This window comes from Thalassophryne amazonica, chromosome 13 (assembly GCF_902500255.1).
Source record: "Thalassophryne amazonica chromosome 13, fThaAma1.1, whole genome shotgun sequence".
Classification (NCBI taxonomy): domain Eukaryota; kingdom Metazoa; phylum Chordata; class Actinopteri; order Batrachoidiformes; family Batrachoididae; genus Thalassophryne; species Thalassophryne amazonica.
Window position 1 is genome coordinate 33,337,372 of NC_047115.1, and position 144,179 is coordinate 33,481,550.

The following is a 144,179-nucleotide window of genomic DNA, read 5'->3' on the forward strand; positions in this document are numbered from 1 at the left end:
TGTTAGTTAATATCCTGAATTTCTCTAACAACATTAGTCCTATCATCGCTCCGTTTTCACGGTGTTCATCCTTGACCCAAAATACATAAGCAAACCACACGGTAAATGTCAGCTCTCCCCAGTTCTCCGTGATCAAAGCCACCCACACACACACACACACACACACACACGGACACACACACGGACACGTGCATTTACATACACAGAGGCCACTTGGCTTTTTTAAAATATAAAGTCCAGTAATGTGGGTCTATTTTGGTTCTTGTTTTTAATCACTTTATCCTAATAGCTGTATGCACATAAATTGTTTTCTCCACAAAATAAATGCTGAAGAAAATTTCTACAAATGTATGTTTTTTTGGCGGGGGGGGATTGTTTTATGCAACTTTTTTGTTCTTTGATCAGACAACAAAAGCATGAAGACTAAATCAGATGATATAACAAGAGCATCAAGGCTTATTTGTTGTTTGTTTTACAAGTCTTTAGCCTGTTGCTTAACTTATTTTACTTATTACTTATTTTATTTTGAAGTGATGAAAATTTGGCAGATCCTCAAAGTCTTACAAATAGATGTAGTTTTTATCATGTGGGAGCAGGTGTTATCATGTGCCTATTGAATAATTATATAACTTGTTCCCACAAAATCATAGTTTGCTCTGCTAAAGTTAGTTATCTTGTGGAAATAACATATCTTGTGCCCATGGGGTCATGAGCTTGTAAGAAAAGACACTTTATTTTGTGAAAATGAGTTATTATATTGTACACACAATTTTTTTTTCTGAGCCTAACAAGATTTTACATTACTGGAACAACATATCTCTCTTTAAAGAGAAGTTACTATATTGTAGGCAGAAGGTAATTAATTGTATTAACAAGATAACTGAACTTGTAGGTATTTTGTGTGAACAAGATATTATCAGTGTAAAAAGCCATATTCACTGGTAAAACAACTTGATAAGGATTTTATCATATACCTATAAATGAAAAATATTATATGGCTTTCTGAAGGGTGTAAAAAGCCATATTCATTGGTGAACAACTTGATAACGATTTTATCATATACAGTGGTCCCTCGTTTATCGCGGGAGTTACATTCTAAAAATAACCCGCGATAGGCGAAATCCGCGAAGTAGTCAGCGTTATTTTTTACAATTATTATAGACGTTTTCCTATAAATAATTATGATGGCTTTTAGAACTAACAAATTTTATTTTAACAATCAACCTACAAGGTTGGACACGTAAGAAATTATTAATAGTGACTCACTAGTATTTCACAGTTCCTCTGACCGTGCCTCTTCGGCGTGGCGCCACTCCGCTGTCCGGATTGGCTGATTACTCAGGTGGTATGAAACATATTACCCGTCTGCGAAAAGGGTGTATTGCTATTTATTCTTTAGTGTTTTACCAATCATATTGGTGTATCATTTATAGGTATATGATATGATCATGTGCAACGTGATAAGCTGTGTGCACAAGATAATATCAAGTTCTTACAATGTAATTTTTTTTTTGTTTGTTTTTTGTTTTTTCTTTCTCGAAGGATACAGTCACTGACCAATTTAGTACAGAGTTGGATGCCCTTTTTCCTTCACAACTACATTAATTCTTTGTTGCATGGATTCAACAAGGCGTTGGAAACATTCTTCAGATATATTGGTCCATATTGACATGACAGCATCACACAGTCGCCCGTTCAACCAGTCTGCCCATTCTCCTCTGACCTCTGACAGCAATAAGGCATTTTCATCCACACAACTGCCGCTCACTGGATGCCTTCTCTTTTTTGACCCATTCCCTGTAAACCCTGGAGATGATTGTGTGTGAAAATCCCAGTAGATCAGCAGTTACTGAAATACTCAGACCAGCCCTTCAGGTAACAACAACCATGCCATGTTCAAAGTAATTGAAATCCCCTTTCTTCCCCATTCTGATGCTCAGTTTGAACTTCAGCAAGTTGTCTTCACCACGTCGAGATGCCTAAATACATTGAGTTGCTGCCATGTGATTGATTCATAAGCTATTAGTGTTAACAAGCAATTGAGCAGGTGTACTTATTAAAATGGCCAGTGAATGCACATATGTATCTCATTGGAATAAGGTATTATATTATTGTGTGTGTGTGTGTGTGTGTGTGTGTGTGTGTGTGTGTGTGTGTGTGTGTGTGTGTGTGTGTGTGTGTGTGTGTGTGTGTGTGTGTGTGTGTGTGTGTGTGTGTGTGTGTGTGTGTGTGTGTGTGTGTAAAACAACATTATGATCCCAGAAGAGAATATATTTTGTCCACAAGAAAACTTTTTTTAACCTTGTGATAATTAGCTTTTTGAAACATGACTTGTTCACCAAAAATACTGAAAAATAATTTGGCTTGTGCTCGGAGAACAGTAGGTCCCGTTTACTGAATATTGTAGCTGCTTGTCTACTTTCAATTACTTTTACATGAGTACTGTCAGTCTGTACTACTTAAATCCAGTTATTCATATTTTGTAGATCACAATTTAATTCCACAATTTTTTTTAAACATGTTTGAAAAATTTTGCAATTGCTCACAGTGTTCTACAACTCTACTTTTACCACAGATTGCCTGTTTTCAGGCTCAACATGGTATCAGATTTCTTTAAATTTTGTATTTTATTGGTTGATTGATTGATTGATTTAAAATTTTTAAAGGGTTACTTTTTTAAAATATGTTCAGAAGAGGTTCAAATCACTCAAGTGCTTTAATAAACAGCTAAATATATTTATTATTATAGTATACATCAAAGATTATGAAATATGAACTGAGAGCTACAGGCTGCAAAATGAATCACACATTCCTTTTCTTGTTTATATAAACGCTGCATGTCACAAAAATAGAAACTGAAAGAAGTGTCACGGCTATGTTTGCAAGATATTAATCTTTAAAGTAGAATGACACTGAAAATCATTTATAGTCACAAACTGTACAACAGTTGGCAGAAGAGAGGTGTGGGGCAGTTAAAGCAAAAGTATAAGATAGTGGATTATATTTGGATTATGTACAATGAGGATAAAAAAAACATTCATCAAAAGTGGCGGTGAGGTGAGGCTGGGGGTGGGGCAAACAAACAAAAAAGCAGAGAAAAGAGAAGGAAGTCAACAAAAGTGGGAGTATACACACAGAGGAGAACAAAAGAAGCAAAGTGGGATACAGCAAGATTGTAGCGACAGAACTAAAATATCTGGCAACATGCAGATCCATTTCTAGTTGGTTTTACTCAGCAGGCTTTTCAGACTTCTTTCTACAGCTTCATCCAGCTCCTCCTCCAGCTCCTCTTTTTTGGACATGGCAAGTTTGGACTGGTAATCACGCACTACTTGGTCTATATAAGGGGCACTTTGTGTTCCGTGCAGCATGAGGGTCCACTCCTTCAGGACTCCGCGCTGTGGCTCCTCGCCCTGAAAGCCCACCTCCAGGACCCAGGTCCCCCGGGGATCTTCACCCCAGGTGTGGGTGGTCATGAAGGGCCACTTGTCAAAGCCCACCTTGGAGTCATCATCGCGGGGTCTCCGACTCAGCAGAATGGACTTGGTGCCCATGGGCGAGGTCATGTTAATGATGAGGTTGCCACGTCGGCTGGCATTGACTGTGACCACTGCCTGAACATGTTCGAGATAGCGGACAAAGCTGTCCTTCCCCTGGCAGGCTTCAGTGGTGATGGCCAGCACCAGCTTGTTGCCAGACTGGATCTTACTGGAGAAGAGGAAACAGATTGAATTTAAGGTCATTTTAAACCCAAAAACCAAAAAAAAAAAAAAAACAGACCATTTTGAGTGTAAGATCAAAACATTTCCTGGCTCAGTCCTTTTATCTAACTTGTGGTTCTAATGAAGTGGCCACCTCTGCTGCGGCAGATCCTCCAAAGTGAGTCAGTCCCCACAGATGCCCATGTTAAAATGTCCAACTTTACAGTGGAAATACACATTTACAACCTAGCACAAAAACATTTTGGTATCCCCATTCATGACTACTGCACAGGGGGTGATTTAAAAAAAAAATACATGTAACACATTTGTTTAAGCTATTTTGAGCCATAAAGTTATTAAAAATTATGGCATGGTCATTTCGAGTGATAGCTAGTGTGTTGGTTTCACCAGTAGCAAGCAGAGGAAGCTAGCAGTTGATGCTAACTGCCATGTTTGTTCTTTCTGAATATTTTATTAAAATGCTTGATGTGGGGGTTAATTGTACAAAGACTCCAACTAAAAAGTCAGTGCTGCTGTTTTTTCAGTGAGTGAAATTTTAGTATGATTGAATTTGTATTTAAGCACTATTTGTACTAATTAGCAGGTAATGTTATTATTTATGATCTGTTTATTACAGTAGCATATGACTTTATTGTATTGACACCAGACATTATTAGTTTGTATTCAAAACTACGGCCGATTTCAAATTGTACTTCCTTTCTGGGTCGATATCCAAAAAATTTATATTGTCTGCAGCACAAATGCTATGTTTTCACAAAGGTTCCTCAACATGAACTGATTACATTTTCAACCACCCTGAAAAACAGACAGGAATGAAGCATAACTATCGAAAACAGAAATAAACAATGAAGTGCGAGTCCCACCTCAATTTGATGGTTTTAGACAATGTAGAGACAGCAGGCGAAACTAGAGAATAGTGTATTTTAATCACTGTCAGTCCACTTACGTCCTCCCTGCTGTTCTTTTTTACAATATGCCAGTAAGTGTATGACCTATTTTTCCTACAGGAGCACACAGCACTGAACACTGTTAAAATGTTCCCTCAGCGCAAAGCAGCACTGACAAGCAGCTTTAGACACATAAAAGCATATAGAAAATAAGTTAAATAGCTAACATTTGCAATTAATAATTGAACTAAAAGAAGCAAATAAATGGGATTAAAAAGTTTTAGGCACATCTAGTGAAGTAAGTCCTTTCGCCTGCTCCCTTGTTTTTGTACTTGGGGTCGCCACAGCAAATCCAAGGTGGATCTGCATGTTGAATTGGCACAAGTTGTACACTGGATGCCCTTCCTGACGCAACTCCACATTATATGGAGAAATTTGGTAGGGGTGGGATTCGAACCGGGAACCTTCCACACTGAAACCAGCAGATCCAAATCAAGCAGTATAGCCTACAATTTTTTTCAGATTCTTTCACAGTCTACCTTTTATTTATTTATTTATTTTTACTGTCTAACATTGTGAGGTGTGTACATATATATATATATATATATATATATATATATATATATATATATATATATATATATATATTCATTATATCCTCAGGAAATGCTTCATGGATCTTTAAAAAGCTATTTATAAATCAGTATTTACCTCCAGTTAAGTAAGTTATTTATTTATTTATTTAGCAAGGGAGTGATCTTACCATGGGACTCAGACAGACCTCAGCTAAGACCAACATGCTGCTCTTCTGTGATGAAACTAAAATATTTTATTTTAGCTAGTAATCTGTGGTGTAAAATCCATCCAACAAAAATTTCCTGTATATTTGTATTGTCAACTATGCAATCAATCAATCAATCAATCAATTTTTTTATATAGCGGCAAATCACAACAAACAGTTGCCCCAAGGCGCTTTATATTGTAAGGCAAGGCCATACAATAATTATGTAAAACCCCAACGGTCAAAACGACCCCCTGTGAGCAAGCACTTGGCTACAGTGGGAAGGAAAAACTCCCTTTTAACAGGAAGAAACCTCCAGCAGAACCAGGCTCAGGGAGGGGCAGTCTTCTGCTGGGACTGGTTGGGGCTGAGGGAGAGAACCAGGAAAAAGACATGCTGTGGAGGGGAGCAGAGATCGATCACTAATGATTAAATGCAGAGTGGTGCATACAGAGCAAAAAGAGAAAGAAACAGTGCATCATGGGAACCCCCCAGCAGTCTACGTCTATAGCAGCATAACTAAGGGATGGTTTAGGGTCACCTGATCCAGCCCTAACTATAAGCTTTAGCAAAAAGGAAAGTTTTAAGCCTAATCTTAAAAGTAGAGAGGGTGTCTGTCTCCCTGATCTGAATTGGGAGCTGGTTCCACAGGAGAGGAGCCTGAAAGCTGAAGGCTCTGCCTCCCATTCTACTCTTACAAACCCTAGGAACTACAAGTAAGCCTGCAGTCTGAGAGCGAAGCGCTCTATTGGGGTGATATGGTACTACGAGGTCCCTAAGATAAGATGGGACCTGATTATTCAAAACCTTATAAGTAAGAAGAAGAATTTTAAATTCTATTCTAGAATTAACAGGAAGCCAATGAAGAGAGGCCAATATGGGTGAGATATGCTCTCTCCTTCTAGTCCCCGTCAGTACTCTAGCTGCAGCATTTTGAATTAACTGAAGGCTTTTTAGGGAACTTTTAGGACAACCTGATAATAATGAATTACAATAGTCCAGCCTAGAGGAAATAAATGCATGAATTAGTTTTTCAGCATCACTCTGAGACAAGACCTTTCTGATTTTAGAGATATTGGGCAAATGCAAAAAAGCAGTCCTACATATTTGTTTAATATGCGCTTTGAATGACATATCCAAGCAGAGGGTCACCCCTTTGAGCCTGGTCTGCTTGAGGTTTCTTCCTCAAATCATCAGAAGGAGGCTTCCCTTCTACTGTCGCCCGTGTGCTTGCTCTGGGGGTTGGTAAGGTTAGACTTTACTTGTGTGAAGTGCCTTGAGGCAGCTTTGTTGTGATTTGGTGCTACATAAATGAAATAAATTGAAGTGGGGGGGTCGGGGTGGTTATGGTTAGGGTGGGGGGAAGGAGTAGGGTTAGGAATAGTGAGTTAAAAAAAATGCTGTAATGAAAATTTGAGCACAAATTTGAGCACAAAAAAATGTGACACTGGGCTGATATATATATATATATATATATATATATATATATATATATATATATATATATATATATATATATATATATATATATATATATATATATATATATATATATATATATATATATATATATATAGTCAAATATGAGGCATTAAACATATACAACAGTAGTGTATGTTTAGTAGTAGTAGTAGTAGTAGTAGTAGTAGTAGTAGTATTCTAACCAATTTAAAGACAAGAATAATGCTTCAGAGGTTATTATGAGATTTTAAATATTTCTTTAATGTCCCCACCTCACAATATTGGTGAAAGACATTGGAGAGGACCATTATTTAAACCCGCTTATTCCAGTTAAGGGGCTGAGCCTATCCTAGAGGTTATTGGGTGAGAGGCAGGGTACACCCTGGACAGGCCACCAGTCTAACACAGAGCTGATATCTAGACAAACATATTCACATTCACACCTACGGTCAATTTAGAGTCACCTACACTCCTACGCTGCATGTTTTTCAAAGCTGAAGCAGCTGAAGTTTGTGTGAGGGAACTCACACAAACACAGGGAGAAGATTCAAACTCCACACAGAAAGGATCAGGCGGTCGGAAGTGAACCTTTGACCATCTCACTGTGAAGCAACTGTGCTAACCACCAAGCCACCTTGCTGCTCACCATCCAAACATTTGCCACGATCTCTCCAAGAACCTTGGGCACAAAAGAACCCAACCTGACACAATTTACAACTGACCCCAAGCAACCTGCTGGGTATCAGCTGACTTAACTTGAGATCATAAGGTGCACAAGTTTACCCAGAGCTGGGTAGGGGGATTTGCCCAGTTACAGCTTCTTTATATTATGGTCTAAATATGAGGTCCATCGCAGTGTGTGACAACTTTGGACCACCCCGACATCTCCTTTTCAGTTGTGGCGGATGAGTCCTTTCACTTTTTGTTGCACAATGGATTTGTCCAGAACAGCGTGGTACAGCAAGCTGCTCTTGATATTAATGTTACAGTGTGGTTTTGGAGGCAAACTGCTGATCCCTTCTTTTCTTATGGTGGAAAGAGAGAGTAAGAACACAGCAAGCCAGAAGAGGCGGCCAGATGCCTGACTAGACTAATAACATTTGCAGTGACGTGAGAAAAGAAACACAGCAGAGAGGGCAAGAGCTTTATGGTTCAAAAAAATGATTAATAGAGTTGTATGGTGAGCACAGAGAGCACAGTTCTGCCGTGAGTCACCCAAGGCTGATTAAGTAAATTATTATTCATACACAACCTTTCACAGCGGGGAGTCCCACAATATGTTTAACCAGGAACTGTTTCTCCAAGAGTTTGACATAACCCAACCTCATTTCCATTCAAATATGGCTCTCCTATCTGAGCTGGTGATTTATAAAACCAGTTTTATTTGTTATTATCTATCGTCCACCTGGTCGTTACTGTGAGTTTCTCTGTGACTTTTCAGACCTTTTGTCTGACTTAGTGCTTAGCTCAGATAAGATAATTATAGTGGGCGATTTTAACATCCACACAGATGCTGAGAATGACAGCCTCAACACTGCATTTAATCTATTATTAGACTCTATTGGCTTTGCTCAAAATGTAAATGAGTCCACCCACCACTTTAATCATATCTTAGATCTTGTTCTGACTTATGGTATGGAAATAGAAGACTTAACAGTATTCCCTGAAAACTCCCTTCTGTCTGATCATTTCTTAATAACATTTACATTTACTCTGATGGACTACCCAGCAGTGGGGAATAAGTTTCATTACACTAGAAGTCTTTCAGAAAGCGCTGTAACTAGGTTTAAGGATATGATTCCTTCTTTATGTTCTCTAATGCCATATACCAACACAGTGCAGAATAGCTACCTAAACTCTGTAAGTGAGATAGAGTATCTCGTCAATAGTTTTACATCCTCATTGAAGACAACTTTGGATGCTGTAGCTCCTCTGAAAAAGAGAGCTTTAAATCAGAAGTGCCTGACTCCGTGGTATAACTCACAAACCCGTAGCTTAAAGCAGATAACCCGTAAGTTGGAGAGGAAATGGCGTCTCACTAATTTAGTAGATCTTCACTTAGCCTGGAAAAAGAGTCTGTTGCTCTATAAAAAAGCCCTCCGTAAAGCTAGGACATCTTTCTACTCATCACTAATTGAAGAAAATAAGAACAACCCCAGGTTTCTTTTCAGCACTGTAGCCAGGCTGACAAAGAGTCAGAGCTCTATTGAGCTGAGTATTCCATTAACTTTAACTAGTAATGACTTCATGACTTTCTTTGCTAACAAAATTTTAACTATTAGAGAAAAAATTACTCATAACCATCCCAAAGACGTATCGTTATCTTTGGCTGCTTTCAGTGATGCTGGTATTTGGTTAGACTCTTTCTCTCCGATTGTTCTGAGTTATTTTCATTAGTTACTTCATCCAAACCATCAACATGTCTATTAGACCCCATTCCTACCAGGCTGCTCAAGGAAGCCCTACCATTACTTAATGCTTCGATCTTAAATATGATCAATCTATCTTTGTTAGTTGGCTATGTACCACAGGCTTTTAAGGTGGCAGTAATTAAACCATTACTTAAAAAGCCATCACTTGACCTAGCTATCTTAGCTAATTATAGGCCAATCTCCAACCTTCCTTTTCTCTCAAAAATTCTTGAAAGGGTAGTTGTAAAACAGCTAACTGGTCATCTGCAGAGGAATGGTCTATTTGAAGAGTTTCAGTCAGGTTTTAGAATTCATCATAGTACAGAAACAGCATTAGTGAAGGTTACAAATGATCTTCTTATGGCCTCGGACAGTGGACTCATCTCTGTGCTTGTTCTGTTAGACCTCAGTGCTGCTTTTGATACTGTTGACCATAAAATTTTATTACAGAGATTAGAGCATGCCATAGGTATTAAAGGCACTGCACTGCGGTGGTTTGAATCATATTTGTCTAATAGATTACAATTTGTTCATGTAAATGGGGAATCTTCTTCACAGACTAAAGTTAATTATGGAGTTCCACAAGGTTCTGTGCTAGGACCAATTTTATTCACTTTATACATGCTTCCCTTAGGCAGTATTATTAGACGGTATTGCTTAAATTTTCATTGTTACGCAGATGATACCCAGCTTTATCTATCCATGAAGCCAGAGGACACACACCAATTAGCTAAACTGCAGGATTGTCTTACAGACATAAATACATGGATGACCTCTAATTTCCTGCTTTTAAACTCAGATAAAACTGAAGTTATTGTACTTGGCCCCACAAATCTTAGAAACATGGTGTCTAACCAGATCCTTACTCTGGATGGCATTACCCTGACCTCTAGTAATACTGTGAGAAATCTTGGAGTCATTTTTGATCAGGATATGTCATTCAAAGCACATATTAAACAAATATGTAGGACTGCTTTTTTGCATTTACGCAATATCTCTAAAATTAGAAAGGTCTTGTCTCAGAGTGATGCTGAAAAACTAATTCATGCATTTATTTCCTCTAGGCTGGACTATTGTAATTCATTATTATCAGGTTGTCCTAAAAGTTCCCTAAAAAGCCTTCAGTTAATTCAAAATGCTGCAGCTAGAGTACTAACGGGGACTAGAAGGAGAGAGCATATCTCACCCATATTGGCCTCTCTTCATTGGCTTCCTGTTAATTCTTGAATAGAATTTAAAATTCTTCTTCTTACTTATAAGGTTTTGAATAATCAGGTCCCATCTTATCTTAGGGACCTCGTAGTACCATATCACCCCAATAGAGCGCTTCGCTCTCAGACTGCAGGCTTACTTGTAGTTCCTAGGGTTTGTAAGAGTAGAATGGGAGGCAGAGCCTTCAGCTTTCAGGCTCCTCTCCTGTGGAACCAGCTCCCAATTCAGATCAGGGAGACAGACACCCTCTCTACTTTTAAGATTAGGCTTAAAACTTTCCTTTTTGCTAAAGCTTATAGTTAGGGCTGGATCAGGTGACCCTGAACCATCCCTTAGTTATGCTGCTATAGACGTAGACTGCTGGGGGGTTCCCATGATGCACTGTTTCTTTCTCTTTTTGCTCTGTATGCACCACTCTGCATTTAATCATTAGTGATCGATCTCTGCTCCCCTCCACAGCATGTCTTTTTCCTGGTTCTCTCCCTCAGCCCCAACCAGTCCCAGCAGAAGACTGCCCCTCCCTGAGCCTGGTTCTGCTGGAGGTTTCTTCCTGTTAAAAGGGAGTTTTTCCTTCCCACTGTAGCCAAGTGCTTGCTCACAGGGGGTCGTTTTGACCATTGGGGTTTTACATAATTATTGTATGGCCTTGCCTTACAATATAAAGCGCCTTGGGGCAACTGTTTGTTGTGATTTGGCGCTATATAAAAAAAAATTGATTGAATTGATTGATTGATTTTCCCTCCACCTGTACCACTGTGAAATAGAACAAGTGTGCAATTGTGTTCAGACTGAATGCATGAAGATTGTTTCAATAATACATATTTCAGTTGTTTCCTTTAATCCAAAGCAAAAAAAAAACACTTTTTTTTATTCCCCTTGTGCCTGCACCCACACAGTTCTAAAGACACAATGTAAAAGTTGGTTTTCACTTCTGCACTGCTCAAGTCTGCATCACATCTGGTCTGGGAGAATTAAATGGATAAAAGAGAATTATGGGAAATGAAACGATGCAGAGGTTTTGGCAAGCAATGTAACAACTTGTAACAGTGCATAGTCTGTGCGACACAAGGGGTTGGAACTGTTACAAAATAACAGTGGAAACTGATTAGCTTTCTCCAACGTCTTTAGTGTATTATTGAGGAATTAAAAACAAACTACAATCCCAGGCAAAAATTATGGAATCACTGGCCTCGGAGGATGTTCATTCAGTTGTTTAATTTTGTAGAAAAAAAGCAGATCGCAGACATGACACAAAACTAGTCATTTCAAATGGCAACTTTCTGGCTTTAAGAAACACTATAAGAAATCAAGAAAAAAAGATTGTGGCAGTCAGTAACGGTTACTTTTTTAGACCAAGCAGAGGAAAAAAATATGGACTCACTCAATTCTGAGGAAAAAATTATGGAATCACCCTGTAAATTTTCATCCCCAAAACTAACACCTGCATCAAATCAGATCTGCTCGTTGACATTGACCCTGTGCCATGACATTGACCCTATGTGTCTTTTTGCAAGGAATGTTTTTGCAGTTTTTGCTCTATGGCAAGATGCATTATCATCTTGAAAAATGATTTCATCATCCCCAAACATCCTTTCAATTGCCCAAAATATCAACATAAACTTGTGCATTTATTGATGATGTAATGACAGCCATCTCCCCAGTGCCTTTACCTGACATGCAGCCCCATATCATCAATGACTGTGGAAATTTACATGTTCTCTTCAGGCAGTCATCTTTATAAATCTCATTGGAACGGCACCAAACAAAAGTTCCAGCATCATCACCTTGCCCAATGCAGATTCGAGATTCATCACTGAATATGACTTTCATCCAGTCATCCACAGTCCACGATTGCTTTTCCTTAGCCCATTGTAACCTTGTTTTTTTCTGTTTAGGTGTTAATGATGGCTTTCGTTTAGCTTTTCTGTATGTAAATCCCATTTCCTTTAGGCAGTTTCTTACAGTTCGGTCACAGACATTGACTCCAGTTTCCTCCCATTCGTTCCTCATTTGTTTTGTTGTACATTTTTCGATTTTTGAGACATATTGCTTTAAGTTTTCTGTCTTGACGCTTTGATGTCTTCCTTGGTCTACCAGTATGTTTGCCTTTAACAACCTTCCCATGTTGTTTGTATTTGGTCCAGAGTTTAGACACAGCTGACTGTGAACAACCAACATCTTTTGCAACATTGCGTGATGATTTACTCTCTTTTAAGAGTTTGATAATCCTCTCCTTTGTTTCAATTGACATCTCTCGTGTTGGAGCCATGATTCATGTCAGTCCACTTGGTGCAACAGCTCTCCAAAGTGTGTTCACTCCTTTTTAGATGCAGACTAACGAGCAGATCTGATATGATGCAGGTGTTAGTTTTGGGGATGAAAATTTACAGGGTGATTCCATAATTCTTTCCTCAGAATTGAGTGATTCCATATTTTTTTCCTCTGCTTGGTCTAAAAGCCAGAAAGTTGCCATTTGAAATGACTTTAGTTTTGTGTCATGTCTGTGATCTGCTTTTTTTCTACAAAATTAAACAACTGAATGAACATCCTCCGAGGCCGGTGATTCCATACTTTTTGCCAGGGGTTGTAGATATATGTGAATTTGGGGAAATGTGGGAAATGCGGAATTACTGAAATCCTAGATCTTGGTCTTAATTCAGAACAATCACAAACAAGAGAAATCAGAGATTTCTGATGTCCACCAATCCAGATCCAGATCACCAGAGTCTTTCGTGCCCTAATATCTATCTGTGGTGCAAATATGGTGAGAATCCGTGAAGTAGTTTTGACGTAGTCCTTCAAAGCCTATATAAAGTTATCAGGCGTGGCACAAACCGGGTGGACACAAATGCAATCTCACACGTCTGATAGAGTTCAAAAGGTTTAATAAGAGAAACAGGTGGGTGGTCGGTACACAGGGAGTCCAGCAGCAAAACAAAGGTATCAGAATGGCAAAAGGCAGATGAAGTTCAATAACAGGCACAGGTCAAAAAACACAGTGTATGGGCTATCAGAGGCAAGGCTGAAACAAGGTCAAAAAATGAGGCAGAGTCAAAATACAGGTAGGAAAAACTGAGCAAGGAACCGGGCTGGAGAGTGTACAGAGACAACAATCTGGCAGTGAGCTGTGAGACTGTGAGGGCTTAAATAACAGGTGGTGTAAACGAAGTGCATGTGCAGACTGATTAGGTAATGAGGTGCATGTGTGGAGGGAAGATTCTAGAGAGGGGGCGTGGCTAGTGGACAAAGATTAAACACTGTGCAAGATAGTGAAGGAAGGGAAACAGAGTGGAGTGAGGTAATAGACAAAGACACTTTGGCACTGGCACTGGTGGCAAGAGAGTGAGTGAAAGATACGACGCAGGTGCAGTGATGTGAAGTGAACCAAATCAGATGGGTGTGAGGGCAAACTGAGAATAGAGATCAAACTGAAACAGAGGACTTTGGACAGAGCAAGAACAGCAACTAAGAACAGAATAAAATACTATCATGAACAAGACCAGAACTAAGCATGAACATGAGAACAAAAAGCAAACCATCAGATAATAAACAAAGAAGATAAATTACAGAAGAACTGAATGGGAAAATAAACACTAAGACAAAACTGAACTGGAACTCACTGTGATTGAGAAATAAAAGCAGATGACAAAACATACAGACTAATAATTAACAGAAAACAAAACCCGATACTACTGCATAACTGATAACATAAATGAGATGATAAACAGAGAATAAACAAACCCAGAGATGACAGAATAACTGATAACCAAAGAATGAATCAGTGATGAAGTGTAACACAAGGAAAAGCAATAAATAACTGAATGACTCACTAAATGATAAGGTAAAGAATGAAACCAGTCACTAAATAATAAACAAAGCAGAGCAATAAACACAATCAAACAGACTAACATGATAAAGTACAAACTAAAGAAAGAAAAAAGCAGAAAATCCACGCATAGAATGAAGGCCTAACCCCTGAGCTGGGGCTGAGCATGACAAAAGTGAAGTCTTGATCCAAAATCCGGATCCAGATATCTCCAAAATTCAGTGGAGTCTTCCATGCCCTAATATCTATCCGTAGTGCAAATTTGGAGAGAATTTGTGAGTAGTTTTGACATAATCCTTCAAACCCTATATAAAGTGAAACTTGATCCAGAATCCGGATCTGGATCACCTCCAAAATTTAATGGACACTTCCATGGCCTAATATCGATCAGTCGTGAAAATTTCATCAAAATCAGTGTTGCAGTTTTGATGTAATCCTACTAAAAGACAGACAGACAAACCAGATAAATAAATAAACACAGATGATTTTATTACGTCCTTGGCAAACGTAACAAGGAATCTTTGGAGGATTATATACATTAATAGTAGCACATTTCTTGTGATGAAATACCTGAATTAACCAATGGCTCAGCCTCTGTACTGAAGAGCCCAACAGGTCTGTTCAACTAATTGACAAAGATGATGTCGTTAAAAAAAATGTCCCCTTGATGATTGAGGACTGCAAATATTTTCCTGCATGTACATCTTCAAATAGTGTACTAACATTGTGTCAAGTGTGAATGAAATCTACCAACCAGTTTAGGCGTTATGAGCCTCATGGTCAGACGGATCGAAGAAAGACTGCAGACAGAGCACTTACACAGTAGGACTGGTTGTATTACCGTGCAATATTACTGGAGAAGTCACACGGCATTGCTCATGGTTCCATGCAATCACACGTGCCACTGATGCTCAAGATTGCTCCAGCTGTAGTGTTGCTCGAACGTGTACTAAAAAGAACAGCTGAGATTACAACTACAACTGTTCAGATTTCACTTTTGACTTCGAATATGTGGTGTGCAGCAGGCGCACAGTTCCTGTCAGATAATGTGTGAGAGTAATTACTGCAACCAGTCATAGAACAGAGACAGGGGATGCCTCTGAAGGGCAGGACCGGAGCAGATTAAAAACAACTGCGCCGCACAGGGGGACACTGTGTGCCAGCTCCACTGATAATGAGAAGTTCTCCTCCAGCTAAGTAAGCTGCAGCCAGCCAGAGCCGCGATTGGATCAGTGCTGCAGAGCGGGCTGTTTGCAGGCACGGTTATGTGTGTGTTTATTGCTTTTCTCTGGTGATACGCTATCATCAGAGGTGGGCTTGTTGTAATTATATCTCTGCCACAATAGCGGCAGCAGAAGCCCCATGGCGCTGCCGTGGAAACATCGAAGTGATGAAAAAAATATGAGAGAACAATAAGAGCAGCTACAAAGCTCACAGCGCACACACACACACAAATGTATAAATAAAAACAATATTAAAAATGAAGGACGTCAACATTCATATTTCTCCCTCATAAGCACCTCTTTAAGCAGTAATTCTTTTTGAAGGCATAACATTTAAACATCAAAATCACAACCAGTGGGCACAGGAAAGGAAGGTTGCTGCTCCATTTGCATTTCCACAATAAGGATGCAAAAAGCCAGCAGACTCTAAAAGGGATGTGCCTTTATTTCTGGTGTTGCACTCAAGAGTGGCATGAACACCCACGCAGATTCTTTCATGAATGTTGCCGTGACTGCATCATCTGCGGTGCTCTAATTAGTTCCTACAAAAAAAAAGAGGTGACAGTGTTGACGGTGGAAAAACGTTGAGTGTATACTCAGAGTTTCATGATGGATCCTAATATGATAATTTGGATCACATATACAGTAGTGTTCAGAGTAATAGTAGTGCTATGTGACTAAAAAGATTAATCCAGGTTTTGAGTATATTTCTTATTGTTATATGGGAAACAAGGTACCAGTAGATTCAGTAGAGTCTCACAAATCCAACAAGACCAAGCATTCATGATATGCACACTCTTAAGGCTATGAAATTGGGCTATTAGTAAAAAAAGTAGAAAAGGGGGTGTTCACAATAAAAGTGGCATCTGCTGTTGACACTACAAACTCAAAACTATTATGTTCAAACTGCTTTTTTAGCAATCCTGTGAATCACTAAACTAGTATTTAGTTGTATAACAACAGTTTTTCATGATTTCTTCACATCTGCGAGGCATTAATTTTGTTGGTTTAGAACCAAGATTTTGCTCGGTTACTAGTGTGCTTGGGGTGATTGTCTTGTTGAAACATCCATTTCAAGGGCATGTCCTCTTCAGCATAAGGCAACATGACCGCTTCAAGTATTTTGACATATCCAAACTGATCCATGATACCTGGTATGCGATATATAGGCCCAACACCATAGTAGGAGAAACATGCCCATATCATGATGCTTGCACCACCATGCTTCACTGTCTTCACTGTGAACTGTGGCTTGAATTCAGAGTTTGGGGGTCATCTCACAAACTGTCTGTGGCCCTTGGAGCCAAAAAGAACAATTTTACTCTCATCAGTCCACAAAATATCCTCCATTTCTCTTTAGGCCAGTTGATGTGTTCTTTGGCAAATTGTAACCTCTTCTGCACATGTCTTTTATTTAACAGAGGGACTTTGCAGGGGATTCTTGCAAATAAATTAGCTTCACACAGGTGTCTTCTAACTGTCACAGCACTTACAGGCAACTCCAGACTGTCTTTGATCATCCTGGAGCTGATCAATGGGTGAGCTTTTGCCATTCTGGTTATATTCCTCTATCCATTTTGATGGTTGTTTTCCATTTTCTTCCACGCGTCTCAGGTTTTTTGTCCATTTTAAAGCATTGGAGATCATTGTAGATGAACAGCCTATAATTTTTTGCACCTGCATATAAGTTTTCCCCTCTACAATCAACTTTTTAACCAAACTTATGCTGTTCTTCTGAACAATGTCTTGAACATCCCATTTTCCTCAGGCTTTCAAAGAGAAAAGCATGTTCAACAGGTGCTGGCTTCATTCTTAAATAGGGGGCACCTGATTCACACCTGTTTGTTCCACAAAATTGACAAACTCACTGACTGAATGCCACACTACTATTATTGTGAACACCCCCTTTTATACTTTTTTTACTAATAGCCCAATTTCATAGCCTTAAGAGTGAACATATCATGAATGCTTGGTCTTGTTGGATTTGTGAGAATCTACTGAATCTACTGGTACCTTGTTTCCCATGTAACAATAAGAAATATACTCAAAAACTGGATTAATCTTTTTAGTCACATATCACTACTATTATTCTGAACACTACTGTATAGCACAAGCAGATTGTGTGGGTTTGTACTGCCGTCCACTGGTACAACAGTGCAGTGGACCCCTTACTCTCTCTTTGTGGGTGGTGTGCCAACATGAAGATGACACCAGAGCCCGGGCTCACTAATCCAGGTGAGGTGACTCCATCCTGTTAGAAAAGGGTGGATTTTCCCCTCTGTGTCAAGGGAGAGTCATTGCCCCAAGTGGACAAATTCAGGGTCTGGGTCTTTTCTTTAGTGTGGATGAGTTGGGGTGTGAGTTCAGTAGACAGATTGGGGCTGCATCTGAGGTCCTGAGAATGCTGTACTGGACCACTGTGTTGAAGAAAGAACTAAACCAGAAGGATACCAGCCGATTTTATTTTCCTATTATCACAGATAGATAGATAGATAGATAGATAGATAGATAGATAGATAGATAGATAGATAGATAGATAGATAGATAGATAGATAGATAGATAGATAGATAGATAGATAGATAGATAGATAGATAGATAGATAGATAGATAGATAGATAGATAGATAGATAGATAGATAGATAGATAGATAGATAGATAGATAGATAGATAGATAGATAGATAGATAGATAGATAGATAGATAGATAGATAGATAGATAGATAGATGGAGTTTTATGTGTATTGTCATGGGAAGCTGCTTTATATTCATTTGTAAATGGTAAATGGACTGCATTTATATAGCACTTATCCATCTGCATCAGAAGCTCAAAGCGCTTTACAATGATGCCTCACATTCACCCATTCACAAAAACACACTCACACACCGATGTCAGGGTGCTGCCATGCAAGGTGCTCACTACACACTGGGAGAAACTCTGGAATTAAGGACCTTGCCCAAGGGCCCTTAGTGATTTTCCCTTAGGTCCTTAGTGATTTTCCGGTCAGGCTGGGGTTTGCCCCGAGGATCCTCTGGTCAGAAGCCCAACGCTTAACCACTAGACCATCACCTCCCCAGTGCAAAAATACAAATTAAATAACACAAAAATTTCACACAATTAATCACAGAGCTTGTTGCATTATCTCAGATATATGCAGTAAAATTTCTAGAAAAGTCAGTTGCTAGCAATAGCCACTAGTAGTGATCATCTATAGCCAGCACACACTAGCTGTCACTCATAGCTACCACAATCCTAAATATCCAAAATGTTATGCCTTAAAATAGCTTAAACTGGCAAGCTGTATAACAAGAGTTCTTTGAGTGCACAATATCCCCCGCTGACAAATGCTGCTTTGGTACATGTGCTTGCTACATTCTGATAACATTTCAAGGACTTGCACCAATTTTCATGAAATTTGTCCTAAATATGTGAGGAACTGATTTCAGAATGCAGGTGCCAACTCGTGAAACTGGCAGTGTCTAGGTTGTTTTATCAAGGGCCATAACTCTAGTAAAATGTGTCAATTTTGAACAATATGCATATTATCAACCTATAACAAGGATTTGCACCAAGTTACATTAAATTCCCTCTAAAAGTGTGAGAGGAGTTGATTTCAGAATGCAAGCACCCAAGCATGAAACTGATGGAGTCTTGCTTCCATAACTCTGGTAAAATGAGCCCAACTCGAACGATATTAAAATATGTGTATTACAAATATATAACAAGGACTTGTACCAAGTTTCACAAAATTCCTCTTAAAAGTGTGAAAGCAGTTTATTTGCTTGAAGCCTTTTTTGGGATCGACGGACAGACAGACGGACGGAAATTGCCATGACAGCATGGGATACAAATTCACTACTATATATTTGTCATGAATGAGGAAACTAGCTATATGTAGCCAACCAGAATGTAAACATATTTATTTCTTTCTGCAGTGGCTTCATTTTTTTACCAATGCAAGTTGACACTTGGTCGAATCATTTGACAAACTCCTGACATGCCTAGCTGTCAAACAGCAATGAGACGCATAATACGACTGGCTCAGACGATAATAAATACTCAACACACTCTGTGTTCACCTCTGTCAATAAAAACAGGAACAGCAGGACACTTCTGCTGCATCAGTGCAAATAAAACCTAATGCACTGCCGATTGAATCTATGGCATTAAAAAGGGGGCCCTCAGCATGGAGGAAAGACAGGGAGGAGAAGTCAAAGTACAAGATGACAGCGAAGGAGGAATCACAGAGAACAAATAAAAAGGAAGGACGGAGAAGTTCAAGTGATTCGAGTGGAGATAGAGCAGATTCATGGCGGTTAAGATGGCAAGAAGTACTGTTGTATCAGACGATCCCAGAGGCTGAGGGTGCCCTCCATGGCATGGACCAGATGGCTGGATTGTAATCAAAATGTAACTCTACCCACAGACCTGATGTAGTGTCTGCCAGGGGGAGCTGATATTACAGCATTCAAGAAATAAATCATGGGCATAGCTTGAAATGACAGACTTAAAGCCACAAAAAGAATCTTTGCATCTCTTTGCATCGCACACCTGATGTTCCACCAAACTGACTTTTGGTTTAGTCATTTGCCACATTTATGTATTTTTACCCAAATAACAGAGCACACAGCAAGATATTCAGTTTAGTTCAAGTTGTCTTGCCATCATTTAAATGAACTCTGCGTATATTTTCACATTCTCTTTCAACTAAAATGAGACAAATATATGATGCAGTTTTATAAAATGAGTCAAATTTGAGCTTTTCCACATCAAAGTCTGACAAAATAATGATGTACAAAGGGACTGTCGGGATATTGGTCGTCGTAAATGATCAACGGGGCAATCAGACAGACGCCAGCATTCACTAATCAACTAGTTTAAATATTGCAGGGTTATGAAGTGGACACTACCATCACAGATGTTTTATTGAATTAGGTCTTATTGGGCTTACCCGCTAATTGGATGAGTGTCTCTTGTGCTCAGCAGTGCTTTACTTTCAGCGTCCTCATAATGGCAATTTGATATTGAAGACTATACAATGTGTGCATGTATATTACGAAAGAGGAAAACCCTCATGTGGCACACAAAGCACTCTAACAACAACAATTTCAATAGTAAATGTGCACTCCAAGAAATTAAATGTTATAATTGCTTAAATCTAGTTATATCAGCCAGAGCCACAAAACATGTTTTTTTAAATGAGAAAAGCAAATTAGAGCATGCATTCAGGGAATTCTTAGTCTCGCCCCGAGCCATTTCCCCAAACATGCGTTGGCGTGTTTGGCAAAAACAGTAGCAGTGAGAGGAAATTATTTTAAGGTTGATCACAACAAATCACAATCAAAAGAAGTGAGCTGACATGGTGTTATACCCCCGTCACACATACGCCGATTGAGGCTGAATGGCGTCACAATGACACATCTGGCCACAAACAGGAAATACTGAGGTGCGGTCTGAAGACCAACGGACGGCAGTCTTGTGAACATCTACATATTTGGTCCCATTCGCTCGGCTGTCCTGAGTGTGTTGCACATGTTCAAAACACTCTTGACACCATCGAGATGCAAAACACATCTGACAGCGGTCTATATGCAGTTTTTGCATCATTTGATCGCAGTCTATATATTGTGACTGTATCAAAACAGCATCTGAAACGATCTGATCGCGGCTGATTGATCTCTGAGATGGATCCATCACGGTAAAGCCTGACGGCATGTTGCGCCACATTTGTCCACCTCCACTGGACCCCGGTCAGGGAGGGCAAAGGGAATGTTGATATGTAATAACATGTATGTGGCACTGTGCATGTGTCAGAGGCTCGGTGCAGCGCCCCGCAACGCAGCTGAACAGGATGTCGCCGCTGTAATGCACGTATTATTACATGTTCACCTCCTAAGTCTGTAGCAGGTATGATGTGGAAATGTTTGACGGGGGCTTTAGTTTTCTGTTCTCTGGGTTTCTATTTTTTTTTCTCATATTTTGTAACTAATCTATCTAATCTGTAACTAGTCTCTTATTGGCTTCATGCTTTTAATTTGACAGAATGCTGCTTGTGTATTTTACTAACTTTACTTCCTGTTTTCACCTGCACCTTACTTTCAGGTTGTTTGCGTCACATACTATTTAAGCATCACAGTCCTTCATTCCAATGCCAGATTGTCTCATCTGTAGGCCTGCTCCATCCAGTTTGTTTTCAATTCAGTTTCATTTTATTTTCATTTATATAGCGCCAAATCACAACAGAGTTGCCTCAGAGTTTTTCACACAGGTAAGGTCTAACCTTACCAACCCCCAGAGCAACAGTGGTAAGGAAAAACTGCCTCTGAGGAAGAAACCTTAAGCAGACCAGACTCAAAGGGGTGATCCTCTGCTTGGGCCATGCTACAAACATAAATTACAGAAACAATTCACAGAACAATTCACAGATGAATATTCAAGAAATGCTATTGGCGCACAGGACAGGAGGGTCGCCAACACAAATACAACTCCCATCTCTGGATGGAGCTGCACCTTAAACAGAGAGAAAAAAACAGAATCAGGCATTAGAAAGACAAAAAATACTGTATAATTTGCCAGCATTAAACAACAAGAAAAACAGAAGAAATACTAAGGTGATCACTGGCCACTAGCCCTAAACCTCACTAAAAGACCCAGAATTTAGGTAAAGTTGAGGCCGCAGCCCGCTCCAATTATTAATAAATGAATTAAAAGAGTAAAAAGCGTAAAACAAAACTGTACCAGTATGCTAGCCATATGAAAGGGAAAATAAGTGCGTCTTAAGTCTGGACTTGAAAATCTCCACAGAATCTGACTGTTTTATTGACGCAGGGAGATCATTCCACAGAACAAGGGCACGATAAGAGAAAGCTCTGTGACCCGCAGACTTATTATTCACCTTAGGGATACAAAGTAGTCCTGCACCCTGGGAATGTAAAGCCCGGGCCGGTACGTAAGGTTTAATTAGGTCAGCTAGGTAGGGAGGTGCCATTCCATGAATAATTTTATAGGTTAGTAGCAGAACCTTAAAATCTGATCTCACTGGGACAGGAAGCCAGTGAAGAGACGCCAAAATGGGTGTAATGTGGTTGTACTTTCTGCTTCATGTCAAAAGTCTGGCTGCAGCATTTTGAACCAATTGGAGACCCCTAATGCTAGACTGCGGTAAACCAGAAAATAGAACATTGCAGTAGTCCAATCTAGAAGAGATAAATGCATGGATCAGGGTCTCAGCATCAGCCATAGACAGGATGGGACGAATCTTAGCTATATTTCGCAGGTGGAAGAAAGCAGTCCTAGTAATAGTTCTAATGTGGAGGCCAAAGGACAACAAAGGATCAAAAATTACCCCAAGGTTCCTCACTTTGTCAGTATGATGTATGACACACGAGCCAAGGCCAAGCGTTAACTGGTCAAATTGATGCCAGTGTCTCTCTGGACCAAGAACCATCATTTCAGTCTTATCAGAGTTTAAAAGTAGGACGTTTGTAGACATCCAACTTCTCACTGCTGCAAGGCAATCTTCTAAGGATTTTATGTGAACGACATTACCAGCAGTTATCGGCATATATAACTGAGTATCATCTGCATAGCAGTGAAAGGTGATCCCACAACGCTGCAATATGTGCCCAATGGGTGCTATATAAAGGGAGAAAAGCAGGGGGCCTAAGACAGACCCCTGTGGAACCCCAAATTTCATGTCACTAAGGTTAGAGGTAGTGTTACTGTACAAAACACAGTGAGAACGACTGGTCAAGTATGACGTCAGCCATGCAAGGGCACTCCCAGTAATCCCAAAATGATTTTCCAGCCTATCAAGTAGAATATGATGATCCACTGTATCAAATGCAGCACTGAGATCTAACAGCAACAGAACCGTAGTGGTGTCTGAATTCATTGTAAGCAGAAGATCATTCACCACTTTAGTGAGAGCTGTCTCTGTGGAATGATATTTTCTAAAAGCAGAGTACAGTGCCAGTTGTGGACTTCCACTGCCTCCTTGTGCCTTATGAATTTAGCCTGCCACTTCTGAAGTTATTCACCTGGTGCATTTGATTCCTGTGTTCCAACCCTCTGCTTGTTTTTCTTAATGCTGCATTTACTGCTGCCCTTATGGACAGTGTTGCTGTTTGGACTGTTTACCTGTGTACCAAACTCAAGCCTGTGTTTTGACCATGGCACCAGTTTATTCCCACATGGATATCATTGATGTACACACTGCTACTGTTTTTGCTTCGGTTCCACTAGGCACAAATAAAGACTGTTTGAACTAGTCATCAGTATTGTTTTCCACTCAGGATTCTAGTAGTTTTACTTTCATTACATGAGTGAAGTTAGTAATAAATATACTTGTGTGTAATGATATATGATGACATCATGTTTCAAGGTTACTGAGATATGTAAATGTTGGATTTGGATCATATATTGTCACATGAGAGCACACAGTGATGTCATCACAGTGTCATGTACAAATCAGCATATCACAGTCTATTTGCTGACTTGTATGCACTTGAGATCATCCTTAAAGCTGTCTGTTATTGTGGAAAATTATTTTTTTTTGTAATAATTTAATGCCACATGATGTCATCTAGTGACATTGTGTTTGCTGATTTATATACACTTGAATTCATTCTTCTAGCTCTCTTAGTTTTGAGGTTATTATGAAAATGTGATTTTCAGACTATGGAATGATCTTGACTGACCTTCATCTTCATATTAATGTCATGTTGAGATATTTTCAGTCCTAATTCACATGTGTAATATGAATTAAATCAAGCAGTTCCTGAGCTGTTCAACCATACACACACACACACACACACACACACAGAGGTACTCGCAGTGCTCTCACAAACCCCTCTGGGGGCTTGATTAATAAATTCTTACAGTTAACTGTAGATTGTGTTTCTCACTTAAACAATCACATTTTGTGGGACTGGCTGAAATAACTAGATTACATAAATACAGGATTTTGTTCCTAGTGTGTGTCACTTACCGGGTCTCCTGGATCGATCCGGCAACACAGTGAAAACGCTCTGGAACAGTCTTCCACTCCTTGGCCATTTTCACCATGCCCCCAGCATCCAGCACACCGTAGCCAAACAGGTGGTTGAACTCGAGGCCTACACCGTTCCTCCTCCACTGGTGGACCTCATCGTGCAGCTGGTTCCTCTTGGAGGTCAGGACTGTCAGGTGTTGCATGTCTCTCCATGTTAGGTTCGGGCTGCAATGGACAAAACAGTTAAATCTCAAAATATGTCTCATATTTGACATATGTGACAGGTTTACAGGAAACAGAATCAGACATGTTCACAATGTGTTCACAAAATGTCAGCAGTTGTGTTATTGTGGACCCTATCGTGATGTTGGATGCAAAAATGGTTGCACGGTGGACACAAATCCAATTGGTTTGTCTTTTATTACTTTGGCGGCGTGCAGTGATAAATTTGTTCTGACTGACTCAGTGACTCCTGGATGGGTCAAGTGTGTTTGATCAGTAAAACAGGCACACAGTCATTCTTATAGCCTTGTGGTTAGCTGCTGCTGGAGAGAGTCAGTATCCTTTCCTCAAAACAGCAACATCATTACTGTGTGTGCAAAGCAAACAGTGTTTCTTTACTCAGGCCCACTAGCTGTTGTTAGTTAATGGAAGCAGACTCTCGTCAGCCATCAATGTGAGACACTAAGGGTCTGAGAGTGAGGCGTTATGCCATGCAAATTTAACAGAAATAAATTTGTTGTATTATTCTGCTTCAGTTAATTCCTGATCCACAAGAGGCCTCTGTTTAACTCACAATAATTTCACACTTCCTTGCCTCCTTGCTTGTATTGGTATTACACCTTATTTGAAAGAATTACATCCAAAAACAACAGCAGGTATCAAAATAATTGGACATAATAATTCATCTCATTTTACAAACCTCTGGGGTTCTTTTGTATAAACTGTTCCAAAAACAGTATGCAGCCCGGTAAGGCAAAAAAGTCATGTTATAACTTAACCCTTGTTATAACCCTTGTTATAACTGGTAATTTAATATTGGTAGCTGCTGTGCTACATGCTAGCTAGACTCCAAATAAAAACATTAAGTTCAATGAAGGAAACTCAACAAAAAGTATTCACTTACTACTGTATCTTTAAAAAAAAAAAAAAAACTTAAAATGTTGCAATTGGCAGTGTAGTGTGGCCTACTTAGAATATTCTCCACCTGTTTACTATGTGATGCCAAAGGCTATCACATTAGCTAGCCACAATAATCATCTAATTTTGTAAATCTGTGTGCTACTAAAGTATGAGCTGCTCAAAAAAACAGATTCCCATTTGCCTTTGGTAAAACAAAAACAGTAACTCACCTTTAACTTTTCAATAAATGTTCATTTATTTCTGGGAGGAGCATATATGAGCTAGCTACTGTGATCAACTTCTAATGTGCTGTGCTACTTCATGCTAACAGCTATCATTACCTGTGATTAAGGTTGCCAAATCCATGAAATGAAAATAAGGAACACCTGTGTGCTGGGTCAGCCAACCCAATAGCCTTTACCCAGCCAAGCCAGCTGAAAATTTAGAACTTTTTATTTTAAATTTTCCACACTATTTGAGCTATTTGAGGGCAGGGTGTTTCAAATCCTATCCATTCGATACTATAATCATAAGGAAACACAATAGCTTCAAACATTTACCAGACAAAAACTTTATATACTAAGACACTCAAAGCTGAATTTGATCAGATTCATGTTTTAGACTGATAGGAATACATGAGAAAAAAATATTCAACAATTAATTTTGTCAGTGCAAAAACATAATTGTCTCTTTTTGGATTTTGAGGACTCCTTCTTAACTTAAAACAGTATCCCAGAGAGCAAATGGATCTGGGCCGGATGTAGTCCAACATCCGGTACCAATTCTGAAAACAGATCCGGCCCAGACAATTTTTGCACCCTGATCTGGCACGGCTCCACTTTACAGTTCTGGAACAGATCCAGATCAGATCAGATCTGGATCCGCAAAAGACCAGCTGTTTACAGCCAATATCTGGCACGGATCTGGGACAGATGTGGTCCGCATCACAAAACCGTGGCAGGAACATGGGGTTAGCATAACGATGAGCAAATTTATCTGCTCTCGTCTGAAACTATCCATTGGCAGTTATAAACTCAGGGCTGTGAAAACTCCGCGAATCATGGGGAGGAGGGGGGGAGGTGTTAGTGTGTACTCTGTAATCGTGATCCTCACTGAGGTTTTTTAAATGCTTATCGCAAAGCGGTTTGTTTCTTTATGACAAGCGAGTTTTATAAGTCCACGGACACTGATCTGTGTGTTACAGATACAAATCAGTTTCCTTGGATCCACAGAACTTACCCCTGTAAAACTTGTTCCTGCCACGGTGCTGTGATGCGGACCACATCTGTCCCAGATCCGTGCCAGATAGGGGCTGTAAATGGATGGTCTTTTGTGGATCCGGTTCAGATCTGGTCCGGATCTGTTCCAGAACTGTAAAATGGAGCCGTGCCGGATCTGGGCCAGGGTGCAAAAATTGTCTGGACCGGATCTGTTTTCAGGATTGGTACTGGATGTTGGACTACATCCGGACCGGATCCATTTGCTGTCTGGGATAAAACAAATTCAACCATTTAAAATATAGAAATTAAAATTCCAGTGCCAGTGCAATTATCTTTTTTTTTTTTTTTTTTTTTGAAAAAATCTAATTTAAGTCCAAAACATAATCAGTGTTTTGGAAATGTTCATGTATCCATCCCTCAACTTGTCTGAAGAAGACTGGTTAAACTTCATGTATAATAAAGGGGGCACTTACTGCACCATCATTTTGGCTTTTAGGTTTTTATTTCTTCTAATTCATGATGTAGAGATTGCTTTTCACTATGAATTTAAAGGGCATCATTTTAGAAGTTTTAGACATTTTAGAAAAACGATGACTTTGGACAATCCACCATGTGCTATTGAAAAAGATGGCCAGCAGAAGGTGCAATGCACCTTGTAAACATTATCATGTATGTTTTCAAGTGATGCATTTTCTTTTTACTCATTTGGGTCTATACTTTTGCAGACATCTCCTTCTCCTCTTTTTCATTGCGAGAGTATTAACAGAGAGAGTACTCCCTGCTGTGCTCAATTCCCCTACCTCGGCATCCAAACCAGTATTGTCCATGTCTGTTGTTGCGAGACTGTCTCTTCCGGTATCTCCTAAGCAAGCAACGCTGAGTGACAGTGCTTCAATCAATGAGATAAGCGCATTACTGGAAATTGTAATACAAATCACCCTGTCATTCATTGAATATATACCGTCTATTTGATTCTCAACATAAAAAAGGATAAAGTTCCGTATCAGTTCAATACAGGACACATATTTTACTTACCAAATACAGAATGATTCTGTTTTTCAGTGTATACAGTTGGCAACCCTAGCTGTGATACTTCACCTAATTTAAAAAAAATCTGCTGCAGAAGAGTAAATGCTTCTAAAAAGATCAGTATAATGTACATCCAGGTGTAAAACAATAATGGTCAGTACAACAGCATGATCAAAATAAATGAAATGTCAACATTTTTGAATTTCACTAAATGTTGCAATGGCATAATGACAACCAAATTGCAAATGTCACAGTTTTCACATCTGGTCACCTTATTTTAGTGCAGTGACTATGTCTCAATGCTAGGCTAGCCAATTGGTATGTATAGCATGCCCAAAAATGAACTTGTTTGTTTGTTTGTTTGTTTGTTTGTTTGTTTGTTTGTTTGTTTGTTTGTTTGTTTGTTTGTTTGTTTGTTTGTTTGTTTTTCAAGCAAATACTGCATTCTACTCATAGGTATCCCTCCATCAAGGAACATCAGCTGCATCTCAGTGAGAGATTTTATTAAATAATTAAATCTTGCAATGCACTGAGAAAACAGTAGCGCAAAGCTTGAAACTCCACCCATTTTAACAGGCCAGTGTCAGCTGTTAACGTGACAGTCATTTATCATATTGTTGAAACTGTGATGCTTTAATTATTAAATTTTAGCACACACCAGTGGTCAGAAATGATCTCACAACTATTTTTATCAAATACATTATTTTAAAAAATCAATTATATTCACTGACTGACATGGGTCTTTGGGGTCACTGCAGAATTATCTCTGTTCTTAAATCATTGTTTTGCAATAAATGATTCTGATGAAACTCTCTGGAACAGGTTTTCTCTTAACCTACACAGTTATCAACACCATGATAAGCAGCCGACTGAGTACTGTGGAGTGTTTCATCATCCAGCTCAGGCTTTCTCCACTTCAAACATAAGAGCAGTGCCGAATAAATAAATTACAAGTGCTGAGCCAATCTTAACAATATATAAACTGTTTGTCCCCCCCCACCCCCAAAAAAATGCATTGAAATAACAGGCTTGCATGGATCCATGTGTAATTTTTGTCCTTGGCACAAGCACATCCATACTAACAACAATAATAACAGTAGTAGTAGCAGATAACAGCAGATGTACTGTAGCATTTAGGTTACTTTGCAGTCCTTCATGATAAATATGAAGTTAGTGATGTGGAGAAATTATTAGTTTATTTTAGGACTTGAAACTTTTTAAAAAGAATAAAAAGAAACTATGAGGGTCCTGACTTGATGATCTACGATGCAGTGTTAAAAGCACACCGTGCAAGTGCATTTGAGTCGTGTCTCACTCCACTTTGCTATTTATACACCACAGAACCTGAGCACAAGCTAGGCCACAGGATGTAAAGGGATTGTACCTCATCACTTAATTACTTATGAGCCTGTTTTTAACTAAAACATACATTAAATGAATCTGGTTGCCATATATCATTCCCTTTATCATACAACTGGACCTGCATCTGGTGCATTGGTATTTAGGTGATGGAATAAGAAATGAAAGTGAGGGAGTATCCGAATGTCCAAGTAGATCATTTACAAGACTAGCGCTTATCCAAAAAAGGGTTACAGTTTATTTATTTACTTCAATGAATACACTGAATTGAATTATCCACCATGGCTCCCTGAGGTGAAGCATGCAAGCACCTAATTCTCCAACACTTCCTCATCAACCTATTCTGACAACCCACTCTCTTCCATATCCCACCAGGCACAGAGACCTCCCCCACTACCACCACACCCCACAACATTCGCCCAACTCCACCTAGGCACCATGGCTCCTTTTGCAACAGGTTTCACTCAAATTGTATTCATTTTTCTTTTCATTCTAATTTACTGGAAGCATGATGCACCAGTGCACATCTGTGTGGTCACAGTGTATGTTGTGAACCCACCCATAAGAGTTGCAGCTGAATATTTTTGCATTTAAATAGTAGAAAAACTGTGCTTGACTTTATACAAGGTTTTTGCTGGTCTATTGCACAATCGCATTCTCCACACCTGTTTTTTAACCAATGCACCCATGGGCGCACAAATGAGCGCAACTATACTTGCTACTTACATAAACTTGGGCACTGGGCATGGAAATAACAAATGCATTGTTAGTCCAGTAGCAAGGACACTTGCACTGTGTTGTGCACTTCTTGCAGGCTCATTCTACAAACTATCGGCTGCTCTGTTGTCTTAATGGCAAACACTTCGGCTGACAGAAACATTGAGGGATGTAACAGATGTTCCCTCGGGGCCGTAATGCTGTGCAGAGCGCCTCTATTGATAATCACTCCAAATCAATAATCACATTTCTTGCAACTGCATGGGAGGAAACGTAAAGAACATACTTAGCCTCGAGAGCGAGAGCAAAGACACCGGCTGCCTCTGGAGCTGCTGCTGATGTTCCTGAATGACGCAGCGTACAGTTACCATACAAGTCTGTGGTGGCCTGTAATAACACAGTCATGGGAAGTGAAGAAAATCTGTATTAAATACTAACCAGTAAAAATCCTTCTGATTTCTAAAGAGTGTGAATATGTGTAAGCCAAGCTGCTACACTCATGTCAGTACACAGGTTATGTTGATATTTACTGAATAAATAGTTTTTATTTGATGTTTAATTAGAAATAACAACAGATTGAATGTAATTAGAGGGAGAAACTCCAGAGAAGAGCCATGACTGTCAACAGCCGAGGGTGATTTGCATAATCATAATGCAAACACGGCTAATTCTGCGGTTTAGGGAATTCATTTTTTTAAATGCAACATTGTTTTAAAGACTGTCAGTAAATGTTCTCAGCATATGCACTGATATAAATCTATTTCCTTTGACAGCATTAATAATTAAGGTCCTGACCTTAATAAAAAGAAAGAACATCCATCATGCATCAGCTGTCCCTTTTCTTGCAGAAAATCGTCTTTTGTCCTCTTTCTTCGTGACACTATATCCTGTCTGCTATGGTAGTCAGCACTTCTTCACCTGAACTATAATTTTTCACAAACAGCCTGTAATTACAGCATATGTCTTCCCTCATTCCGCCTCCTGACAGCATGCAGAGTGAAATGTTGAGTCACAGAATGAGTGCTGGCATTATACATGTTCATGTAGCTGGGAAAAAGACAGTTTTCTGAACTGTAAAATATCCAAAACATCAGCTATGCACATGTGCAAACATTTTGGTTCATAAACTCACAACGCCGGCCTCTGGGTTCCTCTTGCGTCCGTTGCTGAAGGTGGACGCCAGCGTGGAGGAGCAGCTCTCATCGTACAGGGCAGTGCGCCCATCGTTGATGGCTGAGTTGATGGAGATTGTCCACATGCTTGAGGCATAACCGTCACAGTTGCAGTCATCATAGCTACCGCCATCTCCTGACGCCCACACGTAGATGCTGCCTTTTCCTCCTCGTCCCTAAAACCAATACCATTCCAATACCATCAAAGTGCAGTGATGTAACAGTACGCTTCAGTGTTGTGTGGAATCAAGCTGGAATCAGGAATTTTATGTTAAATGGACTGAATTTATTTTGTGTTTCCCCATCCAAAGTGCCCGCTCAAATCACTTTACAGTAATGCCTCACATTCACCCAGTCAGACAGACACACACACTGATGTCAGGGTGCTCAACTGCACAATGGGGGCAACTATGGGATTCAAGTCCTAACCCAAGGGTGCATGGCAGAGGTGAGATGAAGTCACTATCAAGTCACTTTCAAGCCATGAATCAGCAAGTCCCAAGTCAAGTCTAAAGTCAGCTGACTTGAGACTTGACTTGGGACTTGCAGATTGATGACTTGATGGTGACTTTGTCCCACCTCTGGTGCATAGTGATTTTCCTGTCTCACAGGTACTCAAGCCCAGGATCCTCTGGCCACAAGCCTACTTCTCTAACCTCTTAACTAGTATTTCTCAAATTTTTTTCCAGACCAAGGACCACTTAACCAATAAAAACAAATCTGGCAGACCACCTAACTCCCCAAATATCCAAAAACAATAGGTCTATTTACAACTCCAAAAGTATATTACTATCCATTAGGCTGTGGCGTCGTGTTTAAACAGCCTCAAAACTTTAGCCAGTATACTCACAGACCACTAGCAGTCGCACACAGACCGCTCTTTGAGAAAGGCTGTTTCTCAGACCAGTAGGTCCAAAAATGTGGGCTGCAGCCCCCTTGTCAAATTGCATATTAACCAAGAGCGGTCATTACAAATAAATAAATAAAACTACATTTGATTTTCAACATTTTAATTAACTTTAAAATGACCTAAAATATGTATTTTAATTCATTCTATTCTCATCCATTATAATTTATAAACCATATTTTTTATTATAGAAAATTTTATTCATGAATTTCTCTTTATATAATCAGTAGTAACACAAACAATGCCATGAGATTTTATTTCCATTCCATTTATTTCCATTTATCTGAACTAGTTTAACATAATGTCTGAGTCTCATGTGTTCATCAAAATTGTGATCAAAGGATTGGGTAGGCCCCATAAGATTTTTAGATTTCACAGTGGTCTCTGGCATTCCTGTGTGGTATCTCACTGGGCTGTGACTGTTGGCCAGTAGTAGGAGACACAGATTTGTGAGGAAATATACAAATTAGTAACAGTTTTCACTTGAAATCATGCTGAATGCTGAGGATGCCATCCTTTACCTGCTAGACTCACTTGGCCATGATCACACCAGAAGTACAATTCCTCTCCTATCATACAGTGCATCCAGAAAGTATTCACAGAGCTTCACTTTTTCTACATTTTATGTTATGGCCTTATTCCAAAATAGAATAAATTCATTTTTTCCCTCAAAATTGTACTCACAACACCCCATAATGAAAATGTGATCACATCAGACCAGAGTGGCTTCCGTCTGGCCAATCTACCATACAGGCCTGATTGGTGGATTGCTGCAGAGGTGGTTGTCCTTCTGGAAGGTTCTCCTCTCTCCACAGGGGAATGTTGGAGCTCTGACAGAGTGACCATCAGGTTCTTGGTCACCTCCCTGACTAAGAGCCTTCTCCACCGATCACTCAGTTTAGCCATGGCAGGCAGCTCTAGGAAGAGTCCTGGTGGATAAGAACTTCTTCCATTTACAGAAGTTGAAGGCCACTGCGCTCATTGGGACCTTCAAAGCAGCAGAAATGTTTCTGTACCCTTCCCAAGACTTGTGCCTTGAGACAACCATGTCTCAGAGGTCTACAGACAATTCCTTTGACTTCATGCTTGGTTTGTGCTCTGACATGCACTGTCAACTGTGGGACTTTATATGTAGACAAGTGTGTGCCTTTCCAAATCATGTCCAGTCAACTGAATTTACCTCAGGTGGACTCAATTAAGCTGTATAAATATTTCAAGAATGGTCATTGAAAACAGGATGTACCTGAGCTCAATTTTGAGCTTCATGGCAAAGGCTGTGAATACTTCATGGAATTTCTTCCTTTTATATATATATATATATATATATATATATATATATATATATATATATATATATATATATATATATATATATATATATATATATATATATATATATATATATATATATATATTGTCATTATGGGGTATTGTGTTTAGAGGTTTGACAGGAAAAATGCATTTCATCCATTCTGGGATAAGGTTGTAACATAACAAAATGTGGAAAAACTGAAGCGCTGTGAATACTTTTTGGATGCACCGTGTAAAAAGAAGAGTGTGTCATCAACCTCTCACAGATTGTCTCATTTTATGCATGGAAACTAAACTGAGAAGGGTTCAGGATGCCAGTGACAACTCTGTCTATTTTGAGAGAAGATTTGTCGTGCAAATTTTTTGAACATGCCAAGAAATTAAGAACCTCCGCAAACATATCAAGACATTTTGGAAACTCCCCTCTCAAATACTGTTTGCAATTTGTCACCAACAATCACAATGCAGTGAGATAATACCAGTTTGGGAATGGCTGCTCCAGACCATCACCCCAAATCCCAAGTATTTTTACTGAAAGATTTCCAATTAAAAACCAACAAAATTGGCAACAAGACATGATACACAAGACAAACATTTCAGCATTAACTATTTTTTTTATGTATCTGTTTCAGCCCCTTTCTAAACACACATTTGTTAGTTTTGGAGTAATATGCAGCAAAATCACTCGTGTTAATTTAACACTGTCAGTGTTAAATTAACACAGTGAATCTGCTGACACCCTGCATAGAAGCATAAATGGGTAAAAAGTATTAAAAAAGCAGTTTTTGTTGTCTCTGTATTTGCTTTCTGTAATGAAAAAACTGTCCTGTATATTTGAATGCACCACAAATATATATATATATATATATATATATATATATATATATATATATATATATATATATATATATATATATATATATATATATATATATATATATATATATAGCTTTTCTGTTACGAACATAGTACCTTGGAATATGAAACAGCTCAGCCCAGAGTTTTGGAGCTTAATAAATGCTGCACCTGTTTCTCCAAACAATGGATCAAGTCGAGGATGAGTATGTCACTCCCTACACTCTGCTTATTTACATTCCTCTATCTGAATTTGATAAATGAACTTGTGTACTGCACAAGCTTTATTTTGTCCAATGCACATCCTCAAATAAAAGGAGAGTCATTTGACTTGATATGTTCGCCAAGACTCCAAAACAGCCCTTCTTGTCAAACAAAAGTTGCAAAATATCTTGACTCCACCCCTTTATATTGATTTATTTCAATATATCATGATAGTAGTCATGCAGACAGCAGCAGTAGACAGTAGGCTATGTTGATTTGAACATGTTAAATGTTTAAATGTTTTGGTTGGCCAGGCTGATCTGTGGGACATTCCAAAAATTTGCAGGATCCCCATCAAGCTGCTGGACATCATAGCCAGAATGTACATAGGTAGTGTAAGTGCTGTGCAGAGTGGAAGCATAGTCTGGGACATCTCAGTAAATTCTGGCATTCATAAGGGATGTGATCTGGCTCCTTCTCCTTTTTTGTACTTTTCTTTGTGGATGCATTTCAGCACTAAGGACAGTGACCTGCAGATTTCATTCACACAGCAGCACTTAGTTGCAGCCGCAGATACTGGCTGCAGTAGTGTCAGTGTCTGTAATTACCCATTAAGAATAACAATTATTGTGATTATGATCAGGTGAGTGGTGAGTGGAGCTGATCTGCCCATATATGTGTGGTTTGCAATAAGTCACTGGCTGACTTTAACTATTTGCAAGATGTAGGAATTGTGCCTGGGTTCAAAATTAAACAGCAATTGTTTGCAACCTGTGCAAACAAACATGGAGGTTGACAGTGCTGCACACTCAACCAGTTGGTGCCCACAATTCTGTGTAACAAGTCAAAAGCAACTATATGATTCACTGCAATCACCAGTTGACCATGATTCCTTTTCCTAGTTGCACAATGAGTTGCTGTCCTATTTTTACATTAGTGTGACTGGGAAATTTAGGAGGATTAGATTATATTACATTAAGCAGGGGTAGTGGCCAAGTGGTTAATGCACTTGGTTTCTGTTCAGAAGGTTCCAGGTTCAAATCCCACCCCTGCCACATTTCTCCATGTAATGTGGAGTTGCGTCAGGAAGGGCATCTGGTGTAAAACCTGTGCCAATTCAACATGCAGATCCACCTTGGATTTGCTGTGGCGACCCCGAGTGCAAAACAAGGGAGCAGCCGAAGGGACTTACTTACTAGATTATATTAGATTAGATTACATTAGACTATATTAGATTAGATAGGATTTTATTGACTCTTGTGAAGACTCCCTCAGGGAAATTAAGGTTCCAGCAGCATTGTATAACATAGGATACGAAGCACACAGCATATCAAAAGTGAAAGTAAAAAAACAAAAACAGTTTGCAAATATAAATACACAATATAAATACCAGACATACAGATCGTTACTGGTTTACTGGCTACTTCTGTTCCTCTCATTCCTGACCTCTGTCTTCCTGTTACTCTTCCCCCTGAGTGAGGACTTGTAGAGTCTGATGGCATAAGGGACAAAGGAGTTTTTCAGTCTGTTGTTCCTGCACTTGGGAAGGAACAGCAGGTGGTTGCCAATCAAGACTCAGAGTGATTCCATGTCATAAATCTCGCCACACGTGGCTCCAGTGCATAACAGCCATTGGGGTGTGATGGTCTGTCTCACAATATACAAAAAAAAAAAAAAATGCATTTCCTGACTCATTAATTTTCCAAATCTAAACCTTAAAAGGGGTCATATTATACACTGCAGGCATCCAGTTCTTTGTGTCTGTTGCTTTAAATAGAAAAGAGCTGCTGCTGGTCATCCAGGCCTTCTCTCTGACAAAAGGTGACATCTTTCCATCTCTCATGCAAAGTTCATGTGGCTGTGCCCACAAAAACCATGAGCATGTCACAGATTAAGCAAGAGCCCCGGGCCTTCATTTATCAACCATTCATATGCACAGATTGTGTTTAAACTGTGAGTACAAACATTTCTATGTAAAGTATGGAATTTATCCACTTGGACTTAGGGGTGTGTGTAAATGGACACACAGGTTTGACCATGTGTCCACACAGCATCTAGTGGAAGAACAGGGGAACTGCAAGAACATGCAACCTCATCGACGTGTTCTTTATGTCCTTTCAGTAACAAGTACAGAATTAGTAATTACGTTGTGTTAGAAACAGACATGTAGCCTCATTGGTGTCATAACCTATAAAAGACTTTTGTGTGAACTAAACACCAGCATTTCACCTAAGTGTTTAAATAAAAAAATCAACAAATAAAGACTTTTACCATCAACAAACACCTCAATCTCTGCCTGTTACTTTAAGGCATGAATTAATTATTTTTCCAACTGCATTTTTACATTGAAAATGGCCCCACGTTACTTTCACTTATCAACTTTCTTTGGGGAGGATTTTATCTTAATAAAGACAGCAGTGTGGTATCATCACAGGAGTGCAAAGGATTCTGAGACAACTGTAACAATGAATAATTATTCTACTTAATCTGTTTTATGACAATTGTTGTGGTGAGCTTGTTAAAGCCTCTTCAAGCTTGTTAAATTATGTCTATAAATGGTTTAGATGCTGAAATGAAGAAACAACATGAAACCATGAGTGAATGTTTGTCATGGATGAAGGGGTTTAAAACTACTGGTGGAAGAACCAATGACATATTTATTTGATTTATTTTTCATATTTTTGTCTCACTGCTGTGAGCACACACGAGGGCCTCCATCTCCATTTCACAAAAGGTGATTTTCTTCACTGTCTTATGTTAAACTGGTCTTAAACTGATGTTTTGTTACCACATATTTTAAGTGAAGGCATTTATGAATACAAATAATTATGAACTTGCACAAGCATGTGTTTTAGAACATGTCAGATTATCAACAATTGAAATGTACTGATGTGCTTCCAGCTGACATCCACCTGTTTGACAAATACTGTTTTTTTTTTCGTTTTTTTTTAACTGACAGACTAAATTTTGTTTGTACAACAGCACTTAGAACCTTTTCTGTGCACCGTTTGATAAATGAGGGCCCATATATATGGAGTTCTGCAATATAATCATACAATTGTAAGGGCCCTGTCCCACTGGGGGGAAGATTAACTGTGCATGAATTGAGTACACAAATTACGGGCGTTCGTTGTCGTCCGCAACAAAAATGGCCAAAAATGACAAATGTGAATATATGATGAACAATCACGGTTATATAACACATGTAGTGAGGAAACTGATCCGACACATTGAGATTATCACGGCAGTATTACAAGTGTATTATGAATGCATCGCGCACGTGTTGCGTGTGCACGGCATCTGCACTGCGGTCATAAAAGAAGTGCACTTGCTCCTTTCGGAATCACTATTCACACCAACAATACAGCCTCTGGAGCATTTGCTGGACTTGGAGAAGTTGAAGGGAGGGGGGAAGCTGCTCGGGGTGTGAGACAGTGTTTTTTTTTGTTTGTTTGTTTTTTTTTAGAGTGTCACAGAAAACAGACTTCAGCGTGAGTTGTGGCTAAACGGCAACTCTTCCTTTTGTTGGTGTTAAATAAAAGTCCTGGATTGCAGCAGCTATTACGTCTTTGTGGATTGACACAGCCGGACTGTCACTGACTGGATGGTATGTCGCTTTCTGCCACATATAGTACTTTGGGTTTACGTGACGTGTTTGTTATGCATTCACAGATTGTCCGCAAATCAGCTGCAAAGCAGATGTAATAAAAATGCTTTATTCGTGGCCAATTTGTATGCATTCGCTACAACATATTTTAGTTTGTGATGTGGACATGATGGGCACGATATATATCTGTTTTACACACTGTCCCGGTCTGCTGCCAAGCTGCAAATCCCCGTCAGCTGCAGATATCAGTGGTTAACGGCAGATATACTGTTGTGTGGGCCACCAGAAGAGGAGGTACTGCTGGCCCACCACCAGAGGGCGCCCTGCCTGAAGTGCGGGTTTCAGGCACGAGAGGGCGCTGCCGCCACGGACACAGCCGGGGGTGACAGCTGTCACTCATTATCTCTTGACAGCTGTCACCCATCTACACTTCATCATCTCACTCCATAAAGACCGGACGTCATCTCCACCTCGTTGCCAAGATATCATCTACCTGTGAAGGTAATTCTCTGCTGAATCTAAAACTGTGTCATAGTCTGAACTCTTTTGCAGCCGTTTTCCTGTGGTGTGCCTTATCTGCTGGATTGGCGTTTGGTGTAAACAGCGACGGCTTCGCTTCACACCCAAACCAGATAAGTGGTTTAACAGGAGCTGCACAAGTGTGTGATTAGAGGTGGAGGTGACTTTCCACCTTCTGACTGTTTTTGTTACTGGGTGTGCACACACCCACATCTCACTGTTTGTGCTCCTCGCCAGCAGTACCAGATCCGACAGTCGGAGACGGTGATCACCTGGGAATTCGGGACTTGGCGGCTCCAGTATTCACCAGGTTCTGTGGCGGTGGAAATCGTGTGGTCCCGGCTCTTCTCAGGACAGACGTCTTCTATCCTCGAGCCTGCCCACACGTCACCTTGGTGTATTGACTGCTATCAGATTCTGTGATTGTCTGTATAATCGTTGTGCACATTCACAACATTAAATTGTTACCTTTTGGCTCATCTATTGACCGTTCATTTGCGCCCCCTGTTGTGGGTCCCAGTTACAATCCTGAGCGGGGATTTAACCCTTCAAGCCCCAGCACTGGTGGACACAGGGTCAGAAGGGAATCTGCTGGATAGCAGATGGGCAAGGGAGGTAGGGCTCCCTCTGGTGGCGCTTTCTTCGCTAGTGAAGGTGCGAGCACTAGATGGCACTCTTCTCCCTTTTATCACACACAAGACACTACCTGTAACCCTGGTAGTGTCTGGGAATCACCGGGAGGAGATTGAGTTTTTTGTAACTCCTTCTACCTCCCGTGTGATTTTGGGCTTCCCATGGATGATTAAACACAATCCCCGGATTGATTGGCTGTCTGAGGTTGTGGCTTAGTGGAGTGAAACCTGCCACCGGAATTGTTTAGGATCCTCGGTTCCTCCCGGTGTAAATGCTAATGAGGAGGTTAAAGTCCCTCCCAATCTGATGGCGGTGCTGGTTGAGTACCACGATCTTGCTGACGTCTTCAGCAAGGATCTGGCGCTCACCCTTCCTCTGCACCATCCGTACGATTGTGCCATTGATTTGGTCCCGGGCGTTGAGTTCCCGTCCAGCAGGCTGTACAATCTCTCATGTCCTGAGTGCGAATCAATGGAGACCTACATCCGGGACTCATTAGCTGCTGGGTTGATCTGGAATTCCACCTCCCCGATGGGTGCAGGTTTCTTTTTTGTGGGCAAGAAAGATGGCGGACTCTGTCCATGCACTGATTACAGGGGGCTGAATGACAAAACGGTTCGTAATCGATAACCTTTACCCCTGTTGGATTCAGTGTTCACGCCCCTGCATGGAGCCCAAATTTTCACCAAACTGGACCTTAGGAATGCGTACCACCTGGTTCGGATCCGGAAGGGAGACGAATGGAAGACGGCATTCAACACCCCATTAGGTCATTTTGAGTACCTGGTCATGCCGTTCGGCCTCACTAACGCCCCCGCGATGTTCCAAGCATTGGTAAATGACGTCTTGCGGGACTTCCTGCACCGATTCGTCTTCGTATATCTGGATGACATACTCATCTTTTCCCCGGACCCCGAGACTCATGTCCAGCATGTACGTCACGTCCTGCAGCGGTTGTTGGAGAACCGGCTGTTTGTGAAGGGCGAGAAGTGTGAGTTTCACCGCATCTCTTTGTCCTTCCTGGGGTTCATCATCTCCTCCAACTCCGTCGCCCCTGATCTGGCCAAGGTTGCGGCGGTGAGAGATTGGCCCCAACCAACAAGCCGTAGGAAGCTGCAACAGTTCCTCGGCTTTGCAAATTTCTACAGGAGGTTCATTAAGGGCTACAGTCAGGTAGTTAGCCCCCTGACAGCCCTGACCTCTCCAAAAGTCCCCTTCACCTGGTCGGATCGGTGCGAAGCCACGTTCAAGGAGTTGAAACGCCGGTTCTCGTCTGCACCAGTTCTGGTGCAGCCCGACCCTAGCCGCCAGTTTGTGGTTGAAGTGGACACCTCTGACTCAGGGATAGGAGCCGTGCTATCCCAGAGCGGAGAGACCGATAAGGTTCTTCACCCATGTGCCTACTTTTCTCGCAGGTTGACCCCAGCTGAACGGAACTATGACGTCGGCAATGGAAAACTCCTTGCGGTGAAAGAGGCTCTTGAGGAGTGGAGACACCTGTTGGAGGGAGCGTCTGTGCCATTCACAGTTTTCACTGACCATCGGAACCTGGAGTATATCAGGACCGCCAAGCGGCTGAACCCCAGGCAAGCCCGCTGGTCACTGTTCTTCGGGCGTTTTGACTTCCGAATCACCTACCGCCCCGGGACCAAGAACCAGAGATCGGATGCCTTGTCCCGGGTGCATGAAGATGAAGTCAAGACTGAGCTGTCAGACCCACCGGAGCCCATCATACCGGAGTCCACTATTGTGGCCACCCTCAGCTGGGACGTGGAGAAGACCATCCGGGAGGCCCTGGCATGGAGCCCGGACCCCGGAACTGGGCCAAAGAACAAGCTCTACGTCCCACCAGAGGCCAGGGCTGCTGTCTTGGATTTCTGTCACGGTTCTAAGCTCTCCTGTCATCCGGGGGTGCGAAGGACCATGGCAGTGGTCCGGCAGCGCTTCTGGTGGGCGTCCCTGGAGGCCGACATCCGGGAATATATCCAGGCCTGCACCACCTGTGCCAGGGGCAAGGCAGACCACCAGAAGGCACAGGGACTTCTTCAGCCACTTCCTGTGCCTCATCGCCCCTGGTCCCACATCGGTCTGGATTTTGTCATGGGCCTCCCACCGTCCCAGGGCATGATGACCATCTTCACGATAGTGGACCGATTCTCCAAGGCGGCCCACTTTGTGGCCCTCCCGAAGCTCCCCACAGCCCAGGAGACTGCAGACCTCCTGGTCCACCACGTCGTCCGTCTGCATGGGATACCTACCGACATCGTCTCTGATCGTGGTCCCCAGTTTTTCTCACACGTCTGGAGGAGCTTCTGCTGGGAACTGGCGGCCACCGTGAGCCTCTCGTCCGGGTATCACCCGCAGACCAATGGACAGGCAGAACGGGCCAATCAGGAATTGGAGCAAGCCCTGCGCTGTGTGACATCCGCACACCCGACGGCCTTGAGTAAACATCTGGCCTGGATCGAGTATGTGCATAACAGCCAGGTGTCCTCTGCCACCGGCCTCTCCCCATTTGAGGTGTGTTTGGGGTATCAGCCCCCATTGTTTCCCGTGGTGGAGGGAGAGGTCGGTGTGCCCTTGGTCCAGGCCCACCTGCGGAAGTGCCGTCGGGTGTGGCGCTCCGCCCGTTCTGCCTTGTTGAAGGCCCGGACGAGGGCGAAGACCCAAGCAGACCGTCGGCGGTCCCCGGCCCCTGCTTACCAGCCCGGGCAGGAGGTGTGGCTATCCACAAAGGACATCTCCCTCCAGGTGGACTCCTCGAAGCTCAAGGACAGGTACATTGGACCATACAAAATCCTCAAAATCCTCAGTCCTGCTGCAGTGAAGCTCCGACTCCCAGCTTCACTGCGGATCCACCCGGTTTTTCATGTGTCACGAATCAAACCTCACCACACCTCACCCCTCTGTGCTCCCGGACCGGCACCGCCTCCTGCCCGGATCATCGACGGGGAGCCGGCTTGGACGGTGCACCGGCTCCTGGACGTCCGTCAAATGGGCCGGGGGTTCCAGTATTTGGTGGACTGGGAGGGGTATGGACCCGAAGGACGCTCCTGGGTAAAGAGGAGCTTCATCCTGGATCCGGCCCTCCTGGCCGATTTCTACCGCCGTCACCCGGATAAGCGGGTCGGGCGCCAGGAAGAGGCCACCAGAAGAGGAGGTACTGCTGGCCCACCACCAGAGGGCGCCCTGCCTGAAGTGCGGGCTTCAGGCACGAGAGGGCGCTGCCGCCACGGACACAGCCGGGGGTGACAGCTGTCAATCATTATCTCTTGACAGCTGTCACCCATCTACTCTTCATCATCTCACTCCATAAAGACCGGACGTCATCTCCACCTCGCTGCCGAGATATCATCTACCTGTGAAGGTAATTCTCTGCTGAATCTAAAACTGTGTCATAGTGTGAACTCTTTTTCAGCCGTTTTCCTGTGGTGTGCCTTATCTGCTGGATTGGCATTTGGTGTGAACAGCGACAGCTTCGCTTCACACCCAAACCAGATAAGCTGCACGAGTGTGTGATTAGAGGTGGAGGTGACTTTCCACCTTCTGACTGTTTTTGTTACTGGGTGTGCACACACCCACATCTCACTGTTTGCCCTCCTTGCCAGCAGTACCAGATCCGACAGTTGGGGACGGTGATTACCTGGGAATTCGGGACTTGGCGGCTCCAGTATTCACCAGGTTCTGTGGCGGTGGAAATCGTGTGGTCCCGGCTCTTCTCAGGACAGACGTCTTCTATCCTCGAGCCTGCCCACACGTCACCTTGGTGTATTGACTGCTATCAGATTCTGTGATTGTCTGTATAATCGTTGTGCACATTCACAACATTAAATTGTTACCTTTTGGCTCATCTATTGACCGTTCATTTGCGCCCCCTGTTGTGGGTCCGTGTCACTACACTTTCCCCAACATATACAGCACATAGAGTGAGTATGTATTGTGTATGAATTGAGTGGAGTATGTAATGGATGTATGAATGGAGTATGTAAGCATGCAGATTTTTGAATCAATCAATCAATCAATCAATCAATTTTATTTATATAGCGCCAAATCACAACAAACATTTGCCCCAAGGCGCTTTATATTGTAAGGCAAGGCCATACAATAATTACGTAAAAACCCCAACGGTCAAAACGACCCCCTGTGAGCAAGCACTTGGCGACAGTGGGAAGGAAAAACTCCCTTTTAACAGGAAGAAACCTCCAGCAGAACCAGGCTCAGGGAGGGGCAGTCTTCTGCTGGGACTGGTTGGGGCTGAGGGAGAGAACAAGGAAAAAGACATGCTGTGGAGGGGAGCAGAGATCAATCACTAATGATTAAATGCAGAGTGGTGCATACAGAGCAAAAGGAGAAAGAAACACTCCATGCATCATGGGAACCCCCCAGCAGTCTAAGTCTATAGCAGCAATAACTAAGGGATGGTTCAGGGTCACCTGATCACCTTTGAACACCTCAAAAATCCTGGCTGCGGACATGCGTGCCTCTGCGGATGATCACGGGCGTGTTCGGATGACGACCGACTCAAACAGGTATGTTACACACGGATGTTTGGCAAATATGGGCCAATTTTGTGCGCAATCCATACGCAAATCCTCCTAAACGCCAGTGGGACAGGGCCCTAAGATTCTGAAGATGTGACATAAAACCTGAAAATATGGTGAGAATAAAACTGACATTGCACAATAAAGATCCTTTGCAAGGCAGCCTGAACCACACTGTCACCCAGTAGCTAACATAACTTAATGTACAGTGCTCTTTTGCACAGCATGCACCGGGTTCAGTGAACACAACAGCGTATATCCAGTAGTCAAACATTAGAATCTAAAGGCAGATTACAGAGTTGCTACCCTGCATGATGTTATCATTTCAGAGCAAGCCGCCCCTGGCTGCACGGTGCATTATTACTAATCAAGGAAATAATATGCAGTGGCATTGGTAGCTGTATGTGTGGGCGGATGCACGTGTGCAGCATGCATGAAGAAGCACGAGATCTGCTTCCACAACCACATCAGCAGGACAGATTTGATCCTGGTTTAGAGTTCTTGAACAAAGGAGATACTAAGACCACACCCTGACATTGTGAAATTATATGTCTTATAAAGTGGCCAGTCAGTAGTCAGTAACAACCCTGTAATCAACATCAGCACATTTGCATCATGTAGACCTCTTCATCTGAGCCTCAGCAGGCGTGATGTACCCTCACCTTGTTGACGCCATCAGCCATTGCTTGGAGTGTGAGCTCTCGTGGTCCATCCACCGTTTTTCCATCATCAGTCGGTCCCCAGCTGGCACTGTAGATGTCGATAATCTGTGGCATATGGCTGATAGATGATGCTTCAATGATGTCAGTCATAAAGGGCTGGTCCAACATCCTGATACCTGGTGATGTGTCAGTACCCATATGTAATTTAGTTTAGGTAAGTACATTCATGTCAAACAGGCAAAACAGGTGAAAGGAGGACCTCTTTGAGATAATGATGTACTGAGTTGATGTTGATAACAATGTACATCCACTGGAAATTACTTAACGTCATGTCTGGGTGTAGATTATAGGTTTGGAGGAGAAAGGGTTGGATTATAGGATTGCTGAGATGGTTGGAGGAATTTGTTGTTGGTTTTATTTTCTTATAGTTGAATTTGCACCATTCACCAATCCAATGCCTTTTTGTGTTTGTATGCAGCATTTGAAATGCAGTTGAATGGTACTATATATGCCATAAATATACTTTTCTTTACTGATTTGCCTCAAAATAACCTTTTCTATTTGTATCACTTCTATGACTAGATAAATGGAGGCTCCACACTTTAAATGTGCTTCATTGTAACGCCATTCAGCACCATTCTTACACAATTGTCTAAAGTGTATGGATGAGGCACAGAGTGAATCACTGTCGTCATAACATTCATCCTTTCACTGCATTATTTATCAGAACAGCTACTTGTTATTCATCTCACTGTCCAGGCTGCAGGGTTATTATGAGACGCACCTGCCACCTTGGAGTTGTAGGCGACTCCCACACCGCAGATGTTGTTGTTGGCTGCTGCAGAGACCTCTCCAGCACACCGTGTACCATGGCTAGTGACAGAAAAAAGGAGCATACACTGAAGAACATTTGCATATATTTTTATGAAGTCAGAACGAAGTGCGTCTCTTTCCGATATGATGCATGTTTTGTGACTTTGATTTCAAATGAGCACATTGTGAGTATGAGATAAGGATTTTTATTTTCTTTCTCATAGCTGTAATACAATTACAGTTAGTATAAATGCAAATTCTGTAACCTGAAGGGCAGGCTATATGACAGGATAACAAGAAGCTCATAGGATGCATGAAATCCCATCAAGATTCCTTGAATTATATGTATACACTAGGGGTGGAACGATATACCAACACCACAATACAATACAATGTTGCACTTTTTCCACAGTTTTATGTTACAGCCTTATTATAAAATTGATTAAATTTTTTTTCAGAAAATTCTACACACAGTACCCCATAATGACAATGTGAAAAAGTTTTTCAGATTTTTGCAAATTCATTACAAATAAAAAGACAAAGAAATCACATGTACTTAAGTATTCACAGCCTTTGTCATGCTCAAAATTGAGCTCAGGTACATCCTGTTTCCACTGACCATTCTTAAGATGTTTCTATATTTTAATTGGAGTCTAACCCTAATCACCTGGGGTAAATTCAGTTGATTGGACATGACTTGGAAAGGTACACACCTGTCTACATATAAGGTCCCACAATTGACAGACCAAGCATGAAGTCAAGTCAGTCATAGCTCCAGCATTCCTCTGTGGAGAGAGGAGAACCTTGCAGAAGGACAACCATCTCTGCAGCAATCCACCAATCAGGCCTGTATTGTAGAGTGGCCAGATGGAAGCCACTCCTGAGTAAAAGGCATATGGCAGCTCTGATGGAGTTTGCCAAAAGGCACCCAAAGGACTCTCTAACCATGAGAAACAAAATTCTGGTCTGATTGAGATAAAGATTGAACTGTTCGCTGTAAGTGCCAGGCATCATGTTTGGAGGAAACCAGGCACCATCCCTATAGTGAAGCATGGTGGTGGCAGCATCATGCTGTGGGGATGTTTTTCAACAGGTGTGCTGTCGAGATGAGGTGCACCGTCGAGATGAGGTTCCTCATGTAACTGCATATGTGTGCACTGAAAAAATTACTTGACGAAGTTCGATTATTTTGATGGGCAAGTAAATGTATAAATTATTCATCCGAAGGTAGTAATGTATAAAATCTACTCACTACAAAACGATAAGTATTTTTAACCTGGAGTTAACTTATTTCGACAGGCAAAATATACATACATTTATGCTCCTAATGTAAAATACAGAAAATGTTTTACTTACTAGGCTATAAATACACTGAATACAATTAATAAAAAAAAAACTTTGAAGGAGAAAACGAAAAAACAAAATGTGCATGCGCAGTTGCACGTCGAGCGAGTTACATCATCTCCCCATGTGCAGTTGCGCGAGGCACCTCATCTTGATGGGTGACGTCTTCAAGTCCAGGGTAGAGCGATGTGCGCATACGCAGTAGCGCGATGCACCTTATCTCAATGTTCACCTCATCTCGACGGGACACCGGAACTGGGAGACTAGTCAGGATTAAGGGAAAGATGAATGCAGCAATGTACAGAGACATCCTGGATGAAAACCTGCTACAGAGCTCTTTTGACCTCAGACTGGGGTGATGGTTCATATTTCAACAGACAATGACCCTAAGCACACAGCCAAGATATCAAAGGAGTGGCTTCAGGACAACTCTGTGAATGTCCTTGAGTGGCCCAGCCAGAGCCCAGACCTGAATCCAATTGAACATCTCTCGACGCTCCCCATCCATCCTGATGGAGCTTGCGAGGTGCTGCAAAGAGGAATGGGCAAAGCTGTCCAAAGATGGGTGCGCCAAGCTTGAGACACTCCTCATTGGAAGACACCTTTACAGAAGCATCATAATGGCAGGTCAGGTCTGGCACCATGGGCTGGTGCCACACATCACCACGTCCACCACACTACGGAACAGCCTTACATAATGGATGGCAAAAATCCAGGCAGACAACCTGTTCATCACCACCTCTTGAAAGTAAATTAGGACTTAACTTAGGAAAGTAAATGACACCATCTGCTGTAGCCAGGTGAAATGTGAGTATCTCTTTGGTATTTCTCAGTTACTGGGGCCCATAACATCCAGGCACCTGCATCAAATCAAATCAAATTTATTAATTTATATCACGCAAAATCATGACTAGTCGCCTCAAGGCACTTCACAAACATCATATAAAAGGCAGAATAAAATGAATTAAGATTAAAACACAATAAAAAAAAATTAAAACATAAATAAGTAAAAGGAATAAAATAAATAAAACCAATAAAAGGAGACACACAATCGTATAAAATACTAATGATAAAACAGGGAGAAAAAGTGTGTTTTCAGTCTGGCCTTAAAAGTTTCCACAGAGTCCGACTGTCGGATCTGCACAGGCACATCATTCCACAGAGCTGGGGTGCGGTGAGAGAAGGCTCTGTAACACACTGACTTTTTTTTTCACCCCAGGGACACACAATAGGCCTGCACTCTGTGAACGCAGGGTCCAAGCCGGTATATAATGCTCAACCAGGCCGGCCAGGTAGGGGGGTGCCAGTCCGTGAACAATTTTATAGGCCAATAATAATACTTTAAAATCCGATCTCAGAGAGCCCGTAAGCCAGCGAAGAGATGCCAGAACCAGCATAATGTGGTCAAACCTTCTGCTTCATGTCAGAAGTAGGCAGCAGCATTTTGAACCAGTTGAAGACCCCTGATGCTGGACTGCAGTAAACTAGAAAACAAAGCATTACAGTAGTCCAATCTGGAAGAAATAAAAGCATGAATCAGTCACAGCATCAGCCATAGACAGGATGGGACAAATCTTTGCTATATTTCTTAGACTGAAGAAAGCAGTCCTCATATGTGCATGCTGGATTATGCACAGATGAACACACCGCATGGCCAAAATGTCTCAAATGAGTTAAGATAAATATTAAAGTGACACAACACATGCATCACATACTCGACATGAGCCAAAAATGTGAATAGGAATTTTTTTTTCCCGTCTGCATATATAGTAATGGTAAATGCCACACTGGCAGAACCATTTATGAACATTAATACCCATATATGCAATTTATTCTTACAAGACAGAAGGTATGTGGTGCATGAGTGAATGTGGTGTGTGTGTGACCCCCATCCGCCCATCCTGATCAGCCTACAACATCCTACTCAAAGCCAACAGACAACTTCTATCAGGAAGGGCCGACCACCAAAACAACAGAAAGACGGACAAGAACGAGAGACAAGTGGTGAAGACAATAACTGTGACGTGAGATGCCGAGGAGACGTGGCCCCAACCATACAACATACCAGGACAAACAACCACACATGAACAAACAGTGACAGCAACAGACTGTTGTCTAATTAGTGAGCATCCATACCCTAATCTAGAACACCATAGGGTTAATCCCCTTAAGAGCACCCAAAAACCGAATTGTGGTGACGGCCACAAACACGCAACCATCCACACACAGAGACCCAGATCGCAGCTAAATATCCGATCACTACTGTGACTGGTGTGTTGGGCCAAGACAAGAGTACAGAACCTTACCATATGACATGGACCACTCCGGCACATCAGAAGCCACGTCAGAGCCACTGTAACCTTATCCAAAGCACAAGGTAGGGACCACCGAGCCATACGAGGGCGGGGCCTGGCCCCCAGACAAGAGGCAAGTCCCAACCCCGGGGCCAGGAAGCACACAAGGCCCCCCGACAGCTAGGCCCCCCCAGCGCAGCCAGCAGGGCCCACCAACCCCCCCACCCCAGATCCCACCCCAAACACCAAAGCCAATGATGAGGAGACCACCTGAGTGAGAGCAGGGTCCACCCCGCGAAGACCACGGCCCCCATCCCCCCAGCAGCCGACAACCCCCCAGTGCCAACACCTGCGCCCCACCATCACCACCCACCCCCACAATGGGCCGCGGGACCCCGGCCCTCACAGGCCCAGAGCAGGGCCACGGGACCATGGCATAACTGATGAGGCAGACCCCCTACCCCAGAACCCCAGACATCCGCAGCCACCCGGGGCCAACCCCACATGCCACACTCACCCTACCTACCAACCCCACCATAGTTGTTATAATTAATCTCCCTTGCTGTGTACGACCCCCTAAGTGAGCAAAGATAAAGTGTTGCATTAAAAGCAGGGCAAGAGACAGCAGGTGGCAGAGTGCCGTGGGCGGCTGTGGCACACCGCTGTACCACAGCCTTCCCTACAAACCCACCACTGCCTAGTGACCCTGACTCTAAATTAGTGAAGGTGTTTACTAAACATGTAGAAATAAAGTGTGTGCATTAAAACTGCAAGGCAGGTGTGGCGGATGGAGATCGTAGTAGAAGGCTGAAGCACACAGCTGCGCCACAGACTGCCCTGCAAACCCATCCCCAACACCCTACCGCATATCTATATAAACCCTACAATGTGCTCCTTACAACCCAATATGATGTGCGTGCAGGTACTAACCTGGTGAAGTGCATTAAAAGGGTGTGACATGTGAGGCCCAACCCCAAGCAGCAGGCGGAAGGAGAGGCGCGGCGCAGGGAGCGGGCCACATACACCGGCCCCATCAGGCCCCCAGCCCAACCCCAGACCCGTCAGATGTGCCAGGGAAACCACGAGATGGGGGGAGGTGGCCAGCCCCAGAGGAGCACCGGAGGCCCAGGGAGGAGCAAGCCAACAGGGGAGACAGGGGGCCAGGGAGCCGCAGATGGACGGGCCACACCGCCCGGAGGTCCCCGAACCAGGGAAGGTGCAATAGGAATTTTTAACCACTAAGCACTGGTGAGAAATTCAGCCACATGGGGTGTGCAGCCAGTACATTCTGAGTGCCAGTCCCAAGCCAGGATAAATGAGATGGGTTGCGCCAGGAAGTGCATCCAGTGAAAAACAAGGCACAAATAAAGTACAAATTGAATTTCCAGACCGCATCGGTCGAGGTTCAGGTTAACAATGACCACCACCAGTGCCATTGCCCAACAGGGTGCCAGTGGAAATTGGGCTACTGCTGGATGAAGAAGAAAAAGAGGAGGAGAGCGTGTCCAGAGACAGTGGGAGAAATAGAAAACAGAAAGGGTGGAAATGAGAGTCAGGACTTTGAATGTTGGCAGTAAGATTGGTAAAGGTAGAGAGCTGGCTGATATGATGGAGAGGAGAAGGGTAGAAATATTGTGCATGCAAAACACCAAGTGGAAGAGAAGTAAGAGCAGGAGCATAGGCAGGTTCAAGCTGTATCATCATGAGGATATGAAGAGAAATGATGTTGGGGTCATTTTAAAGGAAGAGTATGTTAAGAGTGTGATGGAGGTTAAGTCAACTTCAATCAATCAACTTTTTTCTTGTATAGCGCCAAATCACAACAAACAGTTGCCCCAAGGCGCTCCACATTGCAAGGCAAGGCCATACAATAATTATGAAACACAGTCTACGTCTAAAGCAACATAACCAAGGGATGGTCCAGGGTCACCCGATCCAGCCCTAACTATAAGCCTTAGCGAAAAGGAAAGTTTTAAGCCTAATCTTAAAAGTAGAGAGGGTATCTGTCTCCCTGATCTGAATTGGGAGCTGGTTCCACAGGAGAGGAGCCTGAAAGCTGAAGGCTCTGCCTCCCATTCTACTCTTACAAACCCTAGGAACTACAAGTAAGCCCGCAGTCTGAGAGCGAAGCGCTCTAATGGGGTAATATGGTACTACGAGGTCCCTAAGATAAGATGGGACCTGATTATTCAAAATCTTATAAGTAAGAAGAAGAATTTTAAATTCTATTCTAGCATTAACAGGAAGCCAATGAAGGGAGGCCAACACGGGTGAGATATGCTCTCTCCTGCTAGTCCCCGTCAGTACTCTAGCTGCAGCATTCTGAACCAACTGAAGGCTTTTTAGGGAACTTTTAGGACAACCTGATAATAATGAATTACAATAGTCCAGCCTAGAGGAAATAAATGCATGAATTAGTTTTTCAGCATCACTCTGAGACAAGACCTTTCTGATTTTAGAGATATTGCGTAAATGCAAAAAGGCAGTCCTACATATTTGTTTAATATGCGCTTTGAATGACATATCCTGATCAAAATAACTCCAAGATTTCTCACAGTATTACTAGAGATCAGGGAAATGCCATCCAGAGTAACGATCTGGTTAGACACCATGCTTCTAAGATTTGTGGGGCCAAGTACAATAACTTCAGTTTTATCTGAGTTTAAAAGCAGGAAATTAGAGGTCATCCATGTCTTTATGTCTGTAAGACAATCCTGCAGTTTAGCTAATTGGTGCGTATCCTCTGGCTTCATGGATAGATAAAGCTGGGTATCATCTGCGTAACAATGAAAATTTAAGCAATACCGTCTAATAATACTGCCCAAGGGAAGCATGTATAAAGTGAATAAAATTGGTCCTAGCACAGAACCTTGTGGAACTCCATAATTAACTTTAGTCTGTGAAGAAGATTCCCCATTTACATGAACAAACTGTAATCTATTAGACAAATATGATTCAAACCACCGCAGCGCAATGCCTTTAATACCTATGACATGCTCTAATCTCTGTAATAAAATTTTATGGTCAACAGTATCAAAAGCAGCACTGAGGTCCAACAGAACAAGCACAGAGATAAGTCCACTGTCCGAAGCCATAAGAAGATCATTTGTAACCTTCACTAATGCTGTTTCTGTACTATGATGAATTCTAAAACCTGACTGAAACTCTTCAAATAGACCATTCCTCTGCAGGTGATCAGTTAGCTGTTTTACAACTACCCTCTCAAGAATCTTTGAGAGAAAAGGAAGGTTGGAGATTGGCCTATAATTAGCTAAGATAGCTGGGTCAAGTGATGGCTTTTTAAGTAATGGTTTAATTACTGCCACCTTAAAGGCCTGTGGTACATAACCAACTAACAAAGATAGATTGATCATATTTAAGATTGAAGCATTAAATAATGGTAGGACTTCCTTGAGCAGCCTGGCAGGAATGGGGTCTAATAAGCATGTTGATGGTTTGGATGAAGTAACTAATGAAAATAACTCAGACAGAACAATCGGAGAGAAAGAGTCTAACCAAATACCGGCATCACTGAAAGCAGCCAAAGATAACGATACATCTTTGGGATGGTTATGAGTAATTTTTTCTCTAATAGTCAAAATTTTGTTAGCAAAGAAAGTCATGAAGTCATTACTAGTTAAAGTTAATGGAATACTCAGCTCAATAGAGCTCTGACTCTTTGTCAGCCTGGCTACAGTGCTGAAAAGAAACCTGGGGTTGTTCTTATTTTCTTCAATTAGTGATGAGTAGAAAGATGTCCTAGCTTCACGAAGGGCTTTCTTATAGAGCAACAAACTCTTTTTCCAGGCTAAGTGAAGATCTTCTAAATTAGTGAGACGCCATTTCCTCTCCAACTTACGGGTTATCTGCTTTAAGCTACGAGTTTGTGAGTTATACCACGGAGTCAGACACTTCTGATTTAAAGCTCTCTTTTTCAGAGGAGCTACAGCATCCAAAGTTGTCTTCAATGAGGATGTAAAACTATTGACAAGATACTCTAACTCCCTTACAGAGTTTAGGTAGCTACTCTGCTCTGTGTTGGTATATGACATTAGAGAACATAAAGAAGGAATCATATCCTTAAACCTAGTTACAGCGCTTTCTGAAAGACTTCTAGTGTAATGAAACTTATTCCCCACTGCAGGGTAGTCCATCAGGGTAAATGTAAATGTTATTAAAAAATGATCAGACAAAAGGGAGTTTTCAGGGAATACTGTTAAGTCTTCTATTTCCATACCATAAGTCAGAACAAGATCTAAAATATGATTAAAGTGGTGGGTGGACTCATTTACTTTTTGAGCAAAGCCGATAGAGTCTAATAATAGATTAAATGCAGTGTTGAGGCTGTCATTCTCAGCATCTGTGTGGATGTTAAAATCGCCCACTATAATTATCTTATCTGAGCTAAGCACTAAGTCAGACAAAAGGTCTGAAAATTCACAGAGAAACTCACAGTAACGACCAGGTGGACGATAGATAATAACAAATAAAACTGGTTTTTGGGACTTCCAATTTGGATGGACAAGACTAAGAGACAAGCTTTCAAATGAATTAAAGCTCTGTCTAGGTTTTTGATTAATTAATAAGCTGGAATGGAAGATTGCTGCTAATCCTCCGCCCCGGCCCGTGCTACGAGCATTCTGACAGTTAGTGTGACTCGGGGGTGTTGACTCATTTAAACTAACATATTCATCCTGCTGTAACCAAGTTTCTGTTAGGCAGAATAAATCAATACGTTGATCAATTATTATATCATTTACCAACAGGGACTTAGAAGAAAGAGACCTAATGTTTAATAGACCACATTTAACTGTTTTAGTCTGTGGTGCAATTGAAGGTGCTATATTATTTTTTCTTTTTGAATTTTTATGCTTAAATAGATTTTTGCTAGTTATTGGTGGTCTGGGAGCAGGCACCGTCTCTACGGGGATGGGGTAATAGGGGGATGGCAGGGGGAGAGAAGCTGCAGAGAGGTGTATAAGACCACAGCTCTGCCTCCTGGTCCCAACGCTAGACAGTCACAGTTTGGAGGATCCCAAAAAATTGGCCAGATTTCTAGAAATGAGAGCTGCTCCCTCTAAAGTGGGATGGATGCCGTCTCTCCTAACAAGACCAGGTTTTCCCCAGAAGCTTTGCCAATTATCAATGAAGCCCACCTCATTTTTTGGACACCACTCAGACAGCCAGCAATTCAAGGAGAACATGCGGCTAAACATGTCACTCCCGGTCTGATTGGGGAGGGGCCCAGAGAAAACAACAGAGTCCGACATTGTTTTTGCAAAGTTACACACCGATTCAATGTTAATTTTAGTGACCTCCGATTGGCGTAACCGAGTGTCATTACTGCCGACGTGAATTACAATCTTACCAAATTTACGCTTAGCCTTAGCCAGCAATTTCAAATGTCCTTCGATGTCGCCTGCTCTGGCCCCCGGAAGACAATTGACAATGGTTGCTGGTGTCGCTAACTTCACATTTCTCAAAACAGAGTCGCCAATAACCAGAGTTTGATCCTCGGCGAGTGTATCGTCGAGTGGGGAAAAAACGGTTAGAGATGTGAACGGGTTGACGGTGTACACGGGGCTTCTGTTTAGGGCTACGCTTCCTCCTCACAGTCACCCAGTCAGCCTGCCTTCCCGACTGCACGGGGTCTGCCAGGGGGGAACTAACGGCGGCTAAGCTACCTTGGTCCGCACCGACTACAGGGGCCTGGCTAGCTGTAGAATTTTCCACGGTGCGGAGCCGAGCCTCCAATTCGCCCAGCCTGGCCTCCAAAGCTACGAATAAGCTGCACTTATTACAAGTACCGTTACTGCTAAAAGAGGCCGAGGAATAACTAAACATTTCACACCCAGAGCAGAAAAGTACGGGAGAGACAGGAGAAGCCGCCATGCTAAAACGGCTAAGAGCTAGTAGCTACGCTAAGCTAGCGGATTCCCAAACAGGGAATCCGACACTAGACAGGCTGTGGAGCAGCACAGGCAACGCACGACAACAGTGCTAAAATAAAATAAAAATCCACTAGACAGGCTGTGGAGCAGCACAGGTAACGCACAACAACAGTGCTAAAAAATAAAATAAAATAAAAATAAAAATCCACTGGACAGGCTGTGGAGCAGCACAGGCAACGCACGACAACAGTGCTAAAACAAAATAAAAATCCACTAGCCAGGCTGTGGAGCAGCACAGGTAACGCACGACAACAGTGCTAAAAAATAAAATAAAAATAAAAATCCACTGGACAGGCTGTGGAGCAGCACAGGCAACGCACGACAACAGTGCTAAAACAAAATAAAAATCCACTGGACAGGCTGTGGAGCAGCACAGGTAACGCACGACAACAGCGCTAAAAAATAAAATAAAAATAAAAATCCACTGGACAGGCTGTGGAGCAGCACAGGTAACGCACGACAACAGTGCTAAATCAAAATCCACTGGACAGGCTGTGGAGCAGCACAGGTAACGCACGACAACAGTGCTAAAACAAAATAAAAATCCACTAGACAGGCTGTGGAGCAGCACAGGTAACGCACAACAACAGTGCTAAAAAATAAAATAAAATAAAAATAAAAATCCACTGGACAGGCTGTGGAGCAGCACAGGCAACGCACGACAACAGTGCTAAAACAAAATAAAAATCCACTAGACAGGCTGTGGAGCAGCACAGGTAACGCACGACAACAGCGCTAAATAAAAATCCACTGGACAGGCTGTGGAGCAGCACAGGTAACGCACGACAACAGCGCCAAAAAAAAAATAAAATAAAAATCAAAATCCACTGGACAGGCTGTGGAGCAGCACAGGTAACGCACGACAACAGTGGTAAAAAATAAAATAAAAATCCACTGGACAGGCTGTGGAGCAGCACAGGTAACGCACGACAACAGTGCTAAAAATAAAATAAAAATCCACTGGACAGGCTGTGGAGCAGCACAGGTAACGCACGACAACAGTGCTAAAAAAAAATAAAATCAAAATCAAAATCCACTGGACAGGCTGTGGAGCAGCACAGGTAACGCACGACAACAGTGCCAAAAAATAAAATAAAAATCCACTGGACAGGCTGTGGAGCAGCACAGGTAACGCACAACAACAGTGCCAAAAAACAAAACAAAAATCCACTGAACAGGCTGTGGAGCAGCGCAGGTAACACACGACAACAGTGCCAAAAAATAAAATAAAAATCCACTGGACAGGCTGTGGAGCAGCACAGGTAACACACGACAACAGTGGTAAAAAATAAAATAAAAATCCACTGGACAGGCTGTGGAGCAGCACAGGTAACGCACGACAACAGTGCTAAAAATAAAATAAAAATCCACTGGACAGGCTGTGGAGCAGCACAGGCAACGCACGACAACAGCGCTAAAATAAAATAAAAATCCACTGAACAGGCTGTGGAGCAGCACAGGTAACGCACGACAACAGTGCTAAAAAAAAATAAAAATCCACTGAACAGGCTGTGGAGCAGCACAGGTAACACACGACAACAGTGCTAAAAAATAAATAAAAATCCACTGAACAGGCTGTGGAGCAGCACAGGCAACACACGACAACAGTGCTAAAAAATAAAATAAAAATCCACTGAACAGGCTGTGGAGCAGCACAGGTAACACACGACAACAGTGCTAAAAAATAAAATAAAAATCCACTGAACAGGCTGTGGAGCAGCACAGGTAACACATGACAACAGTGCTAAAAAATAAAATAAAAATCCACTAGGCAAGCTGTGGAGCAGCACGACAACAGTGCTAAAAAATAAAACAAAAATAAAAACGAAAGCGTTAGCAAGCTAGTTAGCCTGCCAACGCTGATGAAGGCCAGCTGATAAAAGAGCTCCGTCGCGATGCTTCGACCGTTAGAGGTCTTCCTTAGGCGTTGGAGCACGGTGAAAAAGTAAAAAAAAGTAAAAAAGTAAAAAAGTCTTGAAAAGACTGTTAATTCAAAGAACTCAAACAGCTCAGTTCAAACAGCTAACAGATACAGCAGAACACCGCTGTGCTCCGGAACAGGAAGTCATGGACAGATGTCTATGAAAGTGACATCTGTCCATGAGTGGACAGTAAGTGAGTGGTGATGATGAATATCATCAGTGCATATGCCCCACAGGTAGGTTGAAAGATGAAGGAGAATGAAGACTTTTGGTGGGTGTGACGGCTGGACAAAGGAAGGAAGACAAGTAGATGTGGTGGTGGAATGAAGATGACCACGAAAGCATAAGGAGAAAGAGGTTGGCAAAAAAGAATTGGGATAGTCGGAGAGATGAAGAAAGCAGACAGGTACAAGTAGATGTGGCGTAAGGCAAAAAGAGACGTGGCAAAAACCAAGGAAAAGGCATTTAGTGAGCTGCACAAGAAGCTGAAAAGTAAGGATGGAGAAAAGGACTTGTACCGAGTGAACAGACAAAGGGACAGAGCTGGCAAGCAGGTTAGGGTGGTAAAACATGCACATGGTAATGTGCTGACAAGCAGGAGAATGTGTTGAAAAGGTGGAGGGAATATTTTTAGGTGCTGATTAATGAAGAAAATGAGAGAGAGAAAAGGCTGGATGATGTGGACAGAGTAAATCCAGCTGATCTTCTCTGTGTAAGCATGAACCCGTCAGATCTCAGAAGCTAAGCAGTGCGGGACCTGGTTAGTACTTGGATGGGAGACCTCTTTGGAACACCAGCGACTGTGCAACCTGGTCTCATGACAAGTCGTGATTCAGCAGCACGAAATATACATTAATCTATTGGTTTGTGATATTGTGACGAAAAGCGCCTCATTTTTGTCACGCAGCACAAATTCATTCTAATTCATTCCGTGATGGCTGCACGAAATTAAAAGTGAAGCGGGGGGTCAGGGTGGTTATGGTTAGGGTTGGGGAAAGGAGTAGGGTTAGGTTATGGTTAAGGTTAGGGTTGGGGGTAGGAGTAGGGTTAGTAATAGTGAGTTTAAAAAAACCCGTCATGAAAATGTGACTCATTTCATAACGGGAGCATGAAAAAAAATGGGCTGAGCTGTGTGTGTTTCATCAGGTTACACTGGAGTTGCGTCAGGAAGGGCATCCAGCGTAAAACTTGTGCCAAATATCAATGCAGATTTGGCTGTATCTACTGTGGTAACCCTGAACAAAACAGAAGCAGCCAAATGCACAACAACATGTGGAGAGAGTAGATCAGGAAGTGTTTCTAACCAGAATGTTTAATAAAATCTTGGAAAGTAAGAGGATACCTGAAGAGTGGAGATGAAGTGTGCTGGTTCCTATTTTTAAGAATAATAGGGATGTGCAGAGCTGCAGTAACTACAGAGGCTTAAAGTTGATCAGCCATAGCATGAAGTGGGAAAGAGTAGTAGAAGTTCATCTTAGAAAACAGGTGAAGATCTGTGAGCAGCAATATGGTTTCATGCCAAGAAGGAGCACTACAGATGCAATGTTTGCTCTGAGAATACTGATGAAGTATAGAGAAGGACAGAAAGAGTTACATTGTGCATTTATGGATTTAGATAAATCTGGGTGCCAAGAGAAGAGTTGTGGTATTATATGAGGAAGTATGGCGTGGCAGAGATGTATGTGAGGGTAGTGCAGGACATGCACAATGACAGTGTGACAGCGGTGAGATGCGCAGTAGGAATGACAGATTCATTCAAGGTGGAGGTGGGATTACACCAAGGATCAGATCCGTGTCCTTTCTTGTTTGCAATGGTGATGGACAGGTTGACTGATGAGATCAGACAGGAGTCTCCATGGACTATGATGTTTGCAGATGACATTGTGAGCGCAGAGAGCAGGTTGAGTCTAGTGTTGTGTGTTGGGGGGGGCGTGGCTGGATGTTTTGGTGTTCTTTTCTTTTCTTTGCTCTCCAGGTGGCATGAGGGCTGATTTGTCTGTGAAGAAGGTGCTGGCTGAAGAGTCTTCACCCTCATCAACATCATGAAAGGCACCTGTGCTTGGTGCTCACGTGCAACCTGGACGACTTGCAGCTGAAGCAGATAATTGGATGGCGTTCTGCATTTAAGTCATGTGTGATTCAAGCAGAACTGCCGGGAACTCGACCTTGTGACGTTCGTTTGTGAGACGCTGAGGACCGCGCCTGGGTTTGACACATCGAGCCCGTGAAGCAGGGAGGGGTGAGGACACATGCTGTCAGCACACACGAAAGAGAATCAGTTTGTCGTGTCCACCTGGGGGGTGTTTGGCGGTGGTAGGAAGTCCAGGAGCGCCGGCTTTAATCCTTGCGGGCGCTGGAGAGCAAGCCGCGGATCACTCCACCAGAGGGACGTTGTTTTTTATGTTTTTACACTTTTAAACACAGGTGTATAATAAATAGTTTTTGTTTGGAACCGCTTTCTGGTTATTTTTAGCGCTGGGTCCTGTCTGACGCAGGTTCGCTCCTCAACCCGCGTCGACACATAACAGTAGTTCCCGGCCATTCCATAATGGACCCAGCGGCAGAGGCGGTTCCTTTTGCCGAAAAGATTCAAGAACACTTGGAGAAAATATGGGAGCAATTACAGCACCTCGCAAATCAAATTAAACAAACAGACGCCCGTGTTACGGAGCTTGCAGCTCAAGCCGTTCCGCTTCCCGCAGCATTACGGGGCGTGTTTGTAGACGGGTTAAATGAGTCATTAAAGGACGAGCTGGCGGTCCGTGATGAGCCAAACGATTTAGACGAGCTAATATCGTTGGTGATTCGTCTAGATGATCGGATGAAGGAGCGTGGACGCGAGAGAGGATGCCCATCAGAGCGTTTTTTTTGTCTCGGGGCTTTCCCCGACACAAAGCTGGGCCGCCTGTTCTTCGCCCCACTGAGGCTCCTCCGACGGGACCTCCGGCTCCTCCTATTGACGAGCCCATGCAGCTCGGACGAGTCGAGATTCCTGTATTGCCCCGAGACGTAAGCGTCAAGAGAAATAACGGTGACGTAACTCCAAGTGTTCTTGGACAGGCAACAGAACCCACATAACAAAAATAAAAAAAAAATAAAAAAATAAAAAATTTCTAGCACACGGAATTGTTTGGTTTCTTTAATCAGGGATTATACTTGTTTGGGGAGGTAGGGGCGTATCTGGTGGAGTGATAGGCGGTCAGAAGCCCGCCTGGGCTCACTTACCTGTCAATTGTGTATGTGTTTTTAGGTATTTTCTGTTTGGGTTGTTGGGTCGTTTTGTTTTGTTGTTTTTATTTCTCTACATTCCTAACCCCAACCTCACTTGCCCTTAGACCACTTGTCTTGTGGGTTGTGGGGTGGTGCAGGTTGGTCACGCTGAGCATTCTCAGAAGACCTCTGCACCTAGGGGGGGGGTGTTAGAGGCGTTCTTTTTGGTTTGGTTAGGGCCCGGTTCCACTCCAGCCTCGGTGAGCCTTTGGACCGATTGTCATGGGTGTTGCCGGGGTGTGGTGCAGCGGAGACATGCCTCAGTCGGAGGGGTGGGCCGATCTGTTGCTGTTTGCCATTTCGGTAGTTCCACCCCTCCCGAGTGACTGGGGTATGGTCGAGTTGGGGCACCGGACGTATTTCCGGTTCTCCGCTGCGCTTTGGGGTTGGAGCTGGGTTAGTTTTTACCTGTTCCCTTCTCCGGCTTACTATTTTGAGCCGTTTGCCAAAATAGAGCCGCCAAAGGGCTCTGGGAGGGACCTGGGGTCTTTCGGGGTGCCGGGGAGGGCAACGGGGTTTATGGTCATTTTATATCCCCCCGGGGTTGTTTTTGGTTGTCCTCCGGGGGTTGGTTTTTGGTTTTATTTTGTTTCCTTCCGGGTTCCGCCTCCAGGGTTGATGGGACGGTCCTCTGGGGGGGGAATTGGCTTGGGACCGGCCGGCCAAGTGTGACCGGATCTGGGGTTCCGGGGTTGTGGGGAGGGTGCCTCCTGGGGTTGATGATACGGTCCCCTGGGGGGCACCGTTTCACTCCATGTATACCTGGGGACCTTTGTGGGATCACGGTTTTGGCTGTTCCTCCTGGAACTGGCAATGAAGGCCTTCTGAGGGGGGGTTGGGCTCTGCAGGTCATTCTGGGGGGGTTGTTTGTTATTTTTCTTTTATGCATCTACGTTTGTACTGTGTTGTGGGACTGTGTTGGGTTTTTGTGTTTTGGAGTTTTTCTTTTCCTCCCGGGGTTTGATGGGACGGTCCCCTGGGGAGGTTTTGGGTGGGTTTTATGTTTTTTTTGTGTGAGTGGACTTGTTCTGGGGAATGTTTTGGGGCTTTTGTTGATTCCAGCCGGCCTTCCAGCTGCGGTGCCTGTCTTGCCGTCTGCTTCCTGACGTGGACCCCGGAGGGAGGGGCTGTTCTCGGGCCTGGTCTGTTCGGTCGCCGGGAGGCTTCCCGTTGATGGGGGGGTACTGTTGTGTGTTGGGGGGGGCGTGGCTGGATGTTTTGGTGCTCTTTTCTTTTCTTTGCTCTCCAGGTGGCATGAGGGCTGATTTGTCTGTGAAGAAGGTGCTGGCTGAAGAGTCTTCACCCTCATCAACATCATGGAAGGCACCTGTGCTTGGTGCTCACGTGCAACCTGGACGACTTGCAGCTGAAGCAGATAATTGGATGGCGTTCTGCATTTAAGTCATGTGTGATTCAAGCAGAACTGCCGGGAACTCGACCTTGTGACGTTCGTTTGTGAGACGCTGAGGACCGCGCCTGGGTTTGACACATCGAGCCCGTGAAGCAGGGAGGGGTGAGGACACATGCTGTCAGCACACACGAAAGAGAATCAGTTTGTCGTGTCCACCTGGGGGGTGTTTGGCGGTGGTAGGAAGTCCAGGAGCGCCGGCTTTAATCCTTGCGGGCGCTGGAGAGCGAGCCGCGGATCACTCCACCAGAGGGACGTTGTTTTTTATGTTTTTACACTTTTAAACACAGGTGTATAATAAATAGTTTTTGTTTGGAACCGCTTTCTGGTTATTTTTAGCGCTGGGTCCTGTCTGACGCAGGTTCGCTCCTCAACCCGCGTCGACACATAACATCTAGCCTGAAAAGGTGGAGATGTACTCTGGAGAGCAGGAGAATGAAAGTCAGTAGGGGCAAGATTGAGTACATGTGTGTGAATGGGAGGGAGCCCAGTGGAACTGTGCGGTTACAAGGAGTAGAAGCGGTGAAAGCAGATGAGTTTAAATATTTGGGGTCAACTGTTCAAAGTTATGGAGAGTATAGTAGACAGCTGAAGAAGAGAGTGCACGCAGGGTGGAGTGGGTGGACAAAGTTGGTAGTAGTGATATGTGACTGAAGAATATCTGCAAGAGTGAAGGGAAAAGTTTACAAGAAAGTAGTGAGGCCAGCTATGCTATACGGCTTAGAGATGGTGGCACTAACAAAAAGATAGAAGGCAGAGCTGGAGGTGGCAAAGCTGAAGATGTTGCGATTCTCTTTGGGAGTGATGGGAATGGACAGGATTAGGAAGGAACATATCACAGGGACAGCTCAGGTGGGACAGTTTGGAAACAAAGTCAGAGAGGCAAGATTGAGATGATTTGGACATGTGCAGAGGAGGGACCCAGGGTATATAGGGAGAAAGATGCTGAGGATGGAGCCACCAGGCAGGAAGAGAAGAGGGAGTCCAAAGAGGAGGTTTCAGGATGTGATGAGGGAGGACATGCAGGTGGTTTGTGTGACAGAGGAATATCCAGAGGACAGTGTGAGATGGAAATGATTGATCTGCTGTGGCGATCGCTAACAGAAGCAGCCGACAGAAGAAGAAGAAACACCGGTGAGACAAGACTGAAAATTTAGTCCTCTGGGATTGAAGGATGCTCAGGCATGTCTTTTTGTAATGTTTCTACTACTGACAGAATGTCACAGAGACTTCATTCAGCCAACCCCTGAAACAGAGTGTCATCTCACTGTTGTTGATTTTTGCCTCACAGTCATTCCTAGAGTCCAGAGAAGCTCACATGAGTCTGTCTGTTTGTCTGTCTGTCTGTCTGTCTGTCTGTCTGTCTCTCTCTCTCTCTCTCTCTCTCTCTCTCTCTCTCTCTCTCTCTCTCTCCTCTCTCTCTCTCTCTCTCTCTCTCTCTCTCTCTCTCTGCCTGCCACTGCAACAGGCGGGATTCAGAGGCCACCTTTGCTCTGTTCAAACGTTAGATTGATTCACACTGCCACTAAACCTTCATAAATGCTAAAAAATAATGGAAAATTGGTCCTGTTAGTCTGAAAACACTTTTTAACTTACTCCTACAGACAATGCATACTGTAATGAAAAAACATTGGGATGGACTATTTTTTTTTCCAGGATTGCCAAGCTTTTTCTTTTGTGCTGCTCTGGGTGTCGCCATGGTGGCAGTGTCTCCATCCCAGCCAAACTACATATTGCTAATAAGGTAGGGCGCGGGCAAGACTCTGTGTGCCCTGGGTGGGATGAATGAAGCCCGAACACGCCCTCATCAAATAGTTACTGAACAAGCTAATGCTAGCAGGCTAAACTTGGCCTGGGTGTTTTCTTAATGCATATTTTTGAGGAATGGTTGAAGGTTTTCATGACAGATAGCTTGGGTCTGGGTATTGAGTGTGGGAAAAATTATCACCATATTTTTTCAGGAACTGGGGTTTAACTGGATTAACATCATCAAGCTACTAATAGCTGCTAAAAGTGCTAAAACCGCTAACACACAAAATTCAATAATACAAGAGTTTAACTCAATGGGAACACTGGGGCACAGACTTCTTAGATTCAAGATTCAAGATTCAAACAATTTTATTGATCCCTGAAAGGGCAATTCATATCACACCCAATTACCTCAGACAAAAAATACAGCAATTAATCCACAATTATTACTAGTTGAATGTAATAATGGCACACATCAGAATTAAAATGATTATATGATACAACAATTAACTGTGCAACAAGCAATATTATCAGTTATCAAGTTGTTCACCAATGAATATGGCTTTATACACCCTGAGGCCGAACTGAAGGGTGTAAAAAGCCATATTCACTGGTGAACAACTTGATAACGATTTTATCATATACAATGGTCCCTCGTTTATCGCAGGAGTTACATTCTAAAAATAACCCGCAATAGGCAAAATCTGCGAAGTAGTCAGCATTATTTTATCCAATTATTATAGATGTTTTAAGGCTGTAAACCCCTCACTACACAGTTTATACACTTTTCTCAAACAGGCATTAACATTTTCTCACTTTTCTCTCCTGTGTAAACACTCGAAGTTCAAACCTCAGTAGAAAAAAAAATAGAACGTTTTCCTATAAATAATTATGATGGCTTTTAGAACTAACGAATTTAATTTTAACGATCAACCTACAAGGTTGGACACGTAAAAAAATTATTAATAGTGACTCACCAGTATTTCACAGTTCCTCTGACCGCGCCTCTTCGTCATGGCGCCGCTCCGCTGTCCGGATTGGCTGATTATTCGGGTGGTATGAAAAATATTACCTGTCCGCGAAAAGGGTATATTGCTATTTATTCTTTGGTGTTTTATCCAATCATATTGGCGTATCATTTATAGGTATATGATAAGATTTCATATCCTTGACTATAAATGGCCTTATGTGTGTAGCTCTGTGCCTCTGTATGTGTGTCCATAGCAAAGGCGACACTCTTGGCATAGTGGCTCTCTCTGGGTATAAGCCACCAACAAAAACTGCATCATACACTCCTTAGTAGAGAAGCTTGAATCTTCGACTGGACTGGGTTGCTTGACGCGAGGATGTCCTCGCGTCAAGCAACCCAGTCCAGTTGAAGGTTCAAGCTTCTCTACTATGGAAACCACCTGGACAACTGAGAGCCTACACAGAAACACACGCTCCTTACATAATCCGTTACACTAACCAATGCCAGAGGTGCATATTGCCATCTACTGTATCAGAGCATGTGGAACGTGAAACGATAAAATGAAAAATACCATTATCAAAACTTTAAATATCTTAACACTATTAAGAAACAGTATAATTTTCATAGCTCTAGCACAATCATACAGCACATTTGAAAGGACTGAACAAGAGCACTCTGTGAAGGCTGTAGTTTATTTATAGCCTAAACGACCATGATGAAGCGCTGATTCCAGCGTTGCTGGGTTTTCTTCTTCTTCTTCTTTTAAAAGTTTAAACTTAACTACGCTTCACCTGCGTACGTCAGCTACTTTGTCATAAAATGCTCAGAAAGGACAGACACGATTATCCACAACAGCTAGCAGCCACAGCTAGTGGTCGCTGGTCCACACAGAGATGGAAGCTCCTATTCCTGCATATTACACCCATAGTAACTGAACATAATAACAATATTTATGCAATACAGTAAATATTTCATGCATGAAGATCGTAAAGGTTCAGCATGTGTGTGCACGCTTGTCCAGACATCCACAATTAATCTGTCTGACTGTGCGTGTTTGCACATATCACTTTTTTTGTGTGCACCGTGTGATATGAATCTGTCTCTATCCCTCTGCTCCCCGCAGGGACACTGCAGAGTCAACCCTTCTCTCCCAGCATGCTTTGCTGCAGACAGGCAAGCTATTTATAACAACCAGATGATTAGCCAGTGAGTTGTGCTCGACAGTCAGCAACTGCTACACGAGCGAGCCTAAATCGTCCCTACACACTCACACACACACATATGCATGTGAGCATGTGGAGGAAATGTGAAGAATATATTTCTTTGTCTGCAGTGTGTGCTGAAGTGGCAGCAGGTCACCTAGCGTGATGGGGAGATACGGTGTTATCAGACACAAAGCATTTACTGATATTAGTCTCTCTTTGCACGCTTTATCTGCTGAAGCTGAATATGAAAAAAAAAATGCATTCAATTTATATTGCCCAATGTTGGCCCTTTTTGATGGGGTTTGAAGGGCTTATGACCACCCCTAAAATACTGTCCCTACAAAGCCTTTCAACCTCCAAATATCTTTACTCATTGCGCACTGGATTGTTTTATTTATTTATTTATTTTTATTAATGTGTGCTATGCTGTATTTACATCCACGTGAAGTAGTGTCAAATTTTGAACTTGAGTTTTGACCTTTTTGTTTTTTCCTTCAAATCAAATTGGTTAGCCTACATTTGATGGCAAATGCTCTCAAATTTAATCTGCTTATTCCTGAGCATTGGAAACCCTTTAGAAAAGCCAAGGTATGCAATCTGCAAAATCCAACCAATCCTCCCCTTCCAGTTTGCTACACAGTAACTCAAAAACAATCAGTGGTGTCATTGTGTAACGCACTGGTTTAAAGGGCCATCTAACAAGGACAAACTCTTTCAAATCTGCCGAACTTTGATGCACCAGATCAACTGAAAAAAAAAACAATTTTTATTTTTATTTTTCCGCCTATGCAACATCGTATAGACATGTCTGCCACCTGCTGTATTGTTAGTAGTTGCTGGATTGATGAGGTATTAGCTGCAGAGACAGATTGTTTCAGCACAGAAATCAGAGAAATGAATGTTACTTTGTGATTCCAAAACTGAAATAACACAGTCATTCCTTCACACAACCCAGTGAAAAGGATTTGATGCACATTTAATCACAAAAGAAAAAAGAACACAAGGGAGATGGTCCAGCTATACGTAGTGAAAAGCATCTGTGAGAGAGAGGCAGGGATTAAAGCAAAAATAAATAAATAAATAAACTTCTGACTGAAAATTTTTTTCACAGGTAAATCATAAGCTGTTCACCATCTACCTTTTTACAGAAACCCTTTTGCAATCACATCCTAGATTTTAAGGTTAAAACAAGGTGGAGACAGTGAAGAAAACAGCAAATTGTTCTCCTGCTGAGTAAGATCATATTTCACTCACTAACCATTGCTGCTCTTTTCTAATGCAGCATCACAGTATAGAAAGGCTTTAACCTACACATTATTTAAATACTCCAGGATAAACACATTTTAAGGGGACAGTTTTTATAGAGCTTTTACTTCATTCAATACCAATTACAATCTCAGGCCTGTAGCCAGGATCTGAAATTGGGGCAGGGAGCAGGGTTCTTTTTTGGTGAAAGTGGGCCTTTGTCGGTAGGAGGTGGTCTGGGAGAGCCACTCGAGGACCCCCAGACCATCTTGGGGTTTTGATGTGAAGGGATGCATTCTTGAGGTTTTTTTGATGACTAATTTCTCACCCCAATCCCCCTCAATTTAGTTGTACTGCTTAATGCGTGTTGTATTTGTATTTTCTTTTATACATTTTCACCTTTCTTTTCCTTTAACCAAAATTGATATCACAATTTACATGTTTCTTTGATAAGATTACTAACGACAAGAGTCGTAATCACTTTCATATTTTTGGCTTCCCTCATCCTAACTGACCTGATTTTAAAGACAGAATCCCAAAAAGACCCAGTAATGCCTGAGCTTAAACATTACATTAAAAAAGATCCACATCCCACTTTAGTTATCAATCAATCAATCAATCAATCAATTTTTTTATATAGCGCCAAATCACAACAAACAGTTGCCCCAAGGCGCTTTATATTGTAAGGCAAGGCCATACAATAATTATGTAAAGCCCCAACGGTCAAAACGACCCCCTGTGAGCAAGCACTTGGCTACAGTGGGAAGGAAAAACTCCCTTTTAACAGGAAGAAACCTCCAGCAGAACCAGGCTCAGGGAGGGGCAGTCTTCTGCTGGGACTGGTTGGGGCTGAGGGAGAGAACCAGGAAAAAGACATGCTGTGGAGGGGAGCAGAGATCGATCACTAATGATTAAATGCAGAGTGGTGCATACAGAGCAAAAAGAGAAAGAAACAGTGCATCATGGGAACCCCCCAGCAGTCTACGTCTATAGCAGCATAACTAAGGGATGGTTCAGGGTCACCTGATCCAGCCCTAACTATAAGCTTTAGCAAAAAGGAAAGTTTTAAGCCTAATCTTAAAAGTAGAGAGGGTGTCTGTCTCCCTGATCTGAATTGGGAGCTGGTTCCACAGGAGAGGAGCCTGAAAGCTGAAGGCTCTGCCTCCCATTCTACTCTTACAAACCCTAGGAACTACAAGTAAGCCTGCAGTCTGAGAGCGAAGCGCTCTATTGGGGTGATATGGTACTACGAGGTCCCTAAGATAAGATGGGACCTGATTATTCAAAACCTTATAAGTAAGAAGAAGAATTTTAAATTCTATTCTAGAATTAACAGGAAGCCAATGAAGTGAGGCCAATATGGGTGAGATATGCTCTCTCCTTCTAGTCCCAGTCAGTACTCTAGCTGCAGCATTTTGAATTAACTGAAGGCTTTTTAGGGAACTTTTAGGACAACCTGATAATAATGAATTACAATAGTCCAGCCTAGAGGAAATAAATGCATGAATTAGTTTTTCAGCATCACTCTGAGACAAGACCATTCTGATTTTAGAGATATTGCGTAAATGCAAAAAAGCAGTCCTACATATTTGTTTAATATGCGCTTTGAATGACATATCCTGATCAAAAATGACTCCAAGATTTCTCACAGTATTACTAGAGCTCAGGGTAATGCCATCCAGAGTAAGGATCTGGTTAGACACCATGTTTCTAAGATTTGTGGGGCCAAGTACAATAACTTCAGTTTTATCTGAGTTTAAAAGCAGGAAATTAGAAGTCATCCATGTCTTATGTCTGTAAGACAATCCTGCAGTTTAGCTAATTGGTGTGTGTCCTCTGGCTTCATGGATAGATAAAGCTGGGTATCATCTGCGTAACAATGAAAATTTAAGCAATACCGTCTAATAATACTGCCTAAGGGAAGCATGTATAAAGTGAATAAAATTGGTCCTAGCACAGAACCTTGTGGAACTCCATAATTAACTTTAGTCTGTGAAGAAGATTCCCCATTTACATGAACAAATTGTAATCTATTAGACAAATATGATTCAAACCACTGCAGCGCAGTGCCTTTAATACCTATGGCATGCTCTAATCTCTGTAATAAAATTTTATGGTCAACAGTATCAAAAGCAGCACTGAGGTCTAACAGAACAAGCACAGAGATGAGTCCACTGTCCGAGGCCATAAGAAGATCATTTGTAACCTTCACTAATGCTGTTTCTGTACTATGATGAATTCTAAAACCTGACTGAAACTCTTCAAATAGACCATTCCTCTGCAGATGATCAGTTAGCTGTTTTACAACTACCCTTTCAAGAATTTTTGAGAGAAAAGGAAGGTTGGAGATTGGCCTATAATTAGCTAAGATAGCTGGGTCAAGTGATGGCTTTTTAAGTAATGGTTTAATTACTGCCACCTTAAAAGCCTGTGGTACATAGCCAACTAACAAAGATAGATTGATCATATTTAAGATCGAAGCATTAAATAATGGTAGGGCTTCCTTGAGCAGCCTGGTAGGAATGGGGTCTAACAAACATGTTGATGGTTTGGATGAAGTAACTAATGAAAATAACTCAGACAGAACAATCGGAGAGAAAGAGTCTAACCAAATACCGGCATCACTGAAAGCAGCCAAAGATAACGATACGTCTTTGGGATGGTTATGAGTAATTTTTTCTCTAATAGTTAAAATTTTGTTAGCAAAGAAAGTCATGAAGTCATTACTAGTTAAAGTTAATGGAATACTCAGCTCAATAGAGCTCTGACTCTTTATGAAAGTTATGCAGAAAAGTTAAATTAACTAAATGTATTTTTACATGGCTCATCAATTAAACTTAGTCCAGAACTACTGTATAGTAAAATGTAGGCTCACAGTAATACTATTATTATTATTATTATTATTATTATTATTATTATTATTATTATAAGTAATAGTATTATGAAAAGCGGTCTTCAAAAGTGGACCTTTAATGAAGGGGTGTTTTGGAGGGCACGCCCCTCCCAGAACACATGCTTTCCATCTGGATGTGCCCCTGGTTTGCAGTGTGAGGAGGAACAATTAAGAATTCGTCTATTTATATGGAAAGCATGACCTGATTGAGAGATAATAAGGTTTTATGAGCGCATTTTACATCATACCATCCTCAGAAAGAGATTTTGGGCATATTTTTGGGGGAGGGGGAGCATTGGTGTTTGTTGTTATGTGTCTCGGGTTTGCAGCTGTATTTTTAGTTTAACCACAGCAAGGACACTCACAGAGCCATTCAGAGCAGACTTTGAAAGAAAAGAAAAGTTTAAAATGCAAAACTCTACACTCTGCTCTGCTCAGTGTGTCTCACCGCTGCACAGTGAGACACTCAAACACAGTGCCTCCCCCCTCCGGCAAAGTGTAGACGGGACACAGAGTAACAGACACAGAGATTCACTGCTAGGAGAAAAAAACAAAATAATATTGATTTTTGAATGTTTTGAACATGGTAAATTTTATATCTTGTGTCCAGCCTTGATTATACGTAAGGACGGTGTCAGCATGAACCCTGCCTTTTGGCAGCTCAGTTGACGGAAATCCGTTGTAGTGACAGAGAACTTTAATCTCTGGAAAGGGTGTTAGTGCACAGAACTTTACTCAATCAGAAAAATAAACTGTTATTCTATGACTGTTCCATGCATCTACCATGTCTTGTATACCAGCAATCTCAGTGAGTGACTCAGACACAATAACTCCAAAACTAAGCATACAACATCTTAATATTTACTGTGTCACAAGTTGATATGTAAGAAATTATGTGATTAGCATTTGATCAATATAGCCATTGGGTAACGTGTTCAAATATTGAGCTGCCAACTATATATATATATCCATGTTACTTAACCACCTCAGTTACAAAGACTAAAAAAATGCATAGTATTTGCAGCCAACAGGTCTGTGTGTTGCTTGTTTAGCAGTGATTAGATTAAAAAAAAACAAGGAAAACCAAACGAGGGTCTCGTCCACATAACCCTGCGGGAAGGATTTTGTGTGAATGTAGCCAAAGCAGACACTTCTACCTTCTGTCTCTGTCGCTCTCAACATACAGTATGTGTGGTGCATGTACTGTACCTTGAAATGATCTTGGTCTAGTTTTGGCCTAGGTTTGGTGGCCAAAAGGGGGACTTTGGGCACGCACCCACTACAATTGCATGGGGGGGACATACAGACTAGAACGGGCCTCAGAAGACACAGAAGTTTACAAGAGGGGTCAGTTACTGTAATAACATGGGACAAGTGAATGTGTTTAATAGACTCGGTTAGTGGTTTGCTACCACTAATCTTGTGGCGAGCAGGTTGTGAAGAGGAAGCAGGTAGGTGTGTGAACATTCAGTTATCCAGCAGGTGCTGATGCTGGCAGCACTCCCTGGTGCAGGTACTCACGCTAGCAAACAGACCAGGCAGATACGCCACGAATTATCAGCATCAGATAGCAAAGCTTACTCTAGCAGTAGCAGCACATTGAAATTAATCATTTACTCTCAGGGTTTCAATGGTAACGTGGATGAACTGATTCTCAGGTTTGACACAGACTTTCTCTGCCCAGCACAGAAGCAACAACCAAAAGCGTTCTAACCGATCAAACGTCATTTAACAAAGAGCTAACCCAGAAACGCACAGACGAATGAAAAGATACTATTGTGTGATGAATTGATGCATTAACATTTTAGCTTTAGTGTTGGAACTTTGATGTTTTGTCAAGTGTATTTGGAACTTCACGTTTTTATAGGCCAGATTTCGTAAACTGGGTTTGTGGTGAAGCTTGAAGTTTGTTTAGTAGCCTAGGCTGTAAGTCATGGATGTCATCTGCATCAAACAGTCTCTTGGAAGCGTTTTGGTCACCCCACCCCGGGAAAAAAAAACACACTGGGAGGCTACCCATTGATGTTGGCCTGATGCCAGGACTATGTTAGACAATAGCTCTGTTTATATTGAAGCATTATGTCTTAATGGCACTATGTGGAGACAAAATCAATAGAGGAGAACTATCAGACTATCTAGAGAGTGTACACAAGTGCACATATAAACACACTATGTTTATGAGGTAGCCGGGTTCAATTTACCTGTTAAACCAGTCATCTGTGTAGCGTGGAAATGGGAAGGGGTCATTGCTGCTGAAGTCATAGCTGGCATCGGCATTCTGAATAGACCAAATGAACAAGAAAGAGAAAACATTTTGTTGTAGAGTATGAGGGGACATTCAAGCCAAAATTCATCCTAAAACATGCATTCAACATCTCACATACATACATATGTTCCCATCTACCATACATATAGTCTACCTTTAACATACACATAGTCAGGAACATAAGCCCTGAGGGCCACTGGTGTTGGTCCTTATTCATCCACTACTCTATCGTAGATGTAAGTCCAACTAACTGGATGGGACCCCAGTTTAATACAGATTACATCCCCAGCTGAGACTGGTACACATTTACAAGTGGGTGGACTGATACCATCCAGATGAACTGTATTGTATAAAGACACAGATACTATAGGTAGCATGTCTGGGAATCAAACCTAAGTCTACACATTCATAGCCCAACTCCTATCAAAGTGAAAGTAAATGGACGAATAAACAGTATTATTGTTTAGATAAATCATCACTTTGAAAATCAAAGGTTTTTCTTTTCTTTTCTTTTGACAAGTCAGCAGGTGTATACATGGACATTTCCAAGTCACTGAGCAGGTCTTGGACTTCTTTTCCATTAATCAGAACTCTCAATATGATGTCCAGTGATCGGCTGATGCAAGTGAAGGAGGCCATCATTAACCACACCTACAGAAACTCTAGGTGTGGCCAAATTGACAATTTGGTAGAGTTTTTAAAAAAAAAAAAAGAATATGTGCTAGCAAGCTGTAAGCAATGCCAAAAGTCCCAGAAGATCACAAAAAGACAAAAAAGTGGCAACTGCTTCCTTGGTGAAGAAAAACCCCTTCACATCTAGCGATGTAAGGAACACTCGAGGAGGAAGATGTATCAGTGTCAGAGTCTGCCATCAAGAGATGTCTTATAACATTAACAAGAAGGTGTAAACCAGTGGTAACACTCAAGAACAGTGGTGTCCAAACTATTCCAGAAAGGGTCGAGAGGGTGCAGGTTTTCCTTGAAGCCACTGACTCCAGCAGGCAATTTCACTGATTAACATCACTTTGAGAAGGTGGTATGAGTTCATCAATATCATATTCTTGTCTGCGTAGTCGAAAATAAAACATGTAAAAGGGGTAGAAAATATAAGTTTTACTTCATTCTACTCCCTTTGAGTAATGTACGGATGTCAAAGATGAATGTGCGCAATGTATAAATGTTTTTAACTTGCTCAAATAAAGTATTCATCAAGTATTCATCAAGTGCTCAAGAACATTGAGGTGAGATTAGACTTTCCCTGAAAATATCCAAAAAAAAAAAAGTTCTGGAACAATATTCATTAGTCATCACATTTTGATGCAAATGGTTCATTTTGACTGGAAGTCAATATGTGATGAGTTGGGTAACCCCTTGTGTCAAGCAAAATGTGATGAACTGAACAAGCCCAACTCATCAGATATTAACTTCCAGTCAAACGCTAACTCCAACCATAACCGTAACTAAAACATCGATGAATGTTCTCTTATGATGTTGAAGTGGCACTGCTCTAAAAAAAAAACCCCTCCATCTCCCTGCCCATCCCAAAATGATGCGAGGGAGGTGGGGTGGGGGGGGGGTCCCTAACTCGTCACATTGTAGTTGAAAGGAGCACTGACTAAGCTCAAAAATGTGAGGAGTTGGGAGTGATAATGTGTTCTCTGCTCAGATTCAGTCAAATGCTGCTAAACTGGTATAAAACAGAGTTTTGTGGTACAGTTGGATAATAAACCAAAGCAAGAACTTCCCAAAGTGAAAAAAAACCCTGAATATCCTCAATGGTCAAGTCGGACACTTGACCTCAACCTAATAGAGCGCACTGTTCAATTACGGAACACAAAACAGACAATAAAAAGACCCACAAACAAGATTTTCTGCATCTGTTTTTCAGTAACTGTATAATTAATATGGAATAATGGCTCAGTAACTGCTTACATTTAATTCCATGTGGTCAGAATTCATGGGCTCAGTAAAAAGCCACTGAAAAATAAGGAGGGGGGGAAAAAAGACATCCTGAGGAAGCATTTATAGATCCTGGGAAAAAGCCACACTTGTTGCTCTATATGTCACACACTGCACAAAAGGCATTGTGCCTTCTTGTTTGTCTGTCGGTTAATCGTTTCTTCTCGATCAACCATTTCACTGGGAGTGGTATTTGATCTGCTCGATGTTCCCGCCAACAAGTGCAGAGTGTCATCATGTGTACAGAGCAGTCACAGCTGTGTCCATTAGACACACAGACGAACACATCAGATTAATTGTGAGGTCCATTTCCACGCCTGGGTTCTGCTGGCTGGCATTTCTACAAGATGACTCAGTCAGTGCCGAAGAGGGAATCCAAATAGTAATAGTAATTATGGTGATGTGAGGAAAGTAGTCATGCTTACACTAATAGGTTTGCATGATGAAGTGGCTGTGGAGTGACAATCGTTCATCTGTGATTGCTTAAATAGAAAATGTGATGAGAAATTGACAGTTTATAGCTATTTAGGCACTACCTCTACATTTTGCTGTCATCTCTTTGTTTCTCTTTAGGAGGGGTGTGAAGATGGTAAGGTTTATGACTTTGACATTCACCCAAATGATTGACTTACCATAACAGTTTTGGAAACTTCCAAAGTGTGTGCCACACTGGGTCCAAATCGGCTTAAAAATGTAATTAATTCTCTAAGGGCAATTTCGTGGCCAACCTTCATTGGCATACTAAGTTGGGCCCAATGATTTACTCTTGCAAATTTGACCTTAAAGAGCAATTCTAGAACCCACCTTCGCATGCGTGCTGAATTTGGTGCAAATCAGAGTGAAAAACTTAGATTTTGAAAATTGGTCAATTCAATTTTCAGTTCAGTTTATTTCATTTATATAGCACCAAATCACCACAAAGCTGCCTCAAGACGCTTCACACAAGTAAGGTCTACCCTTACCAAACCCTAGAGCAAACACACCGGCAATAGTGGTAAGGAAAAACTCCCTCTGATGATACTGAGGAAGGAACCTCAAGCAGACCAGACTCAAAGGGGTGACCCTCTTGGTCACAAAGAACCTGATTTAATTTTGGTCAATTTGACCTTAAAGGAGACCTGCATTGAAAAAAATGCAGTCAGATTTTTTGAACAAAAAATGACTTACATTTACACATGAGATCCTTCTGAATGTAGTAAAGTAAATCTGCAAACCCAGATCTGTCATTCAATGGAGAAATCTTCATTTGAAAATGACAAATTTACAGCTAACATTTAGCCCTCCGCAAACTGTCCCTCTCATCATGGACGCTGCCGAGACGTCACAGACAAGACCCTCTCCCAGCATGCATTGCGCCAATTGTAATTTGTGGATTTACGTCAGTTTGCATCTGCACCTTTTTCTTGTCTTATACGGAAGGATCTACTTTTTTTAAAACTTGATATTGTCTTGCGGCACGTTTGGTGAGTACACATTTCTTTTATTTGTGCTTGAAAATTATTTTGGGGGACTTTTTCATACGCCCGTTTGATTGAGTGGTGTCGCAATGAAAATCTACTGTCTTTCGCCTCTGGTACCATCGCGGGATATGGAGGCGAGACCCGCAAAGAATCCCAGTCATTAAAAATATATAAACCTCTCTCAGCGTCCATGGAGCTCTGGGGCTCCGATTGCCGAGACGTGCGGTGCTGTGGATTTTGCCGCAAGAAGTCTGTCCTTGCAGCAACAGGTGTACCGGCCACTTCGCATTAAAGCAGCGAGCGTAATCTCAGGACTTGTGCCAAGTGTGCTGCAGCTCCATTCAGTAGACAGAGAGGTGATGCCGGTGTTGTGCGCTGAATATGGCACAACACCGGCTAAAAAGCAGACACGGGCAGTGTGAGTGGCCCGCGTCGGCGGTTAATGAGCTCGTTAACGAGCCCGCAGACTTAATAAGCGCAGCGGAGGCAGAGAGCGGGAGAGGAAGAACGGCGCCCGCTGTCGATGTCGTTGCTGATCTGAGCACACAGATCTGTATCTCACATTCATTGCAGCTTACTTTTGGATGCTGAAACCAGGATGTGTATAAGTAACATTACTAACAGATAAAATCAATTTCAATGCGGGATCGGACTGAAGGTGGGAGCGCGTCGTCTTGTCCCTGACGTCATGGAAATGATACGGCTGTACAAACTGTTTTCACAGAGGGCTAAATTTTAGCTGCAAATTTGTCATTTTTAAACGAAGATTTCTCCGCTGAATTACAAATTTGGGCTTACAGATTTACTTTACTGCATTCACAAGGGTCTTATAAATACATATCAGCTATTTCTTTCTGAAATCTGACCACATTTATTTCAATGCAGGTCTACTTTAAAGGGTAATTCTGGAACCCACCTTCATATACTGAATGTGCCACGTTTGGTGCAAATCAGAGTGGAAAAACATACATTTTGACAATTGGCTGTAAAGAACGTGACTGCAGTTATTGACTAGGGATGGGATGACTAGTCGTAATAGTTGACTACGACTAGCTAACATCCGACTAGATGACTGTTTTTTATTAGTCGACCAGTTGAAAGCTATTTATTCAGTTAATTTATGCCTCAAAAGAATAGACCTGCTGGAGCTGGCACCACTCCCTTCCCTCGGTGAAGAAAGTGTGTGAGCCCTGGCATGCGAATTAGTCAGCTCAAACGGGTAGTATATGCCTAGTAAATGAATGCAGGCATTGTCTTCATGCTAATGCTGTTTTGAGGGGTTTTTTTGTATTTGTGATTTTGTGCTTAAATTTGTTAAAATAAATGTCACATTTGAGTTTCACCATGAAGATTAGAAATTGGCTTAAGTCATTTAATGTCAAATTTAGTTGCCGACAATTCGATGATTCGTCCCAGCCCTATTATTGACCTTTGGCAAATTTGAGCTTACCTGGGAAGTTCCAGAAGCCACCTCCATGTATGTGGCAACTTTGGTGTGCATCAGAGAGAAAAATCAAAATTTTGATTGTTGACCCTGATGACCTTGAACACTGCTAAAAACCAAACCCCTTAACCCTTTAAAAGCCTCACATTTTTCAATAGAGTGTAGTGGATATCACTATACTCCACCAAACAATTGATCTGAACATTAAAGTCATTTCTGGAGTTGACCATCATCCACATAGCAAAATTGGTGGAAAGTGGTGGAAAGGACCGATGAAGAACATATTCTCAGAACATGCTTATATGACATCATACCAAAAATTTAAATCATAATATTTCACGCATATTCCTCCAAATTTCTGCATGCATGTGCAAGAAAATTTTGCTTAGCAGTCAGAAATAGGTGTTTGCATTTTGGTTAAACTTAGTGTTAGAACAACAATAATGATACTTCTGAAGAAGATGAATTTCCACTTCGTTTTATGTTTTTGGATCTTCTGTCTCTTTTTAGGGATGTCATCACCACGAATATGTGTCATATGCACGAATTTTGTGCATTCCTTTTCATACATTTTCCTGCAAATTTTTCTTGAGGATAATTCTTATGTTTATGTAGGCAAGTGTCAAAGAGAAATAAATGATTTGAACATGTGCAATTCCACAGTAACGGAATTAAAATCAGACCACATTTTTAATGGTAAGCCAAAATATGGTCAGATTGTCATCAGAAATGGCCAAAGTGGCACAGAAGTCAAAGTTCACATCATCAAGAACTTGTTGTTTGTGTTATCTTAAGGCTTGTCAGAAAGAACTTCCGAATAGTTTATGCTTGTGTCAGAAGCAACCCTAACCCTAACCCTAACCCCAACCCCCCACCCCAATTTTTCATTAAATAGAGTGAACAGTGCTTTGTCCTGGAAACAAATGGCATATGGGCTTGTCGATTAATCACTCACTGTTCTGCTATTGTTGGCTTTTAGGCTCCACTCGTCCTCTGGTGTCCTGTGAGTAACCAGAGTTAGAATAATGGATTGGGCCCAGGCTCACCCACCTCACTTCTCCTTGGAAACCCATGTCTGACCGGCGTCATCACAGCAAATCATACTTGAGAGACAAACCGGGGGAGGTGTAACTATGTGCCATGAAAGGTCAACAATCTGCAGGATTGTTCTTCAACCGATCACATCGGTTGGTGATTTCACTGGCAAGGGCAGCTCTGAATTGAGGGGAGAAGCTTATCAGCAGTGGGGGGGCACAGTTCCACTAATCCACTAGTTAGGAAAGCTAACGTTTTCATTCGCAGATTAGCTTTTCAGCTAAATTTGAAAACCATCAGCAGACCAATAAGCTTCCGCTAAATTTAGTTCCACTAACTTTCCCTCCACTAACATTTTTTTTTTTTTTTGCTGGTAAAGTGAGTAAATTTAACAGTCCAAAACATTTGTAAACCCTAAAATCATACATGTTAGTTCCTGTTTATAAACGCAGAGTGCTAGCTAACACTTCCGGTTCATAGGTGCACTGGTAAGAGAAGACACTGCTCAAAAACATTATGGAAGCAGCTCAAAAGCCAGTATTTTTATTTATTTATTTTTTGTGCATTTGTTTTGTGTTTACAAATGCAATATGGGTGAGCCGTAGCTTGTTGACAGTTTACACCCATTTTGGCATCCCTTCACTGGCTTCCTGTCCCAGTGAGATCTGATTTTAAGGTTCTGCTACTAGTCTATAAAATTGTTCATGGACTGGCACCTCCTTACCTAGCTGATCTAATTAAACCTTATGTACCGGCCCGGGCTTTGCATTCTCAGGGTGCAGGACTTTGTGTCCCTAGGGTGAATAAGAAGTCTGTGGGTCATAGAGCTTTCTCTTATCATGCCCCTGTTTTGTGGAATGATCTCTCCACATCAAAACAGTCAGATTCTGTGGAGACTTTCAAGTCCAGACTTAAGACGCACTTATTTTTCCTTTTGCATGGCTAGTATACTGGCATAGTATAGTTCTGCACTTTTTACTCTTTTAATTAATTTTATTAGGAAACGGAACGTGCCGCGGCCTCAACTTTACCTAAGTTCTGGGTCTTTTAGTGAAGCTTAGGGCTAGTGGAAGGCGATCATGTTAGTATCCTGTTTTTCTTGTTTAATGCTGGCAAATTATACTGTATTTCTTGTCTTTCTGGTCCCTGATTCTGTTTTTTCTCTCTGTTTAAGGTGCAGCTTCATCCAGAGAAGGGTGTGGTATTTGTGCTGAAAACCCTCCTGTCCTGTGCACCAATAGCATTTCTTGTATATTTTTTGGTGAATTCTTCCGTAATTTATGTTTTTATGTAATTTATGTAATTAATTTATGCGACCCTTTGAGTCTGGTTTGCTTGAGGTTTCTTCCTCAGAGGGAGTTTTTCCTTACCACTGTTGCTCTGGGGTTTAGTAAGGTTAGACCTTACTTGTGTGAAGCGACTTGAGGCAACTCTGTTGTGATTTGGCGCTATATAAATGAAAATAAAAACATTAAAATAAACTGAAATTGAGTTTAGAAATATATAATATTGTTACAGGCTTAGCCTATCACTTAAAGAGGTTAGCCTCGTGGGTAATGTATGTTAATAATGTATATTTCGTGCTGCTGAATCACAACTTGCCGTTTTTCCTGGTAAAGTGATCAAAGTTTACCAGTCAAAGACGTTTGTAAAACTTAAAATCAAACAATTTTAATCCCCGTCGTGTGTAGATCAGTGGTTTTTGGCAGACTGGCTCACACTCTCACGAGCGCCACTAGCTTATCTTATGACAAGCTAAAAGTGGATGCTCTAGTTATGGCCGAACAACTCTCCAGTTTCTGGGGATTCTGTGTTCGTATGCGCCCACGGCCGACATGCTTGATGAATTCCTGCGCAAAAAGTAGTTCCCAGATAACTGATATATTCCTGTGAGATAATGAGTATATCTCATCTAAATCAATTCTAAAATTTACCAGTAATAAAATTTTATCCTGATAAACTGCTGATCCCGACCTCTTCTGAAAGTTCTCTGTTCTCTCACGACGTCCTGGGTCAACAGAGGCTTAAATTTTGAGGTTTTCAGCTCCAAACAGGCTGACGACGGCACCTCAGAGCGCGGCGCGACGTTAAAATTTTCACCAAAAACCAGCTGAATTTCTCGAATGGTGTCCACTTCGATGTGCCTCACAGGTTCTGAAAAAATTTTGATCAAGCAAAGCGCCAGTCTCTCAGGAAGAAGTCAGACAAAGACCACTCCTCACTCAAAGCCTGCCCACAGGCGAATGACGTAACCGACAGGCATGAAAAAACTCACGCATGCGCACAAGGGTTCAAGGTTGGCTGATGTAATCGCACGTGATTCAAATCCAAATATTTTTATAAAAAAATAAAAAGGTCGGTTTCTTTTCTAATAGACCTCGTATATATATATATATATATATATATATATATATATATATATATATATATATATATATATATATATATATATATATATAAGGATTAAACAGTGAGAAGCCGCGGAGTCTAAAACACCACAACGCAAAGTGGAGTGGTGTTACTCCACAAAGTGCATTCAAACCATATAATGCATGGCTTCTTGTTGTTTAATCCACTTATACCATGGTCCCACACAATGAGCTAACACACAAATATTTATTTAAGCTAACAGAACTTGATAAAAATGAGTATTTGGGACTATTTTATACCAGTCTCAAGATATTTTGCCTCCGATGCGCTTACCTAGTCTGCGGGCTCGCGCTGCAGCGGGCCACTGACACCGCACCCCTCTCTGCTGTATGGAGCTGCAGCCAACTCTGGTAACAAGTCCAGAAACTACGCTCGCTGTTTTGATGCGGGGCATTCCGGCAGCCCGCGAGGATAGAACCGTTGTCTTCTTCTTTCCCATCTTCAATCTTGTCCAGTTCATCTGATGTTAAATCTTTACGCCGTTGCTTTTGCTATTCTTCTCATTTGCTCTCCTCCTCTTTCCATTCCTCAACCTTTTTATTTTGGCCAAAAATATTAAAATTCACTTGGAAATCCATGTTTTATTGCATTTCTGTCATTCACCTGTGAAAACACAGCTGATCTGTGCCAAATGATTTGCACGTTGCTATGGTGACGACCAGAACAGAGTGATTATAACAGTGACTTAACTCGCCGAACTACGTGTGCGTATACACTAAAATAATGCATGCCAGTTAGACATGGAACTCTCACTGACCTTTGTATAAATATATAAATATATATCCATCCATCCATTTTCTTCCGCTTTATCCGAAGTCGGGTCGCGGGGGCAGCAGCTCAAGCAAAGCCGCCCAGACCTCCCGATCCACACACACCTCCCCCACCTCCTCCGGGGGAACCCCAAGGCGTTCCCAAGCCAGACGAGAGATGTAATCCTTCCAGCGTGTCCTGGGTCTTCCCCGGGGCCTCCTCCCAATGGGAGGTGCCCGGAACACCTCTCCAGCGAGGCGTCCGGGGGCATCCGGAAAAGATGCCCGAGCCACCTCAACTGACTCCTTTCGACGTGGAGGAGCAGCGGCTCGACTCCGAGCTCCTCCCAAGTGACCGAGCTCCTCACCCTATCTCTAAGGGAGCGCCCAGCCACCCTGCGGAGGAAACTCATCTCGGCCGCTTGTACCCGCGATCTCGTTCTTTCGGTAATGAGCCGAAATAAATAAATAAATAAATAAATAAATATATATATATATATATATTTGTTTTCCTTTATGAATCATTGGTTGTTTGGAACAGCAATTTCAGTTAAATGTATCATAGCAGACAAACAGTGATATTTGAGAAGTGTAATGAATGATATGAAAGATGAAAAACACTTGCTACCTACAGTAAAATTTGAAGGTGGTTCTATCATGCTGTGTGGCTGTTTGGCCAGTGCAGGTACTGGGAATCTTGTTAAAGTTGAGGGTCACATGGATTCCAGTCAATATCAGCAGATTCTTGAGAACAATGTTCAAGACTCAGTGACAAAGTTGAAGTTGCGCCGGGACTGGATCTTTCAACAAGACAACAACCTTAAACACTGCTCAAAATCTACTAAGGCATTCATGCAGAGGATCAAGTACAGCGTTCTGAAATGGCCATCTCAGTCCCCAGATGTAAATATTACTGAAAATCTGTGGTTTGATTTTAAGTGGGCTCTTCATGCTCGGAAACCAACAAACCTGAGATGCTGAAAAGCTGAAGAGTTGGAGTGCTACTTAGAACTATATCTGTTTTAAGATGGTGCTCATTGGTAGAGGGCTTGTTCAGATAAAGTCTTGAAAAGATACCAAGGCACTCATCTAATAAAAAAGTTAAAATGCCTTTATTTTATGGGCAAATCATAATTAAAAAATGGACTTCTTCAACGTGTTTCAGAAGCCTTCATCAGGAAGTGAACACTCATTCTGAGACAAGTCTTGATTAAAAACCTCAAAATAGGTGGGTCAGCAGGTGTGAACAAGTGGATCATCACTTAGCCAATGAGAACAAAGTCAGATAAAGGGTATTCAAAGCTGAAAAAAAAAGATTGGCCAACAATGTTGTGTGAGCCGCCAGAAGAGGAGGTACTGCTGGCCCACCACCAGAGGGCGCCCTGCCTGAAGTGCGGGCTTCAGGCACGAGAGGGCGCTGCCGCCACGGACACAGCCGGGGGTGACAGGTGTCACTCATTATCTCCTGACAGCTGTCACTAATTCATGCTTCATCATCTCACTCCATAAAACCCGGACGTCATCTCCACCTCATCGCCGAGATATCGTCAAACCATTCAGGTAGTATTCTCAGCCTTGAAAGGGAACTGTGTATCAGTCTGAACTCTTTTTTGCAGCCGCTTTCCTGTGGTGTTCCGTGTCTGTGTGACCGGCGTTCGGTGTGTCCAGCAACGGCTCCGCTGCACGCCTCTACCAGATAAGTGGGTAGACAGGAGCTGCACGAGTGTGTGTTAGAGGTGGAGGTGGCATTCCCACCGTTGTTGCTACTGGGTGTGCACACACCCATATCTTATTGTATCTGCTCCCTGCCAGCAGTACCAGATCTGACCTTCGAAGACGGTGGCCACCTGGGGACTCGGGACTTGGCGGCTCCAGTATTCTCCGGGTTCGGTGGCGGAGGAAATCATGTGGTTCCGGTTCATCTCAGGACAGACGTCTTCTATCCTCGAGCCTGCCCACACGTCACCCTTGTGATTGACTGTCTGTTAAATTTCACATTCCTCTGTGTTGTGCTCATTCACAACAGTAAAGTGTTCATATTTGACTCTTTCATTGTCCGTTCATTTGCGCCCCCTGTTGTGGGTCCGTGTCACTACACTTTCACAACAAACAAAGCTGGAAAAAAAAAAAAAAAACGAATTAGGCCCATTGTTGGCCACTCGTTTTTTTTTGTTTGTTTGTTTGTTTGTTTGTTTGTTTTTTCAGCTTTGAATACCCTTTATCTGACTTTGTTCTCATTAGTTAAGTGATGATCCACTTGTTCACACCTGCTGACCCACCTATTTTGAGGTTTTTAATCAAGACTTGTCTCAGAATGAGTGTTCACTTCCTGATGAAGGCTTCTGAAACACGTTGAAGAAGTACATTTTTTTAATTATGATTTGCCCATAAAATAAAGGCATTTTAACTTTTTTATTAGATGAGTGCCTTGGTATCTTTTCAAGACTAAACCTGAGATGTTTTTTAAAGAAGAATGGTCCAAAATACCTTCAGTCAGAATCCAGACTCTCATTGGAAGCTATAGGAAGGGTTTACAGGCTGTTATTTCTGCAAAAGGAGGATCTAGTAAATATTGATGTATTTTTTTCTCTTGGGGTACCCAAATTTCTGCACCTGCCTAATTTTGTTTAAAGAATTATTGCACACTTTCTGTACATCCTAGAAACTTCATTTCACTTCTCAAATATCACTGTGTTTGTCTGCTATATGATATATTTAACTGAAATTGCTGATCCAAACAACCAATGATTTATAAAGGAAAACATGGAAATTGTCAGGGGTGCCCAAACCTTTACATACAACTGTGTATATATATATATATATATATATATATATATATATATATATATATATATATATATATATATATATATATATATATATATATATATATATATATAGTATATAGTACACCACTGTACCACTGTATGTTCATGCATACTCTCTTTTTAAAAAATGCTCACATGAATACACACCCACGTGCACAGACACAAAATCAATTTAAACCAAACTCAGTTATGTAATGAAGTCAAAGCAGAATTTTATCTTTTTTTAATTGCTTTTACTCAGCTGATTGTGGGAGGCATTTGCTTGGTCTGCAAAAAAAAAACAAAAAAAAACAACATACACACACACACACACAATGATGGTTGCCAAATAAAATTAAATGTGACTAATGCCTATGTCCCACTCACTCTCTCGTATACAGCAGACCCGTCCATCTTTTGCACTGTGCTCCCGCATCACATCAGCTGATGATGTTATTTTTGGGCCAGTGCTCTTCTTTGTTCACAGGCAAGAAACATGCAAAGGCAGGCAGAAACAACTCCCACCGCCCCCACGCTGATACGGCCCACATTTACAAAGATCTCCCACTGTTGACAAAATAAAGCACGCTGCACGAGGGATGATTTGCACTTCCTCTGATGATGATTTTTATTACCTCTGATGAAATCAGTGGCAATATATTTATAATTCAGTCCTTGCATTCTTGCATAAATGACTTGATACCGGGACAAGGGATGTTTTGAAGCTGTGCACCGCTCTATCACTCATTCTTTCATGACACCTCAGTCTCTTGGGGCAGGCTTGCATTTCATCATCATGGCAACATGATGCATTCCAAATGACCAAAATCAGTGCAGCCAAAACTTATGCCTCCATCTTGACTTTTAAATACCCCCTGGCATTTTGTTGTGCGTGTGTGTGTGTGTGTGTGTGTGTGTGTGTGTGTGTGTGTGTGTGTGTGTGTGTGTGTGTGTGTGTGTGTGTGTGTGTGTGTGTGTGTGTGTGTGTGTGTGACAGGGCAGTCTGCTGTTGTGCCCGCCTCCATCAAAAGTGCAAGGAAACACAGGCGCCGTGAAGCCGGTTTGGAAAGTACCCATCACTGCCAGTGGCTCCGAAGGAGACACCAACAAATTGTCTGAAATTGAATAACACACCAAGGTACTCACGTAATTTGATGCCAGGTCTGGATGTAGATAATCGATTCCTGTAAAGTGAGTTTGACATAATCAGTCATATAATTAAACATAACAGTGCATTATGGCATAACCTAGCTTTTCTTTTGCATTACATGACCATTTACCATTTCATCACCCTAATGCGATCATATTTGTGTATCTAGTTTTCTATATGCACAATACAAAATTCATTGTTCCACTTTACTTGACATTTCTATTCAAGGAATTTCAGCATTCTGTTTTCTGAGCTCTTACCACAGAGAGGTAGACTCATGAATCCATTTGAAAATCAGAAAATCATGATATCATAAAAAAGAAGGGTCCCCACACAATCAAAGAATCTGCACATAATGATCTATGCTAAATGGATGATCTGGATCTGTTTGGCAGGAACATAGGTTTAATTCTAATTGAGTTACATTCCAAATATCGCAGGAGTCTGAAATCTGCGACTGCTCTTGCAACCTTCGCCAATTGCCCCTGCCTCCCTTTCTGCTGTTCTTTTCTTTTGTAAAAATATTATGACAGTAAATTAATGACACAAAAACCTGATAGATTTTGATGAAAGATGGGGAAGAAATTATCCGAAGTTGTCCTTTAGCATATTTCTTTTCCCACAAGTTTTCTTTTTAACTCATTGTGATGTCACAAAGACCTCAGGTTAAGTCAGGTCTGGGAGCCTGTACTGATGTTACATGTCGCAACATCAGCCACACTACAGAAAACCCATGGGTTCTGGATGGCAATCACCCAGGCCTAACCCTAACTATCTATCTGCCATAATTAGGCAAAACACGGGCATCCTCTGGGATGTCTCCAGATCCGGGTGTCCTCAACATCGAGGCACCTGCATGCTGAATTGTACCCAGAGCAATGCACCACATGGTCAAAATGCTGTAGTTGGCATTCCTTCACAACACAAGTATGATATACAGATCTGCAGAGAATAAGAGTTTAAATTCTGAATGCCCTCCTCTTGGTAGAGAAAATAATGGTTGGCTATTGTATCCAGTATGAGCATTCTGAGTGCACCTTGTTTTTCAATTTCATATTTAATCACATACTTATGACAAAAAATATGTGAAATACAACAGTGCCTTTTAGGACTCTGCCAACAAATGTTCAAAGGCAACCACCTGTATGAGGTGACTCAGTTGATGATTCCACAGCAGGGGCTGATATTTCTCCTGGCCATGGCAGGCAGATGGTTACACTCATGAGGTGATGATGGACTAGTTGTTTGCTTGAGGGGTTGCCATCCAGGACCCAAGACAGTTCCAGGGTGTGTAAGTAATGGCAAAGAACGGAATATTTAATTTTATTGTTAATAGAGAAAACTGATGACCGAGGGGATTTGGTTTTGCGTCGTCTGTGGAGAAAGGGTGGTTTATATACAGCTATAATAAGGTGCAAACTGCCTGTGTGCACCATATCTATCTTTTATTGTGAATCATGGCAAGCTGGAATGTGGGAGACTGGCTTGGACCTGTCAGGGATCTGATCCAGGCAGATCTAAAACACACTGTTAAACCGAATACCCCATTTTAATACAATAATTAAGTTAATGTAACTCAAACTTTGAAAAAGTTATAGTCACTCAATTCCATTAATTAAAATAACTCAAAAATGAATTGTTGTCAAAATAACTCAGTTCCTTTAAGTGCATTTAAAGTTTTGGGGCATTTAAGTGTTGGTGATGTATTTCCAGTGCATTCTATTCACTCATTTTAATTGAGTTTATGTAACAGAGGCCAGCAGGTGTCGCTGTGCATATGTAGTTAGTAAACCTCACTCCCAACAGCTTAAAATGATTCTCTGGTCACAAGGCCAGAGCCCTGGGTTTTAGCCTTCTGGTTAGAGTCTGAGGGGAGCGAATGGGCAGAGTCATAACAGCAATGCAGAGTTAACAAGTAAACCAAAGAATGCATCAAAAAATCTAAATTGTAATGCAAATTTTTTAGACAGAAATTTGTCACTTTTTTATTGAAAAACATAAACTAGATTTACATAAGTTTAATGAACTATAAATTGTAAATCCGGAGTCAGGTCGCGGGGGCAGCAGCTCATGCAAAGCCACCCAGACCTCCCGATCCACACACACCTCCCCCAGCTCCTCCTGGGGAACCCCAAGGCGTTCCCAAGCCAGCCGAGAGATGTAGTCCTTCCAGCGTGTCCTGGGTCTTCCCCGGGGCCTCCTCCCAATGGGACATGCCCGGAACACCTCTCCAGCGAGGCGTCCAGGGGGCTTTCGGAAAAGATGCCTGAGCCACCTCAACTGACTCCTTTCGACGTGGAGGAGCAGCGGCTCGACTCCCTGCTTCTCCCGAGTGACCGAGCTCCTCACTCTATCTCTAAGGGAGCGCCCAGCCACCCTGCGGAGGAAACTCATCTCGGCCGCTTGTACTCGCGATCACGTTCTTTCGGTCATGAGCCAAATCTCATGACCATAGGTGAGGATCAGAACGTAGATCGATCGGTAAATCGAGAGCTTTGCCCCTCTACTCAGCTCTCTCTTCACCACGATGGACCGATACAGCGACCGCATCACTGCAGATGCTGCACTGAGCCGTCTATCGATCTCACGCTCCATCCGTCCCTCACTCGTGAACAAGACCCTGAGATACTTAAACTCCTCCACTTGAGGCAAGGACACTCCACCGACCTGAAGAGGGCAAAGCACCTTTTTCCGGTCGAGAACCATGGCCTCGGATTTGGAGGTCGGGTGGCCCGGCGGTCCGGTCCATGCTCACAGCCCCTGGCTGTTGGGATGTGGAATGTCACTTTAACAATTAAATTTCTGAAAATAATTTTATTTAAGATGGCAAACTCAAATGGTTTAAGGCCATCAGTTTCCTCAAATGGTTTGAGTTCACCTAACTCATTATGTTTTACAGTGTAGAGTGTAATTTACTCTATTTAGACTGGGATCAAATGCTAGAGTAAATTTTACTCAGCAAAATTTCCTGTGTATAAACAGTAGTGTTCAGAATAATAGTAGTGCTATGTGACTAAAAAGATTAATCCAGGTTTTGAGTATATTTCTTATTGTTACATGGGAAACAAGGTACCAGTAGATTCAGAAGATTCTCACAAATCCAACAAGACCAAGCATTCATGATATGCACACTCTTAAGGCTATGAAATTGGGCTATTAGTAAAAACAAAAAGTAGAAAAGGGGGTGTTCACAATAATAGTAGCATCTGCTGTTGACGCTACAAACTCAAAACTATTATGTTCAAACTGCTTTTTTATGTAGCAATCCTGTGAATCACTAAACTAGTATTTAGTTGTATAACCACAGTTTTTTATGATTTCTTCACATCTGCGAGGCATGGAGTCAACCAACTTGTGGCACCTTTTAGCTGTTATTCCACTCCAAGATTCTTTAACAACATTCCACAGTTCATTCACATTTCTTGGTTTTGCTTCAGAAACAGCTTTTTTGATGTCACCCCACAAGTTCTCAATTGGATTTAGGTCCGGGGATTGGGAGGCCACTCCAAAACATTCATTTTGTTGGTTTGGAACCAAGATTTTGCTCATTTACTAGTGTGCTTGGGGTCATTGTCTTGTTGAAACACCCATTTCAAGGGCATGTCCTCTTCAGCATAAGGCAACATGACCTCTTCAAGTATTTTGACATATCCACACTGATCCATGATACCTGGTATGCGATATATGCATGCCCATATGACATGATGCCTATATCATGATGCTTGCACCACCATGCTTCACTGTCTTCACTGTGAACTGTGGCTTGAATTCAGAGTTTGGGGGTTGTCTCACAAACTGTCTGCGGCCCTTGGACCCAAAAAGATCTATTTTACTCTCATCAGTCCACAAAATATTCCTCCATTTCTCTTTAGGCCAGTTGATGTGTTCTTTGGCACATTGTAACCTCTTCTGCACATGTCTTTTATTTAACAGAGGGCCTTTGTTGGGGATTCTTGCAAATAAATTAGTTTCACACAGGCGTGTTCTAACTGTCACAGCACTTACAGGTAACTCCAGACTGTCTTTGATCATCCTGGAGCTGATCAATGGGTGAGCCTTTGCCATTCTGGTTATTCTTCTATCCGTTTTGATGGTTGTTTTCCATTTTCTTCCACGCGTCTCTGGTTTTTTTGTCCATTGTAAAGCATTGGAGATCACTGTAGATGAACAGCCTATAATTTTTTGCACCTGCGTATACGTTTTCCCCTCTCCAATCAACTTTTTATTCAAACTACGCTGTTCTTCTGAACAATGTCTTGAATGTCCCATTTTCCTCAGGCTTTCAAAGACAAAAGCATGTTCAACAGGTGCTGGCTTCATCCTTAAATAGCGGACACCTGATTCACACCTGTTTGTTCCACAAAACTGACGAACTCACTGACTGAATGCCACACTACTATTATTGTGAACAGCCCCTTTTCTACTTTTTTTTTTACTAATAGCCCACTTTCGTAGCCTTAAGAGTGTGCATATCATGAATGCTTGGTCTTGTTGAATTTGTGAGAATCTACTGAATCTACTGGTACCTTGTTTCCCATGTAACAATAAGAAATATACTCAAAACCTGGATTAATCTTTTTAGTCCCATAGCATTACTATTATTCTGAACACTACTGTATGTCCTGGTAGTCAGGAGGATATATAATGCATTCAACACATTGTACTTCTTCCATATCTTCAGAAGACATGCTTTCTTATAATTTATTGTATTGTTCATTAAAATATTGTGAATAAAATGGTGGTTGATGGTTATATGCAGTTGTAACTGCAGGGTATGATAACAACATACTCACCATCGTCCATAATTGCAATCGTAACTCCTTTGCCTGTGTAGCCCAGTGCCCAAGCTTCAGCCACATTGAGATCTAGGCCGGGGGTCCCATCTGCCTGGCCAGTGTTTATCTAATCACAAACAATATGGCACACATTTGTGACATTCATCATTTAAAAAAATCAACCAATATAATGAATGTGTATGTATGTGTTTCGTAAAACTACGCAATAGATAATAGAGTATCCAAATATGAATCAAATACTGTTGCATCCCCAATGTACTGGTGATTTTTCCACCACCACCAAACAAGTGATATGTCCTAGTTAGGACAAACAAGAGGGGCAGAAGCAAGGCAGCATGAATCCAGCACTGAAATGCCACAGACATTTAATCTGGCTAATTAAAGAATGAAAACAAATGTTAATTCAGACACTGTTGGGAAACATGCCCCGGCCTTTCACTAATTAAAGTCGAAGAATGTGAGTTGTTGCTAAAGGTCAGACATCATTCAGACAACTTCCTGCTTGATTACTCACCAGATACCACTGTTTGGTGAAAAGAGGGTCACTCGTGTTGACTTCAATATCATTGATGTTTCTGTAACCTCGCTTCTGGCGATGGAAACCTTCTTGCTCAAAGACATTCTTCACCTGTGGAAGAAAGGAAGGGAAATAGCAGCATGTGCACATTTAGATGCCAGCAATGATCCCAGGATACAAAAGTAAAAACCACGTAGCTGAACTCAACGGTTCACCCCACTGAGGTGATAATGAGCAGTCATTTTTGGTGCACAAAGGAGGGACTTTATCCCTGATCTAGACTTATCATTCTATATCTTGGCCAGGTTCAGCCTACAAGCATGCAGAGCGCATCAACATTCGGCATACTACCAAACCAGCCTATATACCAATTTGCAGCCATCAAAGCAGAATAATGGTCAGTCCCCACCTCCTATATCACCTGAAGCCGAGTGATATGTGGGGATCCCCTGCTGTCTTTAACAGCTGCTGTAGTCCTCAGAGGTGAGACACCTGCAGGCTGAATCATGGACAGTCAATGATGCCACATGGCCACAGCGCTGCAGCTGACATTCCCTCATTGTGTAAGTAGTACACCACATTGGAGTGTGTCAAAGTACTCATAACCATTTATTTGACATAAAGTCAGACATGACTTTATGTCAAATAAATAAAAGATTAAAGATTGAACTCTTTGGTGTGAATGCCAGGCATCACCCCTACAGTGAAGCATGGTTGTGCAGCATCAAGCTGTGAGGATGCTTTTCATCAGCGGGAACATGGAGACTAGTCAGGATTGAGGGAAAGATGAATGCAGCAATGTACAGAGTCATCCTGGATGAAAACCTGCTCCAGAGCGCTCTTGACCTCAGACTGGGGCAACAGTTCATCTTTCAACAGGGCAATGATACTAAGCACACAGCCAAGATATCAAAGGAGTGGCTTCAGGACAACTCTGTGAATGTCCTTGAGTGGCCCGGCCAGAGCTCAGACCTGAATCTGATTGAACATCTCTGGAGAGATCTGAAAATGGCTGTGCACCAACGCTCCCCATCCAACCTGATGAAGCTTGAGAGGTGCCGCAAACAGGAATGGACAAAACTGCCCAAAGATAGGTGCATCAAGCTTGTGGCAAATTGCTGCCAAAGGTGCATCAACAAAGCATTGAGCAAAGTGTGTGAATACTTATGTACACGTGATTTCTTAGTTTTTTAATTTTTAACAAATTTGCAAAAGTTTAAAAAAAAAAACTTTTTCATGTTGTCATTATGGGGTGTTGTGAGTAGAACTTTGAAAGGAAAATGAATTTACTCAATTTTGGAATAAGACTGTTACATAACAAAATGTGGAAAAAGTGAAGCACTATGAATACATTGTGGATGCACTGTATTTATATGTTTGTTTGTTTGTTTCTATATTTATTTTGCTTGCTGTGCATTGCCTCTGTTTCTCTGAGGTATTTTTGTCTGCAAACGTTTAATATCTGTAAGACATCTTATGACTTCAATTAATTTGTTGAAACACTGTATGCAATCCCTTTAACTTTGAACTACACTTCTTTGAGCATAATAAGCAGAGATCTTTCTGATGTAATGAAGCCTGTTCTTGAAACACACAAAAAGAGAAACAAGATTTTAAATCAGATCTGGATCTGCCTCAAAATGTAATCAACAATTCTTTGATACAAGGGCCTTCATTCCACCAAACTGAATAAAACTCCATCCCCTGCTTTGCTCGTTATCATGTCCACAGAGAAACCTCGCCCCTGTCACTCTGTGGACATATTCACATTAACATCCAGGGGAAGGGATTATGATGAAATACGATTAAAAGTAGATTTTTCATTACCGCTGATATGGCGACTCATGTTGGTCTCTGTACAGGGAACTAGAAACACAAATGTGCTTTGTCGTATGACGAATGAAGAGTATCACTCCAATCAAAACAACCATTATTGTCTTTCTAGTAATGGGAGATGCAGCTGGAGCCAAGGATTCTCAACTAAAGAGATGAAGCTCTCAGAGCATTCCATTTATGACAAAAAGCTCCTGCAATTACTCTTGCAAATATGTTTCTGTTTGCTCACATGATCAGAAGCATTTAAAAGGTGGTGAGGCTCTGCAATTTGGCACTTGCTGGAAGCTGATACAAAGTCATCAAAAATAAAGAACAAGGACCCTTGGGTCCACAACTAAACTTGAGCGCCTTGGGGCAACTGTTTGTTGTGATTTGGCGCTATATAAGAAAAAAGTTGATTGATTGATTGATTAAATAAAATGCACATCCATGCAAGATAATTTAATTTAGTTGGGACTGCATATATTTTTTAGATGGAAATCCAATCAAGTGAGTCAGTTTTTTGAGTGTAGAGTTTGTACTGCTATCTTTGTGAGGAGCATCGCGGGTAGAGGACCTGTTTAGTGACAACCATTTTGGAAAGTGAGGACATTTAGACCGGTGTGGCCCCTCAAAAATTGGTCTGCCCTGCCTCCACTGCACATGTGTCATTTTGGACCACAGCAGCACATCTGAGATGGAGTCTCTTCACCCAAAGCAATCAAATGGATTAATGGTATTATTAACCATCAGATGACAAGGTAAAACCTCTTCAAATCATTCTAAAGTCAGTTTTAAGCAGAAACACGGTTGTTTTAAGCAGAAATGAGGCAATATTCCATGACGCTTTGAAATGCTAGCCAGCCACACCCCCTGTCCTGTCAGCACACAGACCAAGATGTCTCTGTGATCGCATGAGAGATGCCTCACCTGCGGGGAGGGCGGATGCACAAACCACATGTACACATGTGATGAGGGGTGGGGGAGCGCGCGAAACACACACACACACGTGTTGTGGCTGGAGCTGACATTCTGGCACGCCATATGTGCAACTTCACAGTCATGGGGCACTTAGACAAATTTCACTGCCAGCTCGACAGTGATTGTCTGCAGACTGTTTTCGTGATGATAGTACGAATGGCCACACATTTTCTAAGTGGCAAGCGAGCGATGTTAGATGTTTGTGTGTCACCTGGAATCTGGCCGACACCTGCTGCAAGAGGGTTCGATGGGCTCGCACAGTGAGGTGATGGTCTAGTGGTTAAGGTGTTGGGCTTGAGTCCAGAAGATCATGGGTTCAAATCCCCACCTGACTGGAAAATCACAAAGGACCCTTGGGCAAGGCCTTTAATCCCTATTGCTCCCACTGTGTAGTGAGCGCCTTGTATGGCAACACCCTGGCATCGGGGTGAATGTGAGGCATAATTGTAAAATGCTTTGAGCATCTGATGCAGATGGAAAAGCGCTATATAAATGCAGTCCATTTACCATTTACAGCGCACACTCTGTCTTTCATCCGCTGGTGTGAGTAAATAGTTGTAGCAGCAGGAGTCAGCTACAATTTTACGTTTTGCACATGATTCCTGCTTCATGCACACTTTATGCGAAAATCGACCAAATTTGCGCTATGTGTGAAGGGGCCCTTAGAGAGATATCTACACTAAAAAAATGACTCATTGGATGAAGTCAATTCCACAGTTCTATAACTATACACATCAGTCGACTCTGGCTATAAAAAAAATAATAATAATAAATCTAAGCCTAAAATTGCACATTATAGACTTTTATGACATACAAAACAGACATCCATATCTGGATTCATATCTGTAACAGCTCTGTGAGACACAAACGATGACCCAGTTGGCTTACTGTCTCAGTCTCTGAGAAACAGGCTCTGTCCCAAATTAGGGGATGCACTCGTTTCAGGCTGTGTCCAACAAACATGTGGTCTTTTGAGGCTTCGGAGGCTGAACCAACCCTTATAACACAGTCCCACCCATAAAGCCCATAGAGCATCTTGAGTGCAGGGGGTTTACCCTGTCCATCCAACAATCTGTCCCTCTGTCCATCTGACTGTCTGTCCATGAGTATAAGAAGCCCAAAACCTCCTAAACTCTTTGATGGAGTTTATTGAAACATCATATAGTGGTAGTACACCATGTGAAAATGTGAATTAATGAAAATAGTTCATATCTGATATGGGACAAAATTGGACTTTTGTGTTTATCCCTTTGAGCCCTTTGGGTATTTCCTGGATTGACCATACCTTAGGAAATTCTCCAATAAGTATACTTTCTTTTAGTATAATGCCCATGTGTTGCATATCAAAATGTTCAGAAAAAATCTCCCTGGAAATGAGACATATATTTGCCTTGAACACTGTGTAAAGATATGATTTATTAATAGAAATATATTGAAAAGTTGACCAGGATGCAGGAGAGCGTCATTAGGGCTTGAAGCATTAATTAATGCATCGTGTGATAATGACGTTGTGAGCCCAACTCCTCCTAAACGGTTTGGTGAAACGTCACACAGTGGAAACACAGATACAGTATGAAGATGCACACAAACAAAAAGACATCACCAACAAGAGATAACTGCCATTTTTGTTTAATTAATGCCTCGTACTGTATGAGATTTCATAGGCGCAACTCTTATGAAAAGACTTTATCAATCTCAATGAAGCTTCACACAGTGTTTGTACACCATATGAAGATGCGCTTTGAAGGAAAATAATTGCAGTCCGAGATCAATGAGAGATAAATAGACTTTTTTGTTGAATTGATGCATCATACTGTAGGACATTGACATGATAATGGTGGTCTGACAGCTTCATGAGGTTACAATTGGACTTTTGCTGTTATTTATGTCATATTTATTAATTGCATGTACAGATGTTGAACAGTTTAATTCTGGTGTTTCATCACAAAAAAACTGACTCTACTGATACTGTATAAAGTACATGTTCTGAATTTGATCACAGATCTCTACTTGTTACTGTATTCTTTAATATTATTAGTGTTTGATGAATCGTGAATTTGTTTTCAAACTGTAAACGGGTGAGCGAAGGAAATCTTTGAGCGCCATTGCAGTGAATTAGCACAGCAGTAAAGCTGTCAAAACTGAATTCAGAAAGATTAAAACACCTACAGCATCTATCTATTCACTCACAGCAATTTATAGTGTGTGTGCGTGGGCTTTTCCAAAGACTGGGAATACACAGAGTCTTTCTCCACCTCACCTGCATTTCCCTCCCTCTCTCTGTCAGTCGTCAATTCCTTCCATCACTTGGCAGGAGAGCTTGTGTTTCCCTGAGACGGCATGTCACACTGCCCACTCACAGCATCAAACGGCGCCCATGCACCGCCACCATCACACTCTGCTTTTACTTGCTGCCTGATCAAAACTCTCAATGCTTCACTTCACTTCAATCCAAAGAGTGCCGCTGCCTTTCTCCTTTCCCTTCATCCTCTTTTCGCTTCTGGCTTTCCCCGTCACATGTCTGTCAGGGTCAACAGACACGGCTCATTCACTATGATTCAGTCTTCTACCTTCACTTGTTCTGCTCTTGCGTCTTAAGTGGATATTAGGTTGCTTCTGAATGGATGAAAAATAGCACTGGGGATGGAGGGTCACCCAGTGCATGAATGGATGGATCCATGATTGCAAACATCGATGTAGGAATGAAAGAAGGACTTTAAAAATCAGTGTGGGATTTGAGGAGTGAAAAGTCAAAGATAAATAAATACAGTAATTAGAGCGCTGCGCCCAAAGAGCGCAAACCTCTGCCAACACTAGTTTCCAATTCCACAAATTTTTACCTTGGAAAAAAGTTTCATGGTCAAAGTCCTGTTAAAAGTGGCTTTTCATAATATCAAATATAATACAAAATATGGATCAAAAGGGCTTTTCAATGTTAAAGTCAAATATCTCCTAATGGGCAATATGGATCAGATGCAGATCAAACTTAGTCTATTCATTGGGAGTGCCCATTTGCACCTCATTGTCACAAATGAGAGGGATTGAGGCACTTTTGATGGAGATATAATCCAAAATGTACACCAAATGGGTTTTTCCATATTAAATTCAAATGTCCACAAAATCCACAATCCGGATCAAATCCAGATCAAACTTTGTCAGGTGATAGTGAGTGCCAGTCTGAACCTCACTTTCAAATATGAAAGTGATTGAGGCATGCTTGAATAAGAATAAGAATGAAAATAAGAAAGAACTTTATTAATCCTGAAGAAAATTATTTTGCCTTATTTTGAAATAATGTAAAATATACATTAAATAGGGTTTTTAATAATAAATTTAAATGGCCACAAAATCTGTAATCTGGATCAGTTCCAGATCAAACTTTGTCAGTCGATAAAGGATACCGTCCTACATAACAGTCTCAAATATGAAAGAAATTTGATCGTTTTTGACAATTACGAATTTTTGAAAATTCATTCAACGTTAAAGGATAACAATTTTCCAAGATTTTTCCTGACTTTGACTTTTGACCTATGACCTTGAAAATGTAATCAGTTCTTGCCTATCAGGATCTGAAAATTTCATAAGGATATATGAAAAATTGAGGGTTGCAAGCCACTCACAAACAGACAAACAAACAAACAGGGGTGAAAACATAACCACATACATATATGAGCTAAATCTGCAATACAGATCAGATGCAGGTCAAACTTAGTCTATTCATTGAGAGTGCCAATGAAAGTGATTGAGGCACTTTTGATTTAGATATAATGCAAAATATTTGTCATGCATCACTCATGCATCAAAATATTTGTAAATATTCTGATGTGTGATTTGTCTGAAACCATCATCACTTTTAACTTGCAGCATATACACACTGACATAAGTATATATACTTACTTGTACTGCACATTTGTATCCTGGTGTGCATTTGTTTTCAAATTGTAATATTTCTTACATTTATTTTTGTTGAAATTTTGTGGAGTGGATGGAAATGACAAGAGGAACAAGTGATTAAATTTTAGTCCACGATCCGGATCCCGATGCTAACGCGTTAGCATGTCTATGGCATTTTCAATGTTAAAACTCACTCAGGAGGAGCTCGGAGTCGAGCCGCTGCTCCTCCACGTCGAGAGGAGTCAGTTGAGGTGGCTCGGGCATCTTTTCCGGATGCCCCCTGGATGCCTCGCTGGAGAGGTGTTCCGGGCACGTCCCATTGGGAGGAGGCCCCGGGGAAGACCCAGGACACGCTGGAAGGATTACATCTCTCGGCTGGCTTGGGAACGCCTTGGGGTTCCCCCGGAGGAGCTGGGGGAGGTGTGTGTGGATCGGGAGGTCTGGGCGGCTTTGCTTGAGCTGCTGCCCCGCGACCTGACTCCAGATAAAGCGGAAGAAAATGGATGGATGGATGTTAAAAGTTAGCATTAAGCAGTTGCAGCTGTCATCACGTTCGGGTGCATTTGTTTTCAAATTGTAATATTTCTTCAATTTATTTTTGTTTATATATTAATAATCTAATGATTATTATATACAATTTTAGAGAAAGAGACAAAAAGAAATAGATCACTGTGCCAAGGAGGGAATCTCTTTAGGGTCAGTGACCCTATGGCCTTGTTTAGAGAAGTGTTTCATAAATGTTAAAAAATTGATATATTTGCAGTTTAGTTGAATAATAAATTGAATTTTGTCTCTTATTTGTTTTTGTCTATAAGCACATCCAATATCAATATCAGTGCTCAGATGACAGCAGCTTCTGGGAAAGGTGCAAGTTGCAATAAACTGTGATGCCAAGCACTAAGGATACATGCTATCCAGTCACAGCAGACGAAACTTTTTTTTACTACTGAGCAAACATCATTGTTAGACTTTTTTAGGTTCAATGATTCCACGGCGTGTAGATGTTATGGCGTCAGTGACCCCATGGCCTTGGCAGAGGTTTGCACTCTCTGAGTGCTTCTAGTTTTACATGCATTTGTCTTCCCCCAAATAAATGTCTTTCCTCCTGACAGATCTGCGATCATAAATTCTGACAAGCAAAATGAGTCAACCTGTGCAAAAGTCACATACGACCCTGAAAAACGGGAGGGTGACACTTCAGAATGATAAACGGTAACATTACATCATACCAGCTGACCTTTTCCATTTCAGACATGCAGGAATCGGTAACACACAGTGGCACATACGAACATGACAAGCATGTGCTAAAATATAAAATGTGGCATTCTATATTTTCTGTCCGGACCTTCTCACATCTCATAACCACACGGTCTCTGCAGAGAGCTTTCACATGTATTTTCATTAGCGCCTCTCATGACCACAATTAGAGTGGTCTGACTGCATGACCTGGTTTTCTCGGCCTCCAGCAGTGAACAAAGAACACACAGCCAAGTCGCTTGTTTAAGATATGAACTTAAAGGCAGCGTTTCTTTCTGATATATTCAACAAGAAAATAAAGCAAGAAAAGGGAGATCACTCATTACAAAGTCAGAAACAAAGCAGTCAATAGGACTGTTTGGTTTTCTTAGTTTTGTACGACAGCCTGTTAGAGTTTATAAATGCCAGGTGTTATGTCATGTTTTCCATACGTGCATAAAATATGATCTTACAGTTTATGAGAATTTATCATTACCCTGCACAAGCAGCATAATTTAATTGGCCGTGTGTGTGTGTGTGTGTGTGTGTGTGTGTGTGTGTGTGTGTGTGTGTGTGTGTGTGTGTGTGTGTGTGTGTGTGTGTGTGTGTGTGTGTGTGTGTGTGTCTGTGTGTGTGTTTACAGTTTGGTGCGTTCAAAGATTTACTGTTCACTGACTTCTTCAAATTTCTGTTGGAATTATAATGTACAGTACATCCATAATCCAGTGAAAGCATGTCACACTCGTCAACAGAAGACAGTTTTCAGATGTTAACCGAAACACTTTAGCTTTGTAGTAATGTCTTGTTATAACCACAGACGTGTCTCAAGCTGAGCTAGTCAAGATTTTATTTTTACGCATCTTGACCATTGTAATTCACTGTTCCCTAGCCTCAGTTAGGACCCTTTACACATAGTATGAATGAGTACAACTCAGGGCGAATCACGGCGGAACAGCTCGTTTAAGTAAACCACGAAAACATTGAGCTGACAGCCAGGCGTGAACGATGCCGATGCGACGGTTTTATGCAGACGGGAACACAGTGCGAGCAGCTGCATGAACTGTAACCACAGCACACAGCTGCTGTGAAAATAAAAAATAAAAAATGCGGGATTCAACCCACGGGATTCAAACCTGCAATTTCCAAAAGCTCTGATTGCCAGTCAGAAACTTTACCACTAAGCTACCATCACTGTCCTGTAAAAGGTACAGGAAAATGACTGATATCAAGAAGGACATGGACGTATTTAAGAAAAATAAAACCACACACCATATAAAAACACCACATTTTACTGAATCCCTCTTATCAAGCGGACATAAATATGCAAATATGATCCATCTGTTCCCCTGTAGATGACCCATGGTCACAGACGTACAGTCATGAAATGACATGAATGATGAAACAGGGCGCTCTTATCATGTCCACACCTGCTGGTGGCCTGCCTGACACGTGTGTCTTGTGGACAGTTCGCCACAGGACAGACATCGCATCATGTGGAACAGAGCTCAAGTGGGTGACGTGACTTTCAGATCGCCTGCTCCATGTTATGATCTGATGGTCCGTTTCACCTGGGGTAGCCTGTCAATGTACGCGCCATGTGCATGTTCCCTGCAGCCCATTGCAACAGCGATATATGTTTTTAAGTATCTCCACATGAGGACAGCAAGCAGACACACGCACGTCACAGTGGATATTTGTTAGTTTATGTCTGTCCAAACACAGTACGTGTTCTCCAGCTGGGACGTCCAGAACCACATATCTCTACAGCTACTCCTGTCGGTGGACACAGACCCCTGTCAGTTGAGCACACACACCAACGTGTCACTGTGTGTTTGCAAAGCCACACTCGTGGGGGCACTTAGACAAATTTCACATCCAGCTCGACAGTGATTGTCTGCTGACTGTTTTTGTGCTAATAATAATAATGGCCACACATTTTCTAAGTGGCAAGCGAGCAGTATTAGATGTTCGTGTGTGTCACCTGGAATTTGGCCAACACCTGCTGCAAGAGGGTTCGATGGGCTCCAACAGCACACACTCTGTCTTTCAGACGCTGGTGTGCACAAATAGTTATTGCAACAAGTGCACGAGGCTTTAGAAGCAGCTACGATTTTACACATATTGCATACGATTCCTGCTTCATGTGCACTTCAAGTCAACCACATTCTGTCCTCTTGGTGCTATACAAATAAATTTTACTTAATTTACTTACAGACATTACCATAGAACACACACAGTACCACTGTGAGTATGCCCAGTAGCACCAGTGTCATGGTGCTACTGTATCACTTGTAATCAAGGTTGGGTAGGATTACTTTGAAATGTAATCCAGAAGTAATCAGATTACAACTAATCCAAATGTGTGTACATACATACATGTAATCCACATGTATTCTTTCAAAGTAATCCTACCCAACCTTGCTTGTAATTAGCACTAACCTGACGCACAACTTCAGACTGTTGTTGTAATGAATTGGGCCTGATTTCATCAAATTTGAAATTGGCAAGGCAATCTGGGCCATAAATTGGCAATGGACGATGAGCTTTACTTATGTCTCAAGATGATTAACTTTTGTAACAAACTGGTCCAAGTTTAAGCATAACATCACCCAAAAAACCCATCTGTGCTATTAACGTGGTAAATCAAAAGTTCACATTGTTCAGGGAAATATGTGTCAAGTCAAGTCCTAGAGCACTGGTGCTATGCTTCCCCGTTTCCACAACACCATGGAACTGCCTTAGGTCCTGGATGGCAACCACCGAGGCTGACAACTGGGTCATTCCCACATTTCTTAAATAACCATATAGCTTGGTTATTTTGATTTTTACAATGGTTTGTTAACTTTTGTTGGCTTTATTAAAATTGGAAATTCTTTTTTTACACCTTTGTTGTCCATGTCTATGTATGTCCCTTGGCCTTCTCCAGCTACTGGGGTCCTCAACACTCAGGCAGCTACTTGCTGGATCATCCACAGAGAAATGCAGCACATGATCAAAATGGCGAAACTCATGCTCCCTCACACTACATGGAATATACTCCTCATCTTAGTCTCTCTTGGTAGACTAAGTAACAGTATGAGGTAGTAAAATATTTATGATCAGTTGTTAAGTGAGGCCTATGACAGACTGGTGGTCTGTCCAGGGTGCATCCTACCTCTTGTCTAATGACTGCTGGCATAATATTACAACGTAATTCTCGATTTTTGTTTTTAGGTTTTTCATTTAGAATGTCAAAACAGCACTGTGCTGTTCCAAAAATCAGCAGTGGCCTTGGCAGCCGCCAGACCAAGGCTTTGGAAATGATGCATTCAGTTTCACAATGACTGAGATTCATTAAAGACAACCATGAGCATGCACAGCTGTGTAACTGGTGAAAAGAATGTTTATCCAATTTTCAACCAGTTCAATTGTGAATCTGTGCAGATTTACAGAAAAGCAGCCAAAATACATGGAATGATTTGTTCTAAAAATTCCCATTATGAGTTATGTACCAGTAAGTACGTACACATTCCCATTCCTGTCATTTTAAAATTAAACAAGCTACAGTTTTCCACATCCCATTCAATCCATCTCTTTCCCACAGACTGTGGTCGTGTTTCCCAGAGTACACGTCTCACTCTGGATTCCCTGACATACATCACAGACATTTAAAATGTATATATCAAAGAATATTGCTCATAACAGAGAGGTTTCTACATGCACACACAAAGAATTATAGGTTGTTCCACTGTCAAAGATGGTTAAAAATGATTTTTCCACATTTCATCACCTTAAACATGAATGCCGGAATTTATCCACCTCGGTTCTATTCTTAGATGGTTTAGCAGTCATCTTTCACAAAGCAAAATTAATCGTTGTATTATATATTTAAAATGCAAACAGCTTCCAGGGTTAATTGGCTACTTAAGTAATGACACAGGACAAGTTAAAAACACTCACTAAACCACTTCATGTCACCACTGAACAGGCAAAACTATCATTTGACGTGTCTGGCAGCATGGAGAGGATCCTTGTGGAGGGAAACATGTGCATGTTTATCTCACTAAATGCAAAGAATTTGTTAAATGACTGACTATACAGTTAGCCGCTTACGTTAGCCTAGCCATCCTCCTTCAGCAGTGCTCTTCATTGAGTGATTACAAGTCAACTGGCAATGGGGATCTGTGTCTTACAAAACAAGCCAATTATCAGCAATCCACTTGTGATGCCAAAGTGGTGTAGCACTGGAAGAGGATGACTAGGCTAAGGTAAGCGGCTAACTGTACAATCATCTTAAAAAGTGTCTTTACATTTAGTGAGGTAAAAATACAAACTTTTTCCTCTGTAGGGATCCTCTCCTTGGTGCAGGACACTTTCAATTACATTTTTGCTTGTTCTTTCGCAACAAGAAGCAGTTTTTTGGGGGTATTTTAGCTCCATGCCATTACATTAATTAGACGGTTAACCTGGGATGGTGTTTGCATTTGAAGATCCTAAAAACCTGTAAAAGGGTATCAAACGCATCTCAGTTTTGGTGTTGGCTGATGTGACATGTTTTGTATTTTAAATGTTCTGCTGAAGATTCTCCACATTGATTAAATAAAATATAAACCGTAAAATTTTATTTGCAAATGCTGTTTGTGTGTTTATTACAATGTTTTACTTTTAAAGTTCAGGCACAAATCCTGTTTTTCCTTATTTTGCGCACCGAACAATATGCAGACAAACACACTGTTGACACATAAAGGGAGTGCAGCCATACGGGCACACACATCGTGTTTGTCTGTGCCTCTGCATGCACGCTCACCCTGCGGTCCTTTTGAAGCTGTCGTCTGTTGTGAATGCTGCGTTTACTCCGCCTCTTTGAAGTGTCCTGAGGATAGAAGTGAAAGAGCCCCTCTCCAAAAGGAAGCTGGGGGGGGATCCAGACAGAGAAAAGGATCAGGAGACAGTGAAGGTCACCAAGTGAGCCAATGACCAATCCAAACAAACAACACAAGGTCATCCTCCAGGTGATGCTTTGGTGTCAGTGGAGGATCTATGTTTAAGGCTTAGGGTCACAATGCTGGATTCAACCATCATAAATCACAAGGGCAGGAACATGAAATGCATCATCCGGTGTTTTGTGATTAAAGACTTCTTTATGCTTCTGTGACAGGTCAATCGTCAAAACACTGTTGGGAATGCCTGAACGGCGGATGAAATGTGAAATGAATGAGGATTTTTCTTTTTTATCTTCTGCTCCTCTGTCATTTTTTAAAGCAGATGTGATGCAAGAACCTAAAATACATGGCATACAGTATATCTTCCATGCCTTGCAACTTCTATTTTTGTGCTCGTGATTGTGTGTCCCCGTCTTGTTAATTAGGCAACAATAGAAAACAATTCAAACAGCACAAATATGGTTTAATGGTGCATATCCCATTAAGATAAATAGCTGCAGATTGCATAACCTGAGAGGCAGGAAGGCAGGCGATGGAGGGATGATCGAATGCCTGCAAGAAAAGCAACTAGCAATCAGAGAAGTGGTGATGCTACACGAAAGCACAGATACTAAACTGTGATGAGACACCGACTGACAGATGTCTTTTCGGTTGATAGTGGAGGTAAAAAAGAAAAAAAATGGTAATTCGGAGCAGCACAGATGCTCCTTTGTCATGCATCACAAGCCAAGGCTCCGGCCAGTTTCACCCTCACATTTATTTTGACATTTGACAAGAAGCACACTGTCAGGAAATTATTTCCACCCCTCTTTACTAAATGTCTTGTTATGTCTTGTTGACATGATTTATGGTGCATTTGTCAAGCTGTTTAATAAGATGGCGTAGATCAGGTGAGCATATTACCACATGCACCGCAACTGCATGTGCTACTAAATCATGTGATTATATAACGTGCAAATTATTCAGAGAATGAAATGAAAAATATCAAGGTTTCCATGAAATCTTTTCAGAAAAATGCAAAAGATTCCCTTCAACCCTTGATGGAATTTTATTTAATTTAACCAAATTTTTAAGTATGAAGGAACACAAGCTTATATTTTGGTTGAAAGCTTTGTTTATTCTTATCCAATAACATCTAAATTTGTCTATTTCACACAAGGTACCACTTTTCCAATATTCAAAATGTATTGTACATATACTCCATATTGTGCAAAGGGCTTAAGCATCTTAGTGTTGTTAAGTAAATAATTAAAAAGGAACAAATCTGAAATCTCCAAATGTGCATTTGAAAAGCCTAATTTTGTTTTTACAAAATTAAACGCTATATTAAAGAACATAATGGATTTTTAGAGTGGAACTGAATGGAGACATGATTACTTTGAAGGTTTTCAGCCAAATGCACAATTCAGAAAAGACAACAAATGACTAGTTATTAACCAGGAATAACACATTTATCAACACGGTATATTTTTAAGGGCAGTACGGTGGCTTAGTGGTTAGCACTGTTGCCGCACATCAAGAAGGTCATGTGATCGATTCCCACCTGTGGCCTTTCTGTGTGGTGTTTACATGTTCTCCCTATGTTTGTGTGGGTTTTCTCCGGGTGCTCCGGCTTCCTCCCACATCCACAGACATGCAGGTTAGGTGGATTGTTAACTTTAAATTGTCTGTAGGTTTGAATGTGTTTCTTTGTCTATATGTGACACTTTAATTCATTTAACACTATGGTAGAACTGATTTGACACTACTATGAATGGGGTCATAATATGCACTGCTGCAGTGTTAATCAAACACTTTAACTGATTTAACACTATGATAGAATTAACAGTATTTTAATTAGGGCCATACTACGCACTGGCTGAAGTGCTAATTTAACGCTTTAATGCATCTACGCTATTGAACACTATTTTGAATGGGACCATATGTGCGCTGGGTGCAGTGTTAATTTTGCACTTAAATTCATTTAACAGTTTGATAGAATTGATTTAATACTTTATTGAGTGGGGTCAAACACTTTAATTGATTTTACACTGATTGAATTGATTTACCTTTTTTTTAATTGGTTCCTACTATATACTTGCTGAAGTGTTGATGTAACACTGCGAAATTTACTGTGCAGCAGCTATAAAAGATACTGACTTATTTGGGTAATGCATTTATTTATTGCAATATTTTATTTTAAGAAATTCCACTGTACATGCACGTAATTTTTGCTTGTTAAGGTTGAGTCTCATGATGCAACCTAGGCATGGTTAGCCACCTAGGCATTGTTTTAGAATGGATGACGTCATCAAATTAAGTAGAAGAGTGAGTATAAACCAAGTCAAACCCAAAAACAAGCCAGAGGAAGCGTTTGGTTTCATAATTCTGCTCTGATCAGCTGCCATTACCAAATCTAGTGTGTCGGGATATTTTTAGAAGACTTGTCAAATAATTTGGATTTCATGTATCTGAGTATTTTAATTCCAAAAAATAGCAAATCTGTAAATGCAAGTGAGAAATCGTTATTAAGTGGTTGCTTTGATCTGGAAATATATTTTGTTCTTTACCTTTCGAGCACTCTGGAACCCATGTTGTGTTGCAAGTTGGTGCGCCTCGTCCTGTGCGCCTTCGTGCACCTGAACCAGAAGGTGCTCCGTCAAGACTCCTTCTGCAACGTGCGTGACGGCAAACAGCGCGTTCAGCAGCAACATAAATCCCACGGCTGTCCCATGTGGGGATGATCCACGCATCGTGTCTGGCTTGTTGTCAGTCGGGCTGCCTGCTGCGCGTCGAAGTGGTTTCAGTGTGCGGGATGCTGAAGATGTGGGGAGGAGGTGGTGGAGGAGATGGAGAGGGGAGGGAAAGGGGTCGAATCAAAGCTTTTGTGGGCGCATCTCCTCGTCGTCAGCTGCAAGTTTGTCCGCGTTTCACTGACGTGTCGCCGCTCGTGCTGCCGTCCTAGTGGAGATGCTGCGAGTCGTGGAGCAAACCTGCATCCTCAGCTTTCTATCTCTCCTCCTCCTCTTCTTCTTCTTCCTCTTCTTCCTCCTCCTCTGTAATCCGGTTACCTTCTGTGCTTGGGTATGTTTTGCGCGTGACGTTGGACCAATCGGATCCGGCGGGTGTGTTCTGATCACCGGTGATCTTTGAGGGGGACACTTTTCAGCACCTTGGACAGTTCCGCCCGTCTACTAAAAAAGACTTTCAACCTCGTGTTACTCAAAAACTATTCATCCAAATGAGTTGAAATTTCTACACAAGGTAGTGCGTCAAAATGTCTCAATCATCACCGAAAATCAGAAGGATCTCAAATCAAGAATCTTAAAAAAAGGCTGGTTTTCAGGGATCTGACCTCATCTTTTGTGGGTAGCATTCTAAATATTAGGAATACAAAATCAGTGGATAAAGAATCATTTCAGCCTGCTAATAAAATAAAAACCTCTTTATAAGTTATATGTACACACTGTAAAAAAATGGAAAAATTGTGGCAGCTGTGATTGCCAGAGGAATTCTGTAAAAATTACAGTGAATGTGTAAATAAATGGTTTTACATAAAATATGTCCATTTTACATTGTAAATTGTTGTAATGTTATTGTCTACTTAGAAAATAAAATCTCTGCAAAATGGTCACCTTATGTTTAAATATCTTTAAAATGTAGTTTAAACAGACACATCACCTCTATTTGCAAACCTTTATCGGTATTTTACCATACACTCAAAAAACTGATGGATTGTCTGAACTCAATTTAATTATGCGCTCAAAAAACTGATGCATTGGATGAACTCAATTCAATTATGTGCAGGATTTATTTCCATCTAATAAATATATGTAGCCTCAACTTAAATAAGCACATCCATGCATGATCATTTAATTTAATTTAATTGGGACTACATATGAATTGAGTTCATCCAATGAGTCATTCACTCAAAAAACTGACTCATTGGATTGGATTCCACCTAATAAATATAAGTAGTCCCAACCCCTTGTCAGCCAAATTCCAACTGACACGCATGAATGTCTAATACCGCTCGCATGGCACTTCCAAAATGTGTGGCCATTCGTACTATCATCACGAAAACAGTCAGCAGACGATCACTGTCGAGCTGGATGTGAAATTTGTCTAAGTGTCCCACAACTGTGAAGTTGCCGAGTGCACATGCGACATGCCACAGTGTCCACTCCCCCACAACACATGTGTGCATGTGTTTCACGTGCTCACCCCGCCCCCACATCTGTGAATGTGGTTCAACCCCCACAGGCAAGGCATCTCTCATCTGATCACAGAGTGTCATCTCGGTCTGTGCGCTGACAGAACATGGGGTGTGGTTGATTGCCCACAGCTGTTGGGACATCTCTGGTCCTGGACATCATAGCTGCAGCACATGCCCCATGTTTTGCCGGGCACGTGCATGTGTTTCCTTGTGTGAAAATACATAAAAACATATATTGCTTTTGCGATGGGAGGAGAAACGAACCATCAGTCTGTTTGGACACGCAGCAGGTGATCTGAATGTCATGTCTGACAGGACACGCGTGTCCTGTCAGAAATACACTGTACCAAACACCGTTTAGTCAGTTATCACAGCGCATTTTTCTTTTTTAAGAAAATACATTTATCTGCTTGTTGATTTTAGCCATTTCATGCTCATATTACAAGGCAGTGATTGTAGTGCAGTGGTAAAGTTTCTGTCTGGTAATCAGAGCATGTGGGTTTGAATCCCATGGCATTTTTTTCTTGTTGTTTAACTGTGGGCTTCTGTATTGCACCCCATTTATGTATTATTTATATCAACCCAGTGATATTCATTAATTATACAGCTGGTTTTTATTTTATTCTCGTCCACATCAGCGGTGTGATGTGAGCAGCTGCAGCAGCTCACACTGTTCCTGCTTGAAAGACACTGTCGCATGCACGAACTGTCGCACCAGCATCGTGCACACCTTCCAGTCAGCTCGCCCTGAGTTGTACATACTTGCATTATGTGTGAAGGGGCCCTTAGAATTGCCTTTGTCGAAGCAGCCATAGGAAACATTTTGTTCCTCAGCTGCACTGTGGACAGTGAAGCAGGTGTTGAGGCTTTTGTCATTTTGTATGGTCTGAATGCCTCCCTGCACCCACTGTGGATCCAAATTGTTGTAAAAACTGTTCTCTGATTGTAGAATGTTGTTATATTTGACATTTGTGAAGGCTTTTTGGAGGCTGGTTCCAGCTGCGTTGCAGGCCTTGTCATTTCTGCCCTTAAATGTTAAAAAGCTTTCAGCAGCTTTTAAGGAGCAAGAAAAAAGTGAAACTGAAAAAGTGAAATATTGTATGCATCTATATGTACATTTAAGAAACTGTGAGGCATGTAAACACAAGAGTTCTGCAACAATGACTTTGAGTTACATTGTCATATTCAGGTGATTTGTTGTTGTTTTTAATTTGCAAAATCTGTTGTAAAAATGTTGAATGTGAAAACTGTTCATCCTCAAGTCAGCTGAGTCATGCGATTCATCTTTTCAATTTTGTGGAAATCTTTTTTGTTCTTTCACTGTTTGAGGAAAATTAACAGGAATATATCAAAATTTGATTTGTATTATGACCTTGAAACTGTGATAGTTTGTATGTACCAAACCATGAGCAAAGTATACTGTTACTCCCACACAGGGGTTTTGCATGTGGATTGATGCTTGTCTTGAATGTCACAAGATGTTACAGAACTATACAGATTTTTTTACTTATTTATTTTTTTGTTAACTGTATCCTGTCCTTCCTGTTTACAAAACTCATCAGTGGATTAAGGTGCTCTATTTCCTCTGGTTTAATTATTATTATTATTATTATTATTATTATTATTATTATCATTAGTAGTAGCAGTAGTAGTAGTATTTTGTTTATTAAGCACTTTCAAGTTAAACCTTTCAAAGATCTATACATATTAAAACAAAAGTGCAAGCTTACAGACAATTTAAAAAAAAAAAATGCAACAACCATAAGAATACACTGAGAATATAAATACCATGTACTTGGTACAGAGTAGTAAATTAAAAACATAAGTAAAACCACATACAAATTATATACAGTTGAAAACAGATATGTTTTGAAGTTTACCTTCAAAGAATCCACAGAAGTGGAGTTTCTACACTCTAAGAAATAAAACGTTGAATTTAACTGATAAAGTTAAGGTAACGTTTTCCACATAACATTGTCATTTAAGTGCAAAACAATATTGTAGTTGAAATTAATTAAATCAAATGAAGCATTATTACTTAATCCCTAAAATTAACAATTGCAAGTATATTGAAAGTAATAGTATTAATTACATTTAAAACCCCTGTGTTTCATTTCTTAGAGTGTAATAAAATCCACATTCAGAATTTTTCTAGAACATAATAGTATGGTGAGGAAAGCTTCTGATATACAACCTGTTGACTTCTTTTTAACCCCATGGAACATAAAGTAATGCAAAGAAATGCAAAGTAGTTCTTCCTGAGGTCACAAAACATGAGTTGGTAACTTAATAATTTACTTGAATGTGAACGCTGGGATTTTGGGGTTCAACTTTTCACTCAGGACAAAAATGAACTTTATCTTTGCCTGTGAGGTAAAAACAAAATCAACATGTCCAATAGTAGTCGGCAGTATAACAGATAAACGTATCTGTTGGAACTTTATTCACAAATGGTTCAAACCAGCAGTTGAGAACAGGAAAGCTGTGCTCTGCTGTTTATGTGATTGGAACAACAGCTGGAATCTTCTTCTTCCTGGCTTCCTCAATGCTAAAGAAAGCTTTCTGGTACTGCATGTGATGCTGCCCTGAGTGGTATTCCAACAGGCTGCAGAGGTTGCACCAAAGTGTTGCAGCACAGTAGTAAAAACCTGAAGAAGGTACCTGATTTTTCATGGAATATATATTAGAACATAAGCAATGCTATTTTTGGCTTACTGTAATTTTTCTGGAAAATGAATGCCTACATGAAACAAAGAACACTGAACTGAACTGAATTGGTCTATAATAAAAAGTATCATTCTTGAATTTTAGTATAGCCCATGAATCTAGATGTGTGTTGTATCATTTTATGAAGAAGAGGAGCACAACCCTAATATGAACACATGTTTCAAGAGTAGTCATGGTGACTGATGTGTTTTGATATTCTGTAAAAGTTCCTTCCTCTGCTCCCTTTTTTCTCACTTGAGGTCGCCACAGCAGATCTGCATGTTGAATTAACAGACGTTTTACACCGGATGCCCTTCCTGGCACAATTCCACTAAAGGTGGGCGATACCGGGAATTTTGGTATTGATCCGATACCAAGTAAATACAGGCCCAGTATCGCCGATATTGATACCGATACCAATACTTTTTCATATTTAAGCTTCATAGATCCAGAGGATCCAAAAGACCTAGGATAGAATTTCGCCAAACATTGTACATGACAACAAAATACTTTATTATCACAATCAACATTTTTGTTTAAAAAAACATCACTCAACACAACTTAAAACAAAATCTCCTGAGGTAGAGGGCTGACTCGAGGAGAGTGCTGAGTGGGCAGGCCAGGCTGATCCTACCTGCATGCCTGTTGGCTGGTGCTGCTGAGCCACATGATGGTGCAATAACAAAAGACCAGAGGGGGGGAGGGTGCACTGCTCTGTGTTGTGTGACACAGCGCAGCGCTGCTCTTACAGATAGAGAGTAGACTTTGATGAATCTGCGTGCACAGCAGTCAATGCATGCAGGAGAGAAAAAAGCTTGAGTATCGATCTTTTTACATGAGGATTGTTCAATATCAATACCAGCATTGGTATCGATATTATCAATATTAGGATCGATCTGCCCATCTCTAAATTCCACATTACGTGGAGAAATATGGCAGGGGTAGGCTTTGAACTGGGATCCTTCTGCACTGAAACCAAGTACACTAACTGTTATGTGCCAAATAAAAACTCTAGGAGCAACTAGAAGCAAACACCTATAAAGGAGGAGTGTTCTGCATATTGATTACAAACTGATGATTGCTGGAATTGAAAACACCACACTATCCTAAAAGGGGCTAAGTAATTTAAAAATATAGCTGAGAGAGAGGAGACTTTATTGTTTTATGTTTCTGTAAAGATCAGACCCATAGTATTTCGCAAACCTGCTTGTATTACATCATTACACATCGCAGTACTTGGCCCATCAGGCTTTGTCAAAGATTTGACACCTACATTTATTCAGAGTGGTTTGCGGTTCGGTGTGCAGTGAAATGTAAGAACAGTCCCACTGGATTACAATTGGTCATTTGGATGGGAAAGCACGCTGAAGGACTCATTACAAGATTCCGGTTCCCTGAGGCATCGTCCATCACCATCACCATGCTTCCCTGCTGCTATACGATATTTGAAAAGGAAACATTACAGCTGTAGTGATGTGACAGCAATGTGTATATTTGAGAAACGATAGTGCAAAGGATATGAAACATGAGGTGAATATGTGCTCTCCTGAGCGCAACGCCACAGATTTCCCTTCAGATGATGTTCAGTGAACAGGCCTTTGTATGCACAGCCGCCAGGTTTGGCTTTGTTTTACTGAGCTGTGCTGAAAAGATTTGATGGGAGATGATGTAGGCTATCAGTACCAAGTTATTGCACTGGGAAAGACTGATCCATTCCTGGCCTGTTTAAAGCAGAACGTCACATTTTTCAGAGTCATATTAAAAATCCTGAGCAATCAAGTCTATAAGTGCTGTCCAAACATTTGATGTTTGCCACTCGGGATTTTCCGTCATTTTCCGACACTGCTCTGCAGGCTCGAAAGATGAATGTGCAAGAAAATCCAAGTAGATCAGTAGTTTCTGAAACGCTCCACCTGGCGGCCTGCCACCAGTGACCGTGCCGTATTCAAAGTCACTTAGTAAATTGCCTTTTCACCCAATTTAATGCTTGATTTGAACTTCAAAAGAGCCTCTTGACCATGTCTACCTGCAGAGACGTGTTCTTTTTAAAGATATCAACATATTGTTGTGAAAGTGTAGGTACACGGACCCACAACAGGGGGCGCAATGAACGGACAATAGAGAAAGGTGAATAACAAGTTTTACTGTTGTGAACAGGGCACAACCAATACAACAATTAATACTTTAGAGTTGTAAGTCGAAATCTGCTGGTGTTGTGTGGGCAGGCTCGAAGGTAGGAGACGTCCGTCCCAGTCGAACCGGAACCACCCAGATTTCCTCTGCCACCGAAAACCAGGAGTACTGGAACCGCCAAGTCCCGAATTCCCAGGTGGCCACTGCCTTCGCTCGTCGGATCCGGTACTGCTGGCGGGAAAGAGCACAAACACACAGGTATGGATGCGACAGCACCCAGTAGACGGAGAGGGGAGAAGCCGCCTCCACCTCTTGTAATAATGAAGCAGGAAGGTGAGTACTTATCCAAGCAAGGTGCTTTCTGTAATCAGCTGTCCTGAAATGGTTTAGCAAGGTTTATCAGAGTCCTCAATATATATACTAGCAAAGAAGGTTACCTTAATCTCAAGGCGATATCTCGGCACTGAGGTGGAGACGCTGTCCTGCTGATATACTCCGTCCTGAGTGCAGTCAGCTGTGTCTAGTAATGGGTGACAGCTGTCATCCTGACAGCCTTCGTCGGCGGCAGCGCCCTCTGGTGCCTGGAGCCCGCACTCCAGGCAGGGCGCCCTCTGGTGGTGGTGGGCCAGCAGTACCTCCTCTTCAGCGGCCCACACAACAGGACCCCCCCCTCAACGGGCGCCTCCTGGCGCACGGCCGGGCTTGTCCGGATGGCGTCGGTAGAAGTCGGCCAGGAGGGCCGGGTCCAGGATGAAGCCCTTCTTCACCCAGGAGCGCTCCTCGGGGCCGTACCCCTCCCAGTCCACCAGGTACTGAAAACCCCGGCCCATTCGACGGACATCGAGGAGCCGGCGCACGGTCCAAGCCGGTTCCCCGTCGATGATCCGGGCAGGAGGTGGTGCCGGACCCGGGGTGCAGAGGGGTGAGGTGTGATGGGGCTTTATCCGGGAGACGTGGAATACTGGGTGTATCCGCAGTGAGGCCGGAAGCTGAAGCCTCACTGCGGCGGGATTGATGACTTTGACAACCTTGAAGGGACCGATGTACCGTTCTTGGAGCTTGGGGGAGTCCACTTGAAGGGGAATGTCCTTGGTGGACAACCACACTGCCTGCCCAGGACGGTACGTGGGGGCCGGGGCCCGCCGCCGGTCTGCATGTTTCTTCGCCCTCGTCCGGGCCTTCAACAAAGCAGAGCGGGCAGCACGCCACACCCGACGGCACTTCCGTAGGTGGGCCTGGACCGAGGGCACACCGACCTCTCCCTCGACCACCGGAAACAAGGGGGGCTGATACCCCAAGCACACCTCAAACGGGGAGAGGCCGGTGGCTGATGACACTTGGCTGTTGTGGGCGTACTCGATCCAGGCCAGGTGGGTACTCCAGGCCGTCGGGTGCGCGGCTGTCACACAGCGTAGTGTCTGCTCCAGTTCTTGGTTGGCCCGCTCTGCTTGCCCGTTGGTCTGGGGGTGGTACCCGGACGAAAGGCTGACCGAGGCCCCCAGTTCCCGGCAGAAGCTCCTCCAGACATGTGAGGTGAACTGGGGACCGCGATCGGAGACGATGTCTGATGGTATGCCATGCAGACGGACGACGTGGTGGACCAGGAGGTCCGCTGTCTCCTGGGCCGTAGGGAGCTTCGGGAGGGCCACGAAGTGGGCCGCCTTGGAGAAACGGTCCACTATCGTGAAGACGACGGTGTTTCCCTGGGACGGCGGGAGACCCGTGACGAAGTCCAGGCCGATATGGGACCAGGGGCGATGAGGCACGGGCAGTGGCTGTAGCTGCCCTGAGGTCTTCTGATGATTGGCCTTGCCCCTGGCACAGGTGGTACAAGCCTGGACGTAGTCCCGGACGTCGGTCTCCAGGGATGCCCACCAGAAGCGTTGCCGGACGACTGCCACGGTCCTTCGCACCCCTGGGTGACAGGAGAGCTTAGAACCGTGACAGAAGTCTAGGACTGCGGCCCTGGCCTCTGGTGGGACGTATAGTTTGTTCTTTGGTCCGTCTCCGGGGTCCGGGACACGGGTCAGGGCCTCCCGGACGGTCTTCTCCACGTCCCAGGTGAGGGCGGCCACGATAGCGGACTCCGGGATGATGGGATCCGGGGGATCCGACGGTTCCGTTCTGACCTCCTCTTCGTGCACCCGGGACAATGCATCCGATCGCTGGTTCTTGGTCCCGGGGCGGTAGGTAATCCGGAAGTCAAAACGGCCAAAGAACAATGACCAGCGGGCTTGCCTGGGGTTCAGACGCTTAGCGGTCCTGATGTACTCCAGGTTCCGATGGTCAGTGAAAACCGTGAATGGCACGGCTGTTCCCTCCAACAGATGTCTCCACTCTTCGAGGGCCTCTTTCACAGCAAGGAGTTCCCGATTGCCGACGTCATAATTCCGTTCAGCGGGGGTCAACCTGCGAGAAAAATAGGCACACGGGTGAAGGACCTTATCGGTCTTCCCGCTCTGGGAGAGCACCGCTCCTATCCCTGAGTCCGAGGCATCCACTTCAACCACTAACTGGCGGCTAGGATCGGGCTGCACCAGAACTGGTGCAGACGAGAAGCGCCGTTTCAACTCCTTGAACGCGGCCTCGCACCGGTCCGACCAGGTGAAGGGAACTTTTGGAGAGGTCAGGGCTGTCAGGGGGCTAACTACCTGACTGTAGCCCTTGATGAACCTCCTGTAGAAATTAGCGAAGCCGAGGAACTGTTGCAGCTTCCTACGGCTAGTGGGTTGGGGCCAATCTCTCACCGCCGCAACCTTGGCCGGATCCGGGGCGACGGAGTTAGAGGAGATGATAAACCCCAGGAAGGACAAAGAAGTGCGGTGGAACTCACACTTCTCGCCCTTCACAAACAGACGGTTCTCCAACAACCGCTGCAGGACCTGACGGACATGCCGGACATGAGTCTCAGGATCCGGGGAAAAGATGAGTATATCGTCTAGATATACGAAGACAAACCGGTGCAGGAAGTCCCGCAAGACATCGTTTACCAACGCTTGGAAGGTCGCGGGAGCATTAGTGAGACCGAACGGCATGACCAGGTACTCAAAATGACCTAAGGGGGTGTTGAATGCCGTCTTCCACTCGTCTCCCTTCCGAATCCGAACCAAATGATACGCATTCCTAAGATCCAGCTTGGTGAACATCTTGGCTCCATGCAGGGGGGTGAACACCGAATCTAACAAGGGCAACGGGTATCGATTGCGAACCGTGATCTCGTTCAACCCCCTATAATCAATGCATGGACGAAGCCCGCCATCCTTTTTACCCACAAAAAAGAAACCTGCGCCCATCGGTGAGGTGGAATTCCGGATCAACCCAGCAGCTAAAGAGTCCCGGATGTAGGTCTCCATGGATTCGCGTTCCGGCCGTGAGAGGTTGTACAGCCTACTGGACGGAAACTCACTGCCTGGAACCAAATCAATGGCACAATCATACGGGCGGTGGGGAGGTAGCGTGAGGGCCAGATCCTTGCTGAACACGTCAGCGAGGTCATGGTACTCCGCTGGCACCGCCTTCAGATTGGGCGGGACTCGGACCTCCTCCTTAGCTTGGGAGCCAGGAGGAACCGAGGAACCGAGACACTCCCGATGGCAGGTTTCGCTCCACTGTACCACTACCCCGGACGGCCAATCAATCCGGGGATTGTGTTTAAGCATCCATGGAAACCCTAAAACCACACGGGAGGTGGCCTGAGTCACGAAGAACTCGATCACCTCCCGGTGGTTACCTGACACCACCAGAGTTACTGGAGGTGTCTTGTGCGTGATTGGTGGGAGTAGGGAGCCATCTAGTGCCCGAACCTGCACAGGCGAGGTAAGAGCCACCAGAGGGAGCCCTATCTCCCTGGCCCATCTGCTGTCAAGCAGATTCCCCTCAGAGCCCGTGTCCACCAGTGCTGGGGCTTTCAGGGTTGAATCCTCATATAGGATCGTGACTGGGAGTCGTGTAGCAATGTGGGTGTGTCCCACGTGCATGTTTTGGCCCACCCCTGGCCCAGTCTCTAGGGGCGGGCGTCGGTGTTTAACCGCTCGGGGCAATCGTTTGCCATATGCTCACTCGAGCCACAAACATAACAAGCTCCGTGGGCCCGCCTCCTTTGTGCTTCAGGTGCCCTAAATGTTGCCCTGCTCGTGTCCATAGCTTCCATTTGTGCGGCGAGAGCCTCCACCCTGCGGTTTAGGAGAACGTGCTGCTCGGTCATAAAATCGATCCGAGTGGTGAAAGCGGTGAGGATCCGCTGCAACTCACCGATTACCCCTCCCGAAGCCGCCGCTGCGCCCTGTTCTTCCATTGGCCGTTCAACAGCCGGTTGACGCCCCTCGGGATCCATGACGCTGGCCGAGATATCCTGTTGTGAAAGTGTAGGTACACGGACCCACAACAGGGGGCGCAATGAACGGACAATAGAGAAAGGTGAATAACAAGTTTTACTGTTGTGAACAGGGCACAACCAATACAACAATTAATACTTTAGAGTTGTAAGTCGAAATCTGCTGGTGTTGTGTGGGCAGGCTCGAAGGTAGGAGACGTCCGTCCCAGTCGAACCGGAACCACCCAGATTTCCTCTGCCACCGAAAACCAGGAGTACTGGAACCGCCAAGTCCCGAATTCCCAGGTGGCCACTGCCTTCGCTCGTCGGATCCGGTACTGCTGGCGGGAAAGAGCACAAACACACAGGTATGGATGCGACAGCACCCAGTAGACGGAGAGGGGAGAAGCCGCCTCCACCTCTTGTAATAATGAAGCAGGAAGGTGAGTACTTATCCAAGCAAGGTGCTTTCTGTAATCAGCTGTCCTGAAATGGTTTAGCAAGGTTTATCAGAGTCCTCAATATATATACTAGCAAAGAAGGTTACCTTAATCTCAAGGCGATATCTCGGCACTGAGGTGGAGACGCTGTCCTGCTGATATACTCCGTCCTGAGTGCAGTCAGCTGTGTCTAGTAATGGGTGACAGCTGTCATCCTGACAGCCTTCGTCGGCGGCAGCGCCCTCTGGTGCCTGGAGCCCGCACTCCAGGCAGGGCGCCCTCTGGTGGTGGTGGGCCAGCAGTACCTCCTCTTCAGCGGCCCACACAACACATATAGTACCTTAGTTCTTAGGTTTCCATTTGATAGCATATAGATTATGCTTTTTATTTTCCTATAGTATGCTAGCAGAGTTACTTTAGATAGATAACAATACACATTACATCATAGCTTCTGTTTCTATAAAAAAACACCATGACCATGACCAAATCTTCTCCTGTATTAATATTTAGGTTTTAATACCTACTCCTGTATATGTTCATTACCTTTAATATTTAAATATAGTTTTATATATATATATATATATATATATATATATATATATATATATATATATATATATATATATATATATATATATATATATATATATATATATATATATATATATATATGATGTCTTATCTTTCTTATGGCTTATTATTTATTATTATATATACTTTTTCTTGAGTCGCTTGGGTGAGTAGGGAGAGTTCCCATGGGATAAAAAAGCTTTTCAACCTACCATCCCTGGTTCTCAAGACCAGGCACCTAAGTGGCTCTACTCTACTCTACTCTTTTCTACTCTTCTATTTTACTCTTCCTTTTTAGATATTTAGATATACCTTAGTATACTAGCATAGCTCCACCTTAGAATTGGAATATAATATATAAGATATACCTGACTGAATTTTCATGGATCCATCAGTGCTGGGATGAGAACGGGATTAGATCCTGTTTTAATGACTTATCTGGCAACACAACAATCACTGACTTACTAATTTCAGTCTAATTTACTGTCGGTTTTTGGCAACCTAATAATGAGATGGTTATGAATTGTTTCTGGTTAATAGGCAGACGAGAAGGGGCGGAGGCGTTGCATTGTTTGTAAGGTCAGATTATAACTGTAAACTCATTAACAACATGTCATTTACAGTGGACAACATCATGGAATGTGTTACCATAGAAATTACATCTATAAACTCCAAAAACATAGTTGTTAGTTGCATTTACAGAGCTCCTGGGACAAATATTGACACCTTTGAAGACATTATCTTAGGAATGTACAACAAAATCAACAGAAATAAGCATTTATTTGTCTGTGGAGATTTCAATATAGATTTTTTTAAACCCTCACAATCATCCACAAATTACCTCATTTATAAACACCTTGTACTGTTTAGGACTGTTTCCAACCATCATTCATCCTAGCAGAATAACTATGGACTCAACAACTCTCATTGACAATATTTTAACTAACGTTATATCTGGTAATCTTAGTGGGGGACTACTGGTCAGTGATATCAGTGATCACTTGCCAGTTTTCTCAGTCTTTGCATTGGAGGGTTGTTGTAAGTATCGAAGCAATATCAAATTCATGAGTAGAAAAGTAACACCTGAAACAATTGATAATTTAAGGGAGGATTTATCAAGTCAGAATTGGTCAGATGTTTTTGTTGATGATGTTGACAGGTCATATGATGCTTTCATTTCCATTTTTTCCAGTTTGTATAATAAACACTGTCCATTTGTTGACAAAATATATAGAAATCAATATAGCAACAAACCATGGATACCTAAGGGGCTTCAGAGGGCATGTAAAAAGAAAAACGTACTATATAAACAATTCATAAAACTACGAACTAAGGAAGCTGAAAGTAAGTATAAAACATATAAGAATAAGTTAATCAATATCATGAGACTCAGTAAAAAAAAAACATATTATAATGAGTTACTTGTCAAAAATAGAAATAACATCAAAAACACATGGAACATATTAAATGAAATAGTAAAAAAGAATAGAGTAACTAGAGATTATCCTTCATTTTTTCAGAGTAACAACTACATCACGATTGATAACGACGAGTCTATTGCTGAACACTTTAATGAATACTTCGTTAATGTGGGTAAAAATCTTGCCAGTAAGATTGACTCATCAACTAATAACTTCTGGGTAAATAATTCAACGTTTAACAAATCTGTTTCAATGTTCATTGGTGGTACTCATGAAAGGGAAATACTTGATCTGGTTCATGGTTCAAAAAGTAAGAAATCGACTGATTTTAATAATTTGGATATGGCTTTATTAAAAAAAGTTATTGATTGTATAGTAAAACCGTTCAATTATATTTGCAATATGTCACTAAGTACTGGTAAATTTCCTTCTCAAATGAAAATAGCCAAAGTAATTCCTCTGTTTAAAACTGGTGACAAACGCACATTTTCTAATTATAGACCTATATCACTCCCGCCACAATTTTCCAAAATTTTGGAAAAAATATTTGCTAAAAGATTAAATGATTATTTACTGAAGCATAACATCATTTGTGAAGAACAATATGGATTCAGAAGGTCTCGAACTACATCACATGCTTTGATGGACTTTGTGGAAAGTATAGCAACTGCAATTGATAATAAACAATACACAATAGGTGTTTTTTTTTTATTTACAGAAAGCGTTTGACACAATTAACCATGGAATACTATTAAGTAAACTGCAGAAATATGGAATCAGAGGTCTGGCATATGAATGGATAGCTAGTTATTTACAAGGCAGATTTCAGTATGTTCAATTCAATAATACAAATTCTGAACTCAGGGATGTCACATGTGGGGTGCCGCAGGGCTCAGTGCTGGGTCCTTTGTTGTTTATAATCTATATAAATGATATAAGTTGGGTGTCGAGTTCACTGAGATGTGTCCTTTTTGCGGATGATACAACTGTGTTCTGTAGCGGTGAAAATCTTGAACAGCTTCTGGACATAGTGGAGAAAGAACTGGAAAAACTTAAGGTTTGGTTTGACGCTAATAAGTTGTCACTCAACCTTGGGAAAACTAAATGTATTATATTTGGAAATAAACAGGCACCCAAATGTAAAAATGTAACTATAAACAATAAGGAAATTGAGTTAGTAACAGAGAATAAATTTTTAGGTGTTATAACTGATAATAAACTTAGCTGGAAACCACATATAAATTATGTGAAATCAAAATTGTCAAAAACTATAGCCATTTTGTATAAAGCCAAAGACCTACTGCCGCAAGAAGGGTTACTTACTTTATATCATTCTCTGATGGTACCATATATGACATATTGTGTTGAGTCATGGGGAAACACTTACAAATCAAATACCAATCCAATATTCCTTTTGCAAAAACGAGCCATACGAATCATCTGCAATAAACAATATCGTGAACCAACTCATTCTCTATTTGTGTCTTTAAATGTATTAAAATTCATTGATTTGGTCAATTACATTACAATTCAAACTTTATTTCGAGCGAAAAACCAAGCCTTACCGAGACACGTCCAGAGTCTGTTCCGATTGAGGGAATCCAGATATAGTTTAAGAGGTTGTGCAATTTTTATGAAACCACCAGTAAGAACAAATGTAAAGGGTTTTTGTGTGTCTGTGGTTGGGGTGAGGAAATGGAACAAATGTTCAACAGAGGTTAGAATGAGTAGTACCTTAGTGAGATTTAAGAAACTACTCAAAAAGAACATTATGTCTAAGTATCATAAAGAAGCAAATATAATTTGATTTATATGGAATGTTCAATTTATAAGTGGGACTTATTGTATATTTGAATGTGTGGGTATGTATATGCGTATGTAGATATATAGATATGGGTAGGTGTATATGTATATAAGTGACTGTGTATATGTATGTATATGTTTATGTTTGTAAAGTATATACGTATGTATATAGGTATATGTGGCACAGCCCAAGCAGAGGGTCACCCCCAAGAGCCTGGTCTGCTTGAGGTTTCTTCCTTATAGGGAGTTTTTCCTCACCACAGTTGCCTAGTGCTTGCTCTGGTGGTTGGTAAGATTAGTCCTTACTGGTGTAAAGTGCCTTGATTCGACTTTCTTATGATCTGGTACTATATAAATATAATTATAAGTGAATAGTATATTGATGTGTATGTCTGTGTGTCGACATGTAGTAGTGAATTTATATTTATGTAAATATGACTGATTAGAATAGTTGGACTTGTACTAGCAGGGGTGGGCGCTAATAAGCTTTGCTTCAGCCCACACCCTTTCGGACTCACTAGTTTTGTCTGTGTTTGTTTGTGGAATTGTTCATTTTTTTCTATTTGAATATTTTGTGTGCCAAATAAAAAACTTTGTCACTTTGTCACTTTTGAGATAAGTTGAAGCTCAAAGTACAAATCCAGAGACTGGACACATCAAATTTTCTTTTTCTTTCTTTCTTTCTTTCTTTCTTTCTTTCTTTCTTTCTTTCTTTCTTTCTTTCTTTCTTTCTTTCGTTTTGTTCATCATTTTCCAAAAACACACACATCAAATGACAGAAAATAAACTTTCACAGTGACACGAACAAGTGATTAAAAAAATGAGTATAATTATGGAATATGTGGGTCTCCTTGGTTAAAGACAAATAAGATGTAAATGGGCAGTTTGTGGAATAGTGCAAATATATCGAATTATATTTTAAATCTCATCTTGTGTTTGTTGCCTCCATAAAGCATGTTTATTGCCTTTTACACTGAAAATTCAACCTAGTAGAACAAAATTAATGCGATGAAAATTGTTCATCTCTGTGATAAAGAAGAACACTGAGTTCATCACAGAAATGAGGAAAGAAATAATAATAATATAATAAGGAAGATTTTTCTATGATGGGTTGACCTGATCACTGTTTCTGTGCTGCCTGCAGATCTCCACCCACACGCTGACCATTGTGCAACCCAGACATTATTTATTTAGCTCAGGCGAGCCTGAATCCTCACTTGTCCATCAATACAGAAATCCTCTCCTGCTTCCCCCACTGATCCTCCCTCCTCACTCCCATCTTGACTGCTGAATCACAGGTGCTGAGCCCTCTCCCTCATGTCAACATTTATTTAGGAGGCGTGGGTGTCTGCATGCTTTACAGCTGGTCAGCTTCAACGATGTGAAGAAAAAAAAAGACGGACATCTCTCAGTTTTAGATTAGATTAGATAGAACTTTATTAATCCCTTTGGAAGACTCCCTCAGGGAAATTGAGGTTCCAGCAGCATTGTATAGCAGCACACAGGGTAAGAAGCACACAGAGCATCAAAAGTAAAAGTGAAAAACAATTTGCAAAATGTAAATACTAATGTAAATACCAGAAATACTGCTTGTTACTGGCATTCTGGCTACGACTGTTCCTCTCCTTCCTGCCCCCTGTCTTCCTGTTACTCCTCCTCCCCCTGAGTGAGGAGTTGTACAGTCTGATGGCCTGAGGGAGTCTGTTGGGTCCTGTATTTGGGAAGGAGCAGTCTGTGGCTGAGGAGGCTCCTCCAGTTGCTGATGGCTTTGGGCATGGTTGTTTTTAAATTTGGGAAAAGGAAATGTTGTATGTTCAAGTTTACTGCAATAGCAATAACAGTAAATGAAGTTATTTTGCCTTCTGTGTTTTCACTCAGGGTCACCACAGCAGATCCAACATGCATCTGCAGGCTGATTTGGCACGTTTTATGCCTGATGCCCTTCATGACACAACTCCACATTTAGGCACAGGTGGTCTTGAACCAGGAAACTTCTCTGGAAACAAGTCAGCATTCAAAGTCATTAACAATTTCATAGTTGTACCTGCTCCCCGAGTCTACTGCTCCCCGGATCTACTGGATGTCAATAATGATGACAAGAGCTGATCACTCATTAATCCTTATTCAGTATTCTTTAATTTTAGTCAAATTAAAACAATCACCATCGTCAATAAGAACAACCATAATAATAACAGCAATAATCAGTGTGTTTAGATGGATTTGTTGCTGTTTTTGTTATATTTTCCAAAACAGGGGCCACGACTCCTGGGGGAGGGGGAGGTGATGGTCTTGTGGTTAAGTGTTGGGCTTGAGACTAGAGGATCCTCGGTTCAAATCCCAGCCTGACCGGAAAATCACTATGGGCCCTTGGGCAAGGTCCTTAATCCCCTAGCTGCTACCAGTGTGTCGTGAGCGCCTTGTATGGCAGCACCCTCACGTCAAGGTGAATGTGAGGCATTATTGTAAAGCGTTTTGAGCATCTGATGCAGATGGAAAAGTGCTATATAAATGCAGTCCATTTACCATTTATGACACTTCCATATTAAAAGTGTACAACCTTTCAGTTTTTAAGATTTAAGTCATAAAAATTATTTTCTTTGGCACCACTATAATTTTTTTTATTAAATCAATAAATAGGAGAGTCCTAATATGACATTATCAATGTGATCAAAATTCACATGGTCTAGAAAAAAATTAATATGTATATGTCACGGACATGAACGAGTGAAGCTCTTCAGCATCTCACCATGTCATTTATGCCCTTCAGACTTTTTTTGAGTAAATGCTTCAGGGGAGCATTGGCATGGCTAAAAGCTTTCAGCTTCTGAGGGGGCTCCGCTCCCCCAGACCCCCTGCTTTTTTAAACATTTTTCTTTTTGCCTTTCAGCGTCTGGGGGGCAGTGAAATGCATCATCCTGGTATCACTCAGAGAGAAAAAATTAAGAGGTTATTTAATCAAAAGCTCCCTGCTCATTTAAAAATCACTGGAGACACACGCATATATAAGACAACCCAAATTAAAGTAGAAATGCCGCTTTTAACAACCTGGACCTCATTTCTGGCATAAAATATGGTCGTTTACTCAACAATATAACTTTGGTGTCATTATTAGTCCATGGTTCAAACGACGTGTTCAGTTCAAATCTGAGGCAAAAAAATTTCTTCTTCTATTAAGGTGGATTAGAACTTTTGTGGTACACAGCACCAACTACTGGGCAGGAGGAACCTAGCAGTCAATGTGACTCACAAATTTCAAAATGCAGCTCTTTTCAACCAGACGTGCGGTGCTGTGACATGTCAATCATCTGTGTCCAATCAGATTTCAGAGGAGTCTAATACAACCCTGGCCTCTGCTCTAGCTCCACCCACGTCAGGAAGTGTTCAACATTTGACATTTCCTGTTTTACTGTAGACTCAAAATTTGGCACTTCCTGTTTCAGTGTGAAATTGCCACTGAGTTCCTAAAGGATTCCATGGGATTTCATCTGTCAATCCAGGAAATGTCGATCCAGGTAGTGTTTGACATTTGTCATTTTCTGTTTCACTGTGGACTATTTGGCACGCGGTGCTTCACTTGTATAAATAGTTTTCTGAAGGAGAAAATTTCAAAAGAACAGACGGCCTTGAACTACTTATGGAAGTAACCCATGCAGTTTATGATAGCGACATCCTAGATCACATGAGGGCTTCCTCCAAATTGTGCTATGACTGCTGGGAAGCACACAGTGACGGCCAATCAGAGATGTATGGTGATGTCTGCTGGCTGCTCTCCTGATTAAAATAACCCAACATGCCTGAAAATTGTTAGAAACATCTTATTTTTGTATAAATCAAATCTGTTTTTCATAGATTTTGAAAAAGTTAGCAAGAAATAAACACTTCTAAATCTAAAACTCTGTTTTTGAAACCAGATAACACCTATGAAGTGATTTACAAGGCAGTGAACATATGTTAGCATGTATGCCTGTGCATCATGCGAGGTCAAAGGTAATTTCTGTTAATTTTCAAAATCACATGCATGCTCGTGTGCACAACGTCCTACAGACAACATTTTGCCTATCCTTGGCATCTGCACGTCTCATGAGACAATGGGACATTTGCGCCCTTCAACATCCTTGCAGTGTTGCACAGCTTCATCTGTGACTGCACAGGCCAATTCGAGAGTGGCGACCTCTAACGCACAAAGGGCAGATGAAGATTGATGCAGATAGGTGTGTCACTTTTTCCTTATGCTGGATCCTCTTCCGTCTTGAAACCTCTTACCGCTTAATCTCAGTCTTAGATTTTGTCAGTTTTGTGTAATTTGAAAGGCCATACAGGTTTAAGACAACACCACCAAAGGCACAAAACACATTTTATTATCTGCAATTCACAGAAGATCAGAAGTCACTTAAATTCCTCTGGGCATAAACGTCTGTTTGTTTTGTGAGTATTTTGATTGTGTTGTGAAATTTTGCAAAGAATTTCTGTTTGTGTTTGTTGTCTGAGTTTGCAGCAGTCACATTATCAAATTTAATTCTTGCATGTGCTGTAGGTTATATTTATACCCTGTGTGTCCAAATACTTATTTTTTAAAATTTACAAGATGTTTTTTTGATGCAACTACATGCTGTTGAATTGATGCATGTGTGTGTTGTAACTGTAAATGTTTTCTGCATTTGCTCATGTTTTCTTAATTCAAATGTGTTGTGTCAACTGTTCTATAGTGATGTTTTGTTTGCTTCAGTCTCTTTAACTAATTTGTTGTCTTGCAATGGATGTCTGTGCTGTCCATCATATCCTGCAACACTACAAAAATGCCAGATATAGTTGTTGGGATGTGCCAGTACGTATCAGCAGCAATGTTGTAGGAGGAGCCGAAAAAAAACGCAGAGCTTTAATTTTTGATAGTAGCCAGAGGCTGTAGTCGAGGCAGGCTCCCTGTCAGTGTTGCTGCTATGAGAAGTGGCAACACAGGAGAGATTAGACCAGCAGCTGCATGCTGACAGGTGTTGAGAAGATATATATATATACTCAACAAAAATATAAACGCAACACTTTTGGTTTTGCTCCCATTTTGTATGAGATGAACTCAAAGATCTAAAATTTTTTCCACATACACAATATCACCATTTCCCTCAAATATTGTTCACAAACCAGTCGAAATCTGTGATAGTGAGCACTTCTCCTTTGCTGAGATAATCCATCCCACCTCACAGGTGTGCCATACCAAGATGCTGATTAGACACCATGATTAGTGCACAGGTGTGCCTTAGACTGCCCACAATAAAAGGCCACTCTGAAAGGTGCAGTTTTGTTTTATTGGGGGGGGATACCAGTCAGTATCTGGTGTGACCACCATTTGCCTCATGCAGTGCAACACATCTCCTTCGCATCATCCATGAAGAGAACACCTCTCCAACGTGCCAAACGCCAGCGAATGTGAGCATTTGCCCACTCAAGTTGGTTACAATGACGAACTGGAGTCAGGTCGAGACCCCGATGAGGACGACGAGCATGCAGATGAGTTTCCCTGAGACGGTTTCTGACAGTTTGTGCAGAAATTCTTTGGTTATGCAAACCGATTGTTCCAGCAGCTGTCCGAGTGGTTGGTCTCAGACGATCTTGGAGGTGAACATGCTGGATGTGGAGGTCCTGGGCTGGTGTGGTTACATGTGGTCTGCGGTTGTGAGGCTGGTTGGATGTACTGCCAAATTCTCTGAAATGCCTTTGGAGACCACTTATGGTAGAGAAATGAACATTCAATACACGAGCAACAGCTCTGGTTGACATTCCTGCTGTCAGCATGCCAATTGCACGCTCCCTCAAATCTTGCAACATCTGTGGCATTGTGCTGTGTGATAAAACTGCACCTTTCAGAGTGGCCTTTTATTGTGGACAGTCTAAGGCACACCTGTGCACTAATCATGGTGTCTAATCAGCATCTTGATATGGCACACCTGTGAGGTGGGATGGATTATCTCAGCAAAGGAGAAGTGCTCACTATCACAGATTTCGACTGGTTTGTGAACAATATTTGAGGGAAATGGTGATATTGTGTATGTGGAAAAAATTTTAGATCTTTGAGTTCATCTCATACAAAATGGGAGCAAAACCAAAAGTGTTGCGTTTATATTTTTGTTGAGTGTATATATATATACACACACACACACAAAACCCAGTATCTCCAAAACCATAAAATTTTTAGCTGAGGCCAACATCATGTACTTGGCTGTACAAGGGGACCACCAGTGTGCAAAATATGAAAGAATTTGAACAAACTGTCATTTTATTGATGAATGTCTCTGCATTTCCAAATATGGTTTCCTTTAAATCTTCATTTTCAACTGCATTTTTCTCCATTAAAAAAAAAAAATACTTACTGGGTTTTGCAGCTGTAGAGGTTCACTACCCTCTGCAGGACAGGGCAAATTAGACAACTTAGTGTGATGTCATCATGTCATCCCTACTCTCATTTATAATCTGTTTCCCCCAACATCCTTCAAACATTCAGTGACAAAAAAGTGAGTGAACATACTTACACTCAGTGGCTACCACATTAAGTACAGTTGTTCACCTTACTTTCCTCATACATATGCTGCACCATCCTCACATACTTTTCCTCATACAGCACACAGCTCTTCTTTTGGAAGCCTATCCTTGGCCTATCCTTTTTCTAAATCTTGTATCTCCTTCTACTGTTCCCTATACTTCTCCATCAGCACTCTCACAGCAAATATTGCATCTGTAGTGTTCTTTCTCACCTTACTGAATCGATGCCACAAATAATTAAGACAGTTCTGAAGGTAAAAGAGGTCCAAGCCTGAACCTAGCAAGCTGTTCCTAATGACGTAGCTGATGCGTGTAAAAACAAACCTCTCCAAATGGAACCACAAACTTGTGGAGTTATTACACTGTATTAGCATCACAGAAACTGGAATTGAAGCCAAAATAATAATAATAATAACAATAATAATAATAATAATAATAATAATAATAATAATAATAATAATAATAATAATAATAATAATAATAATAATAATAAAAGACCAAATGCAAACCCTGTGCATTCTACACACCATGTTATAAATGTACAAGTAAACATGCATATGTCTCTAATGGTGTTTTTGACTATGTATGACTTCTGTGTGACTTCATTATGAAGCCATTCATAGTTACAGATCAGTCAATCACAGATATTTTGCTGTTCAAACTACGCTTTAGATCATTCATCTAGACATCTATCCAAGTATTATTTCCATTTAGTGTGGCTTCTTGGTTATACAAAAAGGTGGTTTTGGACCATGTTTATAAGCATGAAGCTTTATCTTTGACCAAACTACTCCAAAATCTAATCACCTCAAGATATCTCATTCATTCACTCATCTTCAACTGCTTACTCCAATTAAGGATCATGGGGTGGGGATGCACCCTGTCCCAGCAGTACCTTAAGATATCTATCCAATTAATATTCACACCAGGTTGATCCATCTAGGCTTCTTGATAAATATATGAAAAAAGTGGGGGGGTTTTGGAGGGGGAGGGTGGGGGTTGGACCAGGTTTTCCTTGACCTTGACCTTTGACCAAACTACTCCAACATGTAATCACCTCTCGATATATATCCAGGCAATATTCTCACCAAGTTTAATCCTTCTTGGCTTCTTGGTTGTTGAGATATACAAAAAAAAGTGTTTTCCATTGCATGTTTTCCTTGACCTTCAGCTTTGACCAAACAACTCCATAATGTAATCACCTGGAGGTATCTATCCAAATAACATTCCCACCAAGCTTTAAGAAAATCCACCCAGTTGTTTTTGAATTGTCTCATCAAAAGACTCTCTCTCTCTCTCTCTCTCTCCCTCTCTCTCTCTCTCTCACACACACACAGACACACACACACAAGCCAGTGGAAACAATAGCCTACTACTGCCACTTCAGTGACATACTTGTTAAAAACAAAGTTATTCAGAGGCAGCCATATGTTCTACTTTTCAGAAAGCATTGTGGGGCAAAATGTCTCTGAGTGAGGCCAGACTGTGTGGACTATATTCGCTTTAATCGCAGCACGGATAGTGTCAGGAGCTGCACTTATGATGGTTATATTTGTTCATTCTCTGGATCATAGAAAGCAACTACCTGTCTCTGGGTCTTTGAGATAAACTCCCCACCTTCAGGGATACAACCACAAACACCACAAGTCTTCATCATGTCTTGACAGCTAATGGCATATCACTACTTCAGTGACATTTCAGGGCTTCAATAGTTCAAAAGATTTTTTACAGCTCTGTTCCAGACATCCATCCATCCATCCATTTTCTTCCGCTTAATCTGAATTCGGGTCGCGGTTCTAGACATAATTCTTCATTTTGAAATGAGCTTCACGTGTAGAAATCAGAATTTAATCCCTACCGATGGGTTGTAAATGTCCAAACTGGACATGTGCACGTATTTAAAAGCTCCCGGTTTGGGTGTTCAAGAACCAGTGCGGGCATTGAATTTAACTGAAGCGGCTCTACAAGGAGAGTGAGCTGTAGCGGTGTGTCGTACAGATCTATTACTGCCAGCTGGAGATGTAGATAGCAGGAAGTAGAGGGACAGCAGGAGGTGATGTTGGACTCCATGTGCCGTGAGCCGTGGCAGACCTCAAAGCGGGCTCAGGTGGAAACACGGCTATGATTTGTCACGGACCACAGCTTTGCACAGGAGTAGATTAAATTGAACTCATCGCTCTCCATCTATTTCCTCATCTGAACCACTGCATCACTCACATTCACCCAATCAGTGCATTATTTAACATTTCCTTTTATTTGCTCTACTTCATCACCAAACTAAATCATCAGGCTGCCGCGTAAGCGCTGTTTACATCCCCCCTGCTGGCCTGAGGGAGTCTGAGGAAAAACTGCTCCATACTGCAGGAAACACGTATTTTAACTTGCCACATCCCACAGCTTTCATTTGTGATGTCCAGTCGTGTACCGCTGTGATGTTTTGATCGTTCTCTCTGCAGGATGCTGTCTAATATGAGCACTATTGCCATTCCTGCTTTTAGACATGAAAAAACCCTGTGCTCAGTGTCAAATGTGCACTTTAAAAGGTTTTGTCACTGAGGAAATGGTGATGTGTGGACAGTTTTTTTTTTTTTTGTTCAAAGGCAGTTGGCCTCCAGGGGGTGACAGCAGGACGCCATCCCATTTCATGGACGTGTGTGCGTTGGCTTTCAGTGCACCAGCATCACTCCACTACTTGTGAAGCTCCCCCAAGCTCACAAATTAGCTTTGCTTGGGAATCTCTTCAAGGCTGCGGCCATCCCTGTTGATTGTGCCTCTTTTCCTACCTCCCTTTTTCCTGGTATCAGTGAGTGTCATCTGGACAACTGTGAAGATAGTCTTACCATTATTGTGTTTGTATGGACTGAACAAGATTCTTGGAATTTAAAATGCATAAATAGTGAGTTATGCAAAGTTGAAATGTAATATTGTAAAATTTTGAGATTATTTTTTTTCTGGGGTGAGGAGCAGGAGGGGGGTTAGAGCGCTAGGCTGTAATTATCAAAACTCACTCACTTTATTTGTTCTATCTCAGTCCACCCAGCTGAAAATGGAAACTAGGCTTGCCTGGGGAAGTGACCTGTATCAAACTGGCATCCTGTCCAGGGGGAGCTGTGGACTCTCATCTGCTTCCAAGGAAAGCACCGGCACAATGAACCTCGGTGCCTATATAGAGGTTATGTTCTTTACCATTTTGTCCTTATAAGATATACATATATATCGCAAAATATCACAAAAATACACTCTACTGAGTGTCATTCTGGCTTGTTTGAGTACGCAAACACATTAAGGTTTAATAGGTTTTTATTATCTTCAAAAGTCAATGGATGCACTTTCCTAGAACTTTATGATAGCATCTGAACCAAATTAAATATTTAAGAGAGATTCTTAAAAATTCTGGTCTTTTTTTTTATTACAAGTTATTCAAGGCAAAAATCTTTTGAAACCTTTGAACAGTGTTTTGGAACATTTTTGCAGAGTCCACATGAAAATGAAGACCTGTCATGCAGTGTTGCCACCTGCTGAACATTGACACCTGATGGACGGGTCAGGAATATGCATTCATATCAAATTGTGAATTTCTTATTTAAAGGCTGAAGTCAGAACTGGGTCTGTATGAGAAGGTTTCACCAGCTGTGTCATATTTTGCACACATACTGAAATGATAAACTGTGCAGCTGTTTTCCTTAGTAAGAATAAAAAAGAATTCTTCTCTGTGCACCAGGCTTCTCTATAAATCCCAGCTCAAAATGAGACAGCAGCTCACTGGCTTCATGCCGAGCCTCAGCATCAGTAAAGTAAAATGTTCTACATTATTTATGATCTTTGCTGAAGATAAAGCTCTGTATTTTTCACACGCTCCTATTCACACTTGCATCAACAGAAAAGCAGTGAGAAGGTAGAGTGAGAAAAAAACCTGCGACCTCCTGCTTTGCTATTCAACACACATTCTGAATATGAATTCATTTTAATTGGAAAAGAAAAACAACTGCACGACAAAAGATTACTCATAATCAGAATAATTATCCCCCTCTGCGTATTATTTATTTAAAGGTGAGTTTTATGTGCTACTGAATGAATTTACCTATCCGGAGGGAATAAAACAACTTGATTTGAAAATCCAACATGAATCACATGAGTGAGAAAAGTTGGCAAATGACACAGTCTCGCTTGATTATGTGTGAGTCACTCTGACTTTTAATGGAATTACATCTTGCATATGCATCTTCAAGAAACTGAATTAATTTCAATATTAGCAGACATTATGATTATCAGGTACACACTGGCATGAAAACAGAGCAGCTATGGCAATGATATTTCACTCCAATGACCTTGACCTGGCCAAATAACCTATGGCTTGTAAAGGATTTAGCAAATGGACCCCAAAGGAGAGAACCACAACAGAAGGCAAGTGAAAACAAAATTCATTTTCACAAGGCTCAGGTAAAAAAAAAAAAAAAACAGTCAGGATATTTTAAGCAGCAGGCAAACAGGCTTGTTCAAAAACAAGCGATGTCTTGGCACAAGTGGGTTCAGTACAATAGGCAACACTTTATGCAAGGGAGGCAGCAGAGGGTTTTCCAAAAACAGGCTAAGTTCAGTAACAAAGACTTAAGTCAATTTGAAATGGCAGGCAAAAATGAATGCAGAAGTCAAAAAACCCATAACCAGAACGCAAGAGAACAGAATGATCCTAATACAATCTGGCAACAAGGGAATGCTCTACCTACAAAAAACAGTCAAGCAGGAAGTTGAACATTGAAGACACATCAAAGTAAAAGCACCAGAGATGATCAACAACAGGGGAGAATTAGCCAAATAACACCAAGAATAATGTAGCCCAGTCTCGTGCTTTTTTCATTCTCCCATCATGAAATGAATCACATTTTCGTGACACTTTTTTTTTTATTTTACCATTTCAAACCCTACCCCTAACTATAACCAATAACCTAACCCTCTCCCTTCCCCCTACCCCTAACCATAACCCCCACAGACACCCCCCCCCCCACACACACACACACACACACACACACCCACACACACACATCACCCCACTTTTTGTATTCCATTACGAAATTGTCGGGCTGGTGAGGTAGGAGACAATTCCAGGACACACTTACACAGCTCTGTTCGGAAATACGTTTTAATGAGGATGGAAGCAATGGTCGGTGCACGGGAAGGGAGTCCAAAAAATACAGCAGCAGTACCAAAAACATCAGGCAAAAACGAGGTCGGTATAAACAGGCAGGAGGTCGAGTCAACACAGAAGCAGGCCGATCTAGAGGATACAAGAACAAGAGCTGGTATGAAGGCACAGGGCGCAACAAACTGGCAAACAGCTGGTACAAGCTGTGAGCTAATAAAGCACCAGGTGGTAATCAATGAATCACACACAGGTGTGCACAGCAAGAACCAGAAGAGGGGCGTGGCCCAAGAGAGAGAAAGAACCACAGACAGGCCCCAGCAACAAAACCTCACAAACCCAGAAAACACAGAAAAGAAATACAAAAGCAAGAAGAAAATAAAACAATTCAAAACCCCAGCAACGGAATACATAAACAGTCAGGACCTGACAGAAATGAATCTCGGCTCCTGTCATGAAAGCATCACATGATGGGAGCACGAACCCTAGATTAATTTACTTTTTGTGATGGTGATTCCAATCATTGGGTTGGAGTAATAATAACCCACAGAGAATAATACTAATAACAGCATGGAGTCAGAATAGCATCAGAATGAAGAACAGCATGGAGATCAAACCAAAAATCAAAAATGTGATCCATGCCTAGGCTGACCTTGCTAGGGCAATTCTGGAATCCATGTACATGTGAACACCATGTGGTCCAAATTGGGTTGAAAATTATATTCCTTGATACTGACTTTTACTAAAATGATTGTATTTTTCTTTTAAAACAGAACTTGTGGGCAAACCTTCAGTGACGTACAAACTTTGGCAGAAATCAGCAAAAGAACCTGATAGGAGTAAGCCAATAAACAGACACCCAGACATGACCTTGACCACAATGACTGATCTTTTGCAAACGTCAATTTGATGGGCAATTCCATAATACATGCCCACGTGTGCCACGTTTGATGCAAATAAGAGGAAAAAACTTCAATTTTTAACTTTGGCACTCATTACCTTGCCCTGCGATAGATTGGTGTCCTGTCCAGGGTGTACCCTGTCTCATGCCCTATGACTGCTGGGATAGGTTCCAGCCCATTGGAACCTATCCCAGCAGTATCCCATACTTTCCCCTTAATTGGAGAAAGCGGGTATAGAAAATGACTGACTGACTGACTCAATTGGTCAATTTAATACCACCTCAGCAACTGCAGTACCCACCAACATATGTATGCCAGGTTTGGTCAAAATCTAAGGGCTTTGACCACAATGACCTTAACCTCTGCCAAAACAAACCCTTTAAGGGCAATTCTGGGGTTAACTGTCATCTACAAATCAAGTTTGGTGAAAATTACTCCAAGCACCTTGGAGTAGTAGAACAAACAATCAGAGACACACACATTTCTTAAATTCATTCCATAACCATACCCAATGCCCAGTATTGAACAGAATAGGAGCCAGAAGACACCCCTGAGGAACACCAGAGTTCACTGGGAGCAAATCAAATGCTCTGCTCCCACTTTCCAAAACACTCACAATACGTGCAAACAGGCTGGATTTGATGTCAAATAACTTATTAGGGATCCCACAAATTCTCAGGACATCCCATAGAGCTGCAGAGGAGCCCTACAGATATTCACACTCAGCACCAGTCAAAGATAATCTGATTGGTGCCACTGTCTTGTCACTCTAAAATGTGTCTCGGACTAATATTTTCAGCTGCAAATGTTACTGCACGCTGTGCGTGGTGCATTTTGCCAGCAGCTGTTGCTGTGTGTCACATAATGGGTTGATGTGTCAAAAGCACAACAGTAATCAGTGAAATGATATCAGTGGGTGCTTCAGAATTTACAGCTAGTTTTAAACATGCTTTAAGGCAGGCATTCGTGTCCAGTGTGTGTTCCGAAATGATGGCAATGTCATGATTGCAATGGTTTGATTGCCATTACTTGCATATCATGCGGAGGGCCCGCAACAAGAATTAAACACCTCAGGCACATTTGCTGTGGATGATTCTGATTGGACACCACGGAAAATATGACCAGCAAGTTAATTTTTCTAATCAAGCTTCCGGCGCTGGACCTCGTACTCAGCGATAAAGCATTTACAGCTCTGTCAACTTTCCCGTTCTCTACACTCATTAAGTCATCACCAAAGCCAGCCACATCCAGTCCCAATTCTGAGCAATTACCAGCTTCAGTCAGGCCGTGACGTTTGGTGATCCACTACATATTTAACGCTGCACGCCTTTTAAAAGATTTGGATGAGACAGCCTGACCTTTAAGGCTCAACAGGAAATAATCACAGAGTAACTGAGGTCGGTTTCACAATCTGTGTCAAGCAATAGGTTGTGCAGTGTGTATGTGAAAGAAACATGAGTCACAGGGGAAATGTGACATTTTAAGGAGAGGTCATCTTTTCCATGTTATGTTACAGTCATTAAAGCTTTCCAAGGGACAGGCCAGCACTGTCAGTGACTCAGTGTGTGGATACACGGTACCTGGGAGCAATTTAGTGTAATAAAAAAAGCAAAGAAAGCTGAACCATTCAAGAAGAACGTGGTCCTTCTTGAAATATTTTCTGTCTCGTTCTCCCATGATTGACGAGACATTGACATACAGTAGTGTTCAGACTAAAAAGATTAATCCAGGTTTTGAGTATATTACTTATTGTTACATGGGAAACAAGGTACCAGTAGATTCAGTAGATTCTCACAAATCCAACAAGACCAAGCATTCATGATATGCACACTCTTAAGGCTATGAAATTGGGCTATTAGTAAAAAAGTAGAAAAGGGGGTGTTAACAATAATAGTAGCATCTGCTGTTGATGCTACAAACTCAGAACTACTTGTATTATGTTCAAACTGCTTTTTTAGCAATCCTGTGAATCACTAAACTAGTATTTAGTTGTATAACCACAGTTTTTCATGATTTCTTCACATCTACGAGGCATTAATTTTGTTGGTTTAGAACCATGATTTTGCTCGTTTACTAGTGTGCTTGGGGTCATTGTCTTGTTGAAACACCCATTTCAAGGGCATGTCCTCTTCAGCATAAGGCAACATGACCTCTTCAAGTATTCTGACATATCCAAACTGATCCATGATACCTGGTATGCGATATACGAGGTCTGTTAGAAAAGTATCTGACCTTTTTATTTTTTGCAAAAACTATATGGATTTGAATCATGTGCGCTTGCATCAGCAAAGCTTGAACCTTCGTGCGCATGCGTGAGTTTTTTCATGCCTGTCGGTTGCGTCATTCGCCTGTGGGCAGGCTTTGAGTGAGCACTGGTCAGGAAAATGTCTGAACGGCTGGAGCAGCGCTGCATCAAATTTTTCAAGAAACTGTGTGAGACAGCCAGGTGGAAACCATTCGGAAAATTCTCCACAATTTCTGGGATACTCACTCGACTAAAAAGCCACCGAAAGCCGTCTGAATCTTCTGAATGGTGGGAGACCTGGGCATGTCACAACATGTCCCGTAAGACTTCCAACACAGACTTGCTTTTGTTCTCCGTCATTGCGGCTTCGTCCCGATGCACGAATGCCTCCACACGTCTTTCATTACAAAATCTCCTGTAACAGTGGAATCTGACGAAAATGGCTGATGTCCACCTTTTCTGCCATTTCTCTGGTAGTCACACGACGTCCCGGATCAACACAGCCTTCACTTTGGAAATGATCTGGTCATTTCAGCCTGACAATGGCCGCTCAAAGCGCGGCATGCCCTCAGCCGCTGTGGGCCATCTTTAATCCAGTTGTAATGGTCCTTAATCTGTGTGATGCCCATAGGATTTTCACTGAAAGCCATCTGAATTTTCCGAATGGTTTCCACCAGGCTGTCTCACACAGTTTCTTGAAAAATTTGATGCAGCGCTGCTCCAGCCATTCAGACATTTTCCTGACAATGAAAATCCGACGAGAGGGGTGGACCAGTGCTCACTCAAAGCCTGCCCACAGGCGAATAACACAACCGACAGGCGTGAAAAAACTCACGCATGCGCATGAAGGTTCAAGCTTGGCTGATGCAAGCGCACATGATTCAAATCCATATAGTTTTTGCAAAAAATAAAAAGGTCGGATACTTTTCTAACAGACCTCGTACAGGCCCAACACCATAGTAGGAGAAACATACCCATATCATGATACTTGCACCACCATGCTTCACTGTCTTCACTGTGAACTGTGGCTTGAATTCAGAGTTTGGGGGTCGTCTCACAAACTGTCTGCGGCCCATGGACCCAAAAAGAACAATTTTACTCTCATCAGTCCACAAAATATTCCTCCATTTCTCTTTAGGCCAGTTGATGTGTTCTTTGGCAAATTGTAACCTCTTCTGCACATGTGTTTTATTTAATAGAGGGACTTTGCGGGGGATTCTTGCAAATAAATTAGCTTCACACAGGCGTCTTCTAACTGTCACAGCACTTACACGTAACTCCAGACTGTCTTTGATCATCCTGGAGCTGATCAGTGGGTGAGCCTTTGCCATTCTGGTTATTCTTCTATCCATTTTGATGGTTGTTTTCCATTTTCTTCCATGCGTCTCTGTTTTTTTTTTTTTTTGTCCATTTTAAAGCATTGGAGATCATTGTAGATGAACAGCCTATAATTTTTTGCATCTGTGTATAAGTTTTCCCCTCTCCAATCAACGTTTAATCAAACTACGCTGTTCTTCTGAACAATGTCTTGAACGTCCCATTTTCCTCAGGCTTTCAAAGAGAAAAGCATGTTCAACAGGTGCTGGCTTCATCCTTACATAGGGGGCACCTGATTCACACCTGTTTGTTCCACAAAACTGATGAACTCACTGACTGAATGCCACACTACTATTATTGTGAACACCCCCTTTTCTACATTTTTTTACTAATAGCCCAATTTCATAGCCTTAAGAATGTGCATATCATGAATGCTTGGTCTTGTTGGATTTGTGAGAATCTACTGAATCTACTGGTACCTTGTTTCCCATCTAACAATAAGAAATATACTCAAAACCTGGATTAATCTTTTTAGTCACATAGCACTACTATTATTCTGAACACTACTGTAAAACATAATTCACTTTAGAATGATGATGATGATGATGATAGATTGTGTGTGTTACTGCACTTTAGTGTTTCTATATGAATATAAGGTTTGACTTTTTTTTTTCTTTGTTTGTGTGCCAGTAAAAGCCATAGAAAATTTAAAATGTTAATTTAAAAAAAACTGCATTGTTTCCTCTTTTATCAAAGAAAGCTGTGTATTAAAGAGAGTAGACTCTGTTTTCCAGGTTTAAAAAATGTATTTGCAGAGACGGTGTCACTAACAAAAAGACACGAGGCAGAGCTGGAGGTGGCAGAGCTGAGGATGTTGTGATTCTCTTTGGGAGTGACGAGAATGGACAAGATTAGGAATGAACATATCATATGTACATAACAGCTCAGAGGGACGGTTTGGAGACAAAGTCAGAGAGGTGAGATTGAGAAGATTTGGACTTGTGCAGAAGAGGGACACTGGGTATATAGGGAGAAGGATGCTGAGGATGGAGCCACCAGGCAGGAGGAGAAGAGGGAGGCCAGAGAGGAGGTTTATGGATGTGGTGAAGGAGGACATGCAGGTGGTTGGTGTGACAGAGGAAGGTGCAGGGGACAGGATGAGATTGAAACGATTGACCTGCTGTCGCGACCCCTAACGGGAGCAGCCGACAGACAAAAAAGAAGAAGATCTCTGGGTAAGCACCAGTGGAAATCAGTGTATATTTGGGACTTACTTCCCATTTCCTTTTCAAAGATTGACCAGAAAATCTGGAAGATAGACCAATAAATTTGAATATTTCCTGGCCCCTGGACTAACAGGCAAGTGTCAAAATAGGACTTACTTCTTCTTCTTCTTCTTAACTACAGTAGATGGGCACCCCTCTGAATCTGGTCTTCTTGAGGTTTTTTCCTGGAATTAAAAATTGCTGAGAGAATTTTTCTATCACCATCACCAGTAGGGTGGTCGGGGTCTAGACCCTACTCATGTACACAGCTTTGAGGTACATGACCTTATGGTTTGATGCTGAATAAATAAATTGGACTGAACTGAATCCATATGGGATGAGTTCAGTTTACTGCTGATTTGAATCCAGACACATTTGCAGGTTTTCACCATCTTCGTGTACACAGAGAAATTCTGCCTAGCATCATTGTTGCGGATCTTAAACAACTAAAGCAACATTACATTTTGAAAATAATGAGCGGAATTCCTTGAATCAGCTTAGCAATAAGAGAGGCAATAAGACTGAGATCTGTGATTAATGGAATGGGACAGGACGAGTGACCTCGGCGGGACAACGATGGCCCCGTATCATGCATACAGCATGTATCCGCACACAGCAGACTATGTGAGGGCCCTGATGCTCTTTCCATTTTAAAAGGACATTAGCACTAATGGTATCTCAGAGGTTTCTGAGCCTCTTTCCAGTACGGCCTTATAGAGCCAAAGAGCACAGTCCATTAAGAAAGCAAACAATGGACATTTTTCATCAGCGAGACAGTACATAGGACAAACATGACTATACCCCAAGCAATTACCAACATCACGTATTCTTAATCTATTTAGTAATCCTTACAGTTAATTTTATCCTTAGGGAGCATTTGCAAGCTGAATTGAAACTGAGCATTTGAAAGCTGAAACAGAGATATAATAAATGGAACGTGATAAAAAGTAAACATTTGCAGAACACATTAAAGACATTAAGAGGTGAATAACACGGCCGTTTGATATTTCAACATCAGTAACTTCAAAGAAAGGTTACGATGGATACAGAAAAATGGTATTATTAGGATGTTGGTTCATTTCCCTCAGATGAGTTTACCTGCAGCTCCGTTGCGCTCATGGAAACAGGGAATTTGACACCTTTCATCAAGCTCTTGACACAGACATGGCAACCTGCGATGTTTGAGCCGCCTTTGGATTACGAGGGCTACAGTCTCTTCTCTGCAACAGGTCGGCGGGCGATAAGGAACAAACCTGCCATTGAGCCTCCTGGCTGTGAAGTTACAATTAATTAGCTGCTCTGCATTGTGTGGATGACTTTTGGTTTTTTTTTTCCCAGCTTAATCGCATTTATTTAACTGGGTAAAGGTCATTTGTTTGCATTCCGTTCCTACTTACCAGACTGCATCATATTAGAATTTACCAAGAGAGGATCAGGACATTAGTGCTGTTGATGACATGCAATACTTTCCGAAACGTCACCTTCAAGGATCCATCATACCGTTGTAAAAACCAGCATCGAGCAAACTGTGTAAACAACCGCATGCTGGCCTTTCTGTAGGATCAAAAACTACCAGCCGAATGATTTAGAGATCCTCAATGAGAATCTCATTGTTATTCCACACCTGCGATTTGCAGTGATATCCCAGCCAATCATACGAGGACCATTAGGTTTAACAAACCTGGTTTGTGTATATAAACTCCACCGCAAGCCCTGCAAAGCTGCTACACATCCAGTCCACCTTCAGATTTGGATTGAACTTTATTCTGACACAGTTTTGTTCATTTCTCATTTAACACCAAACTAGTTTGACATCTCATAATAATGTACATGCGGAGAGGCAGATAGCACGTCATTTATGCCCAGTGTGGATGAGGGCTTGAGATCTGTTTCCAACACACTGTTTGCCATTGTTTGACATTTAGGAAATGGAGGAAGGTGGCTATTTTTTATTTTACATAATTAGATGTTCTATCCCAGCAGGGCTTTTATTTGTCACAGTCAGTCATGTCCCTTCTGGCAAACAAGCTTTTTTTTTTTTTTGCAGGCTGCAAGGCTGCGATATGGAACTCATGCAACAAGACTTAATAGGTGAAAGAGTTACGCTGTATACTGACACAGTACATCAACGTGTCACTTTTTTTTTCTTTTTTAGCTTTCAAGGTCTTCAGTCATAATGCACGACTATGCCCAGGAATTCGCTGATCAAATTATCGTTCATGCTGACAGGAAAGCTAAACATCAAAAAGGGTTAAAGTCACAATATGCAATATGTAAGAGCATTTACAGTGAGGAAAATAAGTATTTGAACACCCTGCGATTTTGCAAGTTCTCCCACTTAGAAATCATGGAGGGGTCTGATATTTTCATCTTAGGTGCACGTCCACTGTGAGAGACATAATCTTAAAAAAAAAAAAAAAATCTGGGAATCACAATGTATGATTTTTTTTAATAATTTATTTGTATGTTACTGCTGCAAATAAGTATTTGAACATCTGTGAAAATCAATATTAATATTTGGTACAGTAGCCTTTTGTTTGCAATTACAGACGTCAAACGTTTCCTGTAGTTTTTCACCAGGTTTGCACACACTGCAGCAGACCCAGCCATGGCCCATCTTCAATGCTCTTACTGAGGGAAGGAGGTTGTTTGCCAAAATCTCACAATACATGACCCCATCCATCCTCCCTTCAATACGGTGCAGTCGTCCTGTCCCCTTTGCAGAGTATGATGTTTCCACCCCATGCTTCATGGTTAGGATGGTTTTCTTGGGGTTCTTCTCATCCTCTAAACATGGTAAGTGGAGTTGATTCCAAAAAGCGCTATTCTGGTCTTATCTGACCACATGACCTTCTCCCATTCCTCCTCTGGATCATCCAGATGGTCACTGGTGAACTTCAAATGGGCCTGAACATGTGCTGGCTTGAGCAGGGGGGCCTTGCTGCCCTGCAGGATTTTAAACCATGACAGCATCATGTGTTACTAATGTAATCTTTGTGACTGTGGTCCCAGCTCTCTTCAGGTCACTGACCAGGTCCTCCTGTGTAGTTCTGAGCTTTCTCAGAATCATCCTTACCCCACAAAGTGAGATCTTGCATGGAATCCCAGACTGAGGGAGATTGACAGTCATCTTTTGTTTCTTCCACTTTCTAATAAATAATCATAACAGTTGTTGTCTTCTACCAAGCTGCTTGCCTGTTGTCCTGTAGTCCATCCCAGCCTTGTGCAGGTCTACAGTTTTATCCCTGGTGTCCTTAGACAGCTCTTTGGTCTTAGCTATTGTGGACAGGTTGGAGTGTGATTGATTGTGTGAACAGGTGTCTTTTATACAGGTAATAAATTCAAACAGGTGCAATTAATACAGGTAAAGAGTGCAGAATAAGAGGGCTTCTTAAAGAAAAATTAACAGGTCTGTGAGAGCCAGAATTCTTGCTGGTTGGTAGGTGTTCAAATACTTATTTGCAGCAGTAACATACAAATAAATTATTAAATCATACATTGTGATTTCTGGATTTTTTTTTTTTTTAGATTATGTCTCTCACAGTGGACATGCACCTAAGATGAAAATATCAGACCCCTCCATGATTTCTAAGTGGGAGAACTTGCAAAATCGCAGTGTGTTCAAATAGTTATTTTCCTCACTGTATTAGCATAAATGCAAAATACTTTATCCGCGCGTTGGCCCACCCCTCTTTTAATGAAAGTTGCTTAAACGCCCACTCTAAATTAATGAATTTGACCCCAACACATCATAAAAAACACATAGTAATGGGTTTTCTCATCACTTTCATGTCTTAACTGTGATGATGAAAGCTTGTCTCTTAGTCTTGTCCATCCAAATTGGAAGTCCCAAAAACCAGTTTTATTTGTTATTATCTATCGTCCACCTGGTCGTTACTGTGAGTTTCTCTGTGAATTTTCAGACCTTTTGTCTGACTTAGTGCTTAGCTCAGATAAGATAATTATAGTGGGCGATTTTAACATCCACACAGATGCTGAGAATGACAGCCTCAACACTGCATTTAATCTATTATTAGATTCTATCTGCTTTGCTCAAAAAGTAAATGAGTCCACCCACCACTTTAATCATATTTTAGATCTTGTTCTGACTTATGGTATGGAAATAGAAGACTTAACAGTATTCCCTGAAAACTCCCTTTTGTCTGATCATTTTTTAATAACATTTACATTTACCCTGATGGACTACCCTGCAGTGGGGAATAAGTTTCATTACACTAGAAGTCTTTCAGAAAGCGCTGTAACTAGGTTTAAGGATATGATTCCTTCTTTATGTTCTCTAATGTCATATACCAACACAGAGCAGAGTAGCTACCTAAACTCTGTAAGGGAGTTAGAGTATCTTGTCAATAGTTTTACATCCTCATTGAAGACAACTTTGGATGCTGTAGCTCCTCTGAAAAAGAGAGCTTTAAATCAGAAGTGTCTGACTCCGTGGTATAACTCACAAACTCGTAGCTTAAAGCTGATAACCCGTAAGTTGGAGAGGAAATGGCGTCTCACTAATTTAGAAGATCTTCACTTAGCCTGGAAAAAGAGTTTGTTGCTCTATAAGAAAGCCCTTCGTGAAGCTAGGACATCTTTCTACTCATCACTAATTGAAGAAAATAAGAACAACCCCAGGTTTCTTTTCAGCACTGTAGCCAGGCTGACAAAGAGTCAGAGCTCTATTGAGCTGAGTATTCCATTAACTTTAACTAGTAATGACTTCATGACTTTCTTTGCTAACAAAATTTTGACTATTAGAGAAAAAATTACTCATAACCATCCCAAGATGTATCGTTATCTTTGGCTGCTTTCAGTGATGCCGGTATTTGGTTAGACTCTTTCTCTCCGATTGTTCTGTCTGAGTTATTTTCATTAGTTACTTCATCCAAACCATCAACATGCTTATTAGACCCCATTCCTGCCAGGCTGCTCAAGGAAGTCCTACCATTATTTAATGCTTCAATCTTAAATATGATCAATCTATCTTTGTTAGTTGGTTATGTACCACAGGCCTTTAAGGTGGCAGTAATTAAACCATTACTTAAAAAGCCATCACTTGACCCAGCTATCTTAGCTAATTATAGGCCAATCTCCAACCTTCCTTTTCTCTCAAGATTCTTGAGAGGGTAGTTTGTAAAACAGCTAACTGATCACCTGCAGAGGAATGGTCTATTTGAAGAGTTTCAGTCAGGTTTTAGAATTCATCATAGTACAGAAACAGCATTAGTGAAGGTTACAAATGATCTTCTTATGGCTTCGGACAGTGGACTTATCTCTGTGCTTGTTCTGTTGGACCTCAGTGCTGCTTTTGATACTGTTGACCATAAAATTTTATTACAGAGATTAGAGCATGTCATAGGTATTAAAGGCATTGCGCTGCGGTGGTTTGAATCATATTTGTCTAATAGATTACAGTTTGTTCATGTAAATGGGGAATCTTCTTCACAGACTAAAGTTAATTATGGAGTTCCACAAGGTTCTGTGCTAGGACCAATTTTATTCACTTTATACATGCTTCCCTTGGGCAGTATTATTAGACGGTATTGCTTAAATTTCATTGTTACGCAGATGATACCCAGCTTTATCTATCCATGAAGCCAGAGGATACGCACCAATTAGCTAAACTGCAGGATTGTCTTACAGACATAAAGACATGGATGACCTCTAATTTCCTGCTTTTAAACTCAGATAAAACTGAAGTTATTGTACTTGGCCCCACAAATCTTAGAAGCATGGTGTCTAACCAGATCGTTACTCTGGATGGCATTTCCCTGATCTCTAGTAATACTGTGAGAAATCTTGGAGTTATTTTGATCAGGATATGTCATTCAAAGCGCATATTAAACAAATATGTAGGACTGCCTTTTTGCATTTACGCAATATCTCTAAAATCAGAAAGGTCTTGTCTCAGAGTGATGCTGAAAAACTAATTCATGCATTTATTTCCTCTAGGCTGGACTATTGTAATTCATTATTATCAGGTTGTCCTAAAAGTTCCCTAAAAAGCCTTCAGTTGGTTCAGAATGCTGCAGCTAGAGTACTGACGGGGACTAGCAGGAGAGAGCATATCTCACCCGTGTTGGCCTCCCTTCATTGGCTTCCTGTTAATGCTAGAATAGAATTTAAAATTCTTCTTCTTACTTATAGGTTTTGAATAATCAGGTCCCATCTTATCTTAGGGACCTCGTAGTACCATATTACCCCATTAGAGCGCTTCGCTCTCAGACTGCGGGCTTACTTGTAGTTCCTAGGGTTTGTAAGAGTAGAATGGGAGGCAGAGCCTTCAGCTTTCAGGCT

The 144,179-nt window shown here is 41.7% G+C and overlaps 1 protein-coding gene across 1 annotated transcript; it reads right to left on the reverse strand.

The window, feature by feature from the left end:
- Positions 1–2,697: 2,697 nt before the first annotated feature.
- Positions 2,698–105,950, reverse strand: pcsk2 (proprotein convertase subtilisin/kexin type 2). The gene is made up of 12 exons (XM_034184271.1): positions 105,446–105,950; positions 102,761–102,865; positions 90,046–90,159; positions 89,529–89,637; positions 84,732–84,769; positions 71,637–71,713; positions 45,156–45,244; positions 44,372–44,547; positions 31,093–31,308; positions 30,247–30,347; positions 24,511–24,738; positions 2,698–3,708 (listed from the first exon to the last, which is right to left on the reverse strand). The coding sequence occupies exons 1-12, from the start codon at positions 105,626–105,628 to the stop codon at positions 3,219–3,221; spliced, it is 1,926 nt and encodes a 641-aa protein (XP_034040162.1). The 5' UTR covers positions 105,629–105,950; the 3' UTR covers positions 2,698–3,218.
- Positions 105,951–144,179: the final 38,229 nt, after the last annotated feature.

What these genes read in the sequence shown, in the direction of transcription:
- pcsk2 (XM_034184271.1), bottom strand. Translation starts at nt 105,628, where the DNA reads ATGCGTGGATCATCCCCACATGGGACAGCCGTGGGATTTATGTTGCTG. An exon ending in TGGCTGATGGCGTCAACAAG is followed by an intron (nt 31,309 to 44,371) that starts GTGAGGGTACAT and finishes TATTGGTTTTAG; the next exon opens with GGACGAGGAGGAAAAGGCAG. An exon ending in GCTCTCGCTCTCGAGGCTAA is followed by an intron (nt 24,739 to 30,246) that starts GTATGTTCTTTA and finishes TGTCCATTGCAG; the next exon opens with CCCGAACCTAACATGGAGAG.